The sequence below is a fragment of the Apodemus sylvaticus genome, chromosome 15 (assembly GCF_947179515.1).
Source record: "Apodemus sylvaticus chromosome 15, mApoSyl1.1, whole genome shotgun sequence".
NCBI classification, from domain to species: Eukaryota; Metazoa; Chordata; class Mammalia; order Rodentia; family Muridae; genus Apodemus; species Apodemus sylvaticus.
Genome location: NC_067486.1, coordinates 43,576,543 through 43,689,021, shown reverse-complemented (window position 1 = coordinate 43,689,021; position 112,479 = coordinate 43,576,543). Strand labels below are relative to the sequence as shown.

At 42.4% G+C, this 112,479-nt stretch overlaps 4 protein-coding genes across 55 annotated transcripts in view; 2 read left to right on the top strand and 2 right to left on the bottom strand.

Moving 5' to 3' along the window:
- The window catches only part of Cep97 (centrosomal protein 97), a 30,157-nt gene extending 2,297 nt beyond the window's left edge, over positions 1-27,860 (bottom strand). Inside the window, exons 1-11 of one of the 3 annotated variants that reach the window (XM_052158656.1) lie at positions 27,755-27,860; positions 23,265-23,407; positions 20,205-20,363; positions 18,676-18,777; positions 16,627-16,740; positions 15,849-16,015; positions 12,799-12,963; positions 11,949-12,073; positions 7,786-8,560; positions 3,766-3,841; positions 1-951 (exon numbers count right to left, since the gene is read on the bottom strand). The exon at positions 1-951 is cut by the window's left edge and continues 2,296 nt beyond it. In XM_052158656.1, coding sequence (XP_052014616.1) covers positions 265-951; positions 3,766-3,841; positions 7,786-8,560; positions 11,949-12,073; positions 12,799-12,963; positions 15,849-16,015; positions 16,627-16,740; positions 18,676-18,777; positions 20,205-20,363; positions 23,265-23,407; positions 27,755-27,797 — 2,556 coding nt within the window. In that variant the 5' untranslated portion in view covers positions 27,798-27,860 and the 3' untranslated portion in view covers positions 1-264. Of the gene's footprint in view, positions 952-3,765; positions 3,842-7,785; positions 8,561-11,948; positions 12,074-12,798; positions 12,964-13,697; positions 13,954-15,848; positions 16,016-16,626; positions 16,741-18,675; positions 18,778-20,185; positions 20,364-23,264; positions 23,408-27,754 lie in introns of those variants that run through there. The other 2 variants (XM_052158657.1, XM_052158658.1) reach the window with 2 other exon arrangements.
- A 21,274-nt stretch (positions 27,861-49,134) lies between these two features.
- Positions 49,135-54,522, top strand: Rpl24 (ribosomal protein L24). Its single transcript, XM_052157864.1, has 6 exons — positions 49,135-49,249; positions 49,358-49,433; positions 49,857-49,967; positions 52,592-52,728; positions 53,185-53,248; positions 54,398-54,522. Exons 1-6 carry the CDS (start codon positions 49,245-49,247, stop codon positions 54,476-54,478), a joined length of 474 nt encoding a protein of 157 aa, XP_052013824.1. The 5' UTR covers positions 49,135-49,244; the 3' UTR covers positions 54,479-54,522.
- Positions 54,523-57,071: 2,549 nt separating this feature from the next.
- On the top strand, positions 57,072-89,399 carry Zbtb11 (zinc finger and BTB domain containing 11). The gene is made up of 11 exons (XM_052157849.1): positions 57,072-57,665; positions 65,347-65,582; positions 66,942-67,173; positions 75,039-75,880; positions 76,174-76,350; positions 80,219-80,464; positions 82,447-82,591; positions 83,579-83,696; positions 86,917-87,075; positions 87,186-87,361; positions 87,834-89,399. Exons 1-11 carry the CDS (start codon positions 57,356-57,358, stop codon positions 88,349-88,351), a joined length of 3,159 nt encoding a protein of 1,052 aa, XP_052013809.1. The 5' UTR covers positions 57,072-57,355; the 3' UTR covers positions 88,352-89,399.
- A 7,698-nt stretch (positions 89,400-97,097) lies between these two features.
- On the bottom strand, positions 97,098-112,059 carry Pcnp (PEST proteolytic signal containing nuclear protein). Of its 50 annotated transcripts, none has more exons than XR_007973434.1 (9): positions 111,947-112,031; positions 106,366-106,542; positions 106,128-106,290; positions 104,632-104,706; positions 99,876-101,134; positions 99,729-99,777; positions 99,484-99,630; positions 99,169-99,285; positions 97,098-99,118 (listed from the first exon to the last, which is right to left on the bottom strand). XR_007973434.1 is itself a non-coding variant. In XM_052157862.1 (5 exons), the coding sequence occupies exons 1-5, from the start codon at positions 112,008-112,010 to the stop codon at positions 98,726-98,728; spliced, it is 534 nt and encodes a 177-aa protein (XP_052013822.1). In that variant the 5' UTR covers positions 112,011-112,059; the 3' UTR covers positions 97,098-98,725. The 50 variants fall into 50 exon arrangements, 2 of the variants coding, with proteins under 2 accessions (XP_052013822.1, XP_052013821.1); XR_007973437.1 differs by having other exon boundaries at positions 99,484-99,581; XR_007973439.1 differs by having other exon boundaries at positions 99,169-99,236; positions 99,533-99,581.
- Positions 112,060-112,479: the final 420 nt, after the last annotated feature.

The following is a 112,479-nucleotide window of genomic DNA, read 5'->3' as shown; positions in this document are numbered from 1 at the left end:
TGAAAGGCAGTACGGATGTAAAGGAAACATTATTGGTGTCATTATTAAGAAATAAAGTGCATATGCCTTTTAATATCAATATTGTTTAGTACAGTAGTACAACAAAAATGAAGACATAGTTCAGTAGCTAATATCTAAAAAGTGTGGGACAAGAATACAAGTTGTATATAAACAATAACAAAATAGAGGAAAGGATTGCTCCCTTACAAAAAAGAAACTTGAAAACATAAAAGAAATCCAAGTGAAGTTCCACTTCCCAGTTAATCAGACAGGCTGCACAGCGACACCCGCACACAACGCCTGACATGCAGCGTCGCAGTCCGGAGGCTGCCCCTGGGCTTCTTCGTTTAACTGACAACTCTCTGGCATCTGGCTAATTTCATCCTGTAAGGCAGGAGACTCTCTATGAGTCTCACTGTCGGAGGAGGCATCTAACCTTTCGGGAGAACAAGCTAGGTGCCGCTTTTCGTGCCCTGCCACATCAGGCTGCGCAGTCTCCGCGTCGTCGTCCAGCTGCTGGACTGACGTTAAATACTGTAGGAGCAGGGTGTCGTCCTGCTCGCTGGCACTGCGGTCGCTGTGCTCCTCCGCGGTGGCCTCTGAGTCTGGGTCTTTGATGTATTTCACTGTGTCAGCGGAATTCCCCAACAAGGAGTTTTCGCTGATTTCTACAGAACTCTTTTCAAAATCCAAAGAATCCTGCAAAGAGTGAACTTGTTCTGTCAGGGAGGAGTGGAAACCAGAGTCGGGAAAGTCTGGCAGTGATTTCCCTCGAGGACCTTCATCCTCAGCAACGAACCAATCTGAATTCTGGTCGGAAGAGGGGTCCTGATGTGGTGGCAATGACCGAGGCTTAGGTGACACCAGAGTACTTGATATAGGAGGCACATCAGGATGCCAGGAAACTAGACGCTGTTCCACTGTCTGTTGCCAAGCTTGTAGAGATCTTACCTGTAAACCAGGAGATACAGTTTTAAAGTAAATACCCTGACTTTACTCCGCTAAAGTCTTCACGGGCTGACCCCCAGCCTAACTGGGCAGGCAGTGTTCTGTGTCCTTGTTATCAAGGGGCAATCCCCAGCAGGACAGGAAGGCCACAGCAATTCTCATGTTTCACTAGAAGTACCACAGCATCCTTCTCTCTAACTAAGGGGTTGATAATGTTTTAGGCCAACATCTAGTCCATAAGGGCCAATTAGCACCTGGGAGTCTAAGTGGCTCTTCTAAAATCTATTTAGAAATAGATGCAGACATAGGATTTCCAATTATTTTAAAATGTAGTATTTATAACTTTCTAAAATGACTAAAAATATCCCAAATTCTTGACAATATGATCCTATATATCTTAAAGTTATAAAAATAATTTCGCCGGGCGGTGGTGGCGCACGCCTGTAATCCCAGCACTCTCGGAGGCAGAGGCAGGCGGATTTCTGAGTTCGAGGCCAGCCTGGTCTACAGAGTGAGTTCCAGGACAGCCAAGGCTATACAGAGAAACCCTGTCTCAAAAAAACCAAATCCAAAAAACCAAAAAATAACAATAATAATAATAATTTCAAAGTTTTACTCTAAAAATTGCAAGCTGAGCAGTGGTGCACATGCCTTTCATCCCAGCACTTGGGAGGCAGAAGCAAGCGGACCTTTGTGAGTCTGAGATCAGCCATATCTACAGAGTGACCTAGGCCAGCCAGGGCTACACAGAGAAACCCTGTCTCACAAAACAAACAAATAAAAACAGCAACAACCAAAAAGCAAGCAAAGGGTGGGAAAGGGCTTGCAGTTGTGGACACCAGCCCAGCAGATCGCAATTGTCAGTGTCTCCGGGTCCAAGGCTTCCACGCCCACACACACACACACACACACACACACCACCATACACACACATCGGCCACCCACACACAGAAATCTTTTTTTTTTTAAATTGCAAGCAAGAAAGTAGTACAGAGCTAGGGTCGGAGCTCTGCTGGTCCAGCACTTGCCTAGCATGCATGAGGTCCTGGTTTTGAACCCAGCACCACATAAATCAACTGTAACAGGCTCACCTGTAACACCACTACTTGCGAGATGCTGGCAGGAGGACCAGGAGTTCAAGGTCATCCTTAGCTAGAGTGAGTTTATGGCTAGCCTGGACCATGTGAGAACTTATCTCAAAAACAGAATAAGATAAACTACACTAAACTGCACTAGGTAGCTGGGGAGAGGAGAAAGGCAGATAGAGAAGTTTTAGTCTGACTTTGACCTCTCTCCCAGGTAATTTCTGGTCTGTGTTTTGAGGCAGGTTCTCACTACACAGCCCTGTGTCATCAGGGAACTTTCTGATAGTAGTTTAAAGTGTATCTTTAGCGAGGCGGTGGTGGCACACGCCTTTAATCCCAGCACTTGGGAAACAGAGGCAGGAGGATTTCTGAGTTCGAGGCCAGCCTGGTCTACAGAGTGAGGTCCAGGACAGCCAGGGCCACACAGAGAAACCCTCTCTCGAAAAATAAAATAAATAAATAAATAAAGTGTATCTTTTCAGAAATGTTTCCATATATCCTCAAATGCGTACAGTTTTCATATATATTTTCACTTTTTAATTCTTGTTTATGATGGAGGGCACATACAACCTGCAGGAGACTGTCCTTGCCTTTCGTCACGTGGTCCCGGGTCCAGCTCAGGCTGTGGAGCTTGCCGACTGACCGCAGCTTCCTCCAGTGACTAGCCCCTGGCTCTCGGAGAGCTTGGACCACAGTGGTTCTCAGCCTTCCTGATGTTGTGACCCTCTGATACAGCTGCTCATGTTGTGGTGACCCACAACCATAAAGTTATTTTCATTGCTAATTCGTAATGGTAATTTTGCTACTGTTATAAATCGTAATGTAAATTTCTGGTATGCAGGCTAGCTTATACACAAGCTCTGTGAATAGGTTATTTAATCCCCAAGGGGTAGAAACCCACAGGTTGAGAAGCACTGTTTTAAACCAGATGGATGCTAAATCCTGTCTCCTGCAGGAGAGCTGACCCAGCCCCTCATTGGCTGCAGCACTTGGGAGGAGTGTGCCCTGTGCCTTGACTGGGCAGCAGGCTCTGGAGGCCTGAGTACCAGTGAGCCAGCCAGAAGGCGTGAGAACAGGAGAGCTGACCCTGCCTCCTGTCGATGGAGCCATTGGGTGGCCAGGAGAGAGCAGTGCTGGAGAATATCCTGGGGGTGTGGCTAAAGGAGAGCCAGGCTGCTGACCAGCTCAGCAACCACACAGGCCCAGATCCGGGGCTTCAAGTTGGCCCAGTCCAAAAATCTCCATCCTCTGAGAACTGTGGGGCGCACGAAAGGGCCAGTCCTATTAATCAACGCTGCAGGATCCCCACAACACAGGGTGACAACAGATGATCCAAGAGGGGTCCCAGTAAGGAAACAATATTGATGGTGTCCCAGAAGCCAGAGACCTCAAACCAGACTAATGATGCACTGCAGTGGACATGTACAAGTGAGGATGTGTGGACAGAACGGGCACACTGTGGGACGCGCTGGGTCACACTACAGCTTCCACAAGACGTTTCGTATCCTTTGTTTTGGGTTTTGGTTTTTGATTTGTTTTGTTATTGTTTGTACATTTTTTATTTTTATAGGACCACAGGCAGATATGAGGCGATGTGGAGATGGGTGGGGCTCGGTTACATGATGTGAAACTAACAAAGAATCAATAAAAAGTTAAAAAAAAATAACTTTGGTCTCACTGACGAGAAAGTTTCTCTGCTGACAGATCCTAGAGGAATCTGCAGTAGGTTTACCTCGTTCCACAGGAACCTGACAGCCTCCTCTTGCACAAAATTCTTCACACGTTCTTCATCTCTTTCTTTTCTTAACCTACAGTGATTCAAAAGATCATGTTGACATGAGGAAGAACACTCTGATTTAAACTTCCTGTTAAAACTACTGAACAAATGCATCAGAGAAAGATTAATAACCCAGTAACAACCAGTCCCACTTTTAGAATATCTAAGCTCAAACCTGATTTAAAACTATGCTTCAAAACAGAAGCCAAATAAGAAGTTGTGTCTGAAGTTGAAATTCACATATTCATTCTATAAAGCATTGCCAGTGGGGGAAATGTTTGTATGAGTGTGAGAGTGTGTATATATGCCTATATATTTTTTCTTTTTTCTTTTTTTATTTATTCGATATATTTTTTATTTACATTTCAAATGATTTCCCCTTTTCTGGCTCCCCACTCTCTGAAAGTCACATAAGCCCTCTTCCCTCCCCCTGTCCCCCCATCCACCCCTTCCCACTTCCCTGTTCTGGTTTTGCCCTATACTGCTGCACTGAGTCTTTCCAGAACCAGGGGCCACTCCTCCGTTCTTCTTTTGATGTGTGGATTAGGTTTTGGGTATTCCAGTTTTCTAGGCTAATATCCACTTATTAGTGAGTGCATACCATGATTGATCTTTTGAGTCTGGGTTACCTCACTTAGTATGATGTTCTCCAGCTCCATCCATTTGTCTAAGAATTTCATGAATTCATTGTTTCTAATAGCTGAATAGTACTCCATTGTGTAAATATACCACATTTTTTGTATCCATTCCTCCGTTGAGGGACACCTGGGTTCTAAACATCTCTTTATGCGCCCTTCAATTCCCAGCCAAACCCAAGTTAACAGGAGGCACAGGAAGGGCTGGTTAGGCAAAGCTTCCAGTTAATGATTACACTTCAGTACTCAGGATCATGCATTAACGATTTTCTCCTAAGGCATCAGCAGAACTAACAGCCCCCACTCTCCACTTGCCCCATTCCTGACTACCTGGCAGCACAGACTTCTCCCGTCTATGACTTACTCTTCCTGGGTCTTACCTCTGTGATCATTGATGCCATCTCGATTCTTAGGCCTATTCCAAAACAAAGGCTCCTTTAGTTGCCCATTACCACTCTGATTCTGATCATGCCCATCACCCCCACTTTGTCCTGAAGTTTGTTTTGTGTTTGCTTTTAAATTTTTACGGGATTGCCAGGCATGGTGGCGCACGCCTTTAATCCCAGCACTTGGGAGGCAAGAGGCAGGTGGATTTCTGAGTTCGAGGCCAGCCTGGTCTACAGAGTGAGTTCCAGAACAGCCAGGGCTACACAGAGAAACCCTGTCTTGGGAAAAAAAAAATTGCAGGACTGGAAATAGAAATAATGATGGCCTTATACCTGCTAGACAGAGACTCTACCCCTAAGCTATACCTCATCCTTTCTCAGAACTTCCAACATGGTTAGACACTTTCTGTAGACTCTCCAAGACATTCTACTGTGCCATCTGACAGCCCTGAATTGTCAGCAGCAAACTCCCTTATAAAATACCTTTCTTTGAACTTTTCCTTAGCCAAACAGGCCCATTTGCACAAACACTGAGGCTCTCTGAAGCCAAAGGCTTCTTTCCTTCTTTTATGTATCAGGATGATCAACTGCTCCTCTCTGCTATTGTCAAATGACTTTTATCTCACTTTTTGTCCTGGTTGGGTTCTTTTGAAACTTGATGCAAACCCAGAAATATTTGGGAAATTTCAATTGAAATAATGGCTCTATAGGATTGATCTATAAACAGTCTATGGGGCATTTATTTTATTAATGATTACCATGGGAAAGCCCAGCCCACAGTGGTGATGCCAACTCTGGGCAGATGGTTGTGAGTTGTATAAGAAAGCAGACTGCTACATTGTATTGGTTTTGTTTTTTTGTTTGTTTTTTGGATTTTGTTTTTTGTTTTTTTTTTCCCCGAGACAGGGTTTCTCTGTATAACCCTGGCTGTCCAGAGCTCACTCTGTAGACCAGGCTGGCCTCAAACTCAGAAATCCACTTGCCTCTGCCTCCCAGAGTACTGGGATTACAGGCGTGCGCCACCACCGCCTGGCTAAAAAAAGAATGTATTATATTAAAAAAAAAAAAAAACAAACCTTTAATTAAAAGGAAGGAAGGAAGCAAGGAGGCCGAGGAAGCTGAGCAAGTTCTGAGAGCCAGCCAAGAAGCGATATTCCTCCACGGCTTCTGTGTCAGTTCCTGACCCCAGGTTCCTGCTTTGGGCTCCTGCACTGATGTCCCTCAGTGATCGAGTGAGACCAGAGAGTTTTAAGCTGTGATAAACCTTTTCCTCCACAAGTTGCTTGTAGTCATGATGTTTTAGCACAGCAGTAGGAACCCCAGACCCTCCTCTAAGAATGCCTCCTATCTTGATAAATCCTCCCACTCCCCATGTTGGTCTCTGATGTCTCAGGACCAGTCTTTCTCTCTGCCCCATTCCTGTTGTTTTGGTTTTGACGACTCAGTATTTAAATAGATGTTCTACCCAAGAATAGCTTACCACTTGAGTGTACTGTTATAACCTCACGTTAGTCCCCAATATTTTAACTACACCACTTTTAAAACTTATTCAGAGAACTGGAAAGATGCCTCGGCGAGAAAAGGTACCTGACGACAAGACGGTTCAATTCCTGGACCTCACAGTAGGAAAAAGCCTTTCCTATGCATTCCCTACCAGCAACTACCTACTGTCTCTTCCTCATTGAAATAACATTCCCAAAGAGCTAGTGCCACTCATTCTTTAAGCTCTTTACTTTTCCATTCATTATCCAATCCATCCCAAACTGGCTGTCACCTCTACACCACTAAAGCCACTCTCAGGAAACTTACTGTACAGTGAAGAGTCAGAACTGGGATGTAGGATGTCTGTGCCCTGCGTGTTCTGAGTACGGCAACCTCCAAGCCCTTGAAATATTTACCAGAAGAGACTCTGTATACCTGAGGGATTGAGTTGCACCAGAGCTTAAGCTAACAATGTGATTCCTAGTGAACACCCGTTTCATTCCCCTGGAGCCCTCAGACACATGTACCAGTTTACCGTAAGGAAAAGAGAAATCTGAGAAAAAAATCAGTCACATGCGCATGCAATTCCTAAATAACAATAAAAACCATGGCCTGAAGTGTTCAGGGAAGCTCCTCTGGTTGGCATCATCACACATCACAATGATGGGAAGGAAGGAAGGAAGGAAGGAAGGAAGGAAGGAGGGAAGGAAGGAGGTAACTGGCCCTAGTTTAAACTGTGTGCATCTATTAAATAAACAGTAACTGGGAACAGAGCAATTCTTGAGCTCTGTAAGTTCACTTAGCAAATCACGGATCCTGAGGACAGTCTTGAGGGTCACCTACAGTCACCAATAACAACCACTGGCTAAATCTAGCATCACTTTCTCTACCCTACATGAAGTACCTCTCACTTCACCTGAAATATTCTGCCCTGCTGCAACTGAATATAATATAATGCACTCTGCTGGCTGTTTCTTCTCTGGCTCCTTAGCTACTTTCTTCTAAGCAGCCTACGGTATTAACAAACATCACAAGTTGGAGTATTAATGAAACCCTAATTGTCACAGGCTGGCAGTGAGGCAGTCATGTGTGTCCTGGAACTGAGAATAACTCCTGCCCTTGCCCCAGAATTTCAGTCCCTTTGGATGCCTGATACTTTTCTTTAGCTCTTATGTCACTACCTGGTTCTATGTGGATTCTGTCTCGCCTCTTGTCCAGTTTTTCTACAGTATCTGCCTCTGTGCTGACAATCATAGATGAGGCCACTCAATGTTTTTGTGATACTACACCTATATACTTTTGCTATATCCTAATTACTATGCTGGGAAGGGAGATGCATATGATGACCTGTACTCTCAAAATGTTTTCAATGATGATGAGGTATAGCTATCAACAGTGGCCTTCACCACAGCTCTAAAACAACTTCAAACCTGGCACCCCAAGCCAACAGAGCAGCACAGTTTGCAGCCTACCTCCTCACTTCATCTGTCAGGCCGACAATGTGCTCCTGCATCCTGCGTAGCCGGATTTCATAGCGGACCCCTTTGGCTTGTGGATCGTAGTTCCTGGTGTAAAAGCCTCGCCAACAGGCCTGAAGCTTAGTGGCAGCTGCATTTAGTTTCTGAACGGTGACTTTATCTTGACCCAAAGCACCAGGTCTCTGGGTAAAAATCCTGCAGGGAAATTTCTCTGAAGTGGTAGGAGACATGACTTCTTCTCTGGTTGGTTCTGTGTGGGATGCACTGTGTCCAACTGACTCAGAGTGAGATGTAACACTGTGGTTATCCTCCTTCAAGAGAGCACTGACGACCACTGACTTGGGACAGGGTAGCAGCCCAGGTTCCTCCCTTGCTTCTGGACTGATCTTATGTTTCAGCATTTGAACAGAACTCTCATTCGTATCCCATAAAGACTTTTCCACGTCCTTATCCGAGTCCTGGTTTTCCAGCCCTTTTGTGAATTCATCTGCACCATACTCCTCCTCCAGGCTCAAGTTAATGCCCTGTAGCCTCAGCTCAACAGTGGGAGACACTGGAGATAGTCCTGATGCAACTGGCATAAAAGTGGACTCTGAAGAGAGCAGACTACAGTTTAGCTTGTCCTCATCTGTCTGAATGTCTTCCAGGTGAAGGTCGTTCCGAGAATACCTTGTTGCGTGTGCAGCAGCTGGGAAGTTACTCTTCACAGCATACAACTGTTCGTCATTGCTGCTGATCCCAACCCAAGAATTGATTTGGAGGACAGGTTCTAGAAGATTCAAGGGGGCATCATTTAAATCACCAAGTATTTGAAGAGCCTTCTTAGGTGCATACTTAAAACATTTTATCCACTGAGCCATCTCCCTAATCCCTTAGTTGTAGACTTTTAATAACATTTAATCCCTAAAACATAGTAAAGTACAATAAAAAGTTTCCTCAGACATGACTAAAATGTCAAACCAAACATTTTTTAAAGATTTATTTATTTATTATATGTAAGTACACTGTAGCTGTCTTCAGACACTCCAGAAGAGAGCATCAGATCTCATTACAGATGGTTGTGAGCCACCATGTGGTTGCTAGGAATTGAACTCAGGACCTTAGGAAAAGCAGTCAGTGCTCTTAACCGCTGAACCATCTCTCCAGTCCCCCCCCCCCCCTTTTTGTTGTTTTTTCTCAAACCAAACATTTTTGAGAAAAATAATTTCTTGTTGCTGGAGAGATGGCTCAGTGGTTAAGAGGACCGGCTGTTCCTACAAAGAGCCTGGATTCAATTCCCAGCACACACATGGAGGCTCACAACTGACTATAACTCCCGTTCCAGGGACTCTGATTCTCCTCCTCTGGCCTCAGCAGGCACAAGAGATGCTTATACACTTGGGTATACAAGCAGACAAAATACACATATACATAAAGGAGTTAAAAGAATTTTTTAAGTTAAAAAAATAATAATTGCTGGGCAGTGGCGGTGCATGCTTTTAATCCTAGTGCTTAGGAGGCAGAAGCAGGTGGATTTCTGAGTTCGAGGCTAACCTGGTCTACACAGTGAGTTCCAGGACAGCCATGGCTACACAGAGAAACCCTGTCTCTAAAACCCAAATAATAATAACAACAACAACAACAACAGATTAAAGGGTGGGAAGGGGCCCGCCTTTAATCCCAGCATTTGGGAGACAGAAGCAGCGAGAATCTCTGAGCCTGAGGCCAGCCTAATCTACAGAGAGAGTTCCAGGACAGCCAGGGCTACACAAAGAAACAGTCTTGAAAGACCAAGAGGGGGGTGGGGGGGGCAATAACAGAAACATTACCACAGTAGGACTGGTGGCAGCTCATGCTACAGTCCCAGCACTCGGGAGGCTAAGGCGAGAGGACTTTCCTGAAGTCAAGGCCAGCATTACTGTGTCTGTACAAAGAAAATTGTCCATAAAGTAGGGGTTTTTTTCCTTTTTCTTTTTTTTTAAATGTGTGTGTGTGTGTGTGCGTGCGCGCACTCCCAGAAGAGGATATGGGATTCTTTATAACTAGAGTTACAGTCAGCTGCAAGCCACCTGATGTGGGTACTGGCTGAGCTTTTGTCCTCTGGAAGACCAGGAGGTACTCTTTTTTTTTTTTTAATTAAAACTTTTAATTGATTCTTCGTGAATTTCACATCATGCACCCCAATCCCATTCAGCTACCTGTCCCTTCAAATCTACCCTCCATCCTTGCAACCTTCCCCCTACTAAAAAATAAACAAAAAACAAAACGCCTCCGTGTGTCACAGTATGTCACACAGCTTTACTTGCACATCTACATTACACAGAGGCACCAGTGTGGCTCGAGGCTCCGGCTTCTGCTCCACTATCACACTGGAACCCCCCTCCCCACCCCGCCGCCTGTGGGGATTCCTCTCAGACATCTCCACTGCTGTCCTGTGCTGTGGAGCTCCAGAAACTTCAGATCTGCAGGACTGGCCGCTCCTGCACTCCAGCAGTTGATAGATGGGGTTACACTGACATGGGCCAACTCAGAGCCCTGAATCCGGCCCGGGTAGAAGCTGAGTCGCTGAGCCTACAGCTCTCTCCAGCACACACATCAGCAGGACCAGTTCCCCCACTTTGCCCAAGCGAGAGTGGCATCAGCTCTCCCACGCTCAGGCCCTCAGGCAGGCTCTCCCACACCCACGTTGCCAGGACCAGCTCCACTGAGCTGCCCAGAAGGGACTCTCTACCTACCTGTCTCTAGTACTACAAGAAATAGCTTTAACAATTAGAGATGTGAGGCTGGGGTTATGATTCAAACACAGAGCCTGAGGTCCTAGGTTCAACCCTCAGTAACACATATACAAACAAACTAGGAATATGGGGACCAGCAAGACGGCTCCGCAGATGAAGGTACTTGCTCTCAAGCCCGGAGACCTGAGTTCAATCCCCCAAGCCCACATAAAGGTACAAAAAGAAACCACTCCATTGAGATCCCTATCCTCCACACATCCTTCATGGCACACACACACACACCTGCAGTCACAATAATAGGGTTTTTTAAACAATTATAGTGGGGCTGGAGGGTTGGCTCAGTGGTTAAGAGTACTTGCTCCTCTTCCAGAGGTCCTGAGTTCAATTCCCAGCAACCACATGGCGGCTCGCAGCTGTCTAAAATGATTTGATGCCATCTTCTGCTGTGCAGACACAGATGTAGAGAAAACATTCATATACATAAATACATCTTTTAAATTTTTAGTCAGAAATAGAATGTCCTACATATCTGTAGACACATATATGAAATATGTATACATGTATAAAATATACATATATATGTACTCACAGATACATATACATGTGTGTTATATACAAATTGGTATCAAATCACTAAAGTTAAAGTAATAGATTACAAAAATACATCCTTTTCACTAGGCTTAGCAGCACATGTCTGCTATATCTTAGCATTCAGGAGGAAAGGAGGGGCTGGGGAGATGGCTCAGTGGTTAAAAGTACTTGCTACTCTCGCAGAGGGTCCAGGGTTCAGGTCCCAGTACCTACATGATGCTTCACAACTGTCTGTGACTACAGTTCCAGGGGATCTGATGCCCTCTTCTGACTCCTGTATGCATGTGATGCACATACAAACACTCCCACACACATACATACAGTAAATAGTAAAAAGAAAGCAAGAAAGAAAAAAGAAGGCTGGGGAGATGGCTCAACAGTTAAGAGCACTGGCTGCTCTTCTTAAGGTCCTGAGTTCAAATCCCAGCAACCACACGGTGGCTCACAACCATCTGTAATGAGATCTGACGTCCTCTTCTGTTGTGTCTGAAAACAGCTGCAGTGTACTTACATATAATAATAAATAAATCTTTAGGCTGAAGCGAGTGGGGACGGAAGGAAGGGAGGAAAGACGGAAGGAAGGAAGGAAGGAAGGAAGGAAGGAAGGAAGGAAGGAAGGAAGGAAGGAAGGAAGGAAGGAAGGAATGGAGGGAGGAAGGAAGGAATCAAATCAGGAGCATGTGAAGCAAGTTTGAGGGCAGCCTGAAGCTACATAGCGAGTTTCAGAGCAGTCACAGCTCCATAGAGAGACCTTGCCAGAAACTAATGTTTTATGACCCAGCAAGTAGCCTGAATCGAAGAAGGTAGTGGAGCAGGCAGCTCTGAGGCCCTGGGTAATAAGGACCTCCTTACCGCGCTCCTGGACATCCTGCACGGGGCTTGCACACTCAGGGGTCCGGGGCACCCTTGCTTCAACAGCAGCAAGGGGAGACAACTCTTCATTTTGGCTCTGATTCATCAGCTGGCGCTGGTGAAACCTAAAAACCAGTAATATTGCTGTCATCTAACACAAACTATGCTTTTTTCCTGCTACTAAGGTAACAATGGTAACAGAAACTTAAGTTTACAAGGGGTTATCTTTAGCCACTGGCGAACAAAAGTCTCCTTTGAACACTTTATGGAAGAAAGGTTAATTGTTAGGCAAAACTGGGGATGGCGACACATGCCTATAATCCCAGCCCCGTGGAGGTGCAGGCAGCAGGATCAGCCTCCAAAGTCGCCTTCTCTACACAATGAGTTGGCGGCCAATCTAGTTTACATGAAAAGACTCTATCTTAACCTATACATTTAATTGTTCACCCACCTTATATGAACACAATTTCATATGCAAAAACACTGAAAGATGCGATTTCCAACAAGGGAAGTGATTACTAAACACTTCTGGCCATGCTTGTTAATATTAGCACTTAATATGTACATGAGGCACCTACATTAAAAGGCCGAGTACTTTTCTTCGGGTGTTAAGGCTCAAACCCAGAGCCTCACACACGCAAGGCAAATCTACCAAGGCTACAGCCGTGGTGTTGACAAATAACCCATTCTTCCATTGTTGTTTGGTAAAGCAACTGCCAAGGGACAAGCCACACTGTGTGACTTAGCTTCTCTGCAGTGACACAAGGCCTGCGTCCAGACCTCCGCCACAGGAACGTCTGAGGTACCGTCACCTCCAAAGCTCTCAGATGCCACAAGTAAACGGGCTTACCTCTGTTTGCTCAGAATCTTCTCTAGTTTGGCATCCTCTGCAGTTTGAAGACCCAGTGCAGAAATAAGAGGACAGACGGTAGCCAGGTACTGGACAAGCTGGATGTGCTGACCAGGCCGATACGATCTCCCCTTGCCTTGACTATAGAGCCATTCAGCCTTCAGACTGAGGAGGAGGAGGAGGAGACAGCATAGGGGCCAAATATAACAGTGATCTTCCTTTAGAATTTACTTAATAAAAAACAATGAATATTTTTCATTTAAAAAAAAAAGAAAGAAAAAACAAAAAACTCAGGGCTGGAGAGATGGCTCAGCGGTTAACAGCACTGACTGCTTTTCCAGAAGTCCTGAGTTCAATTCCCAGCAACTACATGGTGGCTCACAACCATTGGTAATGGGATCTGATGCCCTCTGCTGGTGTGTTTGAAAATAGCAGCAGTGTACTCACATATGTAAAATAAATACCTAAACCTTAAAAAAAAAAGTCCACAAGTTTTACTTACTTATTTTTAGTGATTTTTGAAAGACAGTGTGTATGTGTATGTATGTTTATGTGTGTGTGTGTATATGTGTGTGTATTCCCACATGTGCATGAGGACCTTGTATATGTATAGTAGAGGCCAGAGGCTGAGGTTGGGTACCTTCTTCTATTGTTTCACACTTTATATTTTTTGACAAGGTCTCCCCGGGAGCTCACCTTTTGGCTAGGCCAGCTGGCCAACAAGAGTCTGCCCGTCTCCGCCTCCTCGGCAGGAGGATTACAAACGTGGTACAACCCCTGCCTTCCAATCTATATTCCTAACTCACTTCCCTTGGTCTTATTGTTTTCATTTGATTCCAAACATTTTAAAATTATTTTTAAAGAAGCAAGGAGTATTCTCTCCATTTACTTGGTCAAACAGAAGCAAAATAAGCTCTTAATGGAAGTTTAAAAAAATATCTAATTGGTCACTGTTTTTTTAAAGATTTATTTTATGCATATGAGTACACCATGGCTGTCTTCAGACACACCAGAAGAGGGTGTTGGATCCCATTACAGATGGTTGTGAACCACCATATGGTTGCTGGGAACTGAATTCAGGTCTTCTAGAAGAGCAGTCAGTGCTCTTAACCGCTGAGCCATCTCTCCATTCCCAATTGGTCACTTTTTAAAAAACTGTTGAGTAGTGAGAATTAAATATTGTTAATTGTTAAATATTGTTAACACTTTATTTCCTATATAAAATTTACCACTAAATGATTATGTCTCATAAGTAATTAATAACAGTGACAGAATTTCACTATTTTGTAATCCTTAATGAATCAATGGTTTGGGTCATGGATCATATATAGTTACCAATAAGAAGATAAACATTCCAGACTTTGAGTACAATCTAATAGTATCTACAAAGTGGTCTTCCCTTTAAAACCTCAAAAATATCTGGGCACAGTGGCACAAGCCTTTAATCCCAGTATTTGGGAGGCAAGAAAAGCAGAACTCTGAATTCCAGGACAGCCTGGTCTACGTAGTAAGTTCCAGGACAGCCTGGTCTACATAGTAAGTTCCAGGACAGCCAGGACTATGTAGAGAGATCTTATAAATAAATAAATAAAACCTCAAAACTGAATCTGATCACATCTTCATATCCAACCACCTATGTAAACCTTGATAAAAGGAAGAAGAAGATGCCAGACACACAAGAAATTATCTGAGAACTACCCAGTCAACATAGCCAACCTGTAAGTATACAACTGGAATAGATTGGTGCTTTTGTTTAATTTCATTGTTGCTTTTGGAGACAAAGTCTGACATAGCCAGGGCTGGCCTTGAACTTACTATGTAGCTAAAACTAGACTTCCCTGCCTTCAGCTTCCATGTGTGACACCAGCTAGCTTGATATTTCAAGATACTGAAAAGGATCCCCCAGTACTGAAGGAACAGCTAGTTGTGCGCTGCCCCGTGAACATAGGGAATGGAGCCCAGGAAGAACAGCCAGTGCTCATATCTACTGAAGCATCTCTCCATTCCCCACCCCACCCCCTTTTTTTTCCATACATGATTGAAACAATATTTATGTAGTTGAGCATGGTTTTGAATTTCTGATCTTCCATCTTTCTGGTGTTGGAATCACAGGCATGCACCACCATGGTCAGTTTTATAAAAAACTCAGAAGACAGAGGCAGGCTGATCTCTAAGTTGAAGGCCAGCCTGGTCTGGTCTTCCAGTACAGCCAATGCTACACAGAGACCCTGTCTCTAATTTAAAACAACTTAGAGACAAAAAATGGGGCTTTGAAATATTATTACAGAGAAATAGAAGCTTGCTATTTTCTTGCTAGCCAGTAATCCACCCATTTCTGCCACCCATTCCCCATGCTGGGATTATAATATGAGAAGCTACACTTGGGTTTTCATGTGGGTTCATTTTTAATGAATGATATTTGGTATATCCAGTTTTGATGTGGACTCAAACTCAGGTCCTCAGGCTTAGAGAGCAAAAGGATCAAACATGGTAGGCAAGCAGTCTACCAAATGAGTTGTATTCCCTAGCCCTGGGGTTAGTCTTACATAGCCCAGGCTATTCTAGAACTAACAGTGTATCCTAGGATGACAATGACCTAATTCTTCTCCCTCTACTTCTCAAGTACTAGGATTACGGACATGTGCCACCACACCTGGCTCCCAGACTATTTTTCCTCCTTTCTAAGAATGGAAGGATAATCCTAAATAACCAGCAAACACTCTGGGCTACATTACACCAGCATTTTTAATTTCTAAACACACCCTTTAATTAATTGATTAGCCAGATGGTGGTGGGACACACCTTCAATTCCAGCACTCAGGAGACAGAGGCAGGCTGATCTCTAAGTTGAAGGCCAGCCTGGTCTGGTCTACAGTGCGAGTTCCAGTACAGCCAGACCCTGTCTCTAAGTTAAAAACAAAAGCAAAAACAAAAAACAAACAAAAAAAACAAAAACAAAATCAACAATCTGTAGCAAACTAGAAATTCTAGAACTAATCTTTCCTAAACTCCCTTGGTTGGGGCCATGCTGAACAGATGGTGCTGTCTACCTTTCCTTTTGAGAAATCACGTATCCATCAAGTACTCTGAGATTCAGACACCAGCTGACGATGTACGGCCGATAGTCAAACCCTGGAATGGACGGGGTCGCCATCACACAAGGGTTGTTCATGATTGATAACTGCTCCAGTTCACTTAAAGAGGCCAAAAACGAGATCTGCAACAAAAGACACCATTGTTGAACAAAATGAATGTCCAGTGTTAAGCACAGGGGTCCGATGACTACAGCTTTGGCAGCATTTGAGAATGTCACAATTCTCTCTTGTTTTAAAGAGCACTAAGCAGTCCTCTACTATTAACCACTTCTAAAACTCTTCCTTTTTGTGTGACTGGATCTCTTTTAGCTCAAGCTGACCTTTAGCTTCTAATCTTCCTGCCTCCATTTACCAAGTGCTGATGTTACAGACGTGCAAGATTTTTGCCTGGCTTGAGAAAACCCTATTTGAAAACATAATAGCAACCAGGGAAAGGTGGACTGGCTGCCTTCTTGGCCCCTATAAAGCAGATGTCTCTTTGCTGCCAATCACCAGCGTAATTGCAGCATTACAACTGAAATTCAACCTGATGACCTGCCAGGGTAAGGCAAATGTAGAAAGAAAAGCGATGACACTCCAGAGCTATGTGTTTTGCCATAGCATCGTGTTCTCCCAAGACAGTCCCAGTCCGAGGCGAGACCGTCTCCTGCCTCTGCTGGCCTTTCCCTCCCTAGATCCCACAGACCCCTGGACTTCTCCTTCCTGGGCCCCACAGAAGAGCTTCAAATTTTACCTCATTTAAGTCTCGGATTTCGTTTTCTGCCAAAGACAATATAGAAAGATTTCTGGGTAGATAAGCAGGTGCCATTCTAAGAGAAGTGATGATGTTTCCATGTAAAAGCAAGGTCTTGAAAGAAAAAAAAATTACAGATCAACAGATCATAAATAAACTTGGTAATGCCAAAAGGCACATGCAAGAAAAAGAAGTCTGTTCCCAGATTAACACTTAGAAGGCACCTAAGTGGTCCTGGCCATCAGGATCTGACTTGCCCAAGAACATGTGGTTGGTGTAGTAGTTAGCTCTGCTGTACAATTTAAGTTAATATTCAAAGCAAGTTCCAACACAGCTATTCCTTTCCTTTTAAAATATCAAAATATAAGAGTAGCATGGTGGCACATGCCTTTAGTCCCAGCACTCGTGGGGCAAAGGCAGGCCGACCTCTGAGTCTTTATAGCCTGACCTATAAAGCAAGTTCCAAAATGGCCAGGGCTACTCAAGAGAGAAACCCTGTCTCAAAAAGAAGAGGAAGGAGGAGGAGGGAGGGGGAAGGGGAGCAGGAAGGGAGGAGGGAGGAAAGGGGGAGGGGGAGGGAAGAGGGAGGATGGAGAAGGGAAGAGAAAGGAGGGAAGAGGGAGGAGGGATGAGAAAGGAAGAAGGAGGAGAAGGAAGGAGGGGGAAGAGAAAGGAGGAGGGGGAGGAGAGAGGGAGGAGGGGGAGGAGAGAGGAAGGAGGAGGATGGGAGGAGAGAGGAAGGATGGGGAGGGGGGAAGAATGAGGGAGAAGAAAGAAGGAGGGAGAAGAGAAAGGAGGAGGAGGGTAGGAGGGGGAGGAGAGAGGAGGAAGGAGGAGGATGAGGGAAGGAGGGGGAGGGGAGGAAGGAGGAAGGAGAGGGAGGAAGAAGAAGGAAAAGAACAACAACAAACAAACAAACCACCATATCAAATAAGGGCTGGAAGCTAGCCAGCAGTGGTGCACATCTTTAATCTCAGCACTTGTGATTAAAGTGATCCCTGAGTTTGAGGCCAGCCTGGTCTACAGAGAAAGTTCCAGAACAGCCAGGGCTACACAGAGAAACTCTGCCTTTAAAAATACATAAATAAATGAATGATAGATAGCCAGCTGGAGGGAAGGATAGCCCAGTGGATGAGAGTGTTTGCTCTGCAACCATGAGGACCCATTATGGAATCCCCAGCACCCACTGGAAAAGCTGGGCATGGTGGCTCATACCTGTACTCGGGGCAGAAATAAGTGGATTTCTGGCCAGTCAACAGCAAAAAACCTTCCAGTTCACTGAGAGACTATTTCAAAGCAAGAAGGTAGAGAGGAAGACACCCAACAGTCTGTTCTACAGTTATACACACACACACACACACACACACACACACACCATTACACCATTCCAGGGGGAAAAAGGAATAATAAAAGGAAAAATGCACTCATCTTTTTGAATTCTCTTAGCATTTCTTGTGACATCTGGATACATCAAATTGTTTTAAATTATTGTTGCTATAAAATGATTGCTGCTCAAGATCCAGGGAAAATGGAGCTGCAGATTCCATGTCTAAGGTTTGAAGGGTCTATCTGGGGCTAATAATGTTTGAAGGGTCTATCTGGGGCTAATGTTCAACTAAGCAAAAATATAGAAAAAAATCGATACTATGATTTAGGTCTAGATTTTATTATTTATTTTACGTATGTAGGTGGTTTGCCTACATGTATGAAGGTGTATCATGTGTGTGCCTGGTGCCTGTGGAGGTCAGAAGAGGGAATTACATGCCCTGGAACCAGGATTACAGATATTTGTTAGCCACAATATGGTACTGGAATCAAACCCAGGTCCTCTGGAACAGCAGCCAGTGCTTTTAACCTTTGAGTCATTTCTCCATCCTCCATGTATAGTGAAATTAATGTTAATTAAGTTATACTTAGTACTGAAAACAGCATCTTTGAGAACAGAAAAAATAAACAGATAAGTAGATATACACACACAATGAGACTATATTTTTAGTAATTTTTTTAGATTTGTGATAATTTTTAAGAAGTTACAGAAAGCCCACTTACCTTCAAAGATATCAATTTCGATATATCACCTATCTGGGGTATGTTATTGTCTGATAAATCAAGGTGCTGAAGAGCTGTACAGCTATTGATTTGCTCCATGGTCTATCACAAGAAAAGCATCACGTTATTTAGCGCACTTCAGATCAACAGACAAAATGGTTCCCTAACTCACTGCAGGAAGCCCCTGCTTCCTCTTGGCACTAGAAGTGCAGCAGCAGAGCTGAGCTGGAGAAGGGAGGGAAGGAGGGAGGAAGGGAGGGAGAGAGGGAGGGAGAGAGGGAGGGAGGGAGGGAGGGAGAGCAACATTCAGAAAACAGCCATGGTGCAAGTTGTCAGGCTACCAAGCAATTCCTAACATCACAAATATCTACACCCCAAAGAAAGTTCAGTGACATCTGCTACTGGAGAGAATTTACAATATCAGAATGGAGCCCAACAGCCTACGTTAAATCCTGGCTCTGTGGTGGGGAGGACCAGAGCAAAGCAGTGTCTTCCAGGCATTACAGGACCACTGCACCCACGAACACACGGCAGTCATGGCTATCTGTATAAGACCGGCACAAGAGCAAGCCAGCTAACAGTTAGCATAGAGGGAGAAGAGGTTCCAAGCCCCACCCCTGAGGACCTATAGGTGACAGTTAATGGCTTCTGAGAAAGGGAGAGTCAGCTTTCCTTAAGAGTATGGGCCAACCACAATCCAGCGGATGGCACCGCACACAGGAATACATGGACAGCATAAATTATTAGACTCAATTGGTTACTTTTAAAAAGGAGGAGAGAGACAGCATCAAGTTTGGTAGGGAGGTGGGGGAGGGAGTGAAAAGTTAGGGAAAGAGTGGGAGATAAACATGATCAAAATATGCTCTGCGTGGCATGAAATTCTCCACGAATGAACTTAATTTTTTTTTTCACTTTTGGGCTCTGCAGCTTCTTACATGTATGAACTGGGATATGTTATTAAGTTCTCTGAGCTTCAGTTCCCCTTCCTATATAATAAGCATAACAAGTTAGACTTATTTAACAGGTTGACATGAGCTTACTACAGACAAGATGCTTAGAAAAGTACACAGCATAAGGTAGGTGCTCAGTAAAGGCAACTATTATTATAATCTCCTCTAGTCCCCTAATCAGAAAATAATATAGCAATGATTGTTAGCATATCCAAAATTACATAGTTCCCGGGTGGCAGAAACAATAGATAGAATCCAGATCTGTGGACTTTCCCATGCATCATTAAAAACATACTTAAAGTTTGACTCAGCGGGAGAGCATCTCTTCGCCCATTATTCTAGTACAATATAGATTCTCTGTCCACATTTAAAAGCATATATACTATACTGCAGTATATGTCTCAAATGGAGGCTTTTTAAAGTTTATGTTGACACTGATTATAGAAGTAGACATTTTTATTTTTTAGTTTACTTATTTCAATATTTGCCAAGTTTTTTTTTTCACAGAGAACAGGTACAGAAAACAACAACAACAACAAAAAATCTCAAAAGTTAATTACCAAGAAGAAAGCCATTCACCTTCAGATTATTGCCTGCTAGATTCAGCCACTCCAAATGGACTAGGTCCTTCAGGCCTTCCATGCAGCCAATACTATTATGGGGTAAATTTAACACTCTGAGTTGAGTCAGTTTGGCCACACCCATCATCCGGACCAAGCGATTGTTAGCCACTGACAACTGTGAAAGGAGAACATTATTATTCCTAGAAACAAAATATGTATCTCTACACATTATTACTTCCACATTCTGGTAGATGGTCAAACATTCCCAAATATACAAACCTAATTTATATTTTGCACATATTATACACATCCATTACCTACAATATAACTTTTGGAGTTTGTTGGTCTAATCAACAAAAAGTATAGATAAAAACCTGTTTCAGGGTAACCAATTGACACCTGATCACAGGAAGGAATTCACGTGTGGTCATGTAAACCCAGCCAAAAGCCTGCGGTAGAAAGAAGCTACTGATGGCTTTTGCTAATGGATAGAATGTACCTATGAAGTAGACTTCTGACTGACTGCATATTCACCCACAGACCAGTGCTGCAGCCAGCTGTATTCACACCCACAGACCAGTGCTGCAGCCAGCTGTATTCACACCCACAGACCAGTGTTGCAGTCAGCTGTATTCACACCCACAGACCAGTGCTGCAGCCAGCTGTATTCACACCCACAGACCAGTGCTACAGCCAGCTGTATTCACACCCACAGACCAGTGCTAAGTCAGCTGTATTCACACCCACAGACCAGTGCTGGAGCCAACGGTATTCACACCCACAAACTAGTGCTGTAGTCAGCTGTATTCACACCCACAGACCAGTGCTGCAGCCAGCTGTATTCACACCCACAGACCAGTGCTGCAGCCAGCTGTATTCACACCCACAGACTAGTGCTGTAGCCAGCTGTATTCACACCCACAGACCAGTGCTGCAGCCAGCTGTATTCACACCCACAGACCAGTGCTGCAGCCAGCTGTATTCACACCCACAGACCAGTGCTGCAGCCAGCTGTATTCACACCCACAGACCAGTGCTGCAGCCAGCTGTATTCACACCCACAGACCAGTGCTGCAGCCAGCTGTATTCACAGAAGCTCCTTTTGCAGTCAGTGGTTGGTGGTGACTGCAGAGACTCAGAACTGGTCAAAGTGCTGGAAATGAATATCTGCTAAAATGCCCAGCCATAAACGGGCCATCTCTAACATCCCCTCTAAGGCTCCAGGACCGCAGTGGAAGAGGCTAGAAAGAATGTAAGGGCAGGAGGAGAGGGGAGAGACCTGGACCAGTGACCCCTGAGCATCACAAGGCTGCTGCACTCAAAGCAGACTGAGCTGCTCAACAAGCTGGAGGAGGGGAGGAGCTCGGAAGACCCGACTTCCAAGGATTAACCCTGAGGAGGAACAGACAGTGGTTGACAGAGAAGGGAAAGACTTTCTTCAGGGGGGTAGCCTCAGAGAAGGTGTCTATGCTCCTATAAACGGATTCTCACTCATGGCCCTCATGAAATTCACTTGGTCCCAAAAAGAGAAGTGGGGGAGGAGGAAGAGGAAGGGGAGGGGAGGAGGAAAAGAAGACATGTGAAAATGGGAGAGGCCACTTGAGCAATGGGATTGGAGGGAGTGGAAGAAACCGAGAGAGGGTAGCGCAGATGAATATGATATATATATCCATATGCAGACAAGTGAAACCCAGTATCATACATAATCGATGTATGCTTTCACATTTTTAAAATACAAATAAAGCTGATTAAGACTTCTGCCAATTTTTAAAGATATGTGTTTGTGTATGGTGTGTATATGTTGGGGCCATTGCGTTTGTGGATATACGTTTATGTGTTGCATTCTTGTGAGCACATACCCACCTATACAGACTAGAGCAGGACTTTGGATATCTTCCTCCATTCCTCTCTGCCTTATTGCTTTGAGACAGACTCTCTCACTGAAGCTCACCATTTTGGCTAAATTGGCTGGCCAGCTAGCTCTGAGGATCTGCCTGGCTCTTCCCTCCAATGACCAGGTTAAATGTAAACTACATGCATTGGCGCCCAGCTTTTAATATGATGCTGGTGATCCAAATTCAAGCCTGTGTGTTTGCAAAGCCCATGTTCTTACCACTGGGCCATCTCCTAAAGACATTAACAGATCAACAACCTGGAAATATAAGTTCCATGAAAACGGTCTTCATACCATTTCAGGCACAAACTAGGACAATGACAGGCATACTAAGAGGGACCAAATAAACACTTCTTTTCTGCTTGTTTTGCTTTGGTGCAGTAGTGACAATAAACTCCAGGTTTTGAGTATGCTAAGCATGGACTCATGGCATTCGAGAATATCCCCAACCCCAGCATTCTTGGATGAATAAACTCTTTACCCCAATATGAAATAAAATTTAGGTTAACCCAATATTTTGTCTACATATAATGTTCTCTTTAAAAACATGTATTTGTTTATGGGAATAGAAAGATGGCTCAGCAGTTAAGAACATAATTGCTGCTCTTCCAGAAGATCAGTTTAGTTCCTAGCACCCAAGTCAGGTGGCTCACAACCATCTGCAGGTAACTCCTGTTCCAGGGAATCAGATCTCCTCTTCTGGCCTCTGCGTGTACTCATACACATGTGGCATACATGCATACAGATATACACAAATATACATATATACAAAGCCAAATGAATACATTTAAAATATGTACATAGAGAGAGCTAGAGCATGCATGTGCCTGCTACACACACAATTCATGTACCCTGGAGCAAGAGCACACGTGCAAACATCACCCACATCTCCTCACAAGTCAGTTCCCTGCTTCTACCTGGCACGGATCAAACTCAGGTCTTCAGACCTTTATGTAGGCACTCCTACCTACTGAGCTGTCTTGCCAGCCCTGTTTTCCTTTTTTTTTTTTTTTAAAATAATGTTCCTCTTTTCTAGTCCATTGTAAGTATAATACACGCATTCATCTTCAGAAGCTAGCAAATAAAACTTCAGGGCGACACTGACTGCTTTCCAAGCATGTAGAGTGACTTTTTGGTTTTGTTTAGTAATAAATTAGCCTCATGTAACTAATCCATACTCACCTGTATTAACTGTTTGCATTTCTCTAGATTTTCCAGTTTAATAATCTGATTTTTATCCAGAATCAATGTATGAACATCAGCTTCACAGGGCAAGTTGGCACCTAATTTCTGCAGTCCTTGCCCTGACCAGTTCACCACTGATCCTTGAGAAGAGAAAACATCTTGTTAGAGAACAAATATGATAACTGAGCTTAGCATTTCACATTGAGGGGGAAAAATATGTAAACACATTTAAAACTATACCAGAGCACAAGTATCAAGAGTTTCAACCTATAGTAATCCAGAGCTGTAATGCCTCATTTTTTTTTCTCTCCAAATTTACAAATTACAGGCTGGGATTATAGCTCAGAAGCAGAGCCTTTGCCTAGCATGCAAGCACTGAGTATACTGTAGTATTTAATAATAGCATTCAAAAAACAGGATTGAAGTTTCTTTTGAGGGGTTTGGTTGTTTTTTTTCTGGGTTTTATTTTCATTTCCTGAGACAGGGTTTCTCAGTGTTTCTCAGTGTTTCTTTCCCTGGTTGTCCATCCTGGAACTCGCTCTGTACACCAGATCAAACTCAGAGATCCGCCTGCCCATCTCCCTAGTGCTGAGATTAAAGTGAAAATCCCCTCTGAGTTAGCCCTGGTGCACATGTCTCCTGTCTTTGAAGGAGGCAGAAAATGAACGTCCTTGAAATGATAAGGCTCCCACTGTTAAGTTATGGTAAAGAGACAACCAAGTTTCTCAGACAGCTGTGGCCAGCTTGTTAAAATGCACTGGTCACTGATAACAAAGGGAGTCATTTCTTCCCAGGTCACAAAGGTCCTTTTCCAGATATATGGTCCCTCCTTGCTGTCTGAACAAACATTGTCAGTTTTGAAGGATAGCATTGCTTTACCCTTCATCCAATCATGTAATGCCAAGGCTTGAAAGCCCCAGCCCATACATTTCCCACATACAAACCCTGATCCCCTAGACCTCAGCATTCCTAACATGCTGAGCAGGAAAGGCAGCTTCCCATAAAAGGCTCTTGTGTGTTTACATCAGTGATCTCTGAGGTTCTCCTGGGGTTCTCATAAACTGGCATAACAAAAGGTGGGTGCCACCACCTTATTTCCTCCTTTTTTAAAATCTTTCAATTTTTTTCTTTGTTTTGTTTTTTGTTGTTGTTGTTGTTGCTTGGGCTTTTTTGGGTTTTTTTGTTTTTTGTTTTTTTTTTTAAGTTTTATTTTTACATAGATGAGTATTCCATCTGCATGTATATCTGTATGCCAGAAGAGGGGATCAGATTGTTAAGCCACCATGCCGCTGCTGAAAACTGTATGCAGTACCTCTCAAAAAGCAGCCAGTGCCCTTAACCACTAAGCCATCTCTCCAGCCGGCTTTTTTGTTTTGTTGTATCCTTTGCTGTTGCTTTCAGACAGAGTCTGATGCTGGCTAGGCTAGCATAAACTATGTATCCAAGGCTAAATGTAAACTCCTGATTTTCTTTCCCCCAGCTCCCAAATACTGGGATTATTATTTTTCTCATAGAGATTAAAAATTTTATAACCTAACTACGAGTATATCTTCAAGAGCCCAAAGTCATGTGCATGGGAGCGGGGGACAGTGCCTATCATGCCCAGGGAAGGCAGGGGAGAATGCTGGCTGTCCTGTCCTGTTACTCTCCCACTGAGCCTGAAAGCCCAGCTAGACTGGAAGTCAGCAAGCCTCCACAGCAGTAGGTGCTGGGCTTTTTCCATGGATGCTGTCACTGCGAGCGTCCCTACCCACTGAGCCATCCCGCTAGCCCACACTTTGTTTTTCAAGGCAGGGTCCCTCTCTGGCCTGGAGCTCGTCCTGTGGAGTAGGCTGGTTGGCCAACAAGCCCCAAGAATCCGCCCATCTCCACCTCACCCACACCTGAGATTACAAGCTCCTGCCACCGAGGACCTTTTGCCTGGGTTTTCAGGATGGAACCCAGGTCCTCATGCTAGTACAGCAAGCGCTGTTCCAACTAAACTGTCTCCCAGTCGCTTAGACGTAATCTCAAAAATCACAGTAGGGCTGGAGAGACAGCTCAGCGGTTAAGAGCACTTAGAGAGGTCCTGAGTTCAATTCCCAGCAACCACATGGTGCCTCACAACCTTCTGCAATGGGGTCTGATGCCCACTTCTGAGGTGTCTGAAGAGAGCAATAGTGTACTCATATACATAAAATTAATAAATAAATCATTTAGCCGGGTGGCGCACGCCTGTAATCCCAGCACTCTGGGAGGCAGAGGCAGGCGGATTTCTGAGTTCGAGGCCAGCTTGGTCTACAGAGTGAGTTCCAGGACAGCCAGGGCTATACAGAGAAACCCTGTCTCGAAAAAAAACAAATCCAAAAAACCAATAAATAAATAAATAAATCATTTTTAAAAAGAAAAATCACAGTATAGTTAATTAATTGATGGAATAAAATGATTTTCTGATTTCACAAGGTTGCAGGCAGCACTCAATAAAGCACTTGTAGCACAAACTCAGACTGTAGCTGCTCCTTGGCTAATCACTGCGGACATGTTTCCTTTCCTTTTTCTCATTTATTTTTCATTGTCTGAAAGCCTCAGAAAATCAAGGTGTTGACGGGTTTAGTAACTGAGACCCCTCTCCTAGAGGGCGGCTGCCTCCCGCTGAGCCCTCCCTCTAAGAGGGACCTCTAAGATCTTTCCTCTAAGAGCGACCTTGCTAGTCACTCTCTTAGCCTCTCCCCCCTCCTTTTCTTCTTCGAGTTAACTTTTCTACTCTATAAGATGTAGATAACAGCCAGGCAATTTTTTAATTTTTTTTTTCTGGTTTTTTTGGATTTGGTTTTTTCCAGACAGGGTTTCTCTGTGTAGCCCTGGCTGTCCTGGAACTCTCTCTGTAGAGCAGGCTGGCTTCGAACTCAGAAATACGCCTGCCTCTGCCTCCCAAAGTGCTGGGATTACAGGCGTGCGCCACCACCGCCCGGCTCAGCCAGGCAATTTGTAAGGCACAAGCACATCTTCAATTTCGAGGCCAGCTTCGTCCATCTAGTGAGTTCTGGGACAACCAGAGCCTCATATTGAGACCCTGTCCTGAAAAAAACAAAACAGCAAGGCAGTGGTGGCAATCGCCTTTAATCCCAGTACTGGCAAGGCACGCATCTCAGTGAGTTCGAGGCCAGACTAGTTTACTGAATGAGTTCCAGGACAGCCAGGGCTACATAGAGAAATCGTGTCCTGAAAAACATCAACAACAATAAAGTGGTTGAGCCACGTGCACACCTCACACCTTTAATCCCAGCACTGGAAAGGCAAAAGCAAGAGGATTTCTTTGAATTTTAGAGCCAGTCACAGCTACATGAGACCCTGTCTAAAAAAAAAAATGAGAATAAAACATTGTTCTACATAAAAACATGAGATAACGGGAGAAAAGCACCCAAAATATCATCTGGCTCTTTGGGGGTGGGGGGGGGATGGCTTTGTAAATGCTTATTGCTGCGGTTGTGGGTTGTCTTGGTGAGCTAGGGAGGTTTAGGAAAGGAGCTATCAGAGGGGGGCGGGGCCTGAGTAACTGCCAATTTCAAATTTTCGATCAGACTGGGACTATCTTGGGATGTAATTTTTCGGGACTGCTCTCCTAGAGGGTTTCAATGCTTTTCAGTTTTCTTACCACGTGAGGCGTCGTGAGCCCCTTCTTCAAGATGAAAACTAGACTGTCCTGGAAAAGCGCACCTAGCGTTCGCACACAATTCCTAAGTGTCAACACATCGTTTAGCCGAACTCCTCCCCGAAAGAATTCAGGGTCCCCGGGCTATGAGCCTCAACTCTACCGACCCTGGTCTGCCCGGATCCAGCCAGCTGCTACCACGCCTCAGAGTGTAACCAAAACAAAAGCTCTGAGGTCAGCGCCCCACGGAGGCATCTCCCAGGCACAGGCGCACCCCAACCTGCGCTCTGCCAAACAAAGACCAAACTCGACCCCAGGACCCTGCCTGCAGAATGACGGGGGAGCAACGCGTGTCTGGGTCATTCTCAGATTCTATCAGGGCTACTGGCCACTTCCGAAGAAGAGTTCAAGTCCACTATGATGCGGTTTCAGATAAGATGCTTCCTGAACGTTCTCGGAACCGACGAGAAGGGGAGGCACGGGAAATAAAAAGGCCCTGCCAATTTCCCGTGGGCACTCGGAACTCAAAGTAAACGTCCCAGAAAGGTCACCGTAGTCTGAAGCCCACTGCCCAGTCAGGCTAGGGAGAGCGCGGGACAGGGGCGCCGGGCACCGCGAAGGCTCCTGGGGACTGAAGTCCCTCAACCAGCCTTCAGAGCAATGGTGCCGGGATGGACCAGAGAGCGGAACTACAACTCCCAGTAGGGAGTGCGCCTCCGTGTTGCCTACAGCCCCTCATCAAAAGAACTGGTCCAAAACTGCACCTCTAAACCCAGGCTTCCTCTTTACACCAAGCAACTATTTAATATGACTTAGTGGAGTAAACTTTGGAATTTAGGGGTGGGGATCATCGTACCTTCTCCCGGAGCCAGAGCCCCATCGACTCGCGCCACCGCCATACTTGCCGCTTGCTAATGACACCAGGCAACCGTCCTCAGCCGTTCTGTAGAGCATGTAGTCAGCAATGGAACGCTGGAAACTACAACTCCCAGGATGCACAGCACTCAGCCGGCCCAATTGGCTCCCTGACGGGACTAGCTGGCTGCAAAATGAGAGGTATAGCTTGGGAGACCCCAGTTGACATCGGTGAGCTAGCTGCATTGTTAGATAAACCATTTCACTCCAGTTCCAGGTGTTTGAGAAATTCGACACTTTTGCCACCTGGCACATTATAAAGACGTTGTTTAAAACTGATTTTGAGAACTCATTGCTAAAAGTCTCTATAGCAGCTATCCATTTTGGCAATTCTGAATTAATCTGAAAAGGTTTTCAGCTTCTCTATAGGAATGACAGTGAGATATTTTGATATAATCAAAATGGATACGCTATATTTGCGATTTACCTAATCCTACCTAGTTAAACAGATTTAAAGCCTCAGAAACAGATATTTTTGTTTTAAATGGTGGTTTTTAAACTTTGAACAGAACTTTTAACCAAGGAGTGTATTTGATACATATGTGCCCAGAACTTTTTCCAGAGTATTCCAAAAAAGTTTTAAAAAGCTTCCAAAGTCAGAAATAGTTACTTTGCCTGATTGGAAGGCTACAGGCTGGCCCTTTTTTGATTTAACTATGAATTCTGTAGTTGGGATTTGGAAATTATAATCTTTGGACAAAATTTGATAGGGGAAGTGAAATTAAGTTAGGGTTTGCAAGGTAACTCAATCTTACAAAGGGGGCTCTACTTTCTTTCATCAACTGCTCAAAGTACTGAAAACTACTCGTGTCTAAGAAATTCGACACTTTTACCACCTGGCACATTATAAAGACGTTGTTTAAAACAAACTGATTTTGAGAACTCATTGCTAGAAGTCTCTATGGCAGCCGTCCATTTTGACAATTCTGAATTAAGTTTTAGAGGTGTTAGCTTCTCTATAGGAAGGATGCTCTGTAGGGCTCTCTCTAAAGTCTGAGCATTCCTGTTCAGGAAAACCCAGTAACTTGCACTTCTAACTCTTCAGGCTCATAATAATAATAACATTTCGTCTTTCCTGATTCCCTTTTCTCTTCGATATTATTGTCCTTAAAGACATTTTCTGTTTCCCATTGCTTTAGTCTAAAGATAGTTTTCAATTTCTGAAGAAAGGATAAGAATTCACTCTTCCTTCTAACCAGTAGACACACCTTACTTGGAAAACAGCCTTACCGCTTTATACATGTGAAAACAAAGCAAACCAGGCATGCTGACCCGAATTTTAATCCCAGCAGTTGAGAGGCAGAGGCAGGCAAGTGGATGACCACCCACTCCTGAAAGCTGTCTTCTGACTTCCACTTGTATGCCATATTGTCTATGAACACGTGTGCGCAAGAGACGTGTGTGTGTGTGTGTGTGTGTGTGTGTGTGTGTGTGAGAGAGAGAGAGAGAGGGGGGGGGGTTCTCAATGTTTAAGAGCACTGGCTGCTCTTCCAGAGGACCAGAGTTCAGCTTCTAGCACCTACATGACAGCTAACAACCATCTGATAACTCCAGTCTCAAAAGATCTAACACCTTCTTGTGGCCTCCATGGGGACTACATGCATATGGTGCACAAACATACATGTAGGCAAAACACTGATACATATAAAACAAGAATAATAAAATCACACACACACACACACAGGAAATGATTTAAGTGTGATTTAATGATTACACTTTTACGTCAGGCTGCGTTCACAGCTCTATAACAACGCTGTGGCTCACTGAACACAGCTGGACCCCCAACAGCCCTGCTTTTACTTCCTTAATCTCCAATTACCTCTCCCACCACCGCAGCCCATAAGAGGCCCCATGCACCTTCCTCAAGGAAGCAGACACAACAAATGAGACAGAGTGATACATCCCTTGATCTCCGTACATGAGAGGCAGAGGCAGGCAAATCTCTGTTCCAGCCTGGTCTACATAGTAAGTACCAGGATAGCCAGGGCTACATAGTAAGACCTTGTGTCAAAAAAAAAACCAGAAAAGAAAGGGGAAAAAAAGGAAAAGTAGACTCAAGACTTGTTCTCCAGGCTTTACACACATACACACATCACACATATACACACATATACACAGATACACACATGCACACATAGATGCCTGGTCAGCAAACTCTTACTGTTTTTACACAAGTCATCCTCTCAGAGATAGGTCTACTGTATGGAACCAACTGGCCTGGTTAAGTGATTCAGTAGAGCTGAGGTAAGGTAAGGGAATAGTTGGTTGGCCTTTGTTTCTTTGGCTTTGTTTGTTTGTTTTTGCTTGTTTCTTGTTTCCTGAAGTGGTAGCGATCACACCAAGCCCTTGACATCCTAGGCAAGCAGTTTATCATTGAATTATATCCTCAGTTTATAGAAAAGGGGTTTTTGTTTGTTTGTTTTGTTTTTCTGTGTAGCCCTGGCTGTCCTGGTACTTACTATGTAGACCAGGCTGGAACAGAGATTTGTAGACCAGGCTAGCCTCGAACTCAGAAATCCACATGCCTCTGCCTCCCAAGTGTTGGGATTAAAGGCATGCACCACCACCACCCAGCTAGAAAAGGGTTTTTTGTTGTTGGTTTTTTGTTTTGTTTTGTTTTGTTGACAAGGCTTCTCTGTGTAGCCCTGGATGTCCTGGAACTCACTCTGTAGACCAGGCTGGCCTCAAACTCAGAAATCTACCTGCCTCTGTCTCCCAAGTGCTGGGACTAAAGTGTGGACCACCACTGCCTGGCAAGGAAAGATGTTTTAATATTTATTTATTTAATAAGTAACACTGTAGCTGTCTTCAGACACACACCAGATGAGGACATCTGATCCCATTACAGATGGTTGTGAGCCACCATGTGGTTGCTGGGAATTGAACTCAGGACCTCCAGAAGAGCAGTTTGTGCTCTTAACCACTGAGCCATCTCTCCAGCCCACATGCCGTTTTCTGTGTGCTAATACAAATGCAGACAAAAATACCAATATACGTAAATGAATAAATCTAAACAAAAAAATGTGTTTCCCTGCATGTGTGTCTGTGTACTGTGTAAATGCAGTGCCCACAGAGGCCAGAAGGAAGAACCGGAGTCCTTGGAGTTGGGATCACAGATAGTTGTGAGCCATCAAGTGGGTGTTGGGAATCAAACCCAGCTCCTCTGAAGACTAGTCAGCGCTCTTTACTATTGGGCTATCTCTCCAGCCCCTCAAGATTTTTTTTTTTAATTTTATCTGTATGATTTTTAGTGGAGGCTAGAAGAGGGTGTCAGGTCTCCTGAAACTGCAGTTACAGGTCGCTACAACCTGCCATATGGGTACTGAGAACCCAAACCCAGTCCTATAAGAGCAAGTGATATTAACCACTGGCCATCTCTCCATCCCCGGAGAGTTTCTTAATAAACTCTAGCAACACTGTCCTTGAACTTCCTTCTGACTGTTCTTAAGTTCTTTTATTACTGAGTCTAAGATCCCTGAGAGGAGACCCTTTTCTCCCCCTGTAGCATGTGGCAGCCCTGACAGTGCTGCCCAACAGTTCCAGTAACAGAAACAAGTCACCATTTGGGGGCTGGACACCAGCAAACACACACACATACCAGAGTAACAGTTACAGTCCTGGCCTCAGCCAGAGCCATAATTTTGGGGTTCAGGAATTACCCCTCAAACCACACAAGCACCCAACTCAATCAGACAGGCATGGTTTATTGAACACACACCTCAAGACAGATTGATCAGGGCAACAGTTGAAAGCGTCGAGCCAAACATTTCTCAGGGCCAGCTTATAAAGGCTAAAACAACAAAACCCACAATGAGCTCATGAGTACATTATAGGAAGGGTTGCCTCTTGGTCAGCCATGACTTAAGTCACTTTAGACATAACAGTTCATACTGACCTTTAATTTGATGGGTCCTAAGTGAAACTTATGGTTGTGGAATTTTTTCTCAAGATTAACAAACCTCCTAAGACACAGAACATAACAGGGGATGTGGTCAGCATGACCCTGCTCTGAGTCAAGTTAATTTTTCTGCACTGATGACTGGCAGGTGTGTTATAGCAACAATATGAAATAGCTGGCAGGCATGGAACAAAATGGCTACAGCCACGGTAGGCAGGTAGGCCTCAACAACAGTATTCTTGGTTCCTGTTCTAAACTGAGAATAGAGATGCCACAAGGACATTCTGGTTGCTGGAAGTTCGTTTTCTCTCTTCCTCTAAACTAGCATCCCTTACCAGAGGTTATACCTGACACTGTGACCAAATCCCAGTCCACGGCTTATCCCTACTGTGGAAACCAGTCTGGAGTTAAATCTCTAGATTTTCACTGTGGGAATGGAGGTATCCCTTCATCTCCTTAATTCATCTCATCTCCTAAATGGTTTTAGTGTTGGGGTCAGGAGGGGGATGTTATAATTGTTGAACGAAGGAAACATTGAGGATGCCAGGGCTTTGTTGAGTCCCTTTGAAGGAAAGCAGTTTCATCCTGGTCAAAAAGAATGGAATGCCTCTTGTCTTGGGTGAAGACGTGAGGTTCTGATTGCTCTGAAGAGTCGTCAGTTACATATTATTTACTGTTGTTTCCCTTATGAGTTAATCCGTACTGTATGTGCTGTGCACACCTTCAGTCCAGCAGGTCTCTGTGGTTGTCACCGCATGGATGGTGTCACCACATGTGGTTCCACCCGAAGGCTGGATGTCTGCCGTGAGCCCACCCGGTTTCTCTCACCATCTTCTCTGGTTCCTTCCTCCCAGGGGCTGCTCCTGTTTACAGCACAGCCTCCTGATCTGTCATTTTTCTTTCAAATGCTAATAAAATTGTCCTGGAACTTTCAAGTCTGTTTCTAAATTGTTTTACTAAGTAGACAAAGGCCCCAAAAGAAAGGACAATCCCCATAGCATTATCAAAGAATGTTTTTTGTGTCAGAAGCTTTCCTTCACAAACTACTTGCTTGACTTACTTGTGAAGATTTATTTTATCTTATATGTGCCTGTGTGCAAGCCACCAAAGTGGATTTTGGGAACCAAACTCCAGTCCTAAAGTGCGGCCATCTTTCTACCCTCCCTGATTTACTGATTTATTTTTGTCATTATAAGGATCCTCCATTTTAATTCAGGCAGCTCTGACATTTTTTCGTACCTGGAATGGACTGTGAGGATTGTGAAGAAATTAGTTCATGGAAGAGGAAGGGGGCTCCAGATCTCTCCTATTTATCACCCAAATATCAGTGGGTGAAGGTACTCCAGGAGCACAAACTCTTTCTTTTTTTTAAATTTATTTATTTTTATTTATATGAGTACACTGTAGCTGTCCTCAGACACACAGCGGAAGAGTGCATCCGACCCCATTACAAATGGTTATGAGTCACCATGTGGTTGCTGGGAATTGAACTCAGGACCTCTGGAAGATCAATCAGTGCTCTTAACCACTGAGCCACCTCTCCAGCCCTATTTATTTATTTATTTATTTATTTATTTATTTATTTATTATATACACAGTGTTCTGCATATATATCTGTATGTCAGAAGAGGGCGCCAGATCTCATAGATGGTTGTGAGCCACCTTGTGGTTGCTGGGAATTGAACTCAGGTCCTCTGGAAGAGCAGCCAGTGCTCTTAACCTCTGATCCACCTCTCAGTGTCCCAAGCACAGACACTTTCATGTTTACAATAGTAGCTGGAAGAGAGTTTGATTTGCTTCACCCGCCCTGAGTCCGTTGAGGAGGGGCACAGAGGCTAGCTGTTCCCACATGATCAAGGGACTCAGCGGTCAGTCCTTCACATGCATGCAACAGACACGTTTGTGTTTGTTTCAGGCACCAATTTGTGTTTGTTTCAGGCACCAACTTTACATCTAAAATCAAACCACCAACCTTTTAACTAAAATTCCCTTCTTCCCTAAAAAAATTAAGCCCTGTAATTTTGAATGAATTAGAGAATTCTACTAATTAAACCTGCAAGCCTCCCAGAAAGGTAGTGTTTCTTGGCAGGCCTCGGACCTGCTTTATTTCTATCAGCACTGTTTATTCGATCCCGGCTCTGTGTCAAACGCATGTATCTGCCCACTGTGACTGGATGATCCAAGCAAGACAATGAAATGCCCTTTATCGTGTCAATCTTCCCCCCTCAAAACCTTCCCACTTGAAATTCAACTTTCCAAGCACAAACACAGGCTGGCTTCACCCGACTTCCCAGCATTCATTTCTCTGCATTTGCGTCTGGCGCTTCTCATGGAGGGACTGACACAAAGAAATCTGTGTCTGGAAAAGTTAACCGGCTCATATAACGAGGACGGGCTGAAAGGTAGAAGAGCCCCGGAAGGAGACTTGCAGTGCATGGGAACTTACACCAAGGTTCCAGGAGAGGATTAAACACAAAGTTCAGATAACACAATAACATTTGTGGGCTTGTTTTTTGTTGTTGTTGTTTTTGTTTTGGCTTTGGTTTTTGGTGGGGTTTTTTTGTTTTTTGTTTTGTTTTGTTTTGTTTTGTTTTGTTTTTGTGAGGTGCACTTACCCTGTGCCTTAGGTTGCCACAGACTTCTGGAGTCTTAGGAATACAGACCTTGCCATTGAGCCTGGATGCATTATGGATAATGTAATCTACCATATGATGAAGGTGTTTCGGTCATTAGGGTTGAATTTATTATTATTTGAAGGAAAAAATATATGGCTTTGATGTTTTCAAGTACTAAAAGTAAGTTATTGATGTGCACGTTGTAGAGGTCACAGAACTCTTGTGGGAATTGGTTCTCTCCTACTATGTGGGTTTGGGGAATGGAACTCAGGCTCGGCAACAAGTCTCAGTTTTAATAACTTATAGACGGGCTGGAGAGATGGGTCAATAGATAAAAGCACTTGCTATTGTTTCAAAGGACCGGAATTAAGTCCCCAGCTCCCATATCGGGTGGCTCATAACTACTTATAATGGATCTGCCTCAAGGACCCAGCCTCTTCTTGCGGCCACAGACATCTGTGTGTGTGTGCACACATACACTTCCACAAATAAATTATAAAAATGATGCCTTTTTCAAAAAAAATCACAAGAGGGGCTGCAGAGGGGGCTCTGCCACTAAGAGTAGTGACTGCTCTTCCACAGACCTGGGTTCAGTTCCCAGCACCCACACAGCAGCTCAGAACTGTCTGTAACTCACACCTTCACACAGACATGCAGGCTGGCAAAACATCAACACACGTGAAATAGAACTAAGTACATAATTTTTTTAAAAATCAAAATCAAAACAATTACATTTCATTTTACATAACATGACCTGAAATTAAAATTTCAGGGGACTGCAGAAATGGCTTAGCAGATAAAAACAAAGACTGAGGGGCTGGAGAGATGGCTCACAGGTTAAGAGCACTGACTGCTCTTCTGAAGGTCCTGAGTTCAAATCCAGCAACCATATGGTGGCTCACAACCATCTGTAATGAGTTCTGACTCCTTCTTCTGGAGTGTCTGAAGACAGTTATAGTGTGCTTACATATAATAAATAAATAATTCTTTAAAAAACAGAACAGAGGCTCTTCCGTGTACCTGTGTTTAATTCCCAGTACTCATATAGAGGTTCACAACCATCTCTATAACTCCTGTCCCAGGAGAGCCAACACTCTTTCCCAGCCTCTGTGCATCATAACACAAGTGGTACATAGACACACATGAGGCCAAAACATTCATACACATAAAATAAAATATTTTAAAAGATTTATAATTTATTCTATGTATATGAGTATTCTGTTTTCACACACAGCAGAAGAGGGAACCAGATTCCATTCCAGATAGTTATGAGCCACCATATGGGTGCTGGGAATTGAACTCAGGACCTCTGGAAAAGCAGCCAGTGCTCTTAACTGCTGAGCCACCTCTCCCGCCCCCACCCCCAAATTTCTTTTAAAGAATAATTTAGGAGACTGAGGATGACTGCCACACATCTAGCTCTGGGTTTGATGTTCCAGAACTTTATAAAACCAGGCCTGGAATCGTATGTCTGTATTCACAAGACTTGGAAGGCGGAGGTAGAGGATTGAACCGGTTTGAATGAGAAGGGTCCCCCTACCCCCCAAAGGCTCAGAAGCTGGATGCTTGGTCCTCAGTTGTTTAGGAAGAGTCAGCAGGTGAGCCCTTGTGGGAGGAAGTGTGTCACAGGAGGTAGACTTTGAGCTTTCAAAAGCCCAAGTCAGGCCCAGTCACTGCGCCTGCTGCCCGCTGCCCGCTGCCCACTGCCCACTGCCTGCTGCCGGCAGATCAGGATTTAAAGCTCTCAGTGACTGCTCCAGCACCGTGCCTGTCTGTTTCCCACCATGATGATCATGTGCAAACCCTCTAAACTGTAGGCCAGCCCCCAAACAAATGCTGTCTTTCTTAAGAATGGTCTTGGTCAAGGTGGGGTTTTTTGTTTTGTTTTGTTTTGTTTGTTTTTGTTTGTGTTTTTAACAGCAATAGAATAGTAACTAAGACAAAGATCAAAAGTTCAAGGTCATCCTTAACTACAAAGTTAAGTTCAAGGCTAGCCTGGGATCATGGCTAGGTAAGAGCCTATCTCCAAAACAAAAAACAGTCAGCCTATGCCTCATGAGTGGCGCTAGGGGTGGTCCGACATGCACAGTGTGCAGAGTTGCCTTGCCCTGCATTTGCACCCAGATTCTGCTTGTAAAGTGGAGTCACCCAGAGCTAGACATAACCATTATACCACTGTTTTTATAAAATATAGATGAATTCAATGGTAGGTACACTTGTTAGTTTTTTTGTCAACTTGACACAAATTGAAGTTATCTAAGAACCACAACTGAGAAAGACTCCTCCATAAAATTAGCCTGTAGTGAGCTGGAGAGATGGCTCAGCAGTTAAGAGCACTGATTACTCTTCCAGAGGTCCTGAGTTCAATTCCCAGCAACCATATGGTGGCTCACAACCACCTGTAATGAGATCCATTGCCTTCTTTTGGTGTATCTGAAGAAAGTGACAGAAAAATAAAATAAATAAATAAGTCTAAAAAACTATATTAGCCTGTAGCCAGGTCTGTGAGCACTTTCTTTGTAAGTGACTGATGTGGGTGGGGTTAGCTCATTGTGGGTGGTGCCAGCCCTGAGTAGGTGGTCCTGGTGTATGTATATATGAAAGTAGACTGAATGAGGCTAGAAAGTTGGCTTAGAGGTTAAGGGCTTGTGTTGTTTGTGCAGAGAACCCAGGTTCCATTCCAAGCACCCACGTGGTTCACAATCTTCTGTAAATCTAATTTATTTTCTGACCTCTAAGAGCACTAGGCAGACATGTGGTGCACATACACACATGCAGACAAAACACACACATAAAACACTAACATAAACATGTTTGTTTGCTTGCTTAGTTGTTTGTTTGAGACAGGGTTTCTTTGTATATCCTTGTCACTCCTAGAACTTGCTCTGTAGATCAGGCTAGCCTAAAACTCAGAGTTCTACTTGCCTCTGTTTCCCATGTGCTGGGGTTAAAGGTGTGGGCCACCCAGACCAGGGTAAAATAAATATAAAAGAGAGAGAAGAAGAAGGAAGGGAGGGAGGGAGAGAGGGAGGAGGATGATAGGGAGGGAGAGAGAAAGAGAAAGAGAGAGATAGATACACACACACACACACACACAGAGAGAGAGAGAGAGAGAGAGACTGAGCAAGCCATGGGCAGAAGGCTTAGTAGGCAACAATCCTCCACCGTGTCTGCCTCCAGGTTCTTGCCTTGAGCTCCTGTCCTGACTTCCTTCAATGATGGACTGTGATGTGGAAGCGTAAGCAAAATAATATCTCTGTAGGTTTTTTAACCTACTTTAATAAGGGCTCTTAAATGTTCTGACCTCCTTCGAGCCCTCCACCCACCAGAGGTGGTGGAAAGGAGAGGTTAATAGGGCAAAGGAGGATGTGGACCTGCTTAGAAATCGCTCTTCAGTGCAAATCCAGTCTGTGTTGTCAAGAGGATATCAGCAGTTCTGTTCACACAAATCAGCAACAACAGTTCGACCCAGAAGAAACCACAAGGCTCTGACAATCCAGTCTGGACAAGCTGCTGGAACACCACCAGAAGTTCTTTGGTGGCGTTTCTCTCTATGATGTCACCACAAACAATGACCAGCAAAGAGGGGCAAGGTGAACCAACGCCATACAGCGTTGCCCACTGTCTGCTGGGTTATACTTATACCCTTCAAGACTTCGTGTGTTCTCTCAAGTGTCCACTCCAGCAAAACATCACATGCCCTTTCCCAGGCTGCTTCCAGAAGAACTCCATGTGTCTGCTCTCAGCAAAACATCCCCCCACGTGTCTGCTTCAGCAAAAACATCCTCTCATAAGACAATTTCCAGACAAAACATCACATGACACAACTGAGTGTCCAAAGAAATCAGAAATTTCCTCTTCATATCCCTCCTTTTGCTTAAAAATTTGTCTTTTCCCTAACATTATCAGTCCACACACAATTGAAACAGTTATAAGAACCTCAAAACTAGCTGGGCAGGGATGGCACATGCCTGTAATCCCAGCACTTGGGAGGCAGAGGCAGGCGGATTTCTGAATTCGAGGCCAGCCTAGTCTCCAGAGTGAGTTCCAGGACAGCCAGGACTATACAGAGAAACCCTGTCTTGAAAAACAAAACAACAACAATAAAAAAAACAAAAAAAGAACCTCAAAACTAGAACTTTACATCACACCTTAAACAAAAAGTTTATGTACAAGCTAATCAAACAATAGTCTAACAAAAGAACTTTAAATTTTTGTCACTATACAATAACTAAGCAAAACAACCTTAAACTTCTGTCAATATACAATAATTAAGAAAAACAACTTTCCACCCTAGATGGTAACAAGGTAACAAACATAATACATCAAATAACCAAAACCATCCACCCCAACTTAAGGGGTTGGAATGATATATATACCTGGAGGGAAGAATTCCTGTTTGGGACCCCATGGAGGGAACTGATCAGTTTTTAAAAAACTAGCTTTGGCAGTTATTGCACAGTTTCTTCATTATCCAGTTTCAGTGTTGTCTGTCTAGTCTGCATGCTGTCTGTCTAGTCTATGTATTATTGGTCAAATGTCTGTGTGATCAATTATTTGGGCTAGCCCTTTTGAAGTGGACGTGCATGCATATTTTGGAGAAATAAATATCTGAGACAGTCTACAACAGTGAATCACCTGGGCTATTTGCTTTGTGAAGATATTTATGTCTCTGCTCATAAAAGGTTTTTCCTGGTCAGATCTAATCTTTATGTTTGGTGGGTAGCCATATTTCCTTATCCTCAGTAGGGACTGAAGCTTAACCACCTTGTCATCCTAAAACTACGGCAGGTTTCCACTCTGAAGTCAGCGCATCCTAACAGTGTACTGGTTGGCCTGGCTCCTCGGTTTATTCCACAACCCAGTGTCTCTCGGCTGCTGTCTCTCCTCTTTCACCAACAGTAAGAAAATTTAGAGTTAACAAAGCACGTCTGTACCAGGGGCAGGGGGTTACTCTCCCACTGTTGTTTAATAAGCATTTCTTTTAAGGTACGTTTGGCTCTTTCTATAACTGTTAGTCTTGTGGGACTGTGTGATGTACCAGTGACATTCTTGATATTATAGTACGTAAAGAATTGCATCATCGGACTGGAGAGATGGCTCACTGGTTAAGAGCACCGACTGCTCTTCTGAAGGTCATGAATTCAAATCCCAGCAACCACATGGTGGCTCACAACCATTCATAATGAGATCTGTCGCCCTCTTCTGGTGTGTCTGAGGACAGCTACAGTGTACTTACACATAAACACATTTTTAAAAAAAAAAAAACAATTGCATCATCTTATTGGATACAATATGCAGGGGCATTGTTAGTTTTATTTGTTCAGTTATCCCCATAATAGCCATTATTTCCAATAAATTTATAATCACACTAAACCTTTTTGGAACTTAAAGCAGTTTCCCACTGAAACCCAGAGTACGTGTCAATGGTATGGTGCATATACCTTTGTTTGTGGAAGTGTACGCAAAGTCACACCTCTCCTCCCTCAGTTGGTGTTTTATCACAACAATGGAAATATTGTTAGAAACAGGAACCAGCCTGATGTCAGCACTCCAGCTCCTGACTGCTGGGGCCTCAGGGTCACCCCACTATTGACCAGTGTTTTACAGGCCTGTAAGCAAGCAAGAACAAAGGAAATGTCTGTACTTGAGAATAAATGTTGAACTTTCATCTAACGTCTAGATGGAAATGTCTATCACTGGGCAAAACCAGAGAGAATAATATAAACTATTTTGGTGAAATACTTGAGAATAAATGTTGAACTTTCATCTAACGTCTAGATGGAAATGTCTATCACTGGGCAAAACCAGAGAGAATAATATAAACTATTTTGGTGAACCTTGATGTTCTGTCAGTACCCACTGAGGCCAATGAGGCTTTTCACACATGCCTTTGCCAGTAACCCTTCTTTCTTTTTCTGGTTTGTTTGTTTGTTTGTTTTTACAGCAAATCCTAGACTCTATGTCACACCATTTTAAAGAATTTACCATGTAGTTCTGAAAACAGTCTAAGATAAAAGGGAACCGTTTTACTACAATACACTAAAAATTAACAGTAAGTTTTAGTGTCATACAAACCCACCAGGATTCTAGTGTTCTCTGCAGATTGTTTGTGCACAGCAAATGATGTATGTCTGTTACTGACTTCCCAGAGATTATTGACCTGCCCAAAGGGACTTCATTTTGTCCTAGTTCGCTAACCCCTCTTCCCAGCCCCCACTCACCACATCCTGTTGAGCAGCGTACTCTCGGGCAGCTGGACTGGCAGCTTTGGGTTTTATAACATAAAACAAACTGAAACTTCTCAACTGAAACATTTGAAACTTCTACACCATGCCCTGCCTCTGGCATGATGCGATTGTGGTTTTTAGCTTCATCAACTCTGCTTTTCTCTGTGCCAAAGGTTATTTCCAGCTAAAGCTTGCCTTTGACCTCCAACAAATAAAGGACTGTTAACCTGACCTTCATTGATTGGCATTCTCTCCTGTATCAATGGGTACAACCGATTAAATGCCAATTTAATACTTAGATTTTTAACAGTATTGTATGGTGTCTATCTGCACACAAATATACTTTTCAAAGATAAACTTTGGAAAATCACATATCATAACTTACACGTGAACAATGGACAAATTAATTAATTTGGTGATGGGCAATAAAAATCTTTGAAATATTTTTAAAGAAAACATTATTCTTTACTTCTGAAAGATATAATGTAAAAAAAAAAAAAAAAAAAAGATTGCCGGGCGGTGGTGCCGCACGCCTGTGATCCCAGCACTCTTGGAGGCAGAGACAGGCGGATTTCTGAGTTCGAGGCCAGCCTGGTCTACAGAGTGAGTTCCAGGACAGCCAGGGCTACACAGAGAAACCCTGTCTCAACAACAACAACAAAAATTTAATTCTTAATATTAGGCTTTAAATTCTTTACATTTTTATCACATTTATTTGTGTGTGTGTGTGTGTAGGTATGCACATATACCTTGTCACATGTGTGAGGGTCAAAGAACTTACAGAATTGCTTCTTTCCTTCCTCTTTGTGGACCTTAGGGCTCAGGACTGGCAGCCGGAGAATTCCCCCAGTGATCTGTCTCACAGGCTGTCAGATTTTTATAAAAAGCTGTTCTTATGCCTGCAGAAATGGCTCAGTAGTTAACAGAACGAACTGCTCTTCCAGAAGACCTGTGTTTACATTCCCAGCATACACATGGCAGCTTATAACTGTCTTTAACTCCAGTCCCAGAGGACCTGACACCTTCTTCTGGCCCTGGGGTCACTTCATGCATGTGGAGTATGAACATATATACAAAGGAAAACTCCTTTGTATAAAGGGAAAATGAAGGTTGAAATTGGAAAAAACAAAAGCAGTACTCATTATATTAGAAATAGTGTCAGTAAAAATGTTGTGTAAACTTGTTTTCTTGTTACATATGTACTACATGTAGCTACAATGTTTCCTCTTAGTTCACTAGGCTGAAAGTCTTTGCTATTTGGCCTTCCACAGAAGACATCTGCTACTTCCTATTCTAGAGAAAGTAAGACGTTAGCCAGTGAAAGAAGAAAGTCTTTCTAAGCAAAAAGGACAGGCTGAGCACATGAAGACGAGCAGATCGTGTGTGGAAAATAATAGAAGTTTCACTGCAGGCCATGGCCAGCGAACATCCTCGTTCCCAAGTTTGCCCTTCAGAGCCGATCTGTCATATCAGATTCTTCCAGAAGAGGGCGCCCTTTATTTAGTTAGTTGAGACATGAAATAGCTTTAGAGTAAACGTTTAATATACCAACACTTCAATTTCATCTTTAATAGCTTTATACTTGGTTTTTCTTTAAATCAGGTATCGACTCATCTATCAGTTAATTGTGTTTTCAATAGACCACTGCACATCTCTTAAAATAGGTCAGCATGGATTGGACTTACCAATAATCAGAATTATCCATTTTGGGTTTTTTGGTTTTTTTTTTTAATGTTTATTATCTTTATTTTTGCGGGGCTAGGGCCTTAGACATGCTAGGCAACTCAAATACCATTGAAACGCATGCCCAGTCCTTTTGTTAGTCTTAGAAGACAGACATGAGCAGAGGAGCTAGGAGAGGTGGGGAGGGGAGGGAGGGCAGCCATCAAAGCTCAGATCTCTTGGATGCCAACTTTTGTGCTTAATTAAAAAATAACAAATTGGGCTGGAGAGATGGCTAAGTGGTTAAGAGCACTGACTGCTCTTCCGGAGGTCCTAAGTTCAAATCCCAGTAACCACATGGTGGCTCACAATCATATGTAACGAGATCTAACACCCTCTTCTGGGGTGTCTGAAGACAGCTACAGTGTACTTACATATAATAATAAATAAAATCTTAGATATATAAAAACAAATTAAACACCTAAATTAAAAAAAAATAACAAAATGAGCTGGGTGAGGCAGAAGTAGGTGGATCTCTGTGAGTTGCAGGCAGCCTGATCTAGGCGTGTAGTGAGTTCTGGGACAGCTGGGGCTATGCAAAGAGACTGTCTCAAAATCCAAAACAAGCAAACAGTGGTGGCGAACGCCTTTAATCCCAGTACTCGCGAGGCAGAGGCAGCCGGATTTCTGAGTTTGAGACCAGCCTGGTCTACAAAATGAGTTCCAGGACAGCCAGGGCTACACAGAGAACCCTGTCTCAAAAAAACCAAAAACAACAACAACAAAAAATCCAAAACAAAATGTTTTACTGACACTCTGAGATTAATCATGAGATCTTGTATAGTTAAAAAAAACAAAAACAAAAAACCCAGGCGTGGTGCAGAGGCAGGCACAGACAGACCGGAAATCTCTGAGCTCCTAGGGCAGATAGGATTACAGAAAGACCCTGCCTCAAGGTAAGATAAATGATAAAGATAAAATAGGGCTGGAGAGATAGCTTGGTGGATAAGAACACAGGCTGCTCTTCTGAAGGATGTGGGTTGGAGTCCCAGCACACACAATGAAGGCTCACAACTCATGAAACTCCAGCTCCAGGGGATCCAGTGCTTTCTTGGGCACTGTGTCCATACGATCTATAGTTATACAGGCAGGCAAGACACCCTTACACACAAAATTAAGTACATGTACATCTCAAACATTAAAAAAAAAATTAGATATAGGATAACCAAGGAAACCATAGTTGCATCTTGGTGCTATCTCTGATGGTTCCTACCACATAAAAACACTAAGGCACGCTGGGCAGTGGTGGTGCACGCCTTTAATCCCAGCATTTAGGAGGCAGAGACAGGTGGGTTTCTGAGTTCAAGGCCCAGCCTGATCTATAGAGAGAGCTCCAGGACAGCCAGGGCTACACAGAGAAACCCTGTCTCAAAAAACCAAAAAATAAATAAATAAATAAACCACTAAGGCACATGTGTACACTGAGGAAATGTGTGTCCAGTTACTGCCCACCATCCCCACTCCCATTTCTAGATGAACATGGGAAGACAAACACTGTAAAGGGAGGTCTTGTCCACTCTGATCTGGGGAAGGGCACAGCCTTACTGTGCTCCAAATACCCACTTACCTTATAAATATTCATGAATATCTCCCCCCTCTCTCTTTCTCTCTCTCTCTCTCTCTCTCTCTCTCTCTCTCTCTCTGTAGTGTGTGTGTGTGTGTGTGTGTGTGTGTGTGTGTGTGTGTTTACAACTCTCTGGGCTGATACTCACCACATCCGTTCCCTGCACCACCCTCCCTTCTCCTCTGCGCCAGTCTGCTTTTGGAGACCTTGTTTTGCATTGTTAAATAAATGTCTGTTTTAACTCTGTCTCCTGAGCCAATTCTTTTCTTGCAGTAAATATCTAGATATTCCCCTTATAACCCTTAAAAGTAGAATTTGCATACAGTGATAATGGACAAATTTTAAATGAAAATTTCCCAAGTTTAGACAAACTGTAATAAACTGTAACTATCCCAGACTCCATCACAATGTGGCATATCACCATTAGTGCAGGAAGTGCCTTCCCCACCAAACTGCTGCCTCTCCCAGCCAGCTCCCAACTAGCAGTTACTACTGGCTTTTGTTGGGGGGGGTGTTATTTTGTTTTGTTGTTTTGGTTTTGTTTTCGTGTTGGTGTGTGAGTGTGTGTGTGTGTGTGTGTGTGTTTGGGGGGGGCTCTTTTAGATTTTGGTTTCTAAGCCAGGGTTTCCTCTGTGTAGCGTTGGCTGTTCAGGAACTAGATTTGTAGACCAGGCTCGCCTCAAACAATATTTAGATTTTTAGATTTTTTCTATGATTTTTCCAGTTATGTTTGATCAAACTGAGGCTTAAATAAGATTTATACATTGTCATTGATTAATGATAAGGTTCTTTAATTTCTTTTAATCAACAAGCAAATCCAGCTGTAAGTAGAACAACCAGAGAAGTTCCACAAGGCACCATGGTTAAGGACAGACGCATTGCATTTAATACTCTGCTGTTGCTACAGCTGGTGACGATGAACAAACATTTCAGACCCCTGGGCATCAGTAAAGGCTGTGGTCCCTCTGTGACTTGGTATGAGAAAATATAACATTAAAAAGCAAACAAAAAATGCTGTTTAAGATGGAGAGATAAATTTGAGAAGAGAGCTATTAGATTTATATCCTAGTTCTTCTATTGGCATTCTTTTCAGACCCTTGGAGAACTGATCCCATACTGACGGCAGGCACACGAGCCTTGCAAATCATGAATGCCGCCAGCCCTGTGTGTGTCTCTTCCCCCTTTCAATGCAAGTAAGACAACTGTTGTCTTGTTTCTTACCCGTTAGACACTGCCAGTTGCTTTCCTGTGGAGACAATTTGCATGTGTCTTTGTCACCTTTATTTCCTAAAATTGGTAGATATAAAAGTGTAGCTAGCTGGGTGGTGGTGGCACACACCTTTAATCCCAGCACTCTGGGAGGCAGAGGCAGGCAGATTTCTGAGTTCGAGGCCAGCCTGGTCTACAGAGTGAGTTCCAGGATAGCCTGGGCTATACAGAGAAACCCTGTCTCCAAAAACCCAAAATCCAAAAAACAAAAAACAAACAAACAAAAAGTATAGCTAGAAGGTGTGAGTGTGTGTGTGTGTGTGTGTGTGTGTGTGTGTGTGTGTATATGTGTACATGTGGGATGCACTCACCCACATAGGGGAATGTGATGTAACTCTTTTGATATCTTCCTCTAGATTGGCACTTCGTGTTTTTAAAATTAAAAACATATTTTTCTGTGTGTATGAAGTGTATCTAAGAGAGTGTGTGTGCCGCAGCAGGCATGGGAGGTCAGGGGACAGCTATGTGAAGCTGTCCTTGCCTTCTACCTTTAGGTTCTGGGGGTTGAACTTGGGTCATCAGGCGTGTTGAGCAAACATTTTACTTTACTGGGCAGTGGTGGCCCACACCTTCAATCCCAGCACTTGGGAGGCAGAAGCAGGTGGATTTCTGAGTTCGAGGCCAGCCTGGTTTATAGAGTGAGTTCCAGAACAGCCAAGGCTATACAAAGAAACCCTGTTTCAGAAAAAAAAAAAAATTAAAACCCCTTTTTACATGTTTGTTTGTTTTTAAAGATTTATTTACTTTATGTATGTGAGTACAGTGTCGCTGTTCTCAGACACATCAGGAGATGGCGTCGGATCCCATCCCTCAGGTTGTGAGCCACCATGGTTAGTGGGACTCAAACTCAGGACCTGTTGAAGAGCAATCAGTGCTCTTAATCACTGAGCCTTCTCTCCAGCCCGTTTTGCTTGTTGTTGTTTTTTTGTTTGTTTTGTTTTGAGACAGGCTCTGCATCTATGTATGTATCCCTGTCTGTCCTGGAACTGGGCCAGACTGGCCTTGAACTCACAGAAACCTGCCTGCCTCTGCAGGAATTTTACATTTTGTTTATTTGTTGTTGGTAAAACAGAGCATGTGTGTGTGCAGACATGCATGTAGAGGTCAGAGGGCAGCTCCTAGGGGTTAGATTTCTCCTTCCACCACGTGGGTTCCAGGAACCCTGTGAAGGTTGTCGGCCTTGGCAGAGAGTGCCTGCCATCTCACCAACCCTCCATGCCTTATTTTCTGAAGTAGGAGATTTTAGTTTCATTCTTCTGCCATGAAAAATACAACAACCAAAAGCAACTCAGGGAAGGAGGGAGTATATTTCAGCTTACAATCCATCATGGACAGAAGGAAGGGACAGAACTCAGGTAACTTAGAAGGCAGATCTGTTTGCTATTGCACACAGCACTACCTCCAACTGAGGAACTTACTTCCTGGCCAAAAAGGTACAACAGAAACTGTGTAGGATTCTGCCTGTCAGGCAGCTCTCGGCCAGCTTTCATAGACAGCTGAGGACCACCTACCCAGGGGAATCATGGAGCAGTGTTGCACACCATGGACTGGGCCCTCTTCCATCAACTAACAATAAAGACAATAGCTCTAGGCTTGTCCTGAGGACAGCCTGATCCAAGAAACACATCAACTGAGACTCTCAAGTGTCTAGGCTAACTAACAGGACACAGAGTGTCTCACTGACCCTGGATTTGGACTAGCTGGCCAACAAGTCTCTCGGGTCCTCCTATGTCAGCATCCAGCGCCGACGTCACAGGCACATTCCACCATGCTGGCTTTTCCTGGGTGCTAGGCATCTGAACGGGGTCTGAAAGCTTTCATAGCAAACACTTTGTGAGCACTGATCCATCTCCCCAGCCTCCACCTTTCCATCTTTGAGGAAGGGTCTCATGCTTCCCAGGCTTGCCTCAGACTGTGTAGCAGAGGATGGTCTTCATCCTGACCCTCCTGATTCAAAAACCAAAAGGTACCATCTTGCATAACTAACAGCTTTCTTAGAATTGCTCAGCCATTTCTCGACTACCTGCTTACAGAACATTTTGAGTGAGTTGCTTATAAAAATAGAAAATATTAACCCCTATATTTGTTTTAGTGAACAGTAATTTAGAACAGAGTTGGCAGCTTTCCACAAAATCCAACGGCTGGCTCTTGCCATATCTCTTCCCCTCGCTGAGAATGTCCCATCCCCAGTTCCCATCTGTCCTCATCTGAGCTTCTCTTTTGGGACTGCATTTCCAGTTTTCGTTGTGTGGTTTTTGAGACAGGCTATACATAACACTGGCAGTCCTGGAACTAGCTCTGTAGACCAGGCTGGCCTCGAACTCTGGATCAGCCCCTCTCTGTCTGCCAGATATCCCCAAGTTCTTTAAAACATTTCTCTTTAAATTAAGTGTTTTTTTTTTTTAAATTTTCACCTACTTTATGTGTCTGAATGTTTTGGCCAGCTGTACATATGTGCACTGTGTGCCACTGTGTTGCCACCGGAGGTCAGGAGCTGGGTTTCCTGGAACTAGAACTACAGATGGTTGTGCCATATGCATGCTGGACTTTAATGCCAGTCCTCTGTTAATTCAACAAGTGCTCTTACAAGCTGAAACATCTTCCCAGGCCCTAAAATAGCTTTTTTTCTTTATACGATTTATTTATTTTTACCTTCATTGGTGTTTTGCCTGCATGTATGTCTATGTGAAGGTACCAGATCCCCTGGAACTGGAGTTACAGTTATTGAGTTGCCATCTGGGTACTGAGAATTGAAGTCGGGTCCTTTGGAAGAGCTGCCAGCACTCCTAACTGCTGGGCCATTTCTCCACTCCTTTTATTTTTTGTTTTTAGAGACAGGGTCTCTTTTCTCTCTCTCTCCCCTCCCTCCCTCCCTCTCTTCTCTCTCTCTCCCTCCCTCTCTCTCTTCTCTTCTTTTCCCTCCCTCCCTCCTTGCCTCTCTCTCTCTCTCTCTCTCTCTCTCTCTCCTTGGCTGTCTTGCAACCCTCTGTGATATCTAGGCTGGTTTCAAACTCATAGCAACCAGCCTGACTGCTGGGATTAAAGGCATGCCTTCACTGGCTGGCTAACATAGCTTTCCTTTAAAAAGAAGTGTTTTGGTGTGTGTGAGTACACCAGGCAGCTAGCTGGAGGTACAGGCGGAACTCAGACGGCTGAACTCTATCTAGTCTTCCTCAATAACTCTTGTCCTCCTCAATAACTTAACCTGCTCTGCTTTCCAAGCCATAACCTCAGGTTTTAAACTCAAACCTGCCTTAGTTCCTGGGCGCTCCTATTACAAGTGCAGGCTATTTGAACAAAGGATTATTTTTAGTTTTCTTTCTTTCTTTTTTTAATGATTTTTTTTTATTATTATTATTTGGTGGCTTTTCGAGACAGGGTTTCTCTGTGTAGCCCTGGCTGTCCTGGAACTCACTCTGTAGACCAGGCTGGTCTCGAACTCAGAGATCCGTCTGCCTCTGCTTCCCAAGTGTTGGGATTAGAGGCGTGCGCCACCACTGCCCGGCCACCGTTGGCATTCTTACTATGCAGACCAGCCTGCGAGTGCCTCCCAGAGAGCTGGGATTAAAAGCTTGCCCCACAGTGGCAGGTTCAAAAAAAAAAATTTTTTTTTTTTTTTGGAGGTGGGGATTTAATTCAGGGTTTTGCGTACCACTCTTGCTATCTCTGGGCTGTACTGCCGGCCGCTAGGATTTCATTTTGTTTCAAGAAATAATCCAAAGCCAAATGCAAAATGTGACGTTCAGGTTTTACCTGGGAGAAATTCGTCTGCGGCTTCGTAAGAGGAGAAAAGACACGTAGATCGCCCTTGTCTTTTGTTCATAATTCCTGCGAAATGCTGGCTTTAGATTCTAGAACACTAGCCTGGGGGAAATAAAGTGACACAGAACCCAAGCCGAGAGCCGACTTGAACCTTACGAACATCTCAAACCCACTCCCCGCCAAGAATTTAGAAAGAAAGCTGTTGCTAGGAAACCGAGACTGGGCTCTCGGAAGTGACATCATCACTGGGCGCCGGGGTCAAGGAAGGGAATTTAGGGAGGAGATTCTCTCCCTCGGCCCTATAAGGTGGTTTCCCATGATTCTTTCTTTCTCTTCGCCATCTTTCCGCCGGCAGGCCGACATCTGTCACCATGAAGTAAGCGGGCGCCCGGTATCCCAATCCGCCTCCATCCTGAGGCAGAGCTCCCGGGGATGGCTCCTCTTTGCGGCGCACGTACTAACGAACCTCGGCTTTTCCTTACAGGGTCGAGCTGTGCAGTTTCAGCGGCTACAAGATCTACCCGGGACACGGGCGGCGCTACGCCAGGACCGACGGGAAGGTAAAGGCCGGCTGGGCCGAGCGCAGCTCGGGACGCTGGGCGCGAGAGGACGGGATGCTGTCTCGCGGAGACCCCGGGGGCCGCATGTGGGATGGGGAACTGGAGAGACGATGGCTGGAGGGTGAACCAGGCTGGAAATGAGTGCTCTGTGTAACTAATGGAGTCTGAGAGGGCTCCGGGCCAGAGTTCTGAAGAGTTTAGCGCCATCCCACTCTTGGCGACTAGATTTGTCCGCTCCTGAGAAAAGACGGAGCATTGATGCCACCCAGTTACCTGTCATTTGTGTCACGGAGACATCTTGCCTTCTTTATATATTTATATAGACGTAAGAGAAGTAGAATAAAACTGTATAAGGACTTCAGTCTCAGTCCCTACTTTGTGTAAAAGGAATGACTAATTTGAACATAAATTCGTTAACTTCAGGTTTTCCAGTTTCTTAATGCAAAATGTGAGTCCGCATTCCTTTCCAAAAGGAATCCTCGGCAGATAAACTGGACTGTCCTCTACAGAAGAAAACATAAGAAAGGACAGTCGGTAAGTGGAATACAACTTGCTAGTAGCCTCTGAAAATTACACTGTTAGTTTTGCCATGTTAAATTTTGGTTAAACAAGACTATGCAATGTGCTGTTAAACTAAACCATCAAAGAAACAGCTTGTTAGAGTTGCCTTGTGTACTATAGGCTGCAGAGCTGTGTGTTGAAATTTGAAAGGATTCCTCTCTGTATGCGTTGCTCTGAATAGAGGCGTCATGGTAGGACAACAGCTAGTAGTAGGATTGCCGTGTCTGATATTTAATAGATCCTTATGGATGCATAGATGGGGGAATTTCACAGGTGTTGGTGAGGATGCAGAGAAACAGAAGTCCTAGAATAAAGTGATACAGCTGTTGTAAATCTTTTGGTTAACTTGTGATTATTTTGGTTTTTGAGACAGGGTTACTCTACTGCAGATCTGGTTGACAAACTATTTAAAAAATTTTAAATTCTAGTATCTGGCAATTCCATTCTAAGTATTGAAAGCAGGTACTCAACTAATTTGGTATTGAAGTCTTAGAATGCTGAGACAGGAGAATTGACTTTGAGGCCAGCCAAGGCTACAAAGTAAAACCCTATCTCCAAAAAAGGAAGTGGTTACAATCAGGTGAATGCTTGAATTGAATGCAGTTAAAGCTTTTGGCTTTAGGATTCTTAGAAGCAACTTATATTTATTATTTTGGTGACAGGACCCAAGTCTAAAAATCAGCTCCATTTCTCTTCTATCATGAAAGTTACATTCTAAACAAGCAATATTCCCAGACCCAATGCTTGACAGCAACCCCTTTCATGAAGCCAGATGTGGAATTTTCAATTTGTGGTGACAATTCCTCAAAAGCTCAAGTGTTTGGCTAGGGATATTCAGCCGTGTGTGTGTGTGTATGTATGTATTGGGAAAGCTTTGAAGAAACTCTTAGACTGGAGAAGTAGGTTAGAGCGATGGTTCTCAGCCTTCCCAATGCTGTGATCCAAATCCATGTGTTCCTTATGTTGTAGGAGACCTCAACCGTAATGTGATTGATTGCCTTGCCACTTCATAACTAGTTTTGCTACTGTTATGAATTATGTGGTCCCAGTGAAAGGGTCCCAAAGCCCGTTAAGAGCTGCTATTTCTTTTTAAGATTTTATTTATTATATGTAAGTACACTGTAGCTATCTTCAGACACTCCAGAAGAGGACATCAGATCTCGTTACAGATGGTTGTGAGCCACCTTGTAGTTGCTAGGAATTGAACTCATGACCTCTGAAAGAGCAGTCAGTGCTCTTAACCGCTGAGCCATCTCTCCAGCCTGAGAATTGCTATTTTAAACCAATAACTATTGTTTGATAGTGCTAGGAGAGGCCTGAGAGTCTATAAATCCCCAAAGGATTGAGACAACCGCAGGGCAAAGGGATGACTACGTTTTTTTAATGAGGTACCTAAAACAGGCAGATTAATAAAGACAAAAATATAAGGAGAGAGCAGTGGAGAGTTAATTGTTAAGAATTTGGAGTTTGAAGTCATGAAACAAATTGTCCTTTTTTGGTTTTTTTCTTCTTTTTGGTTTTTGTTTTTTTCCGAGCCGGGTTTCTCTGTATAGCCCTGGCTGTCCTGGAACTCACTCTGTAGACCAGGCTGGCCTCAGAAATCCGCCTGCCTCTGCCTCCCAGAGTGCTGGGATTACAGACGTGCGCCACCACCGCCTGGCTTCTTCAAGAGTATTTGATTGTTGGATTTAGAGGTACATTGTGGGAACTTGTTTCTCACAATAACTATAATATAGGTTTCCAGTATAGAATTGAAAGCAAACTTAAGATTCCTGGATACTAAAGCTTGGTAGTTTTCTTGTCACATGTTCTCTGCCTAAGCCTGTTTGATAAGTAGATTTCTTTTCTTTTTTTTTTTTTTTGTTTTGTTTGTTTGTTTGTTTGTTTTTCCCCCCAGACAGGGTTTCTCTGTGTAGCCCTGGCTGTCCTGGAACTCAATAAGTAGATTTCTTAAGTCTGTAAGCAGTCTTGTTAAAATGTTTTAGCATTAATAATGTTTGTTTTTGGATTTACTTTTGGTGTGTGAATGTTTGCACTCATGTCTTGTCAGTGCTCTATGTATGTGCTTGGTACCTGCAAAAGTCAGAAACGGTGTCAGATCCTTTGGTACTAGAGTTGTGATCTACCAATGGGTGCTGGGGACAGAGCCTGGGTCCTCTGCAAGAGCGGCTAGTATTAACTGAAGAGCCATTTGTCTGGGCCCTAAAATGATTTTTAAGTACCATCCAACTTCCTAAGTGAACCATTCTTCCTGAAAGTTCAAGATTTTTCCTCCCTTCCAGTAGTAAAAATGGTCATTACTTGTGATACAAGCTTAAAACCGTTTATAACCTGGAAAGCAGTTATTTCATATAATTGGCCTGAAATTAAGTTGTTGAGTATGAAATTTAAGAGTTCCTTGACCAAGGGGCTGGGCATGGTCGTGCATGCACACCTACTACCAGCACTTGGGGTCAGCAGAGACAGGCCTAGTCTACAGAGTTCCAGAACTATAAAGAGAAAACCTGTCCCAGAACACCTGCCTCTCAATAAAGTTCTTTGACTTTAATTTTTACTTCATTGAGTAAGGTTAATAAATCATAGTCTTTGCCTTATAGGAAGAAATTCAAAAGAAAAGAACCCGCCGTGCAGTCAAATTCCAGCGAGCCATCACTGGTGCATCTCTTGCTGATATAATGGCCAAGAGGAATCAGAAGCCAGAGGTTAGGAAAGCTCAGCGAGAGCAGGCTATAAGGTAAGGACTGTTTGTTCTACAGGAACAGCTCAGCTGTGGGCCTGACTTTAGGTTTTTGTAGGTTCAGAAACCCAATCCCATACCTTTTTAGAAGCATAATACAAGCATATACATACTCTGCTTTGTTAAGCTTCTGTAGTTACTGTACAGTTTAGTATGTTTAGTCGGTTTGGAGAATGGACTTTATTAGCAACTCTTTAGATCTGTTTTCTGTGGTGTTCTTTGCCAAACTCTGCCAGTGAAACCCTGGCTGGCCTTAGATTTGGGATCTAACTGCCACAGCCTCACCACCTATATAATTGTGTGTGCTAGCCTTCCCGTCTCTGGATTTTGGATTTTATTTACAGATAAAAAGAATTTGATGATGATCCTACTTGTCTAAAACTCTAGCTTCATACCAATAAGTTGTGTTCTTAAAGAGTAAAGTGTCTTAATGTTTCTTATTTGACACTACAGGGCTGCCAAGGAAGCCAAGAAAGCTAAGCAGGCATCAAAGAAGACAGCAATGGCTGCTGCCAAGGTAACTGTTGGGAGCTTCTTGGGTGTGCAAAGTGTAGATTCAAGTTTCTATTGGAAATGGTTGCATCTCTGGTTTCTAGTGAGTTTTTAATTTTAGATGTGTTGGAAAGGTGAAATTAAAGCTAGCTTTTTTTTTGATGAGTGGATTTTTTTCTATAAAGTGAGATGTTACTACTATAACTCAGGCTGGCTTGGACTGTCAACTTGCCTTGTCTTAAGAACAATCCTGCTGCCTGGCTAGGATTATGAGTGTGTGTGTCCCTGTGTGCTCAGCTTGGCTTTTGTTTTCAGACATTGTTTTGAAGTAATTTTATACTCTTAGGAGTTTTCCCAGAGCTAGGTGGTGGTGGTGACTCAAATCTTTAATACGATCACTTGGGAGGCAGAGGAAGGGCAGGTCTCAAGAAACAATCTTTATTTTTAAGCCAGAAAATTAATGTCAGTTTTTCATTCTTGGCTGGGTAAGATGGCTGCTAGTAAGGGCAGTTTGTACCAGGCCTCGTTTGTTCTTGGGGACCTATAAGGTGAATGGAAAGAAGACCTGTAGCACTCTACCTCTGCCCCTGTATTTAAATACAAATTTAAAAATGATTCTGGGCCATCAAGTTGGCTTTGCAGGTAAAGGCACCTGTTGCCTGGTAGCCTGAGTTTGATCTTTGAAAACCATATGGTAGTAGAAGAGCTGATTCCAAGTTGTCAGTGATCTCTACTAGTGTGCTATGGCGTGCCTCGCCCAAAATAAAAATACATCATTCTCTTTTGTTGTTTTCCTTAGAGACAGGTTTTCCCTGGCTGTACTGGAACTCTGCCCCTGCCCCCACCCCCCTCCAAATGCTGGGATTAAAGGCATGCGCCACCATCTCCCGGCAAAATACACATTCTTAAATGGCTGTGCTAAGTAGTGTGAGCCCACAGTCCCAGCAGTTGAAGAGTGGAGACAGGATCAAAGCTGGCCTGGATATTCTGAAAACCCAAACTTTGTTCAGGATCCCACATTGTATCTTACTGACAAATCTATAACAGTATTATATAGTGGAAGTAAAAATAGTTATTTTGAAATTGATAGTGCAATTAATTAAGACAGTGAACGGTATGTAATGAAAGGGCAAGGTAACAATCCCATTGACTAATGTAATTTTTTTTTTTATAGGCCCCCACAAAGGCAGCACCTAAACAAAAGATCGTGAAGCCTGTGAAGGTCTCTGCTCCCAGAGTTGGTGGGAAACGCTAACTTGCTAGATCAGCATTTGAAATAAAGATTTGTCTTTAACTCTAGGTGGTGCTGATTGATTTTTTTTTTCTGTCAACAAAATCTTACTTGGGATTGGACATTTTCAGCCACAGGCTGATGCTTAGTTTACTGAGTTCCTAAGTCAATCTCCAGCTAAAAATGTTTATTCCTCGCTCGTGGTGGCACACTTAATCTAGCACTCAGGAGGCAGAGGCAAGGAGATCTCCAGGAGAGTTGCAGGGCAGCTCAGCTTCAGTGCCTCCTAATACCACCTTAGTTGAAGAGATGGATGGGAAGCAGAATGACAGGTTGTGAGCTGTTTGGAGTATAGCTGTGGTCCCAGAGCTTGGTTCCATGGAGCAGCGTAACTCATCACTTCTAAAAATGTAGGGTTTTGGTGCCAGGGATCCAGCAGTCACATGCACGTGGCAAGCATTAAAGACCACTTCCTCACAACGCTTGAGGCTGTTGCAGTGCTTTGCTTTATCTAAATTGTTAAGAACACTTTTGCACCTCATCATTAGCAGTTAGTTTAGAACTATTCCAATCCCGTTCCTCCACGAACAGCTTCAGTGAACATGGCTGCCCATATATTTTAAGATTCAAGACCTCTGGAGCCTCAAGATTGTCTTGCTACCTGTCAGTCAGGCTGGGCTGTTTAGTGTTTCACTGCCACTGTGGCCTGGAATTCTGAAAAAATTCACCTTCTACCTCCTGGGTACTGAGATTAAAGGCATGGTACCAATCTCCACACCCCTTTATGTGAAAGGATAAGAGACCTGTTGTCTGCCCTTAAACTCAGTAATCCTATTTGAGTGCTTTGATTACAGTTATATGCTACCCTGTTTAGCTTTAAATATTGTTTAAATATGGTACATTGTACTTGTTTTCTGTGTTACAAAGCCGTATTACATTTTGAGTTTGCTTTCAAGTGGGATTGAGTATAGGGTCTGCCTGTAAGCTGGAGGCCTCGGAAGTTCAAGGTCATCTTGGCTGCGTGGTGAAATTCAGTCACCCATGGAGTACATACAGGAGACCCTCTCAGCTAACCCCTCTCCCAGTTACCCAGCTTCTATCCCTCAATTTGTCAGCCTGCTAATGTGTAAACAAAAATGATAAAGCAGGTGAAACTGCTTCTAATTTCAGCATTCAAGAATCTGAGGCCTGGGGCTGGTGAGGTGGCTCAGCAGTTAAGTACACAACTGCTCTACCAGAGATCCTGAGTTCAATTCCCAGCAACCACATGGTGGTTCACAACCATCTGTAATGGTTAGCCCTCTTCTGGTATGTCTGAAGACAGGGACTGCACTCACATATAAATCTTAAAGAATCTGAAGTATAAGGGTTGTTAAAACTAGAGTTTGAGACTAGCCTAGTAGCAAGATCTCCCCCCTACCCCCACCTGCTCCCACAAAAAAACAAAACAACCTTTTCCCCAAACATTAGTTTGTGTACAAAAATAAAATAATACATGGAATGTAGACTTTTGCCAGGCCACAAAGAGGACAGCCTTTTTGAAGAAGAGTTGATGTGGCCCATGTAGCTCAAAAAGGACTAGAAAGAAACACAAGTTTAAAGTTTGGCTTTTCTTAGGGAAGTTAAAAAAAAAAGGCAAAAATACAAAACACAAAGACTAGTAACAGCTCCTGTTACCTGCAAATGCTTAGTAGGTGGATCTTTAATTAGTTGTATTTGCCACATCCTTTTACCTGTATTCTCAAATTTTATTAAAAAATCTCGCTAGTGTTTTTTTTTTTAAGTAGTAGAACATGAAGCCACACCCAGTACAAGCCTGTATCTGAACGTCTTGGGAGAAGGATGCTCTCCATCTTCACATTTCATTTCCATTATATATAATGGAAGCACTAATCGCTGTCTGGTGTCTTGAGTCCACTGCCACCTGCTTGCTCTTCACCTGAAGTCCCATAGATATGTATGTGTCTGTCCTCCAGGCAGGAAAAAAGAAAAATAGCATCTTCAGCTAAAGACATTGGGTTGGAAAGCCTGGAACCTTCTAGCTTCTAGAAATAAGTGCCAAGTGTCCAGGCTTTACAAGGAAACAGCTGATTGAGACCAGGAAGGGTAAATCTGGGTTTCCTCTGCCAGTAATTTAATTATCTAAATAATCTGGACCTGCATAGTCGTCACCATGGTGATGGTTCTCGAAAATTACTTAGGTAGTCTGGAGATAATTCTTAAGAGGATAATTCATAACACTGAAGCACATAATGCTTGATAATACTGCGACAGTCTTTGGCCCAGAAACTCTGACAGTGGCAAACAATTGCTACAGTTTCAAAATCGGCGATATCTAGGACGTCGAGTCTCAAAGTAAACAGGAAAAACCGACTCAATTACCGTTTACCGGGAGGGTCTCAGGGAAACAAACACCGAACAGTTCAAACACGTGGCTTTTCAGAGAGCGTGGGAAAGGAGAGGGGGTGGGGGGTGGGGGGGAGGAACCTGCCAGGACTTAAGATGTCTGCCGAAGACCCTTGTATCCGCCAAAGAGCGCGTTCCCTCTTCCAAAATGTCCTCCTGCAGTATTGACGTCACTCCGCCGGCTCCCTCGGAGCCAGAAGCTGAGAGTGCTCCAATCAGGACACTGGCCCCGCCCTGCGCTCGCGTCACTTCCGGTGGTGCAGCAGCCATTTTGTCAGTCGCCAGCGGATCCCGCGCGCTGCATAAGTGCAGTTCCCCCTGGTTACCAGGTCGTCGGTTCTTCCTTCGCGCTGCGGGCGCCCTCGAAGAGCGCCCACCAAAGGCGTAGCCTTTTCTCCTTAAAGTGTTATCGCTGCTGTTGCACCTCTATTGAGCCAGAGCGTTGTCTGCCTTTTCCTACCACTGACAGGCGCCCTAAGGGCGCTGCCAACAGCGATGTCAAGCGAGGAAAGCTATCGGGCCATCCTGCGCTATTTGACGAACGAGCGTGAGCCTTATGCACCGGGCACCGAGGGCAATGTCAAGCGTAAAATCCGCAAGGCTGCTGCCTGCTACGTAGTGCGCGGCGGGACTCTCTACTACCAGCGGCGGCAGCGGCACCGCAAGACGTTTGCGGAGTTGGAAGTAGTGCTGCAGCCGGAGCGGCGCCAGGGCCTCATAGAAGCGGCACACCTGGGCCCCGGAGGCACTCACCACACCCGGCATCAGACCTGGCATGACCTGTCCAAGACGTACTGGTGGCGAGGTGAGCGCTGGCCCGGGGCGAGGGGCCGGCTCGGCTGCAGGCTTGCGGGGCATGGCCCGAGGCGAGGCCTGCGTGCGCACTCGCGAGCCTGAAGTCTGGGGCGGCCGTGCCCTAGCCTGGTGGTGTTCGGCTGCGCGGTGGCCGCGGGACCGAGCCGAGCGGGTGGGGGACGCGAAAGCCGCCGCACTTCCCTACAGGAAGGAGGCCCGGGAGGCTGGGGGCGGACCCTCGCCCGGGGTGGGGCTTCGGGGGCTTCCCTCGGGGCCGGGCCAGCGGGCGGAGGGCGTGGCGCGGCCTATCTGGGCCCGCCCCCCAGACCCCTGAAGAATGGTGGGCGGTGGAGAGGCAGAGGCCGACCTACCCTCTCTCTCTCCCTTCTGCCCTAGAAGGCTAGCCCAAACCCTGGCTGCAGTCTCCTGTGAGTGCCGCTCGCATTTGGCCACTGGACTTGGTCCAGATCTTTCTGATTCTGCAACTGCGACATAGGGAAAAAAAAAAAGGAATAATGAGGTTATTAGGAATAATGGTGCGCAGCCGTCATGAGTCCCCGCTTTGGAGCATTAGGCAGCCTTACAGACTGTCAGATCCCTCTTCTTGGGAGATGGGCCAAGACCCACATACCATAAGAGGTTTTATTAGGAAGAATGATGCCACTTTTGTCGTATTTTCTCTTGCTTTTGAGTATGGCAATCCTCCCACGCAGTCTCTCACGTGTTGAGATTACAGCCCTGACGCACCAATCACGGTGATGATATAAGGATCCTGTTTCCTAACGCTTTAATGTTCTTATTACTTTGTGAAAATAGCCCCGGGAACTGTGTATGTGGAGAAAAGATAAAGTAACTGATTTATTGACCGATTATTTCTCTCTTTGAGGCAAGATCTCACTAAATTACTCAGGTTGGCCTTGAGTTAAGGATCTGAATGCCTCACTAGCTGGGATTACAGACCATCAGTCCTGACCTAACTGATTATTTGGGAGTCCGAATATAATGACCCTAACACATTTTGATCCCTTGGAAAGCAGATGAGAGCAGAAAAGCTTGACTTTTTTTTAATTGTTTAAAAAGTATATGTATGTGAATGTTTTTCCTTAGTGTGTGTGTGCACCGGCTGCCCACGAAGGTCAGGGAAGGGCACTGGATTAAGAACTGGAGTTACATTACAAATGTTTCTCAGACACCTGCAGGTGTTGAGAATTGAACCCTAGTCATTTGAAAGAGCAAACGTAGTGTTTACTACTGAGGTACTCACCAGCCCCTCTAATCTTTCTAGTAAGTTTTTTAAATTCTATTTTATGTGCTGTCTGTATGTGTATGTGCATGCAGGCTAGGGCTGGCAGCAAGGGCCTTTATTTGTTGAGCCATCTCACTTGTTCTAGATTCTAATTTTCCTTAGGTTTACTAACTTTGTCAGCGAGCATATTTTAGGAACTCTTGGGTAGTCCTTTTGTTCCTTAGAGAATTCCTTTGTGGGTAACAGTCCTGGTTTATCTTATTCTCATACAGTTTTTCTTCATATTTCAAATTTTTTTCAGATTTTGTGTGTGTGGGTGTTTCGCTTGTATGTAGATGTGTGCCTGGAGCCCACAGAGGTCAAATGGAATTCCTGGAACTGGAGTTCTGAATGCTTGTGTGTGCTTGGAATCAAACCTTGGTCCTCTGAAAGAGCAGCAAGTGCTCTAAACTGCCTGCTATCTTCCCTGGCAGTTCATATGATCTCCTAATCCTTGCTTTGTATTTTTAAAGAATACCTGAAATAAGCTGGGTATGGTAGTGTATGCTTTTAATCCAGTTGCTTAGGAGGCAGAGGCAGGCAGATCTCTGAGTTCAAGGCCAGCCTGGTCTACAGAATGTTTCCAATACAGCCAAGGCTACCTAGCCATGTCTAAAAAAACCAAGCCAAACCAACCAAATAAATAAGTGAAATGAAAGAAAAAACTGAATTAAGCCAGGCCTATGATACCAGTACTAACATTGTTCCAGAGGCAGAAACCAGAGGATCATTGCAAAGTTGAGGCCAGCCTAGTTTACTCCCCACCCCCCAAGAAATCTGAATTAAATTTCCAAGGAGATGTAACTGACTGTGAGGAATAAAACTAGAATCATGGCTACATATTTATTGTTCATATTGAGAGGCAGCCTAGTCTGTCCATTGAGACCTTTGTCTAAATTAAAAAAAAAAAATCAGTGTCTCACTTTACTAATTTCATGTACTATTTGCCTCTGCTGTATGATTTTTATTCCTTCCCCTCAGGGTAGGAATATGCATGCAGCATGATCAAAATTCCCCGTCAGCAGGTGATGACTGGTAAATATCCAAGTGCACTACACAGTTGTGATGTTTGATAGATTGAGTGGATTATATATGTATTACATACACGTAAGGATATTTTCAATTCATGATGAGATAATTGGGTATAGTCCCATCATAAATTGAAGAATTTATATTACTGAGGTTCAGAGCAGAAGCCCTGACCATGTGGCTCATGCCTTTAATCCTAGCACTTGGGAGGCATAGGCAGGCTGATCTCTGTGAGTACCAAGACAGCCAGAGCTACACAATGAGATCCTGACTTGAAAACAAATGAAACACTGTTCTAGAACAAGAAACTTCACAGGCTGTTTTTGTTAAATGAGTACTCACTAAGGGTGTTTGACAGAAGTGCTTAGGAACAGGTTTTGTTGTTTGTTTGTTTTTGTTTTTGTTTTTGAGACAGTGGTCTTTATGCCAGGCTAGACTAGAAATTTTCTAGTTGTTTTCAAGTTAGGACATATTATGTATATACATGAGATGTCTTGAGGAAACAACCCTATTCTAGAAACGTTTATACACTTACCTTGAGGTAGCTTTAAACAATAATTTTAGTGTGCCCACATATGACTGTCCCATCACAGGAGTAGGTGTGGAATTTTGTGACATCATGTTGATACTTAAAAAAGTTTTAGATTTAAAAAATATGAAAATATTTATTTCAGGCATGGGTGTTTTGCCAGCATGTGTATCTATGTATCACTTGTGTGCTTGGTACATATGAAGGTCAGAAGAGAACTTTGGCTCCCTTGGAACTGAAATTACAGGGAGTTGTGAACCATTATTTGGATGCTGGGAATTGATCTCTGGTCCTCTGAAATAGCAGCCAGTGCTCATCTCTTCAGAACCAGTTGTTTTTTGTTTTTGTTTTGTTTTGTTTTAAATAATTTTTGGGCTACAGAGGGTGCTCAGTGTTGAATTTCTTTCTTTCTTATTCTATACTCTATGAACAATCTTTTATTAGTAACTTGACATTCAAACAACTATCTCAGAAGACCTTGTTGGGAAAATATAGAAACTTGCATTGAAGAGCATAAAAAACATTTGTTTCCCTAAATGTAAAAGGACATTTCCTGGGAGGTGGAGCTTGGTAACTGCTTAGAGTGTTAACATAGAGAGGCAGAGAGACTAAGCACAGTGTAGATAATAAATACCTCAGCCTCGTTTTTACCGTATGTTTAAATGTTTCTCACTGGATAATAGTTATTTTATGAGAAACATCAGAAGAGCATTCAGCTGTTATATCTTACCCGTCTTCCCCTCAAAACATGCTCTTAGCAATGATTACATGATACCTCATAAAATATGCTGTTAATTTTTCTGTGCTGTTAATTTATCTTTTATTTTAGTTTGAGACAGGGTCTCTGTAGATCTAGTTGTCATGCAACTTTCTATGAAGATCGGGATGGCTTCAATCTTACAGAGCTCTTACCTCTGCCTGAGTGGAATTAAAGGCATGCCCCACTGTACCAAGCTTAGTGCTGTTTGTTTGGGTTTGGCTTTTTTGGGGAGAGGTTGTCTTTATTTTGTTTCTGATGAGCAGTAAGTAGTTCAAAGTTCTGGATGAAAACAGAAGAGGAATAATTTTATTGATGTCTCTAACAACTGATTGACATTGTGTCTAAGTCAGAGGGGTAAAAATTGCTACACATAGGCACCGACACATGCAGGGATTTTACCACTATTTTCAAGGTATTTTGTCTCATCACATAAAATCTTAACTAATTGCAAGAAAATTGAGTTCATGGTAGAGTAAAAATTCTGCCATATTTGAGCTTTTTTAAAAGGGAGATCTTAGGGCTGGAGAGAAAGCCCAGTGGTTCAGAGCATTTGTGCTCTTTTAAAGCACCCAGGTTCAGTTCCTGGCACTGCCCTGTGGTTCACACCTGTCTATCTGTACCTCCACTTCTAAGGGATTGGAGTTTTTCCTGATTCATGTGGGTACCAGGGAAACACATAGTACACAGATGTATGAGTGAGCAAAACATTTAATACGGTAATTTTATTTATTTATTTATTTATTTTTGAGACAGCATTTCTCTGTATAGCCCTGGCTGTCCTGGAACTCACTCTGTAGACCAGGCTGGCCTTGAACTCAGAAATCTGTCTGCCTCTATTTATGTTAATTCTTAAAAGAAATTGTTATCATTATTTCTGCCCCCCCCCCCCCCCCAGTTAGGGTTTCTCTTGAGGTCCTCTGTAGATCAGACTGGCTGCAAACTCAGAGATCCGCCTGCCTTTGCCTCGAGAGTGCTAGGATTAAAGCATGTGCCACCACCATCTGATTTAAAAGAAATTTTTGGAGAAATCATATGGTGAATTAATGTTAGAAAACGCTAAGTAGACAAATTTAAGTAGATTTTATCTGATTTTTAAAAATCTGGCTTCTTCATTTCCCATTGGCAGAGCTACTCCTCACTTTCATCTTGTCATTTTTTTCAAGAGTTGAGCCTAAGAGTAAAGTCATAAAATAGTTCAGGCATTCTTGTAGTAGACAGGGACAGGCGTTTTCTTTCCATTTTTGTCTTTATTCGGATACTTTTGATGAAGTTTCTCTAGAGCTTTTTGACCAGTCAGCTAATACTTTTTTTTTTTTTAAGATTTATGTGTTTGTGTTTTGTCTGTTTTTATGTATGTACATGCCTTGATGCTCACAGAGGTCAGAGGAAGGCATTGGAACCAGTTACAGAGAGAGGGTCGTAAGCCGCCATGCGGGTGCTGGGAACAAACGGGAGCCCTGCAGGAGCAGGAACGTGCGTGCTTTCAACCACTGAGCTGTCCCTCCAACTGTCCTTAGCTGTTCTTTAAATTCTTTTGAAGGATTTTGTATACATGTGTACAATAGATAGGATCATCTTTCCACACCCTACCTGTCTTCTCCGGTTTCTCTCCCAAAACACTATGCATCTCTACCGACCCATCTCTCCAGCCCCAAATGCATTATGTTTTCGGCCTTCACAAACTGTCATGCATCCTGTACATAAGAGTTTTTACTGAGGGTATGGGAAGAGGGTGACAAAGCAGTTATGAGCACTTGCTGGTCTTGCAGACCTGGGTTCACTTCCTAGCACTAACCAACATTCTGCTTTGGTCTCCATGCTCACTAGGCTTACACAAAACCAACAACTCATACACATAAAATACAAGTAAATCTTTAAAAAAAAAAAAAGGAGTGGCCTTTAAGAAAATAAAGTAGTTGTTTTTTTTTAAAGATTTATTTATTTTTTTATATGTAAGTACACTGTAGCAGCCTTCAGACACCCCAGAAGAGGACGTCAGATCTCATTACAGATTGTTGCAAGCCACCATGTGGTTGCTGGGATTTGAACTCAGGACCTTTGGAAGAGCAGTCAGTGCTCATAACTGCCAAGCTATCACTCCAGCCCAGAAAATAAAGATTTAAAGTCACTGTACATCTAGTCAGATGGCTCATCAGATAAAGACACTTGCTGCAAAGCCTGAAAGCTTGAGTTCAGGACCCTCAGTAGGAGAACTAACTTCTGAAAGTTCTCTGACTTTCACACATATGCTATGGCATGATCAAGTATACACATAGTCAAGTAAATACATTTTATAAGAAGAAAAATTAATCTATTCACTGCACTAATAAACTCAGAAATAGGGTTTTATATAGATGGCGGTATACGCCTTTAATCCCAGCTGGAACTCTTGAGTTGAGACCAGCCTGGTTTACAGAGTGAGTTTCAGGATAGGGCTACACAGAGAATCCCTGTCTTGAAAAACAAAAACAAAAAGTCCCTTCTACAGTGATCTACTGACTTTGCCAACTCTGTTGGTTCACTGTAGACTTACTCGCTTTGGTTAAAATGTATTAACCCAAAACTCATATATTAGAAATTCAATGCATTAACAATGATACCTTTAAGTAATTAATGTCATTATAACAAGAGTGGGGTTTGTTATGGAGAATAGGTTTGGAATGACAGAGGAGTCAGCCTCTAGCTGTTGGCTGCCATATTTTTTCTGCTGTTATGAAGTAGCAGGTATGCCTTTCAGATCTTGACCTTTAGTCTTACACTTCCTGACCTCAGGAACTGATTGAATAAACTCATTACAAATCAGTCTTTGATGCTCTATTATAAAGTGCTACCAAATTAGCACATGTATACACAGACAGACACACACACACACACACACACACACACACACACACACACACAGCTTATGGTTTAGTCTGTAAGTTTATCCAAGAAGCATTTGCAAAAGGCATAGATAGACCTAGAGACCAGCAGAGTGGTATGCTAGTATCTGAAAGGCTTAAAGTCAATAACAAATTTATTTATTTAAAAAACAAAACAAAACACCTAATTTGCAGGGTGGCAGTGGTACATGCCTTTAATCTCATCACTTGGGAGGACCTGGAGGTAGAGTTTGAGGCCAGCTTGGTCTGCAGAGTTAGTTCTAGGACAGGCAAGATTACACAGAGAAACCCTGTCTCAAAAAAAAAAAAAGTAAACCAAAAACAATAACAAAGAACCTCTTTTGTTGGTGTGCACTCCCACAGAGGCCTGAAGAGGGATCCGCTAGAGTTGGTGTTACAGGCAGTTGTGAGCTGCTTCTTGATGGGTTGGGAGCTTAATTTATGTGCCTGGAAAGGCAGCAAGCACCCTTCTGAGCTCTCTCTCTAGCCTAATAGACTTATTTCTGCATGAAGATAGTGGCAATTTTTTAAAATAGTTTAGAAAAATTACTTCTCATTATAGCTTGAGCCATATCAACTCTGTATAGGTCAAGATAGATGAGTATTTGTTCCACGTATATTTAACAGCAAGAATATATTTTAGGTACTAAGGAATGTATTACTTATTTTATAGTTTTATGAACACAGAATATACTTATGAATCCAGGTGTATGGGCTATATTACAATAGCATTGTCATATATTTGATTCATAGCTAACAAACATAATTATGTAGTATGTAACTGTATTTTATTTCATGGATACCTTGAATAGACAGGGATATATAATCATTTCATGCCAGAGTAAATTGAATACTTGATAATAAACAAGAAAAAGTCTGTCTCAATGTGGAAACAAACCAACATTTATATACTTATATGAGCATCTCTATATAAATTATTATGTACATTAAATTAATGATATATTTTCGGGGGCTGGAGAGATGGCTCAGAGGTTAAAAGCACTGACTGCTCTTCTTGAGGTCCTGAGTTCAAATCCCAGCAACCACATGGTGGCTCACAGCCATCTGTAATGGGATCCGATGTCCTTCTGGTGTGTCTGAAGACAGCTACCATGTACTCATATACATAAAATGAATAAATCATTTTCAAGTAGGAACACTTAAATTGGTTGTTAATTTTGTTTTTGTTTTGTTTTTTGACTAAAGGTATATTAAAGCAAGTTAAAGATTACATAAAACAATGTAGCAAATGTCAGGAGAAACTTGATCGCTCCCGTCCAATATCAGATGCTTCAGAAATGTTGGAAGAATTGGGATTGGACCTTGAATCTGGAGAAGAAAGTAATGAATCAGAGGATGACCTGAGCAACTTCACTTCACCTCCAGCCACAGCCTCCAAGTCTTCAAAAAAGAAGCCAGTGTCTAAGCATGAACTTGTGTTTGTAAGTGGGACTTTCTATCCACCCTTCAGTCTTCAAGGGTTTTTGTTGTTATTTCTTTGTTTAAGACATCAACTGTTGACTATGGGAACTGAAGCTGTAAGGAATGTATTTGTTTAAAACAGGGGTTCTCAACTTCCTAATGCTGTGACCTTTTAATACAGTTCCTCATGCTGTGGTGACCTGACCATAGAATTAGTTTTGTTGCTACTTCATAACTGTAATTCTGTTACTATTATGAATTATAATGTAAATATCTACTATGTAGGATAACTGATATTGGACACTTGTGAAAGGGGCCAGTACCCACAGGTTGAGAACTGCTGGAGTAAAGCTTATTGTTTAAGACATGTTGTTTACTCTGTTATAAGCTAAATGAGCTAAATGTAAACCAGTTGTTACTCTTCACTGAACATAATACTTGACGATTAATGTAGTATCCTATGTGTTTGTAATTAGTATCCTAATTTTAGCTTCTCCCTTTGTAATGGTACATTGACACAGGTATACAGACATTCTGAATTAGACAGTGGGTCACATAACAAGTTAAAATTGCTTAAACTAGCACTTTTCTGCTTGTTGGGTGTTTTTGAGACAGGGTCTCATGTAGCTAATGCTGGCCTTGAACTAGTTATGTAGGTGAGGAAGACCTTGAAGTCCTGATACTCCTGCCTCCTTTAGTGCTGGATTACAGACATATCCACAGCCTGTGATTTGTGAGGCGCTGAGATCGAACCTAGGCCTTCATACGTGCTGGGTAAACACTCTAACAACTGAGCCGCAGCCCTGTCTTCCTTTTTAGGTTTTTATTGTTGTTCTTTCTGAGGCAGGATCACTTTCTGTATCACTGGCTGTTCTTGAACTTTCAATGTAAACCAGGATTGCCTGAAACTCAGATCTCACCTGCCTCTCCTTCCAAATGCTGGAATTAAAGGTGTGTGCAACCATGCCTAACTCCTGGCTAATTTTTTGGTTGTTTGTTTATCATTTGTTTTGTTTTAGGCTATATTAGTGTCATATACATCATCAGATTTTTGGCCAGAAAAAAGAGGCAACAAAAAGGAAAATAGATTTTTTTTGTAGGATCAAGTAAAATATTGTGGCTGGGTACTGGGGCTCATGTCTTTTATCCTAGCATTTGGGAGGCAGAGGCAAGAGTGGTAGGCCAACTTTATGTCTACATAATAGTTCAGGGTTTGTCAAAGCTACATAAAGAGACCCTCTTTTTTAAAAAGGCAGGAAATAGTAATGTATCTTATGTATATAGATAACAAAGAATAACAAATTGTTTGCTTGCTAAAAGTAATGGGTTTATGTAGGTGATTATATAATATACCTTTTATCTCAAACATATTTTGACAGGTTGACACCAAAGGAGTAGTAAAACGGTCTTCTCCAAAACATTGCCAAGCAGTTTTGAAACAGCTGAATGAACAGAGACTTTCCAACCAGTTCTGTGATGTCACATTGTTAATTGAAGGGGAAGAGTACAAAGCTCATAAGTCTGTTCTGTCAGCTAATAGTGAATATTTTCGAGACCTTTTTATTGAGAAAGGAGCAGTTTCTAGTCACGAGGCTGTCGTGGATCTTTCTGGTAAGATTTTTTTCTAATACCCTTTGCTGTTGGTTAATAAGTATATTCTAGAAGATAAATAGATACGTATCTTCCAAACAAACAGAATTGACGCCAAAATGGAGACCCCTCTTTTCAAGGGAAAGGCCCCTTTAAAGTAAGTCTTCTAATATGGTTGTGCAAAGGCTGTCATTTTTGTTGTTTTGTTTGTTTTGTTTCTCTTTGTAGTCTTGGCTGTCCTCGTCCTCAAACTCACCCCATAGACCCTGCTAGCCTCTGAACTCTGAGATCTGTCTGCCTCTGCCTCCCAAGCACTGAGATTGAAGGTGTGGGCAACCACGCCTGTCAGCAGGCTGCCTTTTCTTACCACTGCCTCTTAGGTCAGGGAATTCTGGCAGAGTTATTTCTGGAGTTGAAATGAAACAGCTGGAGAAAAATGTACAGCTGAGCATTATATTACATCAGGGGAAAACATGCTTTGAAACTGCCTATTTAATATCTTGTTTTGAGGAACATGGGATTTTTATATATTGTACTTGTTTGTATGTGTAATTTTGTGTGTGGTGAATGTACTTGTTAGTGTATACATGCTTTTTTTTTTTTTTTTTTGGTTTTGGTTTTGGTTTTTGAGGACAGGGTTTCTCTGTATACATGCATATTGAGGTCTCCATCAGATGTCTTTCTTTTCTATTGCTTCTACCAGTTCTTTCCACCTGTATTTTTTGAGATCAGTTCTCTCAGTCTGTTACCAAACGCAAAGCTCTTCATTTGAGCCATTGAGGTTGCAGGAGTCTGTTTCTATGCCAGCACCATGGTTTTGTTGTTGTTTTTGTTACTGTGGCTCTATAATATCAGAGCAGGTTTTACAATAAACTGCAGCATTGTTCTTTGTGCTTGGTATGTCTGATTATTATAAGGTGCTATGTGTTTCTTATGAATTTATAATTGTTTTTCTAGTTCTGTAAAGAATGTGATTGTGTCAAAATCTGTTCTGCTTTCAGTTAGCACAGCTATTTAATTAGATAATATTAGTTCTGCTACTGGGTGAACAGGGTAGAGCCTTTCTATGTTAATAGTGTCTTCTGTTTTTTTTTTTTATAGAGTCACAAAATAGAGAATAATAATGTCACTTGCAAATAAGGATAGTTTTTTTTACTTTATTATTTGTACTTTTTTCTCTAGCTTTATGGCTCTACGACTTCAAGCAGTATATTCAGAAAGAATGGAGCGTGGACAGCAATCTGGTCTCACTCTAGATAGTCCTCCTTTTGTATAGTGTTGGCTATAGGTTTGTTGTACCTAGATAGTGTGCCCTTTCATTCTTAGTTTATTTGAGGCTTTTATCATGAAAGTATGTTAAACTTTGTTAAAGGTTCTTTCTGCTATCAATTGAGATTATTATGTGGTTGGTTTATTTCTTTTCTTCCTGTTTTAGACAAAGGGGTCTCTATAATGCCCTGGTTCGTATGAAACTTGGCTATGTGGACCATGCTGACCTTAACTTGCAGAGATTCACAAGCCAGCCATTGCTTCCTGAGTGCTAGGATTTAAGACATGGGCTACCACGCCCTGCTCCTGGCTTTGTTTCAGTTATAGCTGTGTGCTGTATTGTGCTTGTTGGTTTGCATTTGATGAATCTTGGTTCACAAAGCATCAGTGTCTCTTTGTGAGCAGAGCAGGGTCTTACTATATGGTTCTGGCTATCCTGGAGCTCACTGACTGTATAGACAGACTGGACTCAAAATTTATAGAGATCTGCTTCCCTCTGCCTCCTGAGTGCTGTGATCAAGATACATTCTTTTACATTTGCCCCTTAATGTGTTCGGTTTACAACAATTTTGTTCAGAATTTTTTCCTTTCCTTTTTTTCCCCTTTTATTTTATTTTATTTTATTTTATTTTATTTTATTTTATTTTATTTTTTTAAGAGATAGGGTCTCTATTGCAGGATTTTCCCTGTCCAATTATCAATTGGCTCTGAAATTACTATATTGGCATCTTGTAAATTGTGGTTTTATTGCTATATAAATCTGATTGGTTAATTAAATTTTAAGAGTCTTGATTCTCTGGGTAATTAGGTGTTGAGATGGCTGATCGTGGGGTGTGTCTGGCGTTGTGTGGAAGCGAGAGGTATTCCGGACCCCCCACCAAAGAGATGGTTGGGTGGGGGCAGGAGAGCTAGTGGGTCATTTTTTAATATTTCCCGTAACAGTTCTCTAAAAATGTAGCTCTGGCTGTCCTGGAACTCACTTGAACCCACAGAGATCTCCCTGCCTCTGCCTTCCAAGTGCTGGAATTAAAGGAATATGTCACTATGCCTGGCTCAGAATTTATAACATATTTAGCTATATGTTCACCAGGAAAGTTAGTCTACATTTGTTTTGTTTGCACATTCTTATCCAGCTTTATTCCAAGGGTGATGATGGCTTCATAGAATGAGCTTGGCACAGTGATTCTTCCTTTGCTGTTTTATACCATTTTCAGGAATACTGGTATTAAGGTTGGTGGAATCTGGTGAGGTTGAGGCTTCCTAGCGAGTGGCTGTTGTTGGCTGTAGGTATTCATGGGAGCTCAGCTTTAATAAGGGCTCTCTGTCATGGCGGTACCCAGCTGCTCCCCTCTTTGAGTTGTTCAAATTGACAGTCATTGCCACTGAGTTTTGCTGGAGGTTTGTCCTGAGAGCAGGGAGGGCTCCCAGGCTCTTAGCTTAGGGAAGTGTCCGCCTAAGTGTGGGGCGCTGCAGGGAGCTGCAGGGTTGAAGTTGTGTTTATTTCGTGGATTTAGACCCTCTCACTCACTTTGGACTAGGGTATTTTTTATTTTTATACTGACTCTTTCCTCGGTCACATAGAAGTTGCTTCCAGCCTGCTAGCTTGCCCTAGTAGTTCTGTTTTTGATGACAGTGGTTTTTTTTGTTTTTTGTTTTTTTGTTTTGTTTTGTTTTTTTTGGGGGGGGGGGTTCAAGACAGGGTTCCTCTGTGTAGTCCTGGCTGTCCTGGAACTTACTCTGTAGACCAGGCTGGCCTCGAACTCAGAAATCAACCTGCCTCTGCCTCCCGAGTGCTGGGATTAAAGGCGTGCACCACCACTGCCTGGCTTGATGACAATGTTTTGTAGAGTGAGAGTGTGTGTGTGTGTGTGTGTGTGTGTGTGTGTGTACTCGAGAAAAAGCTAACAGTAAAAACAAAGTGCAATTATCTACCTATTATCTCTTAACAGAATCTGATTTAACTTCATTTTTTAATGATACTTTGAACATACACACTCATTTTTAAACACTTTGTCATTTGGAAAGATGTTATTTCTTCCATGGGAAATTTTTCTTGTGACTCAGTTTCCCCTTTTAGATCCTTGGACTTAGATCAAAATGCAATTATTAGTAGTATATGATTTAATAACTTGTGTGTCCTCTGTTCATGTATTTTACATACTTTGAATAAAAACATTTGCTTCGTCTCTGTTAAGTCTGTTTTACAGGTTATCTCCTTTAGGGTAATTTATCTCTGATTTAGGAAGATATGTTGTATGAAAAGGGCAAAGTGTGGACAGTATGCCTGTAAACACTTGGTGTGTGGAGTGAGGACAGGAATATCTGGGTGACAGTATAAAGAAACTTGACAAGACACTAGATTGAAAGACCTGCCATACAAAGGGGTTGGCAGGATGAATGTTGTAGAAATGGCTATATTTCCAAAAGCAGTTTACAGATTCAAGGTAATCTCCATCAAAATTCATGACATTCTTCACAGAGCTGGGGGGGAAAAGCCCTAGAATTTATATGGAACCCAGAACACTCACGAGTAGCAAAAGTAATCCTTAGCAGTGTATGGGTCTGAAAATCGCTGAAGGAAGAGCCCAGACTCAGGTAGTATGTAAAGACAAAGAAAGAACATTTACTCTGCAGAAACAACCAGCAGTGGGGGACACAGGGTGGGGGTGTCCACCATTCTTTGAAACAGCAAACCTAGACAAAGGCACGCAGGCCTTCTTATAGGGAGCCGGGTGAAGTCTCTAGAAGGATTAGCTAATCTGAAATTTCATTGGTGGGTGCTGGTCAGTGGTCTGCATTCCATGTCATGAATGTTTAACCCTGTGATGAAGTAGGGCTGCCCAGTGCAGATGGCCCATTCTGAGGTAAGGTATCTCCACATTTTTGTGGTTATCCCCAGGCTGTTTTTTAGGAGGAGATTTATGATCTTGCTCTGGATTTCATTGTCTGTTCCTAGAGCTGGTGTCTTATGACTTAATTTTCTGGGACTTACAGTCTATTCCTGAAGCTGATACCTTATGGCCTGTTTGGAAATCGGGCCTGGTCCTTAAAATGGAGACAAATAGGATCCTTAAAGGGATACAAATAGGGTTTATATTGTCCTTCCAGCAGAAAGAGCAGAGGTATCATGCTATCTGCCCTGGGTTTATCATACAGGCCTACATTGTTGTAGAAATGTTTAATCCCAGTCTGGGGTTTCTATCCCACCTTGATCTTTCAGTTCCTGGATAAAAGACACACAACTTTTATAATTTACAATAAGCCTTAAACAACACAAGAACTAGGCAGATATCTGCCCTCTATACCGTTAGAAACTACTTTTCTATCGATAATCCTGAGTTATTACTATGTTTCACCATGGTGACTTCTCCATTCATTTACCTTCTCCCCTATCCTTCAAGGTTCTTCTTCTGCCTTCCAGCCTAGGAACCCTAAAACCCACCTGTGTCTCTTCTGCTCAGTTATTGGCTGTCAGCATCTTTATTCACCAATCAAAAATAACTTGGGGACAAGGTCACATAGCATCAAGTGGGTCTACGTGCACACTCTTTGTAACAACCAGGTCTTGAGGACACGGTTAGAATACAAGCAGCATCAGGCCAACCAGCTATACTACATACTTAGATTCTACTTTCGACAAACATACAATGAAGAGAAACAGTTACTTTAACAAATAGTGTTAGGCCGGGCAGTGGTGGCGCACGTCTTTAGTCCCAGCACTTGGGAGGCAGAGGCAGGCGGATTTCTGCGTTCAAGGCCAGCCTGGTCTACAGAGTGAGTTCCAGGACAGCTAGGACTATAGAGAGAAACCCTGTCTCAAAACCAAAAAACAACAACAACAAAATAGGCAAAATAGATTTGTTCATGATTCATATTGTTCACTAGATCCATATCTCCCACCAAAAAAATCAATTAAAAATGGATCAAAGTTTGTTTGTTTGTTTGTTTATTTGTTTTTGGTTTTTTGGATTTGTTTTTTTCAAGACAGGGTTTCTCTGTGTAGCCCTGGCTGTCCTGGAACTCACTCTGTAGACCAGGCTGGCCTCGAACTCCCAGAGTGCTGGGATTACAGGCGTGAGCCACCACCGCCCGGCTGGATCAAAGTTCTTAATATAGGACCTGAAACTTTGAACTGCTGGGAAAAATACTTTAAGACACTGGCACAGGCACTGACTTTTTTAAAGGGACTTTAGTATCACAGGCAATGATATTAAGAATTGACAAATGAGATATCGTGAAATTGAAAAGCAAAGGAAAAAACCAACAGTGAAGAGACAAAAATACAGACTGGGAAGATTCTGACAACTTCACACCACACTGAGATTAATAACTAGGATATATGAAGAACTACAAAAATCAAGCATGCACATAGATACACACACACATACACACCATTCGACCAATAAATTGATAATGCACTAAATAGTTTTCAAAAGCAGAAATACAAAGTCTGATAAATACTTGAACTCCAGTGTTCAGCATCCCTACCCCTCAGGAATTCGAATTAAAGTTGGTTCGAGGGGTTGGAGAGACGACTCAGTAGTTAAAGAGCACTGGCCGATCTTCTAAGGAACCCAGGTTCAATTCTCAGCACTCACACGGCACCTCACAACCATCTGTAACCATCCCATTCCATGGGCTCTGACACCTCTGATAGTCTGAGGGTATCAGGCATGAAAGTTTTGCACAGACCTACATTCAAGCAAAACACCTATACAGTTTTTTGTTTGTTTGTTTGTTTTTTTGTTTTTTTTTTCCGTTTTTTGAGACAGAGTTTCTCTGTGTAGTCCTGGCTGTCCTGGAATTCACTCTGTAGACCAGGCTGGCCTCGAACTCAGAAATCCACCTGCCTCTGCCTCCCAAGTGCTGGGATTACAGGTGTGCGCCACCACACCCGGCTCCTATACAGTTTTTTAAAGCTTGACAATTGCTTTGAGATTTCTTTTCATCCAAGTCAGAATAGCAATTATTAAAATAAGTGACAACAGATATAGAAATCATCTGAGGGAGAAAGGGTTTAGGGGGTGGGGGCACAGTGAAAGACAAGCATCCAGGTATAAAGACCTCATTCATGACGCTAACCTAAAAAGTTCATGAAAGCCAGACTTAAGAAAAATAGGCACTGTGTTTTGGACAAGGGAAAATGAGCAGTAGGTGTTGAATCTAGGACTTGGCATGTGTGCTGTACTGCCAACTTTCACTTGTAGTCTTAAGACAAGTTGATGATCATGTTTGTAGAAGTAGAATTACAGTTACCCCTGTGCCATGCTTGTTTCTTACATTTCATTTTATATATGTATATATTATATGGAGAGAATTAAAAGCGACTGCTGGAAAGTGAAGCCCCAGGAACTCACTCTGTTACAGAAATAGCAATACTTCAGAACATTGACTAATGGCTACATAACAAGGATAATCAAAATATAAACCAATGTTAGTGCTTCTATTTGTGTATTGAAAGTTGGTATCAACAGCTATTCAGTCTGCTTTTTAACTATAATCTGCAGTATTTAGCACCTGATTGATTGCAGATAATACTTAGTAGCCCTTGCTTTAAATCATAATTTTTTTGTGTGGTTCTTTCTCTCTCTCTCTCTCTCTCTCTCTTTTTTTTTTTTTTTAAGATTTACTTCTTTAGTATATGTGAGTATACTGTAGCTATCATCAGACACAGAAGAAAAGGGCGTCAGATCTCATTATGGATGGTTGTGAGCCACCATGTGGTTGCTGAGATTTGAACTCAAGACCTTCAGAAGAGCAGTCAGTGCTCTTAACCTCTGAGCCATCTCTCCAGCTGCCTCTCCACACACCCCCCCCCCTTTTTTTGAGATAGGGTTTTAGGTATTTCAGTCTGTGTAGCTCAAGAGATGTTATTGAACTTCTGATTGCTCCGACTTCTGAACAATAAAAGATTACAGAGATACACCACACTTGGTTTATGTTTTTGGTACATTTATTTAGTGCAGGTATAGTTATGTAGGCACTCGTGTCAAACTAGGCCCAGTTGTAGAGATCTGAAGACAACTTGTAGAAATTGCTTCTCTAGTTCATTGTGGTGGTTCTAGGAACTGACCTCAAGTTAAAGTGAGTCATGTCATTGGATCCAAATCTTTATTTTTGAAGTGTACATATAGAACAAAAAAAATCGAACTTTGTTCAATTACATTTTTATATTATATGGGCTATGACTATTAGAAAATACAGCTATCTGTAATAAGCAAGGAGTATGACGGGGACAGGTTGCTCGGTCCCTGTCTATTTACTTCCTACCCCTTCCCCTCTATTCTCCAGCCACTGTTTCTTGAAGGGAATTGAGGAACCCCAGGGTTCTAAGGAGTACACTTTGAAAATGGCTGCCTTATAACAACTCTTGAGGTAGTAAGTCTTTTATTTTCTCTTTATTAGTGGTTTAGAGCCTCAGCTCATGGCTGTGAGCTAGTCAAGGTTGTTTACTAGCAACCAGAAATAAAAGAAAACCCAGTGATAGCTAATTGTAGAATACATGGTAATAATTGGCCTTTTACTAATTTTTTTTTGTCACAAATCTATATTATTCTTACGTAGTAATTTTGTGATGACTGACTTTTTTGCTCCTTGACTTTTCTTATTTCATACAGGTTTCTGTAAAGCAAGCTTCCTTCCTTTGCTGGAATTTGCCTATACTTCTGTACTAAGTTTTGACTTTTGTAGCATGGCTGATGTAGCCGTCTTAGCTCGCCACCTTTTTATGTCAGAAGTTTTAGAAATTTGTGAAAGTGTACATAAACTAATGGAAGAAAAGCAACTTACAGTGTATAAGAAAGGTGAAGTTCAAACAGTTGCGTCTACTCAGGACTTAGCAGCACACAATGGAACTACAACACCACCTGGCACTAGGAATGAGGCGACCACGACTCTGTCAAGTGACCTTGGGCACTGTGAAATTGTACTGCTGGTAAATGGAGAATTGCCAGAAACAGAGCAGAATGGGGAGCCAGGGCAGCAGCCTGCACCTCAGGTTTCTCCAGAGGCTGAAGCTGGTGTGTCCCCTGTAGAGTGTATATCCGATCCCCCCCCTGAAGTGGGAACTGCAAGCTTAGCAACAGAAAGCAACCAACCAGAGCTTGAGTCTGCCGTCACCAGAGAAGATGTCATAGTTGCTAATGTTCATCCTAAAATCTCAAAGGAGAATGTAAACAGCACCTCCCAAGAAGACAGTGATATAGGAAATGATACGTCACCTGAGGACATCTGTGCTAAAGACTTTCCAGATCCTAGTCAGAGCCCTGACCAACCTTTAAAAGATGAGGAAACTCTAACTGAAGCTACAGAAAAGACAGACTCAGGCCCAGATGATGATACTTACAGGAGCAGGCTCAGGCAGCGGTCTGTTAATGAAGGGGGTTACATCCGGCTGCACAAGGGCATGGAGAAAAAGTTACAGAAGCGGAAAGCCATCTCTAAATCGGCAGTTCAACAGGTATGCTATGAAGCTAATTTGGGCTTTTGCTGCCTAATCCTGATGGCATTCTGTTTTAGTAACAAACTTAAGACAGGGAAGCCATTTACTGCCTGAAGCTTATATAAGCAATACATGACTTTAAAGGTGATCCTGAAGCTAGACATGGTGATGCATGTGAGGCAAGAGGATTGCTCGGAGTCTGAGGCCAGTCTAGGCTCCATATTACCAGGCAAGCCTGGGCTACACAGGAAGACCATGCCGTGAAAAAGAAAACAAACATATTTCTTAGGTTGTGTTTTCTGTCTGTTTAGGTGGCCCAGAAATTAGTTCAAAGAGGGAAAAAGATGAAACAACCAAAAAGGGATGCTAAGGAGAGCACCGAAGAAACGGCTCATAAATGTGGGGAATGTGGAATGGTTTTTCCAAGACGATATGCCTTTATAATGCATACATTGAAACATGAAAGAGCTAGAGATTACAAATGTCCGGTAAGTACCCGAAAGATAATGGAAATGGTCCTCCAATCATCCATGGAGTCCATCTTACCCATGGCTCTGTTACTCTGACTGCTTTTGTTGTTCTGTTTCTATTTTCTTTTTTTTTCCCTTGGTTTTTTGAGACAGGGTTTCTCTGTGTAGCCTTGGCTGTTCTTGGAACTCACTCTGTAGACCAGGCTGGCCTAGAACTCAGAAATCCGCCTGCCTCTGCCTCCCAAGTGCTGGGATTAAAGGCATGCGCCACCGCTGCCTGGCCTATTTTACAGTGGAGTTTTACAGTGTAGCCCAGGCTATCCTAGGACTTGAGGTAATTAGAAATTCAAGCTTCCAAATGCTGGAATAACAGGCCAGCACGGCCATAGCCCACAACTCTTATATTGCTAAAAGGTTCTGATTTGTGTTATTTACTTGTCCCACCTTGATTTTTTTTTTTTTTTATCTGAGCTTCCTCAGAAAGAGGACAGTGGAAAGATTGTTCTTACAGACAACAAACTTGGGGCTAAAGAGATGACTCAGTACTTAAGAGCATTTGTTATTCTTGCAGAAGATGGAGTTTTGGTTCCTAGCACCCTCATGGTGACTTACAACCATCTGTAAGCATGTGTGTAGTGCACATATATACATGCAGGCAAAAGACTCTTGCACATAAAAATAAATAAATCTAAAATGTAAAAACAAAACAGAAAGGTAAATTAGCCAGAAGAGGAAACCTAGGCAGCTTAATTCTGTTTGCCAATAAACTTATAAAGTAATTCAGTAAATTTAAACTAGATATCTAGTAAAGCTGATAAACAATCACAGTTTTAGTACCAAACCAACAAAGGTCTCAAGATTTGATGGTACTGATGACTTTGAGACTAGGAGCAGTTTCATTGCCACCCCTTGGCCAGGAATCTCTTTTCCCTTGAGGTGAAAAGTATCTCAACTGCTCTGAGGAGGACAGTATATAGTGAAAGGAAAAGTGTACTTACTGAAACCTTTCTAGATCTTTCCTTACTCAAGTTTCTCAATGTTAGGACTCAAAGCATTAACCTTAAAACAAAATGTTTTCTCTGCAAACAGAGAAATCTGAAGTTCAGTAACAAAGACTTAAAGCTTTTGCTAGCCAGTGCCTGGGGTTGGTACTGAAAAGTTCTGCACACATCAGGGTTTCCTCTGCTGTTGACTGTGCTGGGGATGGCTCAGGACTTTGCACATGCTAGGTATATACTGTACTGTAATCATTTGGGGTTTCTTTTTGTTGTTTTGTTTTCTGCCCAATTAGTTATTTAAAATGTTTTACTCTGAAATACAAAGAAATATCACAGACCTTAGTACAAAAGATTCCAGGGCAGGGGGAATGTTATTTTGAAGAATTAAAAAAAATTACTCACATGCTGGAGAGATGTCTCAGTGTTTAAGTGCACTGACTGCTCTTCCAGAGGTTCTGAGTTCAAATCCCATCAACCACATGGTGGACCATCTACAGTGTGATCTGATGCCCTCTTCTGGTGTGTCTGAAGACAGCTATAGTGTACTCATATACATTAAGTAAATAAATCTTTCAAATGTTTAAAAAAAAGTTTAAAAAAATTATTCAAGGGCTGAGCATATGGGAGTCTGGAACAGGAAGGCTGAGTTAAAGGACAGACTTGACTATATAGATGAGAACCTGTCTCAAAAAAGAAATGGTTTATGTAAAAGCCATGCGTAAAATGGTTTATGTAAAAAATGGTTATGAAAAGGTTTATTACAAAAAAGTACGGTTTATGTAAAAGATACGAGATTGCATCTATAAAACAACCAAGCCCTCTGAATTGATAGATTCCACAACTACAGGTTTAACCAGTCAGTGTATGTCAAAAATATTTGGAGGCGCTAGAGAGGATGGTTCAGCACTTAGAGCACTTGTTGCTCTTGCAGATGACGTACGTTTGGTTCCCATCACTTACGTGGTAGCTCACAGCTGTTCCAGAGAGAGAAATCTGAAGTTTAGTAACAAAGACATAAAGATACTGTTAGCCAGTGACTAGCACTGATATTAAAAAGTACTGCAGTCACATCACTATCTCCTCCTTTTCTTCTGTTGATTGGTGCTGGGGATGGCTCTAGGGCTTACCCCAGCTAACTTCCCCAACTAACCCAGTTCCAGGAGATCTGACTCTTTCCTAACTTCGGCAGGCACCAGGTATACACATGGTGTATATATACATGCTGGCAAAATACTCTTCACATAAATATAAACTTTTCTTAAAATGTTTATAGTTTTTCCCAGTATTGAATATGTACAGGTCCTTTTATTATTCTGTGATATTAATGTTTTAACGACTAATTATGTAGCATTTACACAGTACTAGGTGTGAAAAGTTATCTAGAGGTTTGGGAGTAAATGGGTAGGTTGCTTACAAATTCTGTGTTGTTTTAAGAGGGTCCTGAAATAAGTATTCAATAGGTTAATATTCTAGATTCTTTTGCTGTCATAAATACTCTAGCAAAAGGAATTTAAGGGACGAGGGTTATTCTGGCTCACTGTTGAAGAGTATAGTCCATCACAGTAGGGAAGTGTGTGGTCACATGAGGCCCACAGTCAGGGAGCTGAGAGCTTGGATACGTGCGGCTGTTTAGCGCCCTGTCTCCTTAAGTTACCTTTGTTGTGTGCTCTGCTGTCACAGCAGAGGAGGGAGCAGATGAAGAAAGTTTGAAGACTATCTTCTGGTCTTTCTTTCTTTCTTTCTTTCTTTCTTTCTTTCTTTCTTTTCTTTTCTTTTCTTTTCTTTTCTTTTCTTTTTGGTTTTTTGGATTTGGTTTTTTCGAGACAGGGTTTCTCTGTATATTCCTGGCTGTCCTGGAACTCACTCTGTAGACCAGGCTGGCCTCGAACTCAGAAATCTGCCTGCCCCTGCTTCCCAGAGTGCTGGGGTTACAGACGTGCGCTAGCACTGCCCGTCTTAATTAATTTTTTTTATTAAATTTTTTGGTTTTTTAGATTTGGTTTTTTGGAGACAGGGTTTCTCTGTATAGCCCTGGCTGACCTGGAACTCACTCTGTAGACCAGGCTGGCCTCGAACTCAGAAATCTGCCTTCCAGAGTGCTGGGATTACAGGCATGCACCACCACTGCCTGTAATTTTTTATTTTTATTTTATGTGCATTGTATCTGTGTGAAGGTGTAGCTCACACTTGAAGCTGGAGTTATTGACAGTGATGAGTTGCCATGTGGGTGCTGGGAATGACACCCAGGTCCCCTGGAAGATCATCCAGAGCTTCTAATCCTGAAGTATTGTCCCCAGCCCCAACTGCCCTAGTCCTAACCTTCCTATTCTCTTTAGTTCTTATTTGATTTCCACCTCAATCTCTAGATATTGATTTGTGCTAAGACTCTGTGTGTGTGTTGTGCTGTAGTCTTCTTTGGTGGTTGTGCCAAGGTTTGACACAGATTAGGCAATCCCTTTATACCAAGTAGCATACAGACCCTACTCTTCCTTTAGGCTCCAACTCCAGCCTACTCTTATTAGCCCCTCTCAAATACTTCACTCTTTAAAGAAGATCCATAATCTTGTGCTGTGTTTAGGTTTTAATTCTCTCTGGAGTCTTATGCTTTTCATCTTTATAATCTGGTATCTAGGACTTTTTAGGGTTTTTTTATTTTTAATTTTTTATTGTTTTGAGACAGTGTTTCATATACCCTTGCCTGTTTTTTGTGTATGCATGTTAAGTGTGAGGTTTCTTTATATGCTGTCTTTTAAACAATGTATTTGTCTATTTACTAGACATTTGTATTTTGTCTATTTACTATAATTATAACCAGAATTGGAAAATTGAAATGTGCATTGAGTTTCATTTAATATTTTATATAGGAAGAACTTTTTTTTCTTTTTTAGTTATGTAAGAAACAGTTTCAGTATAGTGCCTCGTTACGAGCACACCTTATACGACATACAAGAAAAGATGCACCCACTTCATCTTCCTCCAATTCCACATCTAATGAGGCATCGGGAGCATCATCTGAGAAGGGAAGAACCAAGAGAGAATTTATCTGTTCCATATGTGGAAGGACATTGCCTAAGTTGTACTCCCTCCGAATACATATGCTAAAGCACACCGGGGTGAAGCCGCACGCGTGCCAGGTAAAACCATTGATGTGTGGTCGCTTACTAAGATCAGAAATTCACTGCAGTGATGAGCTGGGTTCTATATGTGCTCTGAAATCATCTTCAAGCTTGTAAAATGTCACGGAATTCATCTTTGGTTTGTTGTGCCTACATTAAGTACGATTCCCTGTTGTAGTCTTTAATTTGCTGTCTGAAGTTATAATTGAAAATTTTGGTGAGAAGAGCTGTTCATCATCCCAGACATCCCCTTGGCCTTTAGTAGAAATAACCTGTAGTGAGAAAGAATGTGTTGCCTAAGCAAATACTGCTCAGAAAAAGACCTTCCTAAGCTGCCTCTTCGCTGTTCCTGAGCATTATGAACAAGTAAAAGCCAAAATCGTGGTTAATGAATCCTGTGATTATCCAGCTTTGGACTGTTTGGAACATGGAAGAGTTTTGAGTAACACAGCTTGCCTTACATGGCAAGCTGTTTTATTTATCAGAAGTTCATACATGAGTACTGTATCTACATCACCTCTGCCCCTCCTACTCTGCACCCCCATCCATGATTGCTTCTTGAATTACTATTGCTTTATATGTATGTATGATATATGTATGATGTATGTATGTTTTTGTTTATAAGCATATGTATGTGTGCTTATATGAGGGTCTACATGTATATAGACCCTCCTGGTTCCATTTAGCTTTGCTCATATGTACATATATGTGTCCAGGCCTAGGCACTTGGGATTGGGTGTCTTATGTGGTGCTTGTTTCTGAAGGAGTCTGAATCTCCTCTCAGCAGCAACTGTCTACCCAGAACTCTTGACCTAGGGGTGAGGCCATATGGAATTATCCTGTCTATTTTTTGGCTAGTCAGTTAATATTGTCATTGTAGAGGTAATTGTATTGTTCAGGCAACCATATTGTTGAGAGTCCATGGGTGCAGCTTCCCTGATGGAGAAGATACCATTTCAGAGTGTATATCCTGGTCCTCTAGTATTTCAGTTGTGGTTGGGAACCCACAATCATTCTCTTCATTTTGATCTACCTATTTTGGATCTCTGTAATAGCATCTATCTAATGCTAAGAGAAACTCTACTTATCTATAAAAATAAGGGTGAGTATTTAGAATAGTTGGAAATTATATCAGTCTAGGAAATGACAGTAGAAGGTCTCCCCTCAGCTCTATCACCTCTCTAGCCACAGTTCCTTCTCTCTTTGATTCTTTTCGAGACAGGGTTTCTCTGTGTAGCCCTGGGTGCTCTAGAGCTCACCTTGTTGACCAGGCTGGCCTCGAACTCAGAGATCTCCCTGTCTCTGCCCTTCAAGTACTGAGATTAAAGGCACATACCACCACTGCCCAGCCACAGATAGGTCTCTTTTTTCATCATCTTACTATATGAAAACAGAATTTGTTATAAGAGAACCCTTCATCAGTACTAAGTATTGATCATTAGCTCATGGACAGTCTGTTATTTTTATTGTCAGTCACCGTGCTTTTCTTATTTTTGAGGTTAAGCTCTAAGAATTACTTATTTACAAATTTAAACACCAAGTATTATTTGAACCTCTGGTCTTCAGTGTAACGCTACTTAAAATGTGTGTTCCATGGAAAGTAAATATAAAAATAAGAGAGTAAACCTCTCAGAGCTATTGACATTGCAGCATTCACCGTGTTCAACAGACACATGTCCCGGTGGACCGGGATGACTGAGAGCGCAGTCGCTCGTCCAGAGCTGAGAAGAGCTGTCACATGTGGCGCTTGGAAGGCGAGCGGTGCTCTTAGTTGAGCTTTCATGCCTCTCTGAGATAGACGATGGCTTTTGCCTACTGTTGAGCACACTTTCCACTTTCAGAAAAATGGCAGTTGCGCTGAGTGAGAAGAGGGCTCAACCAGCTAGGATCCTCTGTATTTGTGACTTCATTTAACATTTCTATTTACAATAATAGTTTGCTCACAGTTATCAGGAATTAAATCTTTTTTTGTTTTGCTGCCTTAAACATTTCTGTCTTAGGTGTGTGGAAAAACTTTTATTTATAAGCATGGTCTAAAATTGCACCAAAGTCTACATCAGTCACAAAAGCAGTTTCAGTGTGAACTGTGTGTCAAGTCATTTGTTACCAAGCGGAGTCTTCAGGAACACATGAGTATTCACACAGGTAATTAAAAAAACTATTGACATAGTTATATTTTATCATTTTAATTGAGTATTTTGTTGATTGGTTATACTTTATATCAGAACATTATAGTCCCAAAACTTGGGACCACTGGGCAGGAGGATGAGTTCAAGGCCAGCTTTAGTTAGCTTCGTATAAGCTCTAGGCAAGTCTGGTCTATATAGAAGTAATTCAGATGCTCGTAAATTAATAATGTGTTCAACCATCAGTGAGTAGTAAAGTTTGAAAGTTTTCTTAAATATAATTTCTGATTTGTCTTGTCTTTTTTTTTTTTTTTTTTTTTTGGGATTTGGTTTCTTCGAGACAGGGTTTCTCTGTATAGCCCTGGCTGTCCTGGAACTCACTCTGTAGACCAGGCTGGCCTTGAACTCAGAAATCCGCCTGCCTCTGCCTCCCAGAGTGCTGGGATTATAGGCATGCGCCACCACCGCCTGGCTCCAAGTTTTTATAAAATGTTACTGTTTACTTTTGATAACATTTTAACTTCAGAATGTGGAAAAAATTCATAACCCTAGATACCCCATATAAGAGACACACAACCCAGGTATTTTGTTTACAAACTGGAAGCCTAGATTGGGCAGATTTAGTGCTATACTTATCTCTTGTTACTTGCTGTTTCTCCTGGTCTCATGATCATAGTCTGTTCCTCTCATGGCAGTCTCTTCCACCGCTGTCGTCTTTCTTTCTCCTCCCTCTGCACAACCCCCTCACTTGATCCTCAAGTCCCACCTTTCTCCCTCCACTGCCCAGTCACAGGCTCTAACCTTTTATTTACCAGTTTAATTAGGGAACAAGGTTCACACAGCCTCTCTTTGGGGCTCTATGGAGCAACCACAGCTTGAGAAGCCTGTGTTAAGCATTAGCATACAAGCAGCGTTAGACCAAAGCACTCCCCCAGGAATGTAATGGATAATGTTGGAAAGACAACCTAGTGCCGCACTTACAGCATGGCTTTGTACTTTCTTACAGGAGAGTCCAAGTACTTTTGCTCAGTTTGTGGCAAGTCTTTCCACAGGGGCTCTGGACTTAGCAAGCACCTTAAGAAACACCAGCCAAAGCCTGAAGTTCGAGGCTATCATTGTACTCAGTAAGTATTTACTATGTGACGGTAATTTCGCTATGTAAATCTCACTTATTTGAATATTGCTATTTTACAAGAAAATATTCAAAGATTACATTAAACCATAATTTCAGTTTACTGAGTCATCAGTCCACCTAGCTCTTACTGTACAAGTTTTTTTAAGATGGGCAGTGGTGGCACCTGCCTTTAATCCCAGCACTTGGGAGGCAGAGGCTGGCAGATTTCTAAGATCAAGGCCAGCCTGGTCTACAGAGTGAGTTCCAGGACAGCTAGGGCTATACAGAGAAACCCTGTCTTGAAAAAACCAAAAAACTCTTTTTTTTTTTTTTTTTTTAAACAGTGATTTAAAGAGACTTCACCTCTAGGTAGGACCTTGGAAAGCCTGTGCCTAGAGGTGGAGACAGTAAGGCAGAGGTCTACAACTAACAAAGTTCCTTTGTCGGAGGGTCCTTGAAACACTGTGTTCTTTCTCTTTCCTTAGGACTCTTCTCTTTTAAGATTACCTAGCATTTTTTAAAATTGAAGTTAAGTTCATAAAATGAAAAAATAATCACTTTAAAGATTTTTTGTTGTTTACTTTTGTTTTGTTTTGAGGCAGGGTTTCTCTGTAACAGCACTAGCTGCCCTAGAACTCACTCTGACCTCAAACTCCCAGAGATCTTCTGCCTCCACCTCCTGAGTGCTGGGATTGAAGGCATGCCCTCACCACCAACTGGAAGCTTTAGTCCATTCAAACTTTTGTTCAAATAAGAATACTAACTCTAATAGTCGGTCAGTGTCTAAGTGTTCACTAACACCCCGTGCAGACGCAGGGCAGCCAGTGGCGGGCAGCACAGCATCTCTGTAGACTGTCTCAGTGTGTTTTCAGCTGTGTATATTTATTCATCTTGATTCCCACAAAAAGGTGAAGAATTTTCTAAGATTTTTTTTTTTTTAAGATCCATTCATTTATTTATTTTAATGTATATGAGTACACTGTAGCTGTCTTCAGAAACACCAGAAGAGGGCATCAGATCCCATTTCAGATGGTTGTGAGCCACCATGTGGTTGCTGGGAATTGAACTCAGTGCTCCTAACTGCTGAGCCTTCCCTCCAGCCCCTCTCTAAATTGTTATTCCTCAGAGCATCTCATTCTCATGCTTTTAATGTTTACATTTCTATAAAAGTTATTCTTTGCCCTTAAGAGACACTGGCTAATCTATTTGGTTTTAAATATTTTCAACAAACAGTTCTACTACTACAGACACAGAGTTATACAAAGGTTGGGATATAAATAAAAGGAAAAGATAGGTTCCTTCAGTGAACCATCCAATAGGTTTAAACAGTCAGTTCCTGACCAAGTGTGGTGGTCCACATTCTTAGTCACAGGGTCTCTGTGTGTTCCGAGGATGCCAGGGCCACATAGTGAGACCCTTTCTCCAAAACAAAAAAACAAACAAAAAACAGTTATAGATCTTCAGCTATAGATTCTTATTGTACTAGGAACCCTTATTAGGAAGTCAGAATAAATTCAAATGCCATAAAATCTTAGATAGTAATTGTTTTTTAGTAAAGACTTATTTCTTTTTATTGTATGTGTGTAGGTTTTGCCTGCATGTATATGTGTGCACCATGGCTGTGCATGATGCATGCAGAGGCCAGAAGATGTGGGATTCCCTGGGACTGGACTTAGAGATGGTTGTGAGTGGCTGTGTGGTGCTGGGGTGAATCCCTGAGTCCTGGAAGAACTACAAGTGCTCTCAACTGCTGAGCTGGCTCTGCAGCCTTAGGTCCTGATTTAACAGTTGCTGGCCCTTAGAAGATTGTTTTGTCTTTGTGGTTTTGTTTGTTTGTTGAAACAGGGTCTTTCTATTTAGTCCTGGTTCTCCTCCTAAGTCATTCATTGTCTTTTGGGGACAGGATTTTACTCTGCAAGCTCTGACTAGCCTGAGTTCGGGCTAGCCTGGAACTCCTGAAGAGTTCTGCTTGCCATCATGATACTGGGATTAAAGGAGTATGCCAAAACACCTAGATTTGGTATATACTTTTAATAAGTTCCTATACTCCCAAGTAATCTACAGCTTTGCTTGTTTGACTACAAATAGTCTTATTTTAAAGTAAAGATAGAGTTGGCCATGGTGGCACGTGCCTGTAATCCCAGTACTTGAGTTGAGGCAGGAAAATTGCGTGTTGGAGACATGCTTCAGCTACAAAGTGAAACTGTTTCAAAACAAAACAACCCCAAAACAACCCAAATACAGGTTAATTTAAATTCTTTTTTCCCCCGAGACAGGGTTTCTCTGTATAGCCCTGGCTGTCCTGGAACTCACTCTGTAGACCAGGCTGGCCTCGAACTCAGAAATCCACCTGCCTCTGCCTCCCAGAGTGCTGCGCCACCACCGCCTGGCTCAATTTTTTTTTTTAAACAGGGTCTAAATAGTCTTGTCTGTCTCAAAACTTTCTATGTAGACCAGGCTGGCCTTGAACTCAGAGCTCTGTGCCTGCCTTTGTCCCTGAAGTACTGGGACTAACGGTATATGCTACCAGTTCCTGGCCCTAGGTACAGTTTTTTTGTTAGCACTTTTTGTTGTTGCTGTTACATGTGAAAGAAAATCCAACCTAACTGTCTTGAATGAAAGAGAAAGTCTGGAGGACTGCGTGCCTTAGTCTACGCTGGCTTCAGATTGATTAGTGTCTGGTTTCTCTCAGGCTCCATACGGACAAAGTCTGGCCGTGCTTTCAACTTCTCATCCTCTCCACTTCCAATCTGTCGAGAGTCTTTTCTGGTAGTTCCTGTAAAAGTCCCGTGTTTCCCTCTGATTGGATCCAGTTAAGTCATTTGGCATCCCTAAGCTGATTGCTGCTACCAAGGGAATGCTGTTACTGTCATTGATTAGGCCTGAATCATTGCGTCATTCCTAGTGTCAATGATGGAGCCTACCTTCCCAACATGGCCCAAAGGAAAGGGGTTGAAGGGGATGCAGAGAGAGGGAGTGGAAGAGAGGTATCAGGAAATAATCCACTTTGTGATAACTTTGGGAACTCTGCATGAAGCCTTCTCAAGCATTTTGAGTGTTCTAAAAAGAACTTAAACCTTGCATCCTTGATGCAAGTCTGAAAATTGGATCTCTTTCTGTGATGTTTTAAATTTGGAATAATTTTGTGAAGCTTCAAAAACACAAATAGAGTGAAGTCTTCGAGACTTGTTTTAAAGATGATTCAATTGGGCAATTAAACTTTATTACAGATGTGAAAAAAGTTTCTTTGAAGCTAGAGATCTACGCCAGCATATGAACAAACATCTTGGTGTGAAGCCATTTCAGTGCCAGTTTTGTGATAAGTGTTACAGCTGGAAGAAGGATTGGTATTCCCATGTGAAGTCCCATTCTGTCACCGAGCCTTACAGGTGAGTAAATCTCAAAAGGCTCTAAACTCAATGAGAAACACCCAATTTCACTTGACTCTTATGTCCATTATTACTTTGCAGAAAAATAATTTGGGCCTTCTCTATTTTAGGTGTAATATATGTGGCAAAGAATTTTATGAAAAAGCTTTATTCAGAAGACATGTGAAGAAGGCCACCCATGGGAAGAAAGGGAGAGCAAAGCAAAACCTGGAGCGGGTGTGTGATCAGTGTGGAAGGAAATTCACTCAGCTGAGAGAGTACAGGAGACACATGAACAACCATGAAGGTAGCGTATACATATCTGATAGAAGAGAGCCAGGAGCATTCTTCTTAGTTTGTCAGCTCTTTAGCCTGTTATCCTATTATTTATTTCTTCATAGATTAATCTTGTATCTTGAAAGATTTATTTCAGTAACAGAAATGCTACTTAGTCTGAGAACTTAATTGTTTAGAGGTTCTTATCCTAGGAATGTAAGACTGCAGTGGAAAAATGAGATTATGACAGACTCAGTTCAGCAGTAACTTCTGTTATGAGAACACCTTTAGAGAGATTGTAGTGAAAGCCTTGGTTAGACCATTTAAAATTAGTAGATGCTAACTAAAAGATGACGGCAATCAAAGTGAACTGGTTGTGGAACAGTACTGGAGAATATTTGCAAGTTCATCTTCTCTGTATATATAGATTGGCGTTTGGCACCTTACCCAATACACAATTTCTTTTTTCTTTCTTTCTTTCTTTTTTTTTTTTTTTTGGATAGGCGTTAAGCCTTTTGAGTGCTTAACATGTGGAGTAGCATGGGCTGATGCCCGATCACTAAAACGTCATGTCCGAACACATACTGGCGAACGGCCCTATGTGTGCCCTGTGTGTAGTGAGGCCTACATAGATGCTCGAACACTTCGCAAGCATATGACTAAATTCCACAGAGACTATGTGCCTTGCAAGATTATGCTGGAAAAAGACACTCTGCAGTTTCATAACCAAGGGACACAAGTGGAACATGCTGTCAGCATCTTAACTGCAGACATGCAGGAACAAGAAAGCAGTGGGCCTCAAGAACTTGAGACTGTAGTGGTGACAGGAGAAACGATGGAAGTTCTTGAAGCTGTGGCAGCTACCGAAGAATGTCCATCGGTGTCTACCCTCTCTGACCAAAGCATTATGCAAGTGGTTAACTATGTGCTGGCACAGCAGCAAGGGCAGAAGCTGTCTGAAGTTGCAGAAGCCATTCAGACTGTTGAAGTGGAGGTAGCGCATATGCCAGAGGCAGAGTGAAGGCCACAGGCACAGACAGGCCTGCCACGGAGCTCACAGAGGACGCGTTTACAGTTCATGTCACCACCATGCAGACCCTGTGGAACTCTGGGTTGCCGGTGACATCATTAGTCTTCTTGTCTGACCAGTGAGTTCTGCAGGAAAGTCCACTTTCTGTAAAGAAATTGAAAACAAAAATCTGATGGATGGAAGTAGTTGATCATGGTATGCCTTTTATGAATTAATGTTTATAAATAACTGTACTAAATTTAAAGATGTGCAGTTTCATTTATATTTTGACTTTATTTTATTACTTTGACTTTAAAAGGCTGCAGTTAGCGTTTCTTCTGTTGTCTTTTTAAAATACAGAGGTTGTGTGACTAGTTGCTGTTTGTGAATTTAAAAATTCTAATATAAAAAACATCCGTAAGATGCATAAATATATTACATTTAAAAAACGCTTTAGAGCTATGATTCTTGACTTACTATTTATTTTAACTGCTTCTAAGTCGAGAATCTATTCTATCTTAAAGCACTTAAATGAGTTCTGTGTTGTAATCAAGTTTGTATAATTTATTTATCTGTATGGGAGATCCATATGCAAAGCTAATTTTAAAATACCATTAAAATGCATGAGATGCCTATTAGAGCCTTACTCTACTATCTCTTCAAGGCAAGTAGTTGGCCATGAGGAAAGAGGACTGATATTAACACCGTTGATGGGAAGTTTCTACTTGGTAACACTGACTATGAATGAAAAAAAATCAATCCTGTTTCTTTTGCTGAAGAACGAACAAGTTAGTGAAGAAGTTAAGTTTGATATGTTTATCTTTTGTATCATGTTTGTTTAAATTTGTTGAAAAACTACACATCTATAGTACTAGTATGGATGTCATATAATTGTTAGATAATTTCAGAATGTTGAAAATTCTTCAGTGCAGCCTTTAGTATACTATATTACATAAAAAATTGATTATGACACTATCAAATTCCTGAAAGTATTTTGAAAAGTTACTTTAAAATTAAATTACACTCATTGATGTGTTTGATTTTTTTTTTTTTTTAATTTCTCACTTCTGAGTTGTCAAATACTCAGATTTTGAAAATAACCATGGGGAGATGCCATATCTCTCTCTAGAAGACTATCGTTCAAGCTATGATTGTTAAAATTAAGCTTTTAGATATTAGAAGCTTTCTTAAGATATATAATTAAGATATAAAATAGATTATATATAAATCATTCCTAAAGCACAAGAAATGAATGTGCCTTGATGTACATATATAATATTAGAATGCTTATTCCAGTTTACTTTGAAAATGGCTTTACGGTTAAGGAACACATGTGATAGCGCTGCATGCATCTTCTTGCATATGGAATGTGTGCATTTGCAAATTTGTCGTTTTAAAAGCTGTGTGGCTTTCAGTTTTAAAAGTGAATTTATATACAGCTCATAACTTCATAAAGGCTATTCCTTGGTCATGTCCACCAGTTAGTGAGACAGTATTTCAATGAAACTAAAATTTGAAATTTGTCTTTTATGTTCCACTTTCACCACTGTTAGATTTGGTTAAATGTATAAGATTATTAATGTATATCAGAAATATATAAATAAAAGATGTTCAGTCTTGTTAAAAGCAAAGCTTTGGTGTTGAGCTTGACATCATTTTCAATCTACATCTGATAGTTTATTTAACGTGTTATAAAGGGTAAGCGGATTTATTATTTTGTGGGTGGGGTCTATGCACATGAACTCTCTTATTTGTACATGTGTGGAAGCTAGGTGTTAACCTTATCTACTGTCTTCCTTTACTGTTCTCTGTCTTCTCTCTCTCCCTGTATTATATATTTATATATAATCTCACTTTAAAATTGTGTGTGTGTGGGGGGGGGGCACACACTTGCCATGGCATATGTGTAGAGATCTGAGGACAGTTTATAGGATTGGATTCTCTTCTCACCATGTGGGCCCAAAGATTGAACTCAAGTCAGTAGTCTTTGTAGAAGGCTCATTTTCATACATCTTGCTAACCACCTTATTTCCTTAAAAGTATGTCACTAACCCACAAGCTTGGACTAGAGAGATGGTTCAGTGGTCAGGAGCATTGGCTGCTCTTCCATAGAACCCAGGTTCAGTTCCTAGGATCCACATGGTGGCTAAGAACTGTATATAACTCTAGTTCCAGTGGACTCCTTCACACAGATATACATGTAGGCCAAACATCAAACGTACATATAAATAAATAAACAAATAGCTTCAAAACAAACAAGCAAAAAACAGGAGCTTGCTGTTTTGGCTTAACTGCCTGGCTTGAAATCCCCATAGATACTAATGCCTCACCTGTGTCTAACACTGGTAAAATAACAGATGTACTTTACCATGCCCAGATTTTATGTGTGCTCTGGGAATCTAAGCCCAGGTCTTCATTCTTGCAACTAAGTGTTTCACCTACACTGTGATCTTCCCAGTCTTAGAGTAAGGAAATTAAATACATATATAACCATTGGGGGCTGGAGAAATAGTTCAATGGTTAAGAGCACTGACTGCTCTTCCAGAGGTCCTGAGTTCAATTCCCAGCAACCACATGGTGGCTCACAGGGATCCGATGTCATCTTCTGGTGTGTCTGAGGACAGCTACAGTGTTCTCATATATATAAAATAAATCATTTTAAAACAGTAGGGGAAATCATTTTATATTAAAACTTCTTCCTCAGAAGTTTGCTTTCATGATAAAATTAATGGGAAAGTAAATAACTGCCAACTTTGGACGAGCAGAATGTATACAATTATGTGTTGGGGGAGTGGCGGTGCACACCTTTAAGCCTAGCTATTGGAAGGCAGAGGCAGAGAGATCTGAATTTGAGGCCAGCCTGGTCTACAGAGCAAATTCAGGACAACAAGGGCTACACAGAGAAACCTTGTCTCAAAAAAAGAAAAAAAATTGAATAATTAGGGGCTTGATGACATGACCCATCAGTTATGTGCTCATACTGCTCTTGGAAAGACCCTGAGTGCCAGCTGTGTGCATCAGGCAATTCATGACCTACAACTACAGCCCCAGGGACACTGACTACTCTTGGTTTCTGGGAACCTTCATGCACATAGAGAAACCCATACGGATGTAAATAAATAACTAAAAATAAAAAGATCTTGTACAGTTACATGAATTGCCCATAGAAAAAAAATCTTCCAAAATCTTAGCATAGTTTGTTTTTTGAGTTTTTTTTTTTTTTTAAGATTTATTTATTATATGTAAGTACACTGTAGCTATCTTCAGATATACTGAAGAGGGCGTCAGATTTCATTATGGATGGTTGTGAGCCACCATGTGGTTGCTGGGATTTGAACTCGGGCCCTCCGGAGGAAGAGTTAACACTCTTATCTGCTGAGCCATCTCACCAGCCCATTTTTTGAGTTTTCTAGATGTATGTGTGTGTGTGTGTGTGTGTGTGTGTGTGTTCACAAGGTTCATGTGTCTATGGAAGCCATAAGAGGACAGGATGTTGGACTCCCTGGTATCACGATTTGGTTATGATTGCCCAACAGGAGTGCTGGGAACCAAACTCCCAAAGTTCTCTTAAATCACTACATCAGTACTCTGGTACATGTTTTGTTTTGTTTTCAAAACAGGGTTTCATGCTGTACTCTCAACTTGCTTTGAACTGCCTATGTAGACCAGACAGACTGGTGTTGAACCTGTAGCATTTGTCCTGCTTCTGTCTCCTGAGTACTAAGATTGCAGGTGTGTGCCGGTGGGACCAGTCCAGTCCAGCTGTAATGACACCATTTGGGAAAGTCTGTATTTTACTTATGGTGATTGATAAGATACATACATTGTTTTGTCGTCAGACTGTCTCCTGATCAAATCTGAGTATTTAAAGGAACACCTTTGTCTTTGTTTTCTAGTCAGGGTTTCCTGTAGCTTAGACTGGTCATGAGCTCAGGGTGTGGCTGAGGGTAAGTTTGAACTTGGGATGCTCCTGCCTTCCTGGCGCCACATCTCCAGTACTGAAACTGCAAACCTGTACCATAATATATCCAGTTTATATGGTGTTGGGGATTAAATCCAGTGTCTCATACATCCTACCTAGGCAGTTACCAACCGAGCTACACCCCATCATTCTGTTATTGCTACTACTGTTAAAGCAATCTGGAGCACTGCTTTTAGTGAAGTAATATAAAACTTAAAACATTAGTAGAAATTAATCCTCTGAGCTGGGCAGTGGTGGCGCATGCCTGTAATCCCAGCACTTAGAAGGCAGAGGCAGGCGGATTTCTGAGTCTATACAGTGACTCAAATTCCTGGTCTACAGAATGAGTTCCAGGACAGGCACAGAGAAACCCTGTCTTGAAAAACCAAAAGAAAAAAGAAAAAAGGAAAGTAATCCTCAACATTGGTGTGTGCATGCACACATGTGCATGTGTGCTTGTAGCCCAGGTAGGCCCTGTAGCCTAGGCTGGTCCTGAGCTAACAGTTCTGCCCCAGTCTCCTGAGTGTTGGGATAATAGGTAGGAGCCACCATCAGATGTGTTTTTGTCTATGTCAAAGGGCAGTGACTGTAGAATTTCTCCAGGTTACTTCTGGATTTGGAGCTAATTTACATCTCTACGGTTTGCTGTTTTGGGTTTTTATATAATATATATGGGTATGTGTCTGTATTTCCTGTGTACCTGTATTTTCTGTTTTATCTGTATATGTCTGTACCACTTTTGTAACCTGATGCCCATGAAGGCCAGAAGAGAGAGTATTGGATCTTCTGGAGCTGGAGTTAAAGATAATTGTGAACTACCATGTGAGTACTGGGATTTGAACCTGGGTCCTAAGCGAAGCCAGAGCTATCAAGCCATCTCTATAATCCTGTTTGTTTTTTAACAAACTATACATACATCCTGCTCATGATTCTATTAAACCTGAAGTCCTCTTGGAATTTCTTCACAGGTCTTCTATTTTGCTTATGAAGTTAAGCTTCAACTCTGCTGATGCTGCGAATTAATTAGCAAATCTGTTAAAGTGTGTGCAGCAAAGGTACTGAAAAAAATTCTGTGTACCATTTTTTATAGTGTTAACGTTTTAGAATTTGTTGCTACTTTTGTTCAACTGTTCTCAAAGGGTATGTGTTCTCCATCAGAGTCTGCTCTATTTTGAGTGTTTTCCTGTTAGACAGCTTTCATGTTGAACCTTGATGCAGAAAAGCAACACTATTAACCTGTAGCCTTTTTGCTAGAGAAATGCCTTGGCTGTGAAGCGTCCAGTTCCCAGTTCCCAGCACCCATAGAGCAAGTCACAATCATCTGTAACACACTTGCAGAGGACCTAGTGCCACCTTCTGGCTTCTTTGGGTAGCAGGTGCAGAGACAGAGGAGGCGGGAAAACACCCAGACATGAAAATAAGAAGTGATTGTTACGTCATGAAGAAGAAATGAGTGCTGTGACAGGACTAGGTGCTTGTTGGCTTGTCTGCCTGCAGCTCCGTAAGAATGGAGCAAGCGCCATCTTGATGCAGAGGTGAGAGTTCCTTCAACTTGGACTTCTGCTTCCAGATAGAGAATACTTTATATTCTAACTAACGTGCCCATAAGTTAGAGTTTTGGTATATTGTTTTAGCAGCACAAATAGACTGGGTCAATCCCTTACCTTTGGGACCCTGTTGTCCATGTTGAGGATTAGTCCTTCCAGGTCAGTCTGCTTGCTTTTGATGGGTGGGTTGCTCAAAAGGACTGGGTACTACTTTACATTAACTCTGGAGACTGTGACCACCCTAGTGGGCAATTGCAATTTAAATTCTTCTGCAATGAGAGGCAGGTCCATTGTCATCATGCTGGTGAATGTTTTTGCCTGGTTTATAGTTTGAAGGAGTTCACGGGTGTATATGGACCCAAATCATCTCTTCATAATTTGTTAAAAGCCTTTAAGACCAATAATCTCAACAGGACATTGTGGTGCCATCCTTTAATCCCTCACTGGGAGGCAGACGCAGCCTGATCTCTTGAGTTCAAGGCCAGCTTAATCTAAATAGTTATTTCCAGGACAGCCTGGGCTACTGGTTAGACTCTGTCTCAAGTAAAATAAAGTAAAAAAAAACACCTTAAAACAAACAGTACTTCAGTAAGCCCGGCCTGGCTAGCCTCAACTGCAGAACTCCACTTGCTTCTGCCTTCTGTGTGCTGAGATCAAAGTTGTGCACGCACCACTGTTATACCCAGTTTGGTTTTTTAAGTTTCTAATAGTATGTGCCGTGCGCATGCATGTGACAGCGCTAGACACACGAGGCTGGGCTTTTCTGGAAGCCGCTACTCCGCGTTGCTCTTGTCCCATCTCTGAGCATCAACAACATAGGAGTATGCTAGTTTTGACATCTGAATTAAGTTCCTCCGCTTTTGAGGGAAAGGGTTAGTCTTGAGACACTATGTAGCTCCCCCTGGCTGACCTGGAACTCACTAGATAGATCGCTTTGGCCTTGAACTGACAAGAGATCCACCTGTCTTTGGGAAGTGCTGGTATTAAAGGCCTATGTCACCATGCCTGGCTCCCCCCTTGTTATTTCATTTTGCCTTGAGTATTTATTCTTTTATATAAACTCTAGAATTACCCTCTCAATCACTATAGGAAAAATGTTATTTGTATTCTGCCTGTACTTACAGTGACTGTAAATAAATCTTGAGAAAATTCCTATCTTTTTGAATTAATTTTTAAAGGAATTTCATTACTTTATGTGTATGTTTTGCCTGGATGTCTGACTGTGTACCTCATGCATGCCTGGTGCTGGTACAGGCCAGAAGACATCAGATCTCCTTGGAGCTTGTGAACCACCATGTGGGTGCTGGCAACCAAACCCAGCTCCATGGAAGAGCAGCCAACGCGCTCTTAACCACTAACCCATGTCTCCAGCCCCATTTTCTTTTCTTTCTTTTCTTTTCTTTCTCTCTCTCTCTCTCTTCTTTCTTTCCTTTCTTCCTTTCTCTTTCTTTCTTTTTTTTTTTTTGGAGACAGGATTTATTCTTCCCTGGCTAGCCTTGAGCTCACAAAGATCTCCCTGCCTCTCCCTTCTGAGTGCTCGGATTAAAGGTGTACACCACCCGGCCTAACGAATTTGAATTTCTTTCCTGAACAATTGAATTTATCTTCTAAGACAATGATGTAAATTTAATGGATATGTAAATAACCCCAAAGTGGACATTAACTCTGAAAAGCAGAAAACCAAGATTTTTGAATGACACAGAACATTAGTATTAATGTGTAACAAACATACACATGCTAAGCACACTTGATCCTAGTACTTGGGAGGCAGAAGCAGGGAATCTGTAAATTGGAGGCCAGCCTAGTCTACACAGAAAGTTCCTGGACTATCAGGACTTAATTGACTTTCGAAAGTCTATTAGACTTTCGAAGGTCAATCCAAGAAGTGTGCACAGGAGGGCACTGTTCAGCTGGTTTGCCTAGTATGAAGTCCTGGGCAGTCTCTAGGTAGGATTTGATAAACCTGTATGGATGCAGTTATAATAGCAACACTTAGCAGGTAGAGGCATGAAGGTCAAAGTTGAAGGTCACCGTCCAGCTATTTAGCTGGAAGACCAGCTTGAGGTTTTTAAGATTTTAAACAATGCTCGGAGTTCTGTGATTGTGTGCTTGAAGGCCTTTGCTCAAAGCTCTTTTATCTCTGAAAGTGAACTGTGGCTCAGAGCTGATCTACTCCTGTAGAGATAACCATTTCTCCCAGCTACTCAGGTAATGCAGGATTCTCAGCACAGAACAGGATTAAACTGGAAGAAATAAAATATAATATTGCCACCTCCTGACCAAGATGGGTCCTTGTGATCCAGGTTGGCCTCAAGACCTTTTATTATTCCTGCTCTACCTCCCAATTCTGGGATTCCAGATTCGCATTACTGGCAGGGTCTGGGCTATCAGACCCAAGCCGTTTGCATATCAGGCAAGCACTCTCAAAAGGAGCTAAACTGAGCTGTGTCCGGCCTCTGCCCTAAGGTTACATTTTCTTATTCTCTTATCCAGTTGTCCTTTCCCTAACCCAAGGATAGTATTCTCCTCCTCCATCTGAGCCCTCTACACCATAGACTTCACTGCTTGAAAATCCTTTGATATCCAGATGCTGGCAGCAGTGTACACCTTTAATCTCAGCAGAGGTGGATCTCTTGTGAGGCCAGCCTGGTCTACAAAGTGAGTTCCAGGACTGCCAGACCTATGGTCAAACCCCCAAAATAACAAAAGAATCCTTTGACAATTAGGCCCCATTTAAAGGTTATCCCTGGGAGGCCTACTCCTTTTCTGTAGGGAGACAGAGGAGGAATAGATCAGAGGAAGAGGGGAGGTGTGGGAGGGACCAAGAGGAGTGAGGGTGGAAACTGCAGTTAGGAGCAATGCATGGAGAGTGAGAAAAAGAATAGAACCCCTCAGATTGTGTACAGTGTTCGTGGGCACTCACAATAATTTCATGGGGAACCGAAGAGCCATCAGAGAACTCAGGAGCTGACAGCACAGCTCCTCTTGCAGAGTATATAAGAGCATTGTAAATGGAATACAAGAATCTGCCGACCAGTATGAGGCAGAGTAACAGACAATGCTAACACACTTATTCTGAAGACTGTATAACATAAGAGGTTCTGGGGACACACTTCTAAATGGTCAGTGATATTTTCACAATGTTTTATCTCCTTGACCTCACCAGCATGCCATATACACAGAATACTTTTTAAAGCATTTTCAAAGACACAGTAAAAAAAAAAAAAAAAAGAAAAGAAAACACTACCACCAAGTTTGACAAAATTTATTGTAATTTTAGTAAAGACATTCAGCTCAGTCGTGTCTCTCCATCTTGACCTCAGGTTAATTTGTTATTCGAGTCAAGTAAAGAATATGTAGGAGAGGTGTTATTTCAACAAACAGTAAAATGGACAAATGGACAGTTTGCAGACATAAAAGTTAAATTTATGTATCTTGATATACTTAAATCATGTATGAACTAATAGTGCTATGTACATTTCCATCGGTTTACTTGGGGCTTATGAAGTAAACTAAAATGTATGAACAAAGTGTCAGGGATGGCCGCAGGCTGCTGCGAGGAAGTCACTACATTAAAAACCGCCCAGTGAATAATCACCACATGAAACTCACCAAGTGGCCTTCCAATCTAACATTGTAATTTTCAAGGACATCTTATCACTTCTTTTGTCTGTGACTATTAAAGATGCAGTTAACTGTCACATTTAAAAAGCCCATATACAATACAAAAATACAAAACAAACATCCTACACACAGAATGCTAAGAGCAAGAGCGATGAGAGGCCCGCAGTGAGGGTGTCTGAAGCAGCACTTCCGCCTTATCGCAGTCACTAAGTGCGCTTCTGAAACCACAGGTCAGTGTGCAGATATAAAACAAGCTGTGGAGTTGTACAAATAAGAAATCTTCTAAGTTAGTAATTTAAATGTGTCAAAAGTCACAGAAGGTGTGCTGCCTCTTCTGTCTTCACACAATGTCATACCCTTTTTCCTTTTTTGGTATTTAAACCTTTTAAAAAATAAAAGCCAGCCAAATACATAAAGCAGTATGTACACTGATATTTTTGGTGGTGTTTGTACTTTAAAAGAAACAGCTTCCTTATGTTTTGCCTCAAGTTCTGGTGGAAATGCTTATAGGAACTAGAATAGAAACCAAGAGAAGCACATTCAAAATACTGATTTACTTTGGTAGCAATAGTGTCCTCTGAAGATCCTGAACGGAGACAAACTCCATCAAAGTGGGCTAGTTATAATACTCAATACTTCATATGAGAATTTTTAACAAAAAAAAATTTTTATAGCAAAGCATCTGTACCCACTGATAGCAAAGCAGTACTAGCATATAATGGCCCAACACAAAATGAAATGCCCGTAGGAAATGTTTATTTTAACCTTATCTAAATTTGCTCTCAGTCAATAGTCCAGTAACATTGTCTTCTCAGTCCAGTACTCCCTCTCTGTAAGGCTGTTCCAGGGAGCCAGACAGTCAGATCACGAGGGGAGAAGTCAGGAGAGGAACTGCTTTCTTTCAGGTTGAAGCAGACAATAACTTTTTGGCTTCCCTCTTAATGTGCTAATAGTTGTGTCTAAAAAAATATGCAATTCTTAGAAAGGTACCACTTCTGATTTCTTTAACCCTTGGAAACTAATCATGTGAAACTACAAAATTAGCAAATGTCTTGAAATCTGTATATAAAACATAAATTACCTCTAATTGCAAACTCTCATTTATTAGTGTACCACTCAATCTTAAAAAAAAGAAAGGAGGAAAAGAAAAAAAAAAGGAAAACGGCTCCAAAGCTAGTCTTACACCATTCTTTACAAAAGGAGACTGCTCCTTCTAACTGCACCCGCCCACAGCCCGGTCTCAGAACACTTCACTTAATTGTCTTGGTCGTGGACATTTCCGAGATGAGATTTTATATTTCGCTCCCACAGCTTCTGGTTATCGGAAAAGCCATGCTTTCCTTTATTAAAGGAGTTTGGTCCGGCCGAAGTTGGTGTGTCCCTGTGTTAAAAGAAATTCAATTTATTCAAATCATTGTGGTCTATCTTAAACGTACTAATATATATCTACTTAGCACTCATTATAAATACAGGCCAAATAGCAGAAGCCTGTGCAGAGACCTCCTATGAAGGGTGAGACCTCATTTCAGTGTGTATGCAGTGCAGAGACCTCCTATGAAGGGTGAGACCTCATTTCAGTGTGTATGCAGTGCAGAGACCTCCTATGAAGGGTGAGACCTCACTTCAGTGTGTATGCAGTGCAGAGACCTCCTATGAAGGGGTAAGACCTCACTTCAGTGTGTATGCAGTGCAGAGACCTCCTATGAAGGGTGAGACCTCATTTCAGTGTGTATGCAGTGCAGAGACCTCCTATGAAGGGTGAGACCTCACTTCAGTGTGTATGCAGTGCAGAGACCTCCTATGAAGGGTGAGACCTCACTTCAGTGTGTATGCAGAGTGCAGAGACCTCCTATGAAGGGTGAGACTTCATTTCAGTGTGTGTGCAGTGCAGAGACCTCCTATGAAGGGTGAGACTTCATTTCAGTGTGTGTGCAGTGCAGAGACCTCCTATGAAGGGTGAGACTTCATTTCAGTGTGTGTGCAGTGCAGAGACCTCCTATGAAGGGTGAGACCTCATTTCAGTGTGTGTGCAGTGCAGAGACCTCCTATGAAGGGTGAGACCTCATTTCAGTGTGTATGCAGTGCAGAGACCTCCTATGAAGGGTGAGACCTCATTTCAGTGTGTATGCAGTGCAGAGACCTCCTATGAAGGGTGAGACCTCATTTCAGTGTGTATGCAGTGCAGAGACCTCCTATGAAGGGTGAGACCTCATTTCAGTGGGTATGCAGTGCAGAGACCTTCTATGAAAGGTGAGACCTCATTTCAGTGGGTATGCAGTGCAGAGACCTCCTATGAAGGGTGAGACCTCATTTCAGTGGGTATGCAGTGCAGAGACCTCCTATGAAGGGTGAGACCTCATTTCAGTGTGTATGCAGTGCAGAGACCTCCTATGAAGGGTGAGACCTCATTTCAGTGTGTATGCAGTGCAGAGACCTCCTATGAAGGGTGAGACCTCATTTCAGTGTGTATGCAGTGCAGAGACCTCCTATGAAGGGTGAGACCTCATTTCAGTGTGTATGCAGTGCAGAGACCTCCTATGAAGGGTGAGACCTCATTTCAGTGTGTATGCAGTGCAGAGACCTCCTATGAAGGGTGAGACCTCATTTCAGTGTGTATGCAGTGCAGAGACCTCCTATGAAGGGTAAGACCTCATTTCAGTGTGTATGCAGTGCAGAGACCTCCTATGAAGGGTGAGACCTCATTTCAGTGTGTATGCAGTGAGGGTAAGAGCAGAAAGGAGAGCCTGGGGTTTTGCATTATCCTGACTTTTCAAGATGGTGTCTCCTTAGTCCAGGCTGGCTGGGAATGCAGAGCTCCTCCGGCCTCTTGCCATGTGAATAGGAGTTAGGACAGAGGCCTGCAGCCCAGGCCCACAATGGAGTTCTTTTGCAGGACTGAGGAGAGCGGAGAGCCCCAGCTGAGCCCCACCCACTCCATCCTCAGTGTGCAGTTCTCAACACACATTTAAGGGAAGACAACATACAGGAGAGCGACACTACCGCTAGGGCTCTAACACCACTGCTGAGAGCTGGCGGACCAGTCTCAGCTGTGGAATTCTTATCAACAGTACCAGACCGTGGTCAGTTCCCAATTCCCAACACCACAACAAACAGAAAATCTGTTGCAAAAGAAGTGACCTAAACCCACAAATAAGGTTAAAAACTAATTTGGTGGCTTATCACGAGCATTTGTAAAGATGAAACAAAAATCCAAACATTGTAAAAGAGAAAGATGCAGTGTCAAAGTTTTATGTAAACTCCTGTTTCAGATGTGTATGCAGATGGTGCACACTTTTAATCCCGGAGCTCTGGAGGCAGAGGCAGGAGTTCAAATGCAGCCTAGTCTATATCGTGAGCTCTAGGACAGCGAGGGCTGCATAGTAAAGACTCTGTCCCAAAAGTAAACATAATAAAAAAAATGTGTGCGTGTGTACTTTGTTTGGACTGGTAATAATGTCAGCTATATTTATTTACGCTCCAATGATGAGAGGCTGCGCCTCTGGGACTGCACTGATTTGGATCGTGGAGTCTGTCTGGCTCCGTGTAACCGTGTGATGTCCTCTCCCCGCTTTCCCACGGCTCTATGCTAGTTAGGAAAACACAGCACCTGCCAATGTTCTTCATCCGCATCTTTGCTTCTGGAGGCATTTCTTCTGGCTCACTCTGCAGAACAAGGAAATGGACGTGAATACATTTAAATTATTCATTCACTTGGTTACTAAGGCTAAATTTTTTTTATCCATAACATTTTTAATGCTATAAAGGAGTAAGGTACTGAACTTTAGCAATTACTATTTTCTTTTTTTTTTTTAATCTTGGGGTTGAGGAGCTGGCTCAGTCAATAAGCAGGAGGACTTGAGTTCAGTTCCCGCTCTGCTATGTCTAGTGTGCCCGCCTGTACTTCTGGTACCCGGGAGGAGCCAGAAGGACTCCTGGGCCTCACTGGCCAGCCTGTCTAAATCATCAAGTTCCAAGCCAGCTGGGCCCAAGAAAGGAAGGGATGAAGAGAACAAGAGGAACCGGTGGAGGCTAACAGAAGACACTGGTGCAGAGCTCTGGCCTTCACACACATGCACTGCGTAGATGCACTGCCCTCAGAAAGCGCACACACTTAAATCAGAGCTCGATTGAGCAGGATAAAGAGAACAGTAACTCATTGCTAATTAGTCAGAGACACATGACCTTCATGTTCACTGGCACTTTTCACACTGGCAAGACATGGAATCTGCCTACGTGTCTATGAGTAAATGGTTCAAGAAAATGGCAAAATATGTATTCATAACAGAACAATCTAAATTGACTTTTGTATATGTGGAGGAGGCATAGGTGCCTTGAGAGGACAGAAGCCATAGATCCCCCCCCCCCCAGCCACAGTCACAGCTGCCAGACATGGGTGCTAGAACATTAAGGTACTAGGAGAAGAGAAAGTGACTTTGTGAAAGTGTGTGCGCGTGTGTGTGCCTACAGATGTCTAAATTTCTCTTGAACACTGATCGGCTCCTTTTCTTTATGTTTCCTCCCAGAGAGAATGTAAAATTTATTAGGGCAATGTAAGAAAAGAAATCCTAGGACTCCCAGCCCTTGGGAGGCAGAGGCAGGCGGATCTCTGAGGCCAGCCTGGTCTACAGAGTGAGTTCCAGGACAGCCAGGGCTACACAGAGAAACCCTGTCTCAAAAAAACGGAAAGGGAAGGGAAGGGAAGGGGAGGGGAGGGGAGGGGAGGGGAGGGAAGGGAAGAAAGGAAAGAAAACGAAAGAACGAAAAGGAGAGAGAGAGAGAGAGAAAGAAAGAAAGAAAGAAAGAAAGAAAGAAAGAAAGAAAGAAAGAAAGAAAGAAAGAAAGAAAGAAAGAGTAAGCAAACAAAATTAAAAGGGTCAGGTGCTAGTAGTCAGGCGGTAAAGGCAGCCGCTGGCAGAGTTTTGCGAGTTTCAGGCCAGCTACAGATACAGAGTGGACTCTGTCTTTTTTTTTTTTTTTTTAAAGATTTATTTATTTATTATATGTGAGTACACTGTAACTGTCTTCAGACACCAGAAGAAAGCATCAGATGTCTTTTCTCTTTTCGGATGGTTGCGAGCCACCATGTGGGTGCTAGGATTTGAACTCATGACCTTTTGGAAGAACAGTCGGTGTTCTTACCCACTGAGCCATCTCTCCAGCCCCGGACTCTGTCTTAAAACAACAAATGTCTTGAAAATTAAGGAAAATGGTGAATCAGGGTGTGTAGCAGCAAAGCTCTAGCCAAAGGTTGTGTTTACTTAGGTATAATTCTCCATTTGCAAAGATGAATTAATACTGTAAAGGAGCACATGGAGAAAGACAGTCACGATGATAACACACCCCACATAAAGCACTACAATACAGGGACCCACAGTTCATACTTTCCCTACTTTCTATGTTATCTTTTCCTTCTGGACTTGTACATACAAAAGTTTCCTCAGCTGGGTAGGAATATCATAAGTTCAAGACTGTCCTCAGCTACCTAGAGTTGAGGGGCTAGCCTCAGCTATTAAAGTCCCTGCTTCAAAGACAAGACAAAACAAATGGTGAGATCCAGTGTCCCACGCCTTTAACCCCAGCTTCCTACCTTGCTCAACATTCTAGTCAGGCTTGATCCTCCACACCACATAAAATGGGGTATGGCCAGGCAAGGTGGCACACCACCTTTAGTCCCAACATTTGAAAGGCAGAGGTAGGAGGATCTGTGTTTAAGGCTAGCCTGGTCTACAGAGAGATTTCCAAGACAGCCAATGCTATACAGAAAACCCCTGTCTCAAAAAACAAACAAAGAAATGAAATGAAACCGGATAATGGTGCCAATGCATGAGAGGTACAGGGAAGAGGACCTGGAATGGAAAGCCATCCTTCGCTACATCCCCAGCTCCAGGCCAGTTAGTTTGAGATATATGAGACCATGTCTCTCAACCCTGGGAAATCCACTCGTCTCCCTTGCATATGGTAAGACGTCAACACTTTAAGTGGCACGGGAAAATTGAGACAGACAGACAGCAGAGGCACCTGGAGCTCGCTCTGGAACACTCCCGAGAGGAAGTTCCAGTTAAACCACTCGCACTGTTATTCCTGCTACAGATGCACCTGCAGCACTACACAGCTGCTTTCTGTAGCAAGCACAATGGGCATCATTGAAGGACAACTATAAAGTTATTGAAAGCAGCAATTCAGAAAGTCAAGTGTGAGAGGGTGGTGAGATAGCTTAGAGGGAAAAGGTGCTTGCCACCAAGCCAGACAGCCTGATTTCACCCTGGGGGGCCCACAGAGTTGAAGAACTAACTCTACAAGTTGTTTCCTGACTTCTCCACATTTGAAAGAACATGCGTAACAGAGATGTACATACACACACACCCATGTCAAAAGAACATGTGTAGAGCCAGGCATGGTGTCATATGCTCTGCTGATTCACATACTTCCTAGAATGTATTAGTATAAGCATTGGACTTAACTCCCAAGCTTCTTACAATTTTTTCTATAAAATTAGCAATTTTTATAGAAATATATTTCTGTCAATAGACACATTACATTTTCAGTTTTGGGTATATACCTCAGTGGTACAACAGTTGCCTGGCATTTACAAGGCACTAAATTCAGTACTTAGCACTTCAAAAGAAGAAATCCAATTTTAGGCATTACAAAGAAATTTTATCACTATTCTCAATTTAACTACCATTAGTACAAATTGTAATTTTCTATTAATTTCTTCTTTTAAAAACAGTTTATTACTTTTAATTATATATGTGGGTACAAATGTGTGTTGTCTTGGTATTTCCATGTGTGTAGATGCCTGTGCAAGCTGAAGGACCTGGATCCCTTGGAGTTGGAGTTACAGGTGTTTGCAAGCCACTTGATGTGGGTAGCAGAAGACCAGGAAACTCTGTTCTTCTGGAAGAACAGTGCATATTCTTAACCACTGACCCATCCCTCTATCTGCTAAGATCTTCTTAAAAGGACTAGTTAACGTAAAACTAAGGGCCAGTTGGACGGCTTAGTATGTAAAACAGCTTGCAATGAAAGCCTGTCAGAGACATTTCCTGGACCCCAGATAGAAGGAAAGAACTGACTCCCACCTGCACACCATGGCACACATGCCTTTCATGCACACAGTCTTTAAAAATAAAAGTAAAATAAGATAGGAATTAGCTTACATCTTCATCTTCATTGAAAGCTGCTGCTACTGAAAGTGTTTTTGGAGCAAGAGTTGGAACTGTTTCCTTAGGCTTCTGAAGAAGAAACATTTAACATAATTATCACAAAACTTATATAGCCTTGTTTAATAAAATAATAATTGCTCTTACAGGGTTCAGTATTATCCATTTTTATAAGGTTACACAGTAAGGAACTCAATATTTTGGGCAAATCCATTATACCTTTAAAAATAAGCAGGTACGTTTTACTTTATTAAATGTATATATCCAAAAGCTTTTCTCTCTAAAAAAAAAATCTCTCATTGGGATCTGCAATTTACTATCAGTTAAGGGAAGGAGTACACAGAGAAGAGAGAAACAACTAGAAATCCTGCCTGCCCCACAGCACCCTGCACAGACTTCAGGGAGCATCCCACTGACGTTGTCTCCGGTTCTTTTCTACCCTTGCCTGCAGTCACATTCCTTTCTATCCTTCTTCCTGGTCAATCTCCATTCTTCTCACTGTCCCTTCCACTGTAACATGCCCCAGGATCTCTAGTGATTAATGTTTTTAAGTACTCAAGCTTGAAAACTTTTCCTTTGTCTTACAAGTTCCTTAGGCTCAGATCCTTATTGGATGCTCCTATTTCTCTCCCTCTGTCCATGATACTAACCCACTAACTTCCAATCTCAGATCCAAAAAACTAAAAGTAAGCTCAAACAGACTCTACAGTTACTCTACAAAAAAAAAAAACAAACAAAAAAACAAAACAAAAAAAAAAAAAAACCCTCATAGATAACCAGAAAATTCTTACCAGGATTAACTTACTACATTAATCCTTTAATACATTAATACATTTAATACATTAATACAAAGAGCTGATGTATAGTTATTACTATGATTTGGAGGAACATAATGCTAGGTACTGACTCCAAGGCCTCTCAACTGCTAAGCATATACTCTACAACAGAGCTACCATTACTTTTAATATACTAGTTGTAAAATGTTTTTTTTTTAATATTTCCCAAATATTCTTCAAAGATTTTGTTCAACTAAGAAAAGTTCTAAATGATTACTTTATAAATCAGGCATTCTTTACAATATGCCTTTTTCTTCAACTGCTTTGATAGGATTCATAGGCCTTTCCTCATGTGCTCATTGCTTTCTGACTTACATGTAAGTTCATAGCCAGTTACAGCAGTTTACCTTTTTTTTTTAAAGATTTATTTATTTATTATATGTAATAGTTGTCTTCAGACACCCCAGAAGATAGCATCAGATCTCGTTACAGATGGTTGTGAGCACCATGTGGTTGCTGGGATTTGAACTCAGGACCTTCGGAAGAGCAGTCAGTGCTCTTAACCACTGAGCCATTTCTCCAGCCCAGCAGTTTACCTTTTAACACTTGCTTTTCTCTCTCTCTATATATACTATACACCCACACCCACAGACCGAAAAGCAGACTGATGAAGCCAATCGTTAAGGACCATTAAAAAGCACTCATAAAAGAACTCACACTTGCTCCGAGTCTAATGGAGATGGCGGATGCTTTCCTTGCCGTCTGACTACCTATGGCAAATCCAAACTTGGACATCTTTGTAGGCTTTGTTGGGAGGTCTGCAACTTCGTCTTCAGCTGATCGCTTTTCAGCGCTGCGACTGGAACTTTCCCCTCCATTACTGGAAGAAACAGTCTTAGTTTTCACAGGTTTTTCTGCTTCTTCTTCAGGTCCTGGTGAAGTCGAAACAACTTACCAAGATGAGCTATTTTTACTGAGCAGATTGATGGGAGCAGCAACCTCAAAAAGCATCTTTACAAGGAAGACACCTCTGCAGCTGTCACCTACTGACCCAACAGTCTCTTCACTGCTTGTTAGAGTGTACAGCAGGAACTGAGATTGTGTGGCAGTACAAGAGGCTCCCATGAATTAACTAGCATAAAATACAGAGCAATTTAAAATTATAAACACAGAGTTCACAAAACGTAAATACCTGTCAGCTAAACATTACCTTATTAATGGTACATTAATCTTGGTTACATTTGTGGAATTTTGATGTTCAGAAATTGAGATCAACAAATCATTTTATATAAACTAACTTGTATATAACCACTTTGCAATACAAAACATCTGGCTAATAAATTATAATATTCTTAGTAATGTAGTCCCAATCACACAGAACATCTAGTCATGAAGATGACCACTGTTACTTAAACTATACCTCGACTTCAGTCACAGCCTTGCCTTCCCTCCACCATACTGAACACCCAGGGCCTTACTATACAAGGCAAGCAGTCTAAACCCTTAACTAATCCCCACCTAAGCTAAGTTCATAAGTGATGTTACTCAAGGTACACATTACACAACATTTTTGAGTTAAAACAATTTCAAGGTCATCTCTTGAGAGTTAGCCTACTTTAAAAGTTGGTCTAGCACCTGTTTTAAGCTGCCTGCACGAGCTATTCAGAGTCAGACTTCCACGTACATATTTTCTCATGAATGAAGACCTAATCTTAACTTCCAAGAAAGTACACAAAAATATACAAATGTAGAAATCAAGATCTCTTTAATAATTTTAATTGTATGTGTTTAAGTCAATAATAACTTCATGTCTTGAGTATCTTAGGCTTGTTAATAAGTAAGGCTATTTAAGAAGACACTGGAGCCGGGAGGTGGTGGCGGTCACCTGTAATCCCAGCACTTTGGGAGGCAGAGGCAGGCGGATTTCTAAGTTCGAGGCCAGCGTGGTCTACAGAGTGAGTTCCAGGACAGCCAGGGCTACACAGAGAAACCCTGTCTGGGGGGGGGGGGGAGAGAACATACTGGAAAGACTGAAAAGACTGGCCAATTTTCTTTCTCTCCAGCTCTACCCTACAGGATACATTCTGAGACAACAACTCAAACTTACTTGTAGAGAAACAGAACATTCTCTAAGTGATTGCCTTGGCAAGGTCAATAAGAAAATGGGGCAAAGCTAGAATGGAGGTTGGGAGCAGTTTAAAGACAGTGACAAGTAAAAGAACCAAAGGCTCAAGACTACAAATCTACATCTATGCAATTTGGTAATGACACATCTTTAGATTAATTAGCACTTTGTGGCACCACCGAGGATTGAACACAGGGCCTCGTACAAGCTAAGTGTTTAAGTACTATAAGTGACCTATATGTCGAGTAGTTTTCTCATTTCCAGGCAAAGTCTAGCCCAAGGCCAGGCATTCCTGAAACTTGTACACATCCTGCTCCATCTCCAGGGTACCTAGGATCATGGCTTGTAATGACAAGCTATGACATAGTCATAACACTATGCTAACTCAACAACAAACACTTTGAATAGAGTGTCTGATTTGGTACAGATGGAATAGATTACATTCTTTGGACTAGGGCTCTAGCTCAGGTATTTCCATGAGGCAAAGGTAGGACTGAATAGTTTCCTGAGGTGCTTGCTATTCATTTGTTTCTATGTAAGAGGATCTGAATTAAAAGAATGAAAGACTACTCTCCAGTTACTGAGGACCCAATTTAAAACAGAATTTCTTAAACTGGTAGTGGGCCTAGACTTGTAATCTCAGCACTCAGGTGACAGTCAGGAATCTTGTCTGAGGCCACCATGAACTAAAGGATATTCTAGACAGCTTGGACTAGAGACTCTGTCCTGTGCATTTTACTTGCAATCTTAATCAAGTATATTTAAGCAGAACTGGCATCAACCACTGTGTTCTGTACTCTTACATGAAGACATAAAAAAAATGAACAGCAGATGGCTCAGCAGTTAAGAGCGCTCACTCATCTTCCAGGGGACCCTAGTTAGAGCCCCAGCACCCACAGGGCAGCTCACAATTCATGGAACTCCCGCTCCGGGGGATCCAACTCTTCTGGCCTTCCTGGGCACCTGTATTTATGTGCACACACCCACACACAGATGTGATTAAAAATAATTTTGTGTACCAGGTGTGGTGACACAAGCCTTTAATCACAGAACTCAAGAGGCAGAGGCAGGAGGATTTCCCTGAGTTCCAGGTTAGCCAGAATTACACACACAGTGAGATCCTGTCTCAAAAACAACAAAAATAATATTAAGCAATCTTTAAAATAATTCCATGAATGTATTTAGATAGCATTTTCTGTTCACAAGGGAGCAGGGAGTGAAGAAGGTCAACACAGCACTGGCTCTCATTTCTGAGTCTAAGCAGGTTCAGTGTGGCACGCAGGCTGGTCATTTGTCATCAGACGACCCTCTTAGCAATTATGTAGCAAAATACAGAGCATTTAGGAAAATGCAAATAAAACAATGAACTAAAATGGAAAAACAGCAGACAAATATATTACTACTGACTGTTATCAAAATATCTGTAATTCTAAATATGAATCAGTAGAAATTTATTTCAAGCAAATATGAGTGTTGAAATCTATCACTGAATATTAACATTTAATTCATAAGTACCAAATGTTCTTTAAACTCAAACTAAGCATTTGGAACTTTAAATCAAGGATCTCTACTTTCAATTTATTGCGACATTTTGGTTGTGTTTGTTTTGTGGACTGAGTATCACTCTGTAATCCTGGCTGGTCTGAAATTCACTGTGTAACGTAGCTCAGGAGGACCTCAAATCATCTACTTTGAACTCCTAAGGGAGACTCCTGCCTCTGCTCCCCAACTGCTGGAATTCAGCACTTAGCTTATTAAGACATTTTGTATTTTAACTACAGAAAACAAATGTTGATTTACTGTTAATTAATGCTGTGAATATCTTTAGTAATGGGAATAATGAATAAGCATTCATTGTGAATGAACAAGCATTTTTAAATAAGAAAATCCCTTTTGATTTTAAAAAAAAAAAATTTTTTTTTTTTTGGATTTGGTTTTTTTCAAGACAGGGTTTCTCTGTGTGGCCCTGGCTGTCCTGGAACTCACTCTGTAGACCAGGCTGGCCTCAGAACTCAGAAATCCGCCTGCCTCTGCTTCCCAAAGTGCTGGAATTACAGGCGTGTGCCACAACTGCCGGGCCAGAATGTATTTTTATCTTATATGCAATGGTGTTTGCCTGCATGTATGTCTGTATGGACATGTCAGATCTTGAGCCGTGAGGAATACAGACAAACAAGTGCTGGGAACTGACCCCAGGTGTCCTCTGGAAGAGCACTCGCTGCTCTTGTCCACTGAGCCATCTCTCCAGCCTCAGCCCTTTCAATTTTTAAGTCATCATTATACAAATTGCTAGCTTTTAGATGAAAGAATATTTTAGTGAAGTCTTCTGTCTACTTCTTATTCATTCTAAGCAAATGCACCAATTAAACCACTCATACTACAATTTTCTTTTGCACTGACTAGTTGAGATGGGACGGCTCCCCAAAGGCACCACTCAAGAGCCACGTGGTAACTTATGTGGGGGAAAAGAAAAACCCAATCTTAGGACTCAAGTCTCTCTGACAGGCCAGGTACTCCACGAGCTGTTTGGATACAGGAAATATACACAACATGAAAGTGGCTCCTGGCATAATCCTCCATAGCTTGAAACGGCTATGCTCACACATTAAGTTGCTTGTCTCTAAATCTCTCTAGATTTCTACTTAAGTTAAAGAGCTATATAACCTTAACATAAAATGTCTAGAAAAAGTCTCCCCAAGTATACTGAAGTGGAAGAGTTAGTTCAAAACTCTCTCGTAGAACTCATTAAATTTAATTATGGGGATAGTCTATTTACTAAAAATAGAGACATTAGTGAAGTGCATCCTTAGCATAAATGAGGCCTTGGGTTCAGTCTCTGGCATAAATAACAAGATTAAATGAATAGGAAAACTACTCCTATTTCCAGCACTGTGGGCTGTGTCATGGAAGGGAAGCTGCCAACTCTTAACAAAGTTTTCCAAGAGAGCCTCAAGCTTATCAATTCAATCCTATCAGTTATGATCCTCTGCATGATCCCATTACGATTGACATTAAAGAGAGCTATAGGAAATGAGGCATCGTATGTAGAAAGGGCTGCTATTTTAAGTTACCAACATAAAACAATCTATGCAACCCCTAACACTGGTAAAGTGGAAATGTTATTCACAGTTGAAATGTCCCTCAACTGAAAGAGCGGCAGGTACATTGCACGCGGATTTATTTAGACACTTAAGGGACATTTTTAGCAGTACCTTAAAACAATTTTCTCAGTCAAGTCAAAAGGATCTTAAATTCAGGGCCACCCAAGACACTTTAGGCTATAGTTTTAACAACAATAAAAAAGGTCTAAAGTAAGAACTAAAATACTTTCATTAGCTGTTTTACTAATTTAAAAGGCAAAATGAGGAAGAGACCTGACAAGTGGCCGAGGCCTGGAATTCCAGTACTCAGGAAGCCAGAGCTAAAAGAGATGCTAGCTCAAACCGGGGGTGGGGGTGGGGCATGGGGTGGGGTGGGGGATGTCGTCAGCAATTAACAAACTTGGTAGACCCAACTTTTTGCCTTTATGCGATACTGAGTCTTTATGTTCTCACATTTAAGTATTTCAGGGATAAGACCGAAGAAAGCTAGTACAGTGAAAGGCTAAAACCTTCTAAACGTTTTAATTATCCTTACGACAAAGGGCGTAGGAGAAAAGAGACTACGTATTTCTTTTCCTTTATATACACCATCAAAGCTTACGGGGGTAGGAGGAACGAAAAGATAGCTATAATCTGAATTTAATTTCGCGACAAATTACAGAAAGATCACACTTGCCTACCATGCCAACTAAATATCTAACATAGACTCCGCTGTTAGCAGCCTAGGAAAGATACTGTAGAGAAAGCGAATCAAACCCTTAATTTCAAAAGCTTTTGCTGCTTGAGCCAGATCCCCTATCTCCCCCGCCCCTGCATCGCCTCGACTTAGGCCATCGCAGGGTTTATAAATGTTATGTCTGAACATAGAGCAAAGAGTGGGGCTGGGGTCTTCCACCTCCTCAGCGAAAAGAGAGCATCAAACCTAATTACGTGTAAGCGGGAGGCCGGCGACCTCGGAAAGCAGGCATGCGGCCAGTGCCCGCGGCGGCGGCTCGGCGCTCGCGCGGAGGGAGGCCTGAGTGCGCAGCGGGCCCTGAGCGCTCTGCTGTTTGGGCTCCCAGCCCAGGCTCAGTCTCCCACCTCCCTCCCCACGGCCCGGTGGTAACCGGTGGCCTCTCTGATTAGGCGACGACGACCACGATGCCCCGCGGGCCACACCGGGCGTGCCCGGCACTCATCAGGGCCCAGCCCCTGGCCGGGCGAGCGCCGGCTCCGCCCGCTCCTGAGATGCCGTAAAGCCCCCCACCCTGGGAAACCCAAAGAAAGGCCGGAGTAGCCCCCGTAGCCCGCGACGCTGGGGTTGTGTTCACCTCCGGCGGCTCCGGCTCGCTGCGGCTTTTCGGGCTTCTCCTCTCCCGCCTTCCCGTCCGCCATCTTCCCCGCCGCGGCCTCCCCCTGCAGCCCGGGCTAGAACGTCACGGCCCCGCCCAGCAACCACAAAGCTTCGGGCGGGCCAGCGAGGCCACAGCCTAGAGCGGTCCTGGAACGGGAGCCAGAAGCGGATGTGACATCACTGGCTTGCCTCGGCTGGAACGGGGTGTGACGGCGGTGGATGGGGCGGTGGGACGGCGGGTCCGAGTTAGTACGGACTTACTGCCCGTGGAACGGTTGGCGCAATCCTAGGCTTTTATATGCTCAGGGGTGGTCGCTTTATGAGATAGGGCTGTGTTCTTACGGAAAAAATTAATAACATCGTTCATGTACTGTCGTTTAATCTCCAGTGCAGTCCAGTGTGAAATTATCGTTTTCATTTGTGTAATGACACCGAAAAGCAACTTACGGGAGATCACGTAGTGGAGCCTTACGGAAAATTGTGGCGGAAAAATTTCCGCGGTGTTTGGAT

Coding starts and splice junctions, on each gene's coding strand:
- Rpl24 (XM_052157864.1), top strand. Junction 52,729..53,184: donor CAGCGAGAGCAGGCTATAAG/GTAAGGACTGTT, acceptor TTGACACTACAG/GGCTGCCAAGGAAGCCAAGA. Junction 53,249..54,397: donor CAGCAATGGCTGCTGCCAAG/GTAACTGTTGGG, acceptor TTTTTTTTATAG/GCCCCCACAAAGGCAGCACC.
- Zbtb11 (XM_052157849.1), top strand. CDS start 57,356: ATGTCAAGCGAGGAAAGCTATCGGGCCATCCTGCGCTATTTGACGAAC. Junction 82,592..83,578: donor ACACATGAGTATTCACACAG/GTAATTAAAAAA, acceptor ACTTTCTTACAG/GAGAGTCCAAGTACTTTTGC. Junction 83,697..86,916: donor CGAGGCTATCATTGTACTCA/GTAAGTATTTAC, acceptor ACTTTATTACAG/ATGTGAAAAAAGTTTCTTTG.
- Pcnp (XM_052157861.1), bottom strand. CDS start 112,010: ATGGCGGACGGGAAGGCGGGAGAGGAGAAGCCCGAAAAGCCGCAGCGA. Junction 106,343..111,946: donor GCGAGCCGGAGCCGCCGGAG/GTGAACACAACC, acceptor CGACTTCACCAG/GACCTGAAGAAGAAGCAGAA. Junction 101,135..104,631: donor CTTTCAATGAAGATGAAGAT/GTAAGCTAATTC, acceptor CTTGTTCTGCAG/AGTGAGCCAGAAGAAATGCC.